Below are 144,179 nucleotides of genomic sequence, written 5' to 3'. Positions count from 1 at the left end.
GGAGGGGAAAATTTACATAAAAAGCTGTAATACAATGGAGATTTTCTAAACCATAGGGGGGCCATGGCTCCCCTGGGTCCCCCCTGGCTCCGCCCCTGTATCCATTGTCATATACTACTACGCATGTAGTGCACAAACATCCGATGCAAGAAAGAAGCATATACCATACCACCATTGTTGTTCCAAGGTCCTATACTAACACTCTAGTTTCAAACTATGAATGTCGCCCAAAAAAATTATCAATGTCACCTGTCCTATGTAAGTGTGCAATCGAACTCTGCCAAGTTAAACTTCAGCATGTCTTAGCTTGATTCAACTAAAATACTTCAAGTTTGAGACTTTTAGGTTATGTTTGGTTTGAAGGAAAATGTAAGAAAATGAAAGAAAAGGTAGGAAAATCTTTATAAACCTTGTCTTTGTTTCCTACCCTTTCCTTTAAACCAAACATAGCCTTAGGGTTGGACCCACATTATATATTTTATATATTATATACACATATTATATATGTATGTTTTATTTTGTTTTATCTTCTATTTTTATATAAATATTATTATATAGCTCATAAAACATATATTATAAACAATATATCATATTTCTTTTATAAAATAAAACATGAATTTATTTACAAATAAGTGTTGCATGGGCACTAAGTAATGTTTGATAAAGATTTACGAGTTAATTCACATACAAATGAATTAATTCTATCAGCCCATGCAATATTTATTAGGCTGAAAGCTCAGCTTGGCTTAGCTTGGGCCCATGCAATAGGGTTAAGTACACTCTAATCCAATGCAGAAATCTGAATTACAGCCCCCATACTCTACTAGTAGCTCCCCCTCCCACCACCACAAATCACATTTTGACCGTGAATTTGGTATCAATTCACTGTTAGGATTCATCCTTAGGCTTGTAAACGGTATATATATTTATATATATTTTACATTAATATAATAAATAAAATCTCTTAGGGATAAATGAGGAAATTTGTTCCTCAAACCCCCAGTCAGCCGGCCCTAAACCCTAAATCACTTGACATTTTCTTCTCAGCCCAGGTTTTCTTCTCTCTTCCATCTTCTTGCAAACCCTAACCCTAATCCTCCCCTCGTTGCCGCCGTCGTCGCCCGAGCAACCACACCGGCCACACCAGTAACTCGATGCTGCTTGAGCAACTACCATCACCTATCTCTTCTATCTTCTCCTCTATCTCTTCTGTTTCAAGTTTCAAATCTCGATTCATTACCGCAACCGCTCGAGCAACCACCATCACCAACAGGCAAGAGGCAACAACAACGTCTGTGACAACGGTCGAGTGACAGTAGTCTTGACGGAAACCACCATCACCGACGACAACCATTATCTTCTCCATCTCTCATTCGCTGCACTGCCATTGTCAATGATAGTAGTCTCAACAACAACCACCATCATCGATGGCAACCATCATCTTCTCTATCTCTCTTTCTCCATCGCCACATTGTCATCATTGCTCACCGGCCACCATTGCCATTGGTCGAATTCGAATCGAATCGAATATTCTATTTGATAATCAAAACCGAATTCGAACTCAGATTTGATATCCGTCAGATATTGAATCGAATTCGAATCTATCATGATTCGATTTGAATTCGATCCATTTACAGGCCTATTCATCCCCCCTAATGGTGGGGCTAGAAAATTCTGACCTGGACTAATCAGTCATTCTCCCATAATTTTATACATACGCTATATTATTGCACTTTATAATACACAATTTTATAAATATCTAAATTTTTTTTATTTAATTGCATTGGCCCAAAGCTGGACCCAGCCTGAGGTCCGACCGGGCCGGGTATGGGCTTGCGCTATATCCCTTATTATACATTTTAAACCAGTCCAGTCCATGATCACCCTAAGATCAAACCATACAGTAAATTCACATTAGAATTCCCTTTTCCTTTCTATGCAAATTCACACTTCCCAATTGAATTTAACTAAATAAAATATTTTTACAAAAAAAAAAGATATTTGATAAAAAAGTAGATGAACGTATCCCAGCAGGGCAGGGACAGTGACGGGTACAACACCGAGTTGAGAAGTTGAGATGATTACGTTTACGGATGTGCAGTGAAGGTCAGATTCATTAACTGGAAAGTTGCAGATGATGAAACACTGTGAAGCCATTGCAGACCATTCCTTTCTCTCGCACGCATAAAATACTGATGGTTGATGGTTGTAGCAGCTCTCGTCCGGCAAATTATGGGGCGTGCTTGGCTGGTGGTGCTTTGTATTCTATAGCTCAGGTGAAATTCTCTGTTGAGATGCCTGCCTGCTAATTAAGTACTGCCCTCACCATTGGGGTTGGGGCTGGTCCCCACATTGAACCTTAATAGAAGGGTATGAATATTCAAAATTGCCAATCCCTAGATAGAGATCTTATGGTCATGATTGCCCTTTTGTCACCAACACAAATTTTATGCTAAAACCTGGAGTCTGGTTTTGTAGTGGGTTTCATTATACAATTAGAGAGAGAGAGAGAGGAGTAATGGGTTTCATCATCCTAATAGAAATATAGCAAATTCAAACCATAAAAGGAGGTCTTTTTTAAGAAAAAACTCGAAAGATTTATGGAGAAAGAAAAAAGAAGTTTCTGATTATCTGTAATCAAAGGTGTTTGATATAATTGTGCTTGGGGGAACGAGTAGAGGTGTAAAGTGGGCTCTCCCACAGGCGGCCCACGCAAAGTGCGGGCCGTGTTATGCTGGCCCGCAGGCTGTCACGGGCCGTGCTGCCCTCCCAGTGAAAAGTTTGGGGTTGGCCTGGCAAGGCCCACGGCCCAAGTGTGTGGGCTTGTGTCGTGCCGTGCCATACCATAGGCCAGGCTGACCCATGGGCCAAGCCTTGGTTCAAGTCGGACTAAAGCTATTTTTGCCTATTTATTTAAAAAATGAAAAAAAAAATAATTTTATATGAATTTTGTTATATACAATTGTTTATATATTATAATTAAATAAATTAGTATAATAAAATTGAAAATAATTATTTATTTTATTAATATATTATATTATATTATATATATATATATATATTGTCACGGATCATTCCGGGCCAGACTGTGAACTGTACAGCCCGCTTGATCGTGCCATGCCGACTCAACCCGTAGACCTAAAACCCTAAGTCCAATACAACACGGACAATCGTACCAGGCCTGACACGGCCTGCGTACCATCATACCGGACCTTTACACCTCTAGCAACGACTACATGAAGACTTGAAGTTAGGTGAGGATGCATTTGTGAAGCGTAATTTTTTGAAGGGCATCTCCAAAGATGAATTCTGAGTAGAAAAAAGGTGGTGTTCTACTGATTGCATCCATACACTCAAATCACATTTTCAATTGAACCATTACTATCAGAGATTCGGAATCATATATATTGATTATTCGAAAGCATGCCAGACATCTTCTCAATCCCTAGGACCCCTCTTGTATGGGCCCGCCCCTTGCTAACTAACTAAGTCATGATCAGGACCCCTTACCTTGCCACGTTTCTCATCTTTAGAAGATGGGGCCTACCTTAGAATGGTCCCGCCATGGTTTATTAGCTAGAGAAGAGAAGAAGGATATACAAATCAGATGGTTAAAAAATAATCTGATATATGTGAATTCCTTTCTAGCACTCTTTCAAGTGGTATCAATCCCACTCATTCATTGCTCAGTCTTGATTCTTTAACATGAATAAGTTACAGGTTACGGGACATAAAGAGTATAACAGGAGAGTGGAGACCCAGCTGAAGACATTATCCAAGGACGAAATTTGTCATCATTTGCGGGTTCAGCTGATTCATTTGATAATGGACTCATGGATCATTTGAATTATAGGGCCTTGTCCACTGCAGTAGTCTAGTTAAGCCCGAAGCCCCCCACACCAAAAATTGAACTTGGTTTTTCACTATTATGATACCTAAATGGTTCCATAACTAAAAACTAAAACCAATAATCCGGTATCATAAACCAATCAACGGGTATTCATCAAAGTTCACGGAGGAGGGGGTTTGATTGGTCAAAGTTACTCCGGTATCGTACTTCCTGTATCATATAAATTGCCAGAAAAAATTAATATCACTTTATTTTTGGATTTTTCTTCCTTTTTTCTTAAATTTTTCTTGTGATATAAGAAAAGAGTCCTACATCAATATATTCTTTGATTTTTTTTCGTCTTTTCTTGTTAGACCTTTTGAGATATTACAGCATTTTCAGGAATCCAGATCTTCTACCCAAAAGACACTAGCCACAGACCAACTGATGGCGTCTCAGTTGGTATGTTCTCTGACTGGTTGTAACTTGTAACAGAACTACAGAAGTTTGGGATTAAATCTCACTGCCACCAGGGTTGGGGGGGGGGTGGGGGGTGTAGAGTTCTGAATAGTTGTTTCTTGGGTGAAATCACTAGACAGCCTTTGGAGGATGGGACTTGGCAGGACCCCCCGGGTCTGTCCTAAACTAAGATTCCTGACCTCAGGAAGCATTTGCTTCTACCAATTTGAGGCACTACATGGTACATTAGCCACAAAGACATTGAAACTGCCTTTAAGATGTTAGTTGATTAAAAGAAAAGTACTATTGTCATATGACCATATTTAACGTGTTAGCTTTGAAACTTACATCCTCCTGTATTCTCCTCTCTTCAGACTGGGTAGGGATCTACTGCATTTGCACTTTCATTCAGTCTGTGTGACAGTGTCCTATTATGTATAAAATAGCTATACATATGAGACTACATATCTAATGGGTCATTTTTCAGAGACTGAAGGAAAGGAAATCGTGGCGCCAATCTCCTTGCCAACAAAAGTATTGATGATCATGTTCCTATTTTAGTTTATAAAAGTAACTATACTTCTGTCATTGACTATTAAAGCTGCATTTGGAAACGATGCAAATAAGTGTTAATGTAAATATATAGAGTGGAACGGTTCATATAAATTATAAAGTTGAATTAGTTTTGCACTAATAAATTTATGTTTTTATCAAACATACTTTTATGCCATAATGGATGCAAATACGAATTCCAATAAAGCACGACTTTTTTTATCAAAAGCCTATTTGAATGCAAATTTACTTCTTTATTGATGTACTTTTACATCTTATTGTCAATGCAAATATGCATTGGAAGATGCATTTTTTGTCATTTGTCAATGCATAAATGTAATGTTGCCAAACATAGGGGCGTATTGGACGATATCAATACCTTTTTTTACTTTTTTTTTTTTCAAAACCGTTTCAGGGGGGCGGTTTAGGTTTCCTCTACCCCTTGAACCGGTCAGACCCACGATACACCCACTGTAGGGGCATATCAGAGAGGTCCCAGAACGATACATATCGACCAATACAGGCTGATACGTGTCAATACTTTGAACCTTGAATCCGAATATAAATTTATCCTAAACCGGAATTTACACTCCATTTGCATTGTTTCCAAACACAACCTAAGGCCTCATTTGTTTTTACTTATTTGGGTAAGTTTATTTATCCAAATAAAATTTTCCTCAAGTAAAACTTTTCCACGTTAATGAGGTTTCAACATTGTTGTGCGATTCAAGTTATCTTGGTATGGAGAGAGGTAGGTGGAAGAGAACGCATTGGAGTGTGGATAAATTGTTTATCCACCTTATAAGAAGGTATCAATTATCCGAATAACTAATACGTCCTGATATATTAGATTACCGTGACATCCAATATAATAACAAATAATGCGGGAATTGATACCAATTTACCGATTGACCAACTCTTACAGGCTAGGCACCTCATTGGGAAAGTAGGATGCTACATATTTCTGTTATTCTATAGAGTTTAGTTGCCCCTTCATTTACTGCTCAAAAGACCATGAGAAATCCAACTATTAGAACTCATTATTCATCACCACACTTTAGACCTACACGCAACATTATTACCAATTTGTTTACCTTAGAATTCCCTTTTCTTGGTTATACATGTGCTGAAAGATAATTGTGAGATTTTAATTTCGTAGAATAGTAGCTCACATAAGCCATATAGAAATGAAAAACATGATTTTATTTTTGAAAGCATATTTTTGTTGGTTTAAAGAACAGGGTTGTTTTATCGAAACAAGTTAATTAGAGAAAATTCACGTCTATCAATGAATTACGGTGAACAAAATAATAACAACAGCCATGCATTAGAAGTGAGATATTGGATGGTTGTGGGTAGGGGTGATAATTTCAGCCCGGCCTATACAAGTTCGGTTTGGAAATTCTGAGTTTGGGCTTGGGTTTTGTTTTTAGATCCGGTTTGGGCCTAGGTCCACATTAGGTTCGCAAATTTTAGAGTCGGACTTGGACTTAATACTTCAAGCCCGGCCTAGGCCTGGGCCGGCCCGTATATATTTAAACTTACACATTTTGTGTGTATGTGTATATATATATTATAACATGGTATGTATAATTTATATTATATAATGTATAAAATAAGTTTATATGCATGTTATCGTTTAATATAAAATATTATAGATATATATATATATATATATAAAAGACATTGACCTAAAATCAGGCCCGATCTGATCTAGACTCATGTAGACTTAGGCTAAGACTTATGTTTCAGGCCCTAAACTACAGGCCACGCCAAGCCTGGGCTTAATCTATAATCCTTTTTATAAGTGCAAAGCCTGACCCAAACCCAGTCCGGCTCATAATCACTCCTAGTTGTGGGATATATGCATTTCATGGCTGAGTAGCTGACACGGGGAATCATATATTATGTTATTAATTACATAGCCCCTAAAATATCGATCGGTACAACTTACAGATTAAATGGATTTTCTTACGTAAAGAATGTCTTATTTTTTTTTTTCATATAAGGGGCGGAAAATAAAGCTTTTGAAAGAAAAGGTGCTAAATGTATCTAAAATAGTATATTTCAAGTTGAAAAAGTTTTATTTTATTTTATTTTTATCTCTAGGAATAAACAAAATTCAAAATTTTGACACGATATATCCTATTGACGTATTGTATCATATCATAAAAAATAGTCCAGTTTAAGCCAACATTTCAGGCAAGGCATATCTATATCAAATTAATCCTCTGTACGACCTTTTAATGATTTTCCAAAAATGAATTGAAGAAGATGCGAATCCTCCAGTCTCCATCCGTGGAACGATAATGGAGCCACGAAATCAAAATTTGGGCAAAAACAAATCAACATTGTGGCCCAGTGGGTCACTCGCTATTCTCTCTTAAATTTCGATACAAATTGAAAAAAAGAATTTGTGACTAAATATAGTAAGTAATATGTCTCCTTGCGCATCTTCATAAGGAAACATAGTTAAACTTTAAACTATGGCAATAATTCAAGGAACTAACTTTGGTTCCCACCTGGTTACTGGGTGTCCAGGACTTATTGATTCCCTGGTCACAACTATATTTCGTAACCAACAAGCCAACTCTCTGTCTCTTCATCATTTTCATTTGCTTTTATCTTTATATCTGAGATAATGATGTCTGGAAGAAAAGAGGCATCGTCCCCTCCCCTTGTACACATGATTCACGAATTGTCATGCTTATGATACCTATCACATCGTCAGATTGCTTAAGGTCGATATATGGGACAGACTAAACAGGGTCCCATGCATGATCAATGTTAATCTAGATCAGCCTGTATTTGTTTGCAGTGCAAAGTTGATTTGGATATGTTTGTATTTTTTAAGGAACCGTTTAATTTAAAAGTTTAGGCTGCATTTAGATACTATGTAAATCAAGAATCGATATAAAATTTATATGGAAAGATATAGATATGTTTATTGCAGATTTTTGAATCCCACTACATAACTATAAATATTTAAAATGTCAAATACCCCCACTCTATATTATTAATGCCCGCCCATGAGTTGGCATTAATTATGAACTGGCACCTATCCTAAATGTACTTCACGCCTAAAAATTCTGACCCTGTGCTGAATCGTCATTTTTCCAAATTTATATCGGTTTGGTTTTGTAGGCGTTTAGAAAGAGAGTGTAATTATTATTGACGTAAAACTCCACTTTGGTTCAGTTTTGCGTGCATTTAAATGGGGTGGAGTTTTATGTCGATAACTGATGTAAAACCTCCTCAGTTCTAAAGTTTCACATCAATAATCGATGTAAAAATCATGGTTTTCAAAACTGAGAACCGGTTAGGTGACTGGTTCCATTTTTTCGCTGACCCAGGTAGTTGAACTGTTCGACCTAGGAACCGGACCCCTGACCGGTTCGATCTCCGAATCGATTTTAAAAACCTTGATAAAAACTACATCGCTTTTATCGATGCAAAACTTTACACTCTTCCACTCATGACTATTTTCAAAAAAGCAACGATCACTTTCTGATTCAATGTAAAACATCATCAGTGTCTTTTTAGACTGATGACGTTTTACATTGATTCCAAACACAACCTTAAATTGTTTGATGAATTCTATTAAAACATGAACAATCACTGTCCCACTCATGATTTGTATTAAAATTTAATTAATTATAATGAGGGCTAATAGTCTATTTGGTTAAATAGGCCCTGATACTTTTTCATAAAAAAAATACTTTGATACCATCTCAAACAAACATTCAAAGGTATTATCTAACAGTTTATAAATATTATTTTGAACTGGATGTGTTTGATTTATGACTATTATTTGCATTCTCATGCATGTGATGCAAAATATATATTTTTATCTTATTTTTTCAAAAGAAAAATGAAATATTTTACTAATAATCAGTTGGAGAGAGGACACGATTACACAATAAATTACCCAATGAAATAAATCTGTACACTAGATCAAAAACCCTAAAACGTAAACGTTACCTAGCTAATAGAAACTACGCGGAAGGAAAAGCATTTTGTTTTTTATTTTCTTTGGATTTGCATTTTTATTTTATTCGCAAATCACAATACTCATTTCACAAAGCAAATTTTTTTTGCACCACCTTCTTTCTACTTTAATTTCCTTTCATATGAGATGGGAACCACATCATTTTACTTTCTATTATACTCCTTATTCAAACCTGAAAAGTAAATCAAAATTCACAATCAACTCTCATTTGCACTTTCCAACATTTACATTTACATTTACACATGTTTAGGCTGTGTTTAGTTGCAATGCAAATAAATTTGCACTGATGCAAAACCATGGCAGAGCAAATTATTTGAGTGTAAATTCTGACCTATTTTTGTTTCAAATTTTATTTTATTTTGTTTGATTGAAGTATAATTGAAGTAAATTAAGACATGGAGAAGAATAATATAAAATCCAAAACAAAATTAAACAAGAATTTGCATTTTTTACATTTGCACTCTCATGCATTTGTACTAGTGCAAATAAATTTGCATTGCAACCAAATACAACCTTAATAAATTTTGTTTACACTGCAAAGAGAGCAAGTATTCTATTTCTATGACAACAATCATTATGATCACCCATTAATTGGCTCCATCTGACTACTCATGGGTGATGCTTACAAGGAATCTAGATTTACTCCTCGTAGAGCATGCCTCACACCAATCTCATAGCATTTGCAATCGCACATGGGGAATATCTCCTACTTGTATGTTATCATTTAGTTATTTATGGGAAGATATTCTCACTGCACAGCTGTAACGTAGTGTGAAGAGCAAATCCAAATTCACTTACAAGAGTTGGCATTTATCCTCCTATGCCATTCCCATCCAGCAGACTCGTGAGCATAAACTACATAACACATGGTGATGAAGATAAAATCCAAATTGGGATCTGCTCCTTACAGAGCGCATCCCACACCGACCTCATAGGCACATCCACTATGCATTGGAAACATCTCCCATGAATAATAATACATAGGGAAATTGCCTAAAACTCACCATGAGTTTTCAACATTTCTCTTAAACTCGCCACAATTTTTCAAAATGTCTAACTCACCATGTCAATAAGTTTTTGTTTTCCAAAACTAACCTTCCGTTAGTGCACTGTTAATGCTTCTCAACAGAGGTGTCCATGCCAGAATAAATAACAATTTTCATGACCAAATTACCCTTGAATGGTGAGTTAGAGGAAAAATGGTCTTTTCAGTTTTCAATTTTCTTGTTATAATTTCCAATGTTTTTATAATTTCTGTTTTTTTTTACATTTATATTTGAAAATATTTTTTTGAACTTTTTTCTTTTTTCATGTCTAAATATTAAAATGGTAATATATTAACACCTATTAATTTATTTGTATATGTTTTATATTTTTCTGTAAAGATTAAAATGGTAATATATTAATGCTCGTTAGTCTGTTTAACATCAAGTTAGTGACACGGTGAATTTTAGACATTTTGAAAAATTATGATGAATTTAAGAGAAATACTAAAAACTCATGATGAATTTTAGACAATTTCTAATATATGAGTATGGGTGATAATCCTTATACAAGTCGGTGTGGGATGCGCTATCTGAAGAGCAGATCCGGCCTCATATAATCCCACCTACGTGGAATCCACCAAACACTTAAGAAGGCGTGCAAACACCATCCTGAACCAAGATAGCATTCTACGACTGCTTGTTTCTTTTATGATCATCAAAGTGATTTCACATTATCATTAACTTCAAGTGGTCTGGTCCAAACTCTTTCAAAGCTAGCCAACTAGATCTCTATCAAGCTTTATTGGAGACAGTAATTCAAGATTACGAGAGATGTCAATGTGAAGCCCCACTCACATTCCAAGACATTCAGGTTGCAGAACCTTAATCCCATAAAGCATGTCATGATTTATTTGATAAGATTCCAGTTTCTTCTTTCCAACAACTGAAATTTTGACTTCAATTAATTCCTTCTTCTTTAGGACCACCCAGACCTACTCCACCGAGGATTCCATCTCTCAATTTCAATCAAAACCCAGGTCATAATGTCATTCAAGGTATCCGATCACATGTCATTTCTAGCCAGTCACACTGAAACATCCACGGACGAGTACCCATTCTGATTAAGTACGTCTGTAGCATTGATAGCACAAAGTTATTTAATTAATACCCAATAAACAAAAATTAATTTTTATAGTAGTAATAAATGGTCTCCTTGTCCTCCTTACCTTTTAAAGCATATATTAAACAGGCAAGCTGTATCAAACTTGAGAAACAGAAGAGAAATATGTTTGTCATTGGATCTACAAAGCAGGTAGCAATTTGAATCCTTCAACAGCTTTTTGTTCGTTTTGTCCTGATCATCAAAATCTTCTTTCAAAGTGAAAAGAAAATAAAAGAGCTTTAGAAATATAGAATAGAAGAAGGAAGCCAGCTGAAAGTCTTTTGCATGGTCTCCAAAGGGAGAGTTTTTCAATAAGAAAGACACGACCAAATCTCTCTGTCTCTCTGCCAGCCAAACTTATCTGGTTTTGCTTCTTCTTCGTGTCAATTAGTATATACTATATATACTAAACATAACACTCTCACCTTTGGAAAAGGAATCTTCAGTATATGTATGCTCATCAGTTCTGAGAGTGAGTAAAAGAGAAAAGGGGTTCTTCTCACGGCCATCATTGCTTGGAAGGAATAGACGAAACGGCACTAAACATCATGATTAAAATATGGAAGAGGTGGGTCACGAGAAAGGTTTTGTTGTGTGGCCTTGCCTGGTTGGAAAGGACCACATCTCAAAATCCTTCCCCTTTTGGCCTTAGTGGACTGCATTAATTTAGTGCCTAAGTACCATATGCTGTGATGAAAATAAGATTTGTAATTTAATTAAACCCCATGTCCATACTCTTCCCTCTTCTGTCTTTCACCTGCAACTTGATCTAGCTAGAGGAATCATAGAGATTTGGTCCTTCATTGAGTCTCTTCACTGTTTAGTGTTTATGTGGGAAAATTAACAGAAAAAAGTTCTCAGTTCAAGACTGAGAACCCAGAAGAATCCTTGTAATTTAGTAGAAGAAGAAAGTTCTGAATTCAACACTGGGAACCCAGAGGAGTTCTGGTAAATGAGTAGTAGATAAAGGTGAAAGTTGAAGGTGATTTAGCAACTGATCATGTGATCAAGGAAGAGACCCTTGAAAGAGTTGTTATGTGAAGTAACCATATTAGTCAAAAAAAAGTCAACCAAATCACTAATTAATTTCTTTTATAGAAATTCAAGTTATAAGGCAGCAAATAGAGATCATTCATTGTACTCATAGATTACAAAATTCTTGTTATGAAAACAAGTTTTTTTTTTTTTAATTTGGAATTAAGCCAGTAGATTTATCATTCGAAAGCCCTTCCGAGTTCCGACAATAAGTCAACCAATATCATAGGACCATCACATCTATAAATGTTCTATCTTGTACAAGGCACTATTCACCAAGTGTAAATTAGAATTCTTTAATCGGTGTTCCAACGGGACGTGGCCGAGGTGGAAAGACCAAGCTACGTATCGACATCTGCAATCAAGAGAAAGGTCAGAGACCCGAAGAATTGTTACTCGGGTAAGTACTTTGATGCTTAAATCAATAGGATAGAGAAAGATATAGCTAGGATGAGTAAGTTGAAATAGTGTTGGTGTGAGTTGAAGAGATAATGCAAACAGGTATTCAAAGAGTGTTCTTCCAAAAATCCCTTACCTCGAATAGGAAATATTTATTTACAGTTGGGTGTCTGTGTCCCAGATGGATAGGGCTTTCGGGGTTGTCAAGATGAGGGTGTCTGCCGAGGTATTTGGGAGGTTTCCTCTTCCCGGCAGAGTTTGCTTCCTTGTCTGTATAGGACACTCCGTAGTCGTACTCTTTCGTTACGCGAGGCATCGACAACGTCTGAGAAGGTGGGCGGCCACGGAGATTTCCATGTGGCATACTTGGTCAGCTTAACCATCACCCGAACACCACTTCTTTAGTTCCGAAGTCAAGGAGTGTACTTCTCGACCGCAATTAGGCGTGGAAGAGTTCTGTGGTCCTCAACTAAGGAACTTTATTTCCTTCGAATTGACTGGCCCAAAGTAAGACCGGTTTGCTGGAAGAACTGGCCAGTTCAACGCTTGTACGTTTTCGATAAGGGTCGGCAAATGCATCATTTCGTCTTACCGAGGTCATGCGCACGCGAAGTGCAACATCGAATTAGCATCATTGACTTGGGCTGACTTGGACCATTGGTACCCCTATAAAAGGGGAGGTGGTGAGCCATTTTACTTTATCATTTTGAATGAGCGAATATAGGAGTTTGGCAGGTGCTCATCTTCTTCTACCTCATGGGTCAGTAGTGTGTGTCGGTATTCAAGGGATGGGTGATGACCTCGGGGTCGATCCCCAGCATGTCTAATATTGACCAAGCGAACACATCGGTGTTGTCTCTAAGGAGTGCACAATTTCATCTTGAAGGCGGCTTTCTAGGAGGGATCCTACTTGGACTGTCTTCTCAAGGTTAGTGCCGAAAAGGGGCACCTGGAGAAGGTCTTCAATGGGTTAGTCGCGCTGTGTTCGTAGCTCATCTCTCAGGTCCATGTTTTATGTGGTGAGCGCTTCAATGGGGTGTGGCCTCCCACTGTGGGCCTTCAAGTAACACTGCCTTGTGTTCTCTGGTTTCCACGAGCTATACACACTCCATATGGGGTTGGAAACTTTACGACCAAGTGGTACGTGGAGACTAAGGCTCGTAGAGCATTCAGCGTGAGTCGCCCAAGGATGGCATTGTAGGGAGACAAGACATGAACGACGATGAAGTCTACCATTATCGTAGTGGTGATGAGGTTGTCACCAATTAGTAGTGGTAGGGTGATTTTCCGTAGAATATCAGGGAGTCCCCGAAGAATGCCACCAGTGGAGTGTTGACAGGCGTCAAACGGTCCTTCCCAATGCTGAGCTGTTTGAAGGATTCTTCAAAGAGAATGTCAGCTGAGCTCCCTGTGTCCACCAGCATGCGTTGGACCTCAAAGTTATTGATCTCAATGGTTATCACAAGGGCATTGTCTTGTGGCATCTGAACCCCCTTGAGATCATCGTTGGTGAATGTAATGGGAGCATCCTACCTCTGTTTCTTGATGCAAACTGGCGAAGGCCTTGCAGGTCAAGATAGTTTCTCTTTAAGAGGCCATCCCACTTGAGATGACATTGATGACTTCGACTAGGGGAGCCCGGGCTGGTGGTGCATCAGGGCAGCACTCTTCTCCCTTTGGCTTGTGTTCCTTGATGTCTATGAACCCGCTGAGGAACCTACGACGAACGAGGTCCTCCAAGTGGTGGCATAGGTCGCAAAAACTCTCGGTCTCGTGATCGTTGTCTCGATGGAAATCATAGTACTTGTCTCGATTTCTTTTGTTGTTCTGGGACTTCATCTTTTCCGGCCACCTGACAAAACTGTGGTTGCGGATTTGCATATGTATTTCGGCCTGCAGCACGTTCAAGGGAGTGAAATTTCTATACGTTGGCAATAGGGACCTCGGCCTGCGGTCAGGTCGGCGGTCCTATCTCCTACTGTCCATGTCCGATCTACGCTCGTCATGGCCTTTCTGCTTTCGATCGTGTTGGTGCTCTTCACTCCTTCATAGCGCCTGGGCTTCCTCGGTGTTCATGTACTTTTGTGCATGATTCAAGAGCACGGTCAGGTTAAGTGAAGGGTTCTTTTGCTGTGAGAAGCTAAACATTGAGGAGCGTAGTCCGCTCATGATGGCTATCACAACTACTGATTAGTTTAGAATTCAGACCTAAAAGGCATCAACGTTGAACCTCGCTAAGTATTCCATCAAGGTCTCTCATTTCCTTTGTCATACTTGCATGAGGATGGACGACGTCTTCTAGTGCCTTTGGTTGGCGGTGAACTATGCCAGGAACTGTCTCCAATAGTTACAAGGAGGATATGGACTGCAGAGGAACGGAGCCATACTTAGTTCTAGCAACTCTGTGGAAGGTTGCGATGAAGGCCTTGCACATGAGACCTTCGTAGGAGCTGTGTAGCATCATTATTGCCTTAAACCCCTCAATGTGATCGTTGGGGTTCTAGGCTCCATCGCATTTCTCGAATTAAGGGGGTCACCAGTTGGATGGGGGATGCTCATCAACGATTTCCTAGATGAAGATAGATTCCTTTGCAAGCTAGTTATGGTGCTACTCTGGGGGCCGAGCTGTCGGAGGAGATTCGCTTCTATCCACTTGGCTGCGTTCCAGTTCAGCCAATAGCTCTCTCAATTCTTTGATCTCAACGTTACTATCGGTTGGACCACGTTTACGGACATTTCCCCTTTTGAAATCATAGGCCAATCTCAGACCGAGTTGGATTGAGCTATCGAGATCGGCAACAGTTGCAGATGTTGGTCAAGTAGTTCTTTCGCCAACACTCGAGTGAGTGATGGGATCTATTGCAGGTGTCATGCGTGCAACTGGGCAGTCAGATCTTCTAGATGGTTGTAGTTGCTCACCGTCGAATTGGGCCATATGCTTGTTTGTTTGGTGCCTTTTGGGGTCCTTAGTGCAAGGATCGGCTATAGTAGACACTTGCATGGCAGGGCAAGTAACTTGGGGTCCGTGTGCCAGTTGCTCTAGCATTTCCATAATGGCTAGGATACGGTCGACCTTCTGCTACATGGCTTGGAACCGCGCGGGGTTCACTACTGCCTGATGTCGGGGTTCCCGAGACAGGGAGCTACGGAGTGAGTGGGATCCCTGAGATGGGGAACGAGCTCTAGAGCGGCCGGACATGTTCTTAGGCATGGTTACTTTTAGTTTACGGAGAGGTGTTTGGGAAATGACTTTTTGTTCATTTCCTACAAACAACGCCAATCTGATGCTATCTGAACCAAGGTGTTCCGAACCGATGACTTAGTCAAATAGTCCTTCCAATTGGACAAGGCTGAGGTGGAAGGACGAAACTACGCACCACATACGGTGAGCAAATCTTCCAGTAGAATTCCAAACGATTGCCATTGACGAAGAAACCATGACTGCCATAGTTCACGAACAAACTACGACTTCCATCCATTGATGGCAGTCATTTGTTATTCTACTGGCAGATTCGCTCGCCATATGTGGTGGATTGGAGATGTGGTTATCTGCTTCTATTGGTGATGTTTATTCACCTTTATTTGGTTGTAGAAGTTCTTTATGTTCTCCTTCATCCATTTCTATATTTTGTTCTCTTGAGAAATTGTTTATAGGTTTTTCTGATTGGCCTTTTTGGCATTTTTTGTATCAATTTCTTCATTGAATGAAATATGACGCCTATGGGCGGTTCAAAAAAAAACATAGATTGTTTTAATTTCTTCCTCATCCATTTATTCCTTTCAACACATTTTTATGAAATCTTTTGGTTTGCCCAAACTACTCACGACATTGCATTACCTATCGCAATTCAGTGACTTCCAATGAAATGCGAACACGTTGGTACTTCAAATAAATTCAATTCATCATGTTACTTGATTTTTTATTTATGGTAAAATACACTACACTCCACCGCAGAAATCTAAAATTACAGCCCCCTATAGTGTATTAGTAGTCCCTCCTATAAATCGCATTTTGCCCATGGATTTGGCATCGATTCATGGTCGAGATTCATCCCACCTATATCGTGGGGCTAAGAATTTTGGGGTGGACTGAACAATCATTATCCCTTTTATTTAAGACACTAACATGTTCACACTTAGGGGGTAGTTGAGTTGTTGGTCACAGGTAATGTTTTCTCACTACTCAACTTGTCATTCCCCAAGTTCAACATTTCCACTATTACATCTATACAACTCAATGTTTTCAACTCATCATTGACTTGGCCGGTTGAATCGTTTGAACCATCACTCGGTCATGATTTTGGGTTTGGTTGACTCAAGACCCATTAGATGGTCAAGAACCGTTTGACCCAGCTGGTTTAACCATTGACCCGTTTAACCTGGTGACCGACTCATGGGTTGCACACTCAATGCATACAAAACTTTTGAAGGCCATAACTTTGCACTCTAATGTTCGATTTATGCGCCCCAAGGTGTCTTGCCTTGCTATTTTCGCAAAAAAAAATCCTTTTTTGGCCCTAAATTTCAATTTTAATATTTTTATAAATAAAAAAGTTAAAAACTAAATTAAGAAACATAAATTAAATATAAAATAATACATATAACATATCTAAAACATATTTATACATCATTTATTGCTAAAATATACATTTATACACATGTATATACAAATATATACATACATACAAATATATATATATATATATATATATATATATATATATATATATATGTATATATATTAATCGTTTGACCCGGCCGGTCAAACCGGTGACCCGTGACTCGAAGGCAAAAACAGTTCGGCCTCCAGGTTGGTTTTTAAAACATTGATACAACTTATTCTGCAGAATATTGGTAGTTTATAAGTAGAGGCCAAGCACTAAGGGTCCATTTGGTTCGCAATTGGAATTAGAACTGAAATCAGAATCAAAATGATTTATTTTCATAGCTATTTAGGGTCTGTTTGGTTCGTAGTCGGAATCAGAATCGAAACCGGAATGGTCCATTCCCATAATCTGTTTGGTTTAGACAAGAATGGAAATGGGAATTAAAATCAGCAGGAATGGGATTTCATTCCTAAGGAAGGGCAGGGAATGACCATTTCCTCAAATGGGGGTATGTCATTCCAGTAGGAATGGGAATGGGATTCCTATTCCGCCCAACCAAACAGCTGAAATTGGAATAGCCCATTCCAATTCCGATTCCAGACCCGTATTCCCGCAAACCAAATGGGGCCTTAGTTCAGATGGGAATCAGAATCGGAATTGAAATCAAATGGAGTGAAATCTCTTTCTCAAAGGAGGGGAGGGAATGGCCATTCCTTCAATTGGAAGAATGCCTGGAATGGGAATACAATTTCGATTAGTTGAAATTTGAATGGGTCATTCCAATTCCTATTCTAGACCTCTATTCCCATGAACCAAAGGAGCCTTAAATTATTTCTATCCATTAAGGCCCCATTTGGTTCATGAGAATAGGGGTATGGAATCAGAATCGGAATGGGCATTTCAATTCCAACTGTTTGGTTGAGTGGAATCAGAATCCCATTCCAATTCCTGCTCGAGGGAATGGCCATTCCCCACTCCTCACTTGAGAACGAAATATCATTCCTGTTGATTCCAATTCTAATTCTCATTCCCATTCCTATTTGAACCAAACAGATTATAGGAATCTAATTCCGAATACGAACCAAATGCACCTTATTTTTTTAATCTTATTGTACCTCATGATGCTGAAATATATTTGTATCGAAATCGAAAGCACCCAATTTCTGTTCTGATATATATTTCTGTGGAATGCTTCTCTGGATAAGTTCAATGTTTCTTGATTGCCAGTTTGCCATAGGCAGCGGGCTATTGCCTCTCCTCATATGGCTATTGCTTTTACCTTTTGAATGTTCTTATTGATTGAATATGTAATGGATAGGGCAAAGTAAAAGGTAGAGCAATAATGCCGTTGCCCTTATGGCATTTCTTTTCCTTTTTTTTTTAATTTATAGACTTTTCTGTCCAATGCTATTATGCTACAGTTACCGTTATTAGAGTGATGATCTATTCACTTTTCGTATTTTTCTCCTTGTTTTTGTCCCTAGTCTCTAATACAGGCCTAATGCCTGAAGGGTGAAATCACCTATTCACGTCTATTTGTTTTTCTGAAGGCAATTCCCAAATTCGTACATCGAACCAAGGGCAATTTGTAATAAACAAAATAAATTTGTGTGGCTTAACATAAGATAAGAAATACATAAATTTACGCCTAATTGTTTGCCGTGCAATTTAATTTGGACTGGTGCAAAAATATAGGAAAGTAAATAAATTGTATGCAGATTCTGATTTACTTCTGTTCTAAATTTTACTTTATTTTATTTGTTTCAACAACATAAAACTTAAAGCAAAATAAAGTAATTCTTTAACAGAGAACTGAAACTTATATTTTATTTCTGCGTGTACTCAACTGTTGCACTACAAGCAAGCAGAGCATTAAGAGCTAATATTATAGTCTGGTCATTAGTGATTTTCCCTAAACTGTGGAATCATATAATTAAGTGACAAACTTTTTCGAGATTAAACGGAGCGAATTCACATCTGCTGCACACAGGAACATGTCATACAATGGATGTGAACTGCTTGATAAAAAATCTGCTGCGACAATGAAATGATGAGTTGGGATCTCCCAACACGGTTCTAACATGATCTATGTGACTTCAGATCTCTGCCCCACAACGTCTAACAGTTCAATACATGACGGGGATGTATTGTGGGACGTTGTGAGGCAGAGATGTGAAATCAATCTATGTCTATTGTCTCACCATAAGACTGTGACCCATCATGTATTAGATGTGAGAGATCTTGTAATGGTTTTTCTTGGGAAGACAATTCAATGTATGAGGTATCATATCAGTGATTGTTTTATTGCAAATGTTGGTATGTTTTGTTTTCCAAATGATGTCTCCAAATTTCTTTCCCCACTTTTCCTATATTGTTATTCCTAGCCTCAAATACTTTGCTATATATCTTAAACTAGAGAATGACCCTGTACTAAGTAGGGTAACTAAATGTGTGTATAATTTAGTTTGAAGTTTACTATTTAGTTATCAAAAACTAAATTAATAAGAATTAATATGGGACTTACATCTTTGTAATTGGCAATCTATTCTGACCTATTTTATTTGAAACCCACTATTAATTTATTTTTTTAATTTGATTTAAGATATTAAATGAAATCTTATTGATAAACAATAACCCACTTTGTTTGGTATTTATTATTTATTTTGAATTATTTATTTTTAAAAGTTAAATTAGGTTGCTTCCTAGAAGTTAAATCAAGTTTGTGATTAATAAAGTATTTTTTTGAAAAAAAAAATCATTTAAAAACAAACATGGGTTTATGGTAATCTTTTAATAGGTCCCACCATTTGTATTTAATAGACTACGGATAAATAGACGTGGGATCTCTTGCCCACGAAAACTCTGCCCACGTTTACTCACAACACACTACCCCCGTAAATTGGGAACATCTCAGGGGGATGAGATATTCTCCATGTGTGGCTATGATGTTATGTGGGCAAACGTGGGCAAAGTTCTCATGGACAAGAGATCCGAACTCAGATGAACATGTGTTAAGCTAATAAATAACTGCCTATTGAGAATATTTATGAGTGAAACTATCCATTTTTTAATCATATTCTTAAATTAATAGGATGCCACGTGTCTGAATGGTGATAGTGGGTTGTAGCTTGGTAGTGGGTTGTAGGTTTAGCAGGAATTTATCAGGAATTGCCATGTGTTTAGCTTTCCAAAAAATGAGAGGGCCACTTGTCTGAATGGTGGTAGTGGGTTGTGAGATTTAATAACAACTTCTCGGAAAATGCCACGTGTTTAAATTTCCAAAAAAAATGAGAAGGCCACATGTCTAAATGGTGGGAGGCTGTAGACTTTGCTTTTCAAGGAAGTTATAATCTCTTTTATTTCCGAGATAAATAAGAGAATGATCATTTTAGCTATGAAAAGCTATTGGTAGAAGGGGCATTTTTGTCCCATGTAAGTATTGGCAACTTTCCCCTAGGTGGGAAAATTGCTTACCTACATAAGAGATGGGTATGGCACCCAGAGAAAATAAATTATCCATGGACCCCACATAAATCTGAAAAAGAAAATGGGTAGGGGAGTTAATTGTGCAAATACAAGGTTTAGAAATATAAATATAGATCATATATAAGGTTTTGCAATGGACTAATTTGTATTTGTGCAAGTTGTACTCTTTTCAAACTAAGCCTTTAGAAATCCTAATATGCAAAGTGCAAAACCTTATATTTTGTATATTTTATATTGTACATATTTGTTTTTGTATTCTTCTCAAACTAAGTCTTAAAGCTCAGTTTGGAAGGAGTACAAATACAAATATATAGAGTACAAAACCGTGTATTTTGTATTATTTTGTATCTATTTGTATTTGTACTCCTTCCAAACTGAGCCTAAGCTCCATTTGGGAAGAGTGTAAACCTTGTATATTTTATATTGTACATATTTGTGCTGTCCATATTTGTATTTCTAAACCTTTGGTAATGTACACAAGGTTTTTAAAACTGGACCGGACAAGGAACCGTTCTGGAGTCTGGTTCTTGGGTTGATCGGTCCGACCGTCCAATTCGAACAAATGGCTCACTCTAAAAAAAATTAAAAAACAAAAAATGACCAAAATCATTGTTCATATCGATAATTCGACAATTCAACCACATGGGTCAACAGTTCACTGACCAAATCAACAGTATTTTATCAAAAAACAGTTTTGGGATAAAACGAATCCGATCAAATGATCGATTCTTGGTTTTTCCGATTAGATCATCTGATACGGTCCGATTTTGAAAATCATGATGTACACTCTTTCGAAACTAAGCCTAGATGATTCATCTCAATGACGAAAATCACCATGCGGTGTACGGTATATGCATGACTGATATGGACTGTTTTATTCTTCTTTTAGATTTTTCATCTATTTATTGGGCACCTATTTCTTACCTTATTTCTGTTCTATTTTTTAATGGGCACTTATACAATCATTAATTTATGTTCTGTGGTTAAAATTTCCCTTGAAATAACTATAATTTTTTATGTATCGTTCTTTATGTTTGCTAGTAAGATAAAAATCTATTTGTGAGTTAAGTTTGGTTTACTTTTAAATGTTACTAAATGTTCATTCTTCTTTAATATTGTTAAATCATAAGCAATTGCAAATTTTAAAATTGTATCTCCTATTTCATTCATCTCTCCAAAACCAAATCTTCAAATGCACAATATTATAACTTTGACTTCTTTTTCCCACATGCCCATTTAGGATTGAACATATGGCCTATCCTGTATGTTCTTTGATGGACAGCCTGCTGACCACAAGATCCATCCACGTGGCAGAAGTAGAGTTGGCCACATAGCCAAGCTCGAAATTTGAATGAAAAAGCTTTGACTGTCCACATTAGACAGCCTAGGCTGTCGATAGGGCTTTCCCTCTATGGCACATTAATTCACGCAGATTCCTTGTAACAGTATCGGTGCCGGCCAGCCAAACTTTCCTAAAGCAGAATGGGTCGAAATTTTTTGGGAGGGACCGCCTCACCCCTTCTCCGCATTGTTAACAATTATATCCTCTTCCCACAATTGAAAAGGAGGCTTGGGCAGTGTTTGGAAACATCTTACTAAACATTTCTGGTGTTTGGAAGAATAAAAAGTACGTAACTTTTGTTCTCTCTGAACTACGTACCAGAAAGTTTCCAATGCAGTGTTACCAAACGTTGCCTTAATGCCCTTCGTCCATTTATAGAAAGGCAACAAACTTGATTTAATTAGTGAGAAGTGAGAGCCACCCACTAACTAAGACAAACAAACCCACTACTCTTCAGTGTTGAATAAACTAAAGTGGCAAGGTACTTTTGAGAATTTTTCAACTTCTTCCACTCTGCCAGGTGAAGAAAGAGAGTGAGAACTCTGAATACGACCCTTCAAGTGGGATTTCCACTCACTCTTTCTCAGTTAAAAGCTCCTTGACTTCCTCCTCGTGCTCGAGATGTGAAAAAGGGATTCTCTCCGAGGCACAAAGGGGTCAGGACTGAAGATGCCAAGACGGATAAAGAAGCCTACAAATAGAAGAGAACAAGTGAACAATCTCCCCTAAAAACAAAAAGTAGGATCAGATGGCTGAGATCTTCAGGTTGAATTTCTCTTCCCCAAAAAATAAAGGTTGGATTTCTTTTCTTTTTCCGGCAACATAAGTTTCTTTATTGGACCATTTCCGTCACCGGACCACAACATCCCACGTACTGCCTACGACCACTACCCAGACTTCGTCCACTTTTTGTTTCAGGCTTTCAGCTCAAAGAAGACATTTCTATTTTCTCCATAAGATGTATAATATATATTAATACAAATGGGCATGGAAATGGGTTTATTTACATTAATACACTCGATTTCATTTCACTATAGTAGTAGCAAATAAAACATTGACTCATTGAGTAACACTCTGGTAAAAGCCTTTATATTTATCAGAAGTGAAAAAAAAAATAAAATAGATAATTGAAAAAAGGGAACATGAGGAGGAGGAGTTGTAATAAACACATAACCAAATCACATATTGCACGAAAATTTCAGACCCGGAATATAGCAGCTCGACCTCCACATAGCAGACTCCAGAATTTTCAGTGCATCCCTTGTGCATGGTCTCTTTGCAGGGTCCCATGCCGTGCACCGCAGTGCTAGATTCATTGCTTCCACGATCTCGTCCTGATGGCTTGATGCAGCGTGCCCGTTGATTGCAGGATCAATCCACGTGTCGAGATGGCATTCTCTGTAGCAGTAGGTGGCCCACTCAACGATGTCCCCGTGCGGACCCAACTCCGCATCAATCGGGCCTTTTCCGGTTAGGATTTCTATTAAGAGGACACCATAACTGTATATATCACTCTTCTCGCTGCTATCCATCGTCTCTCTTGTCTCTGTTATCCACACTCACAGACCAGACACGTAGTTAGCAGGTGAAACGTGCATGGCATTACAATCGAAGATATTCTTGTCATTTAGAAAAAATAAAAACGTGATCCATGTGATGTGAACTCTCGGTTTGCCTAATCAAATTACGAAATTCTCCTTAGCCTATTCCTTTCATTTGCTAATCAATGTGAATTGTGAGGAACTAAGGGCCTTAACGTAATAGTCAATGATTCTAGTGGGATTGGAGACTGGAAACGTACCTGGTGCTACGTAGCCTGAAGCGAGAAAACCTTTTAGTTCGCCACCCGCCAACCATGGAAGACTCAACCTCAGGCGGGGCTCATCTTTCACGTCGACGATTACTTCCTCGGGCGACAGGTTTCCTATCAGAATACTCGGAGAACATCGACAGTGCAGAAACCAAAGAGTTTTCATAATCCGAATAGCCATTTCCCGACGACGTTCCCAGCTTAAACCACTAAGAATATCCTTCAAAGTCTTCCCTTCGATGAACTCGGACACGATAAAAGCACCCTTTTCCAACCTACATGTTCCGATCAAATTAACCAGGTTTGGATGCCGAAACCTTCCCAACTCCACAGTTTCCATCCAGAAACTCGGCGGAAGCGAGTTTTTGTCGTCCATCTTCCTAACAACAAATTGCACATCTTTCAGAGCAGATTTCCCTCTGTACAAGGTTCCTTTGCTTCCTCTAGATATGACGTTTTCTTCTTTTATGGATGACAAGATGTCGTCGATGGTGACCGGGTTCGAAACCCCAGAATTGAGCAACTGCAAATCACAGATATTATTACTGTATTCGCTGTCGACCTTTTTCAGCGGCGATTCATTTCTGTGTCGAATCAGTGCCACGACTGCTAAAGAAAGAGCTAGAAAAACGAGGACGACAAGAAGAGAGGTGACGAAAAACCACCAAACAGGCCTTTTTGTTGTTTTGCATGGCGGCAAACCACTTGCAATATTGCCTCCACATAGATCATTACCGGTGACGGCGCTTGAGTTGATTGCGAGAAATGCTCCTGTCGAAGGTAAACTGCCGTAGAAATGGTTGTGAGAGATGTTGACTTCAACCAGTGATTCTACCTTTCCCAAATTTGCTGGAATTTCCCCTATTAACTGGTTTTCCGACAGATCGAGCTCACCAAGAACTGGCATTTCAGCCAGACTAGCTGGGATTGGACCACTAAGATGATTTTCGCTGAGGTCCAAAGTCACCAACTTCGTGCACGAAGATAATTCTTCTGGGATGAAACCGCTAATCTGGTTTTGGCTAAGCTTCAACTGCGTTAGCTCGGATAGGCCTCCGTAGCTCCGGGGAATAGTGCCTGAAATGCTGTTCTCCGACAGATCTAGGTTTTCGAGCTTCTTACTACCGAAGGATATCGGCAAGTTCCCGGTAAATCTATTTCTTGCCAAACTCAGCATCTGAAGTGAAGGCATATCCCATTGGCGCCGATCAATCCTGCCTGTTAGATTATTGCCCGAGATATCAAGATAATAAATGAGTGGCAGTTTCGTGAATTCTGGCGATAATTCGCCGGAGAAACGATTGTTCTGGAGACGAACCCGCTGTAAACTTCTACAGTAACTCAAGCTCTTTGGAATTCCACCTTCGAGCAAGTTCGAGAAGAGTATGAGTTTATAGAGTCCTCCGAGATTGCATAATCTCTCTGGAATTTTCCCGGTGAGATTGTTCGTCGAAAGGTCTAAGACCGTCAGATTATTTTGTTTCCCGAGGTTTTTAGGAATCTCCCCCGATAATCTGTTAGACCATAGCTGAAGAACTTGGAGTCGGGGTAGGGAAGCCAAGGCGACTGGAATAGTTCCAGTGAAATCATTGCCAAATAGATGAAGAATTTGTAAGTCTTGCAGCTGAATTACAAGTTCGGGGATCGGTCCATTGAGAGAATTATCGCTTAAATCGAGCGAAACTAGCTTTCTCAGATCAAAGATTGATAAAGGAATCGAACCAGTGAGCTTATTCTGATAAAGGAAGAGGTACCGAAGATCGGTTAGATTTCCGAGAGAAGATGGGATTTCTCCGGTGAGATTGTTGTAAACCAGATCAAGGTGATTCAATGAAGTTAAGTCACCAATTTCTTTTGGTATCTCACCTGAAAGATTATTGTAACCCAAGTAAATCCACTTCAAACTCCTCATCTGGCCTAATTCCCTCGGAATTTCACCGGCTAATTGGTTTGAAGCTAACGTCAAGAACTGCAGTTTTTTAAGGTTCGAAATTGAATGTGGAATTTTTCCTTTTAAGGCACTTCCTCCGATATCAAGAACTTTAAGGTCTGTAAATAAACCAATGTCGGCGGGGATTTCACCGGAGAGCAAGTTATTTGATAAATCCAAAATCTCAAGGCCGGAGATTGACCCGCGAGGGATTGAACCAGTGAAGTTATTGTTACTGAGGTTGAGGTATCGAAGAGATAAACAGGAAAAGGTTTCATTGGGAAGCTCACCGGTAAACTCATTGTTCGAAAGGTTGATACTCTCAATGAACGATAGTCGGAAAAGAAAGGGAGAGAGTTCGCCGGAAATGTTCTTTCCGGAGAGCTCAATTCTGGAAACGTGAGAAGAGTTGACGCAGGTGATGCCGTACCAGTTGCAGAAAGCAACAGAAGAGTTCCAGCTAGAGAGGAACCTAAATGAATCGTTGATAGAATTCTTGAAAGATAAGAGGAGTTCGAGATCATCTCCTTCGGCCACGGCGTTAAAGCTGAAAAGCAGTAAGAAAAGAAGTGACAAGCATGCCTGAGCTACTCTGTTCGCCATCTTTTTCCTCCGCGGGAGCCTTGTCTGTACTTTGAGACCACCTATATTATCATCTATGATAAATCTAACAGATTTGAACAAAAAAAAAACTTCAACCGAGAAATAAATCCGAGACAGATACTTGATCCGATTGTTATCCTTTCCAACTACAGAAACCTTATAGCAAAGAAAAAGGGAATTGAGAAGAGAAATCAAGTTACTCGTCTGTCTCCTACAAGAGCTCATATGGACGACACTTGCTGCCCCTTCGTGAATAAAATGGATTCATCAAGTGAAAGCTCGTAAACCCTGTAATCATAGAAAAAGTTAACAAATCGAAGAAAACCAGAAAATTTCATGCATGGTTGAGTTCGATCAGCCGAAGTTGGCTTGAAAATCTTAATTCTATCATTCATCCTTTTAATATATAGAGAAAATTAATGCAAAACAATAAATTAAAAGGATTACGTGAAGGTCTGATTACGTACCCAAATCGCACCATTTCTCCTCTCGAAAATTGGAAAGTTTTGAAAATTTTAACAGAGAAACTTGGATTTCATTGGATTTGGATGAGAAGCTTTAATCAGGAAGAGAAGAAAAGGACACTGAGTTTGAGCAATTGGAAAGAGAGTTCGAATGGAGGAGCGAGGTGTGAGTGACAGTGTAGTGGGAAAGAAGGCGGTATAAATAGAAAAGAGCAGATGTGGTGGAGATTATTTTGTCTTGATTCAGTACAATTACGAAAATGCACTTTGGCTTCCTTTAAGTGTTTCAAGTTTGAACGAAAACGGTTGAAGGGGCAGATGTTGGAAAAACCTCTGATTTTGTTTTTTTTTTTTTTTCTGGTATTCCTCTGATCTTGTTCGATATTACAAAAATGCTCTTTGACTGACCACATTGGATAGCGACAATTTGTAGCCGTTGAAACCTTTGAAACAAAATTCATGTTTCTTCTTTCAAGGAATTAATATAAGTTTGTCCTTTTGTTCTTCCAAAAAAAAACAAAATTGTTAATGCAAAACTCCACAAGTTACCCTCATAACCTGACTATAAACACTTTACTCCCTGCCTTAGTCTTTTATTATAAAGGGAAAAAGGAAAAGAAAAGAGGCCGTATAAGCCTCAAGAGTCAAGGCCACACTTCTCGGTCTGTCCACGTAAGCACCATGTAGTTGTTTTAACTTTTTGTACTGAAATTATTTTTGATTGGATAGATTTTAAGTTCAAACATTTGTACCACCCCCTCCGTGTGTAAGAACAATGGTGTATTCATTTGTGAAAGATTGCCCAGATTTTGTCTTCAGCTGATAAAAATCTATTAGAATTATGATTGCATGTGACCCTAACGAAAGAATTCAAATTTCATCCTTACAAAACTGTTTTCACATCCCCTTACAGCCAAGCATTAGAAATATTTCTCATGAATAAAAACATATATGCTGCGTTTGTTTGCGGATCATTTTTATTTTGAAAAAACCTAAACTTATACATTGCCAAACGTCCTCTTAATTTTTCTACAAAAATGAGTCCTTCATGCTCAAGATAAATAAAAAAGGGATTCACTGTTAATTTCAGGAAGAAGTGAGGACTAGTTGAAGAGAAATGGGACGAAGTTCATGCATGTAAAAGAGAAAAGCCATATATTCTTAGGACCTTTTGCTTGGAAGTTCTAATTATGATCTTCCATTCTCTCCCATTATAGTCTACTGGTTGCACAGTGAGAGAAAGATGAGGCAAGCAAGAGTGAGAAAGAAAGGGTGGTGTGGGACTGTTGGAGGACTTTAGACAAAGCAGAAAGCAGAAAAACAAAAGTAAAAAAGAAAAGAAAAGTAGGATGTCTTTACGTTACTGCTCGTGCGCGCGCATACGGGGCCCACCATCTCTCTCTCGAAGGAATTAGACAGTGTGCGGTCTTTGTCACACCCGGCATGCTGCCCTCATCTCCATTTTCTAGTGTTTTTCGCGCTTGCGCTTTGCCCTTTACCCTCCTTTTACCATTATTTCAAGTGTACCAAACAGGTATTTGCTCTTTTATGTGCGATTATTCCACTACATTCTTTGCATAGAGGCCATTAGGAATCTATGTCTTAGGTTCCTTTCTCTTTCTGTATCAACATTTAATATTCTTTTATATAAAATTATTGCTGTCTTGGGAATGTCTCAACATCTAATTACATTTTCCCCCTTATCCCTAAATCCTGGTGGTATAGACGTCGGGTCCGTTTGGTTTGTAAATAGAATAGGAATTGGAATTGAAATTTAAGTCTCTTGGAGTCAGAATTGGAATAGTTTATTCTTATAATCCATTTTGGTTTAGACGGAAAATAAGAATCGAGATTGAAATAAATTGAAATGGGACTTTATTTCCAAATGGGAGATGTCATTCCACTAACAATAAGAATGGGATCCGATTCCACCCAACAATCAAGCAACTAGTTCGTTCTGATTCCAATTCCAAATCTGTATTCCCGTGAATCAAACGATCCCTTTAGTTTTATGGTTTCCTCTTAACAGCTCTCAATATAACTAAACAGACATAGAATCCTGTCTATATACAACAATAATGATATGTGGTAGCTGAGTAGGTAGCTTGCTTCTTCATCATGACCATCTAAATACATGACTTACGTTGGGCCCCATGCCATATAAACAATTTAGGTTTGTCACTTTAGCAATCCATGTGGCCATAATTAATAGATCCCCTTCAAATTCAAGCTCTAAAACCTCTATTGAGCAAGGTTAATATGGACCCCCCATTTCGGTACATGTGATGAGGCTTTGGCCCACAGAAGGCCAGGTGCTATATGCTAGACTCAGTTGGCAGATGAGTGGGTTAATGTATTAGTGATGGCAGGGTACAAGTGCGACCCAACTAGCATTCATTACATGGAGAGCCTGCCCTGATACCTCAAACAGTCAAACTAAACCATTGGGTCTTCACTCTTCAGAAGATGGAACAATTTCGGTGAGAAAATTTTGGCTGTATACATTCGAAAGCCTCTACTGTTTAGGTTGCAATTTTATAGGCTCAACATGAGCCTGATCCCAATTTTTGTATGAATTGGGCTTAAGTTTTCAAACTACAGGCTGGGTTTGGGCTAGAAAATTTGAGCCTACATTAAATCTGGGTTGGGCTTAGACTGAAACACCTGGTAACACATCCCTAGCCTGACCTAGCCCAAATCCGCTTGAACAAATTCATACATATAAAAGTATGAATTTTTCAATTTGTACATATTTCAATCAATTCTACTTCAAACAGGGAAATAAAACCCGATAAAAGATTTTCATACAAAAGTACAATTATAAATTCTTTCAAACCCGACCAAGGTCCAATTGGAACCCAAGCATGAGGTTTACACCTTTAGGGGTTGGCCTTGGGTTGACCTTCAACCCAACCCAACCCACTTGACTCACACCTCTACCTGCTGTCCAGAGTGCTTTCTTTATATCTGACACATTAGCCTATATGAATAGTGCTGAAGGTATGATTGTATGGATTAACATGTAATGTGCAGAGAACAGCGGAGTCTGTTGAATGTGAATGGCCAAAGTTTTATTATTATTATTATTATTTTAGTACAGATTAGGAGTATATCCAGTTTACCTTCTCTGTCCTAATTAGTTATAAGCTCTTATGTTTGGCTAATCCACATTCGCATACTTTGATCAATGAGGATTTGGTCTCGAATTATTTGTCCACTCCGAATCAAAACAACTCAAGTTCTCTTGAGAAATTTCAAATACCACTAAAAGAAATTTAATAAATACTATACAGGATGCCTCCTCTTGAGACCATTACTAGTTTTTAAACATGAGTAAATCTATGATGCAGGTATGACACCGAATTTGGACACTCGGGATCTATTTCTCGCACACCTGTGTCCGTATCAGATTCCAACTTGAATTTGGAAAATTGGAATACCAATTTTATAAAAATTCAGCTAAACAGGTGTATTATGCTAAAAGTAAAACCTTCATGATTAACGCACTTTTAGTGATGGTCATGATGGATCTATTTGTTAATATTTTAGGCTGTGTTTGGTTGTTGCAAAATTATGATTTTGTAAATGATTTGAGTGTAAATTTTGACTTATTTTTATTTTAAAATTTAACTTATTTTGTTTGATTGTAATACAAATAAAATAATTTAAAACATGTAGCAGAAAAAAGTAAAACCCCTAAATAAAATTTGTATTTTTTTTTCATTTATACTTGTATATATTTATATTAATGCAAATAAAATTGTACTGCAACCAAATACAGCATTATAGATGCTTATTGAGGGATCGCATTCACACACTATTAAAGTGGATCTCATCCTATCGGGTCTTAGGTTATTTGGATAGGTTTAGCGGAGCAGGCCTGGATCCTAGTTATGGATCAGATATATATTGTATTGTCGTAGTACACCGTAGTAATGTGGCCCAGTTCGGTCATGAATGGAGACTATAAATGGGCTGTGTAAATTCTGATTTTCTTTTATATTTGACAGTCATTTTTTTGTTGGGAAATCTTCTTTTGCCCCATCTCATATATTTTTAATTAAGAGGGACATAGGATAAGAGTGGGGAGAATTGATGTCAATACAAGGGAGTATGTTGTGATAAGTGGGGGTGTGGAAGCATGATTTTCAAATCAGGACCGGATCGGACAGTTGGATCGGAAAAATTAGGAATCGGTCACTGATCCTGTTTTACCTTAGAATCGTTATTTTTCCAAAAACTGTTGATTCGGACAGTTGAACCATTCAAACCGTTCAACGATTTGGCTGGTTTTTTATTTTTTATTATTTTTTTGTCAGAATGGGCTGTCTGTTCAATTCAAACAGTTGAACCATTCAACCTAAGAATCAGACCCTTGACCAGTTCGTTGTCCGATTCAGTTTTAAAAACCTGGTTGGAAGCTTTAAACCATTGTAAGTTTACAATAAAGTAAAAAATTTGTGAGGTGGGTTTTAATGAGATTTTCGTTTGTTTGTTTATTTCTAAAAAGATAAATATACAGTAAAATGACATGGCACCCAAGTGGTTAGACTATGATACCGAAAATACATGGTATATATAGAAAAACTTATAACCAATCTATCACCCTTATTTGTTTGGCAGGAATAAGGAATTCTTTTTGGTAGAGCCGTAGAGGGAGTATAACAGAATTAGAATAGGAAGAAGGTAGTGCTGATTTTGCATTTAAATCTGCAGTATTGATATGTGCGAATAAGGCAAAAGGCACAAGTTTTGCATTAAAAAGAGTAAATCATAAGGCTGTATTTGGTTGCAATGTAAATAAATTTGCACTAATGTAAAACTATGATAATGTAAATGATTTGGGTGTAAATTTTTTATCTATTTTTGTTTTAAATTTTAACTTATTTTGTTTGATTGCAGTACAAATAAAGTAAATCAAGATCTTAAGCAAAATAAAGTAAAATCCAAAACAAAATTAAACAAGAATTTGCATTTTTTTTCATTTGCACTCTCATGTATTTTTACTAGTGCAAATAATATTTCACTGCAATCAAACGCAGCCTAATAGTAAAAAGACAAATGGATGTAAAACTGAACTGGGTGCAAAATTCATATCTGGTTCAGATTTGCATTGTAAAAAAAAATGAATTTTAATAATTTTCTGATAAAAGCTTAAATGTATGATCATTAGCATCCAATAGATCATTTAAATCATTTTAAGGAACATAAATTTATATCAAGGCACCACCATGATCTAAAGTCAGTCGTTCATCATTCAAAAATGACAGGATTAAAGAGGAAAAAAAAGTAAAAATTAAGTCATTCTATGGCTCTATAAGAAAATAACTCATCTATTTTTCTCCTAACAATGCCGTTACCATTTCTAGAAGTCCTAATACTTCCACAATCTCACTAACTAGTTTTGGAGGAGCCCAATTGTTTATTTTGCAAAAGTGTGGTGGAGTCAACCACCTAACCCCACCCTTCCTCAGCACTGATTAATGGCCCTTAATAAGATTTTCTATTTGCCAAAAGAAATGATTATATGGTCAAGATTTGGTCACTTGCTCACTACCCAATTTACAGGTAGGCATTAAAAGTATCTCTCTTTAGAATTAGGCCAAAGTGATATTATATGCACCCACAACCACGACTTGTGGTGTTTAATAAAATTTAAGTGTTTAATCATTTTGCTTGCTCTGGGTTAAGCCATGAATGGCCCATTCGCTCCTTCTATTCACTTCCTTTTAAATGGGCTTCTCTCATATCCAGACATCTGTATCTGTTATACATTAAAAAAGATCATCTCTACCTTTATGCCCTAAAGACCACTAACATCTGTCCAAAACTCTTTAGTAGTGCTTATTCTTTTGTGTTCAACTCCTCCGCTTGCTTACACACTACAGTAATACTTTTTTTGGATACACATGCTCTTTCTGTTTTACCCATCTTTTCTCTTTTCCACTCCATTCACTGATGGCTGCCTGACGTTAGGCACCTATCCATGTCCCTCTATTGATGGGTTGGCGTTGGAGAGATTCTATGGTCCAAGTAAGTACTGATTCACAGCTTCTTGATTTGGGCTTGAAGCCCATTCATTGGGGAAGTATGCATGGCCATATTTGGACTGTTTCATCTGACGGCGATTCTTCGGATTGGGTCTGTGTCCGTTTTTCTGTCCACATATTAGTCTATGCGTGGAAGATGGATGTGGACTGATATTTGCGCTGCCACTTTAGATGCCAAGGCAAAGATAATGGTTTCTTTTTTATAAAATTTTGGTTGCATTTTCAGATAGGTGTCACCAGTGAATCAGTGACATCATTCAAGATCACCATATAGCGAATGCAACCGTACCGTTTTTATATTAACCGGTGAGAAACACCCCCACCCTAGGGGTGTCAATTAGATTGGATTTGGTCCAATCCGGTCCTGTCAAATATGAGTTTATTACAGATGGATCAGGACTAATCCAATCCGATTAATACTTCGGACCATTTTAGGCCGGTCCAATTCAATGTATGGACCGTTCAATCTGTTCAAATTGGTTTTAATATAGATTGATTCCGATCCAAACTTAGTCCAATCCAATATAAATCAATTATGGATGGACCAAGTCCAATCCAATCCAATAAACGCTTTTGACCATTAAATCTGGACTGGTCCAATTCAATATGTCTTATTGGTCCATCCTATTTATTCAAATTGATTTTGAGTTGGACAAATCGGACTCAAAACTGGTCCATTGACACCCCTACCACCCCCCACCCTACCCCGTTTTTATAAAGTCCCCCATTATTGGAGTGGGGCTATCAATGGATCAGGTCTAACCCGATGGAACCAAATGTACCGAACCAATTGAACTGGTTCTGGTTATTGATCTATTGTTCCAATTATTCGGGATTGGTTATATATACATTGTTCCGAACTAGTTGTTATGCCCTCTAACGGTTAGATTTTAATCAAATTAGTTGAGCTAGCAGCCGATTACAAGTCGAAGGAAGGAGTTCTTTTCTCATATGATTGACTACTTCCTCCTGTTAGTCAATTGGTTTAAGTTTGGTGCCTCAGTTGAGAATGGTAGTTAACTATAGCACTAGGTGGTCAACTATTGAATAGTGTATGGAATTTTCATGCCTCAACCATCAAGGGCAGTGGACTATAGGAAACTAGGTAGTCGATTATTAACAACTCCAATACTTAGAAATACTGGAAACTTTAGTCCATAGGTTTGGGGACTTTACCAACATTTTAACTCCAGATTAAACTCTAGGAAAGCCTAACAACCAAACATATTCTAAACATTGTTCTCTACAATTGAGTCAACCAAATTTGATCTTGTTAAGCTCAACTACATCAAGAACCTAAAGATAACACACTTAGGCCCCGTTCGTTTTTCGGTAAGTTATTTATCCGGGTAAATGCAATTACTTTAGTAAGTTTTTCCTAGGAAACTGTTCTTTTATTTCTTAGGTAAATAATGTAATAACCATTTTAGTCATAAAATCCATTAGTAAAAGGGGCATTTTTGTACCATTCAAGTGTTAGCAACTTTCCTCTTAGGTGGGAAAGTTATTTACCCACCTAGGAGATGGGTTTCACTTACCTGGGTAAGTGGTACTCAAGAAAATAAACTTTCCCTAGTCCCCACATTAATAAGAAAAATGAACATGGGATTCTTGGTCAATTGGAACCAAAATCCCATTGACCAATTTTCCCTCCTCTCAAAATCCCAAAAAAAAAGAACGCCCCCTTAGACTTATAGGGCTGATGCTTCTTCTTGAGTTGATGTAAAATGTCTTCGATTACTCCTTTGTGTACTTGATTCTTAGCATTTTCTTTCTTGGAACTTCCTTTTTTTTCTTAAGAGGGATGATAATGATGATGTCTAAGTGGTGACAAGCAATTATTTCAGTTTTTTCTTCATGTTGTGTATAATAAATTTTAGCTCAAAAAAGTACACTTGGTTTAGCTGCAAGCTTAGTGATGAAGGGCAATTTGGCACGACCTAGCAAGAAGGGGACACATGGACACGATCGGATCAAGGGATGACAGCTCAGCACGGTAAGTCTAGTTCGCAACATTCGAAACTCGGGTATTCAGCCACCTCGGCCCAAATCCCACATCGATGTAGAGACACCTCGGCATCCAATCCAGTTCGAGACTACAGAATTGAAGTACCAGCTCGGAGCTAATGATCTGAATCACTACGTAATCGACTCCAAAACCCTCTCCAATGGATCCCGAGTTTCTCGGATCACGATGAGCCAACTGACTTTCCCGAGACCTCGGGAACTTGTCCTAGCTCCGCCGGAGTCAGAAGTGAAACAATAAGCATTATCTACACACCGGAACGAACCTTATCTCCACACCCCGGAGATCTCGGAAATATTTCATGAAACTCACGACTACTTCACTATATAAAGGCATGAAACCTCAAGGCAAAGGTACGCGTGATTACTCTACTCACTAGCTCTCAAATTATCAAGCTTTTAACTCGCAAAACAGAATTACTGACTTAAGCATCGGAGTGACCTCATCAGGTTAGCTACCCAGGTTCTCTGATCCACTATCTTGTAGGTAGATCCAGCTCGCTGCTCGATTGAAAGCCAAATCGCCCTCTAGCTGGGAGTAGTCAAATCGCGCAACAACACTTAGCATATATTAGTACTCTCAATAAGTTTGTTATCATAAAAACACATAGGATCAATATTCAAACCATTGATTGATAGATAGATAGATAGACACACACACGCACAATGAAAACAAAGACAGATAGTAAGCACAAATAGAGAGTACTAAGACAATTCTTCCAAATAATATGCTACATATTTCATTTAAGCTCAATTATGCACATAATATTTCATCATTCAACAAAAGAAAACAATATAAGAACAAATATAGCATTTAAATAATAGATATAACAATTTAAGCACAAAATAGACAACATTAGAGCAAGTTTGCTGAAACTCAATTATATCCCAAATATAACAATTAAGCACAATAAAATCATCCAATATTTAAATTCCCCTAACACATGTGAGGGAATCTTATGGGGATTTATCACAAATTAATCCCCCTTGAATCATATGGAATTGTTGTATACTTGATGTAAGAGGGAAACTCCCCCTATTTTCTTGGGAAGATGCTTTCATCTTGTAGTCTCTTTTTAGTTTCTTGCAACAATTCCTTGGCTTATGCATTTAGTTTAACATTTAAGGTCTAGAATCGGACAGCATTTTGGTTGCGCAAAATGGGATTCCAATTCCCATTCTTGGCAGAATGGCCTTCCCCTTTGTGAATGAAGTCTTAACCCCCCCCCCCCCAAAAAAAAAAAAAAGAAAACCTTATTTCCCTTTACCTAATGGCAAATGCCAACCCTCCTTAAGAGTTGTGTATATCTTATGGAATCCAATTCTCGATACCTTCTAAACCAAATAGGTGAGGGGTAGGCAATGCCGATTCCAATTCTAGGAAATTTTGATCCCAATTCCGATTATACTTCAAAACTTTTCCCAAATTAATTTTATTGTGTATTATTACCTTCTTTATCTTATGGAGGTCCCTTTTAGATGAATCATGCATCTAAGTTGTTTTATGTTCAGACTACGCAAACTCTACAGTATATATCGTTATGACCCGGACAGTTGAATCATTTGGCTTAGAAACCGTCTAGGCAATCAGTTTCGTTTTACCCGAAATTCAGTTCCTGACAAAAAACCATTAAATTGATCAATAATCCATTGACCTGAATGGTCAAACCATCAACCCATTTGACTCATTCAATTCAATGGTTTTTGGGTGTTTTTTATTTTAATTTTTTAAATTTTTTGTCAAAAGGAAATGTCTATTTGAACCAATCGGTCAAACCATCAACCTAGAAATTATACCAATAGATAGAACATAATATGGCGAGATCAACGAACTAAGAGTGGCATAGTGTTACGCATGTCTTGAGTCTCTTAATCAGAACATTTATTTTTAATTTGCAAGGAATAGGAAAAAAAAAAAAAGGAAAGAAAATGGATCCATGAGAGTACGTAGCACCAGAATCAGAGCTTAGGTTATTACTTGTAGCTTTGTCATGAGAGGAGAAGAACTATAATTATAATTCCTTAGACTTAAAAGTATGAACTCAAGATACAAACACAGGAGAAATTAAATTTTCAAAACTAATTCCATAAATACACACTTAGTACATCAAAGGGTTTACATATATTTGGGAGGCAACCCCACCCCGCACAGAGCCTTGTTACACTAACCAAATATGCAAAAATGCCATATTGACACTTAATTAGAACTGGTTACTGTTCTTTCTTTACTTTTCTTTCCCTTTGGAGGGAAGCGGGGGAGGGAAGATTATAACGAGTACAGAGAAAGGGGGGAGGGATATACTGCAATGGTGAGGTTATCAACTATATCAAGGGTGAGAAAATCTGGACCAACGCAGAAAATCCCAGAAGGGATAAAACGTTGATCATTAGTTTAGAGATCAAAGGAAAGTGTAACCTCAACCACCCAACAAAAACAAAGGGGGAAGAGGAGATGTGCGATTCAAGAACACCCTAAAAAGAAAAAGAAAGGGAGAAATTAAGATTTCAATGGGGGGTGGGTTGAGTAATCAACAGACATGAGAAATGATAGTATAGAGACGAAGAATATATCCCCCCTCCCAATATGTAGACAGCTTTTGCCTTGCCAAACTCATCAATTGATTTCTGTGCTGTCATTCTTCTCCCTTGTAATTGCCGGAATGCAACTTGAGCTTCTAGCAATCCCGCCCTTCTTCACATTAGCCTTGTCTCTGGGACTGAGAGACTTGGCCCTGAATCCTCTCCCCTCCACCATTGTGCTCTTTTTCAAGATCTCCCTCATGGCATCAGCTTGGTACAAAGCGGGGTAGCTCCTACCAATTCTATTAAACCTCACGCATACATTCATATGAGACTTCAGAGCTTCTTCCCCCTTTCCTCCATTCTTCTGCACTTCTTCCTTCACTGCCTCAGAGCACAACCCACATATCCATTTCCCAGAGAACTTGTCACGCACCCGCTGAATGTACTGGGGTGTACACTCTTCAGACATGCCGCAGCACTCGCACTTTGCATCCTCCACTTCGGAAATGGGTGGAAGCTTTACATCCATGGCGTCTGTGCTGAATTCGAAGGAAAGGTCAGAAACTGTCCTGTGAAGGCTGTCATTTGAGAGCCTAGGTGGTTTGCTGAAGTTGTTGCACCTTGAGTAGGAACCTACGAACGTTTCTCCGTTGGGTGCCATGGCGGACAAATGGAATTAGCAGCCCAATTGAACAACTTTGCCGAGTGATCTTGAATATTGCTGAAGCAGTAGAACTGAAGCAAGAAACTTTGTAAGTAGTCCTTAGTGATTGGCAATTAGCTAGAAACCAAGTGACGAACAGGTTGAAGGCAATCTCATGTGAATTATTCACGTAAGCACCCCACTTCCTAATTTATACTGTTTCTCATTGGCTTCTGTGGAGTTGCAAGAGTAAATGCGTATGGACCATGGAAGCTCTCGTGATGTAATTAATGTAAAAAGAGAACTCATGAATGCACTAGATTTTTCATGAAGATATCGAGAGGAAAAACTGAAAAAGTAGTTCTTCTGTTGTTTTTTTTTTTTAATAACTAAATTCCAACTTACTCGCGACTAAAAGGACAGAATTAAACAAGAAAATGAAGAAGATGAAACAAAAGATAATAAAAAACTCAATTGGGATACCTTCACATGAGATCTTGCTTTTCATTGCTGGATGGGGGTCTCCTTTTGACATATAACATGCACATCATCTAGCTAAAAGATTATCACTATATAGTTTACTAAGAATAACAAGCACAAACAAGAGTTAAAATGAAAAGCATATATGCAATATAATTTGTATGTGTAAGCTTAACTATTAAATTAAATATAAAGAAATTTAGCTTAGTTACTCAAACTTAATAGGATTCCCATATTGTTGGTGAAGATAATAAGTTGAGCATTCACGGTTTACAGTCTTTGTTTTTTTGTGTGTGTGTACTGTAAAAGTAATCAGAGATGTACAATTCACGTTCTACAGTTCCTACATTTTCACCTTTTGAGTAAAATGAAAACAAATTAAAGTTAGTTGAGTCCTTGAAAATTGAAATGAATTGAATTAAAGTAAAAGAATATGTTTCCCTTTTTATGGGCGTAAGTAACAGAGGTTGGGCGTTCACGTTTTGGCCTCCTCCAACCATATATCTGTAGCTTTCTTTATTGCATCTCTTTTTGTATGGAGAACACAAAAGATTGCTCCCACTGGGTTTTTGCGCTCTTCATCCTCCAACCAGAATAAAACTCAACAACCATGGATGAAAGATCAAAAGAGATAATTGATGTCACGAGAAAATAAAACCAGAGAGAGAGAGATTAGGTATCACGAGAAAACAAGGTCGCTCTCTGGCTTTCTTCTTCGATGGTGTTAGGGGAACGAGTTGCGGAATCCTATCTGCTGCCTCTGCCTTGCAAATAGCAATAGCGACGTCGTTGACACTTAAAAAAATGGTGATAACTGAAACAATACAAAGAGTTCCACGTATCCCAGTTTGTCAATTGGGTGTTATTTCACCCTTCCACGTAGCTCCTTTCTTGCTCGCCCATACACCCTCTGGACACCTTTTTAACAAGAACAATGAGGTTCATTACTTTCTCTCCCAAAAAGAAAGTAAATAAAATTTATTATATGAGAGATATATACAAAGGCCTTGATGGAAACAAAATTTATGAAACAGTGTAACACTTCAAAGAGGCGAGTGGTTATTCTATGTTATCGGCATGCAAATTCTACATCGAGACAATGCTTCATCATAGAAAACATATGCACAGTATATATTCTATAATCTATTAGGTCGAGTATTCATTGCACATATATAGCGCAAATTAAAAAAAATGAAAAATGAAAAAAATAACCACTTTTTTTTTTCTTGAGTTCACTTTTTCTACTGACATGGTGATCAATTAACTATAACTCTACGACATGGTTCATGGTTGCGCTGTGTTGCAGTGGGGAATAGAACTGTTCACGGTCAGGCATCGGGCCTGGCCCATGAACAAATCTAGTAAGGAGATAGCAATTAATACGTCGAATAGGGGTGCAATTTAATAAAGTTTGTTATGAAATCAGCTAACTAAGTTTGATTCAAGTTTGATATTATATTGGTTGAGTTCGAACCGTAGGGCATTGGGGAGCCATGCCCCCTTCCCCCCCTTAAACCTTTCGTTGCAGGCTTTGCAAAAGTCAAATTATTGCATAGGAAAAAATAAATTTGTAAATGGTAAATTTTTTAATTAAAAGTTTTTAGGAAAAAAGATTTACTTAAAATAAGTAGAAATTTATGGATAATAATATATTTAACTTAATAAAATAATAAATAAATAAATAAAATTTTCAGTTTTGAAGTCAATTTAGTATAAATAAATAAATTATTTGTTAAATAAAGAATACAAATCTTTTTTCTCAAGTTCCTAGCGGGGCTTTGGGCTTTATATGAGGGTCAAGTTTGGGCTCAAGATCTAGGCCTGATGATTTGGTCATGCTCAGGCTTGGGCCTGAATATGTTCCGTTAATATAAAGGCAAAGTCTAGCATGGCCTATGAATAAGTTTAATCCCAACCCGGAGGCGGAGACATGGGGACCTCAAGGAGCCATGGCCCCCCTATGGCCCAACAAATCCCCACTCTTCATTTATATTTCCCCTGTCCCCCACACTCCCCACCCCAATGGTTGCCCCCCCAATGGCCATCCAGATTTATTCCCCCTATCCACTTCGACTTTGGCACCCCTCATAAAAGATAAAAATCTTAGCTCTACTCTTGCCCAACCTAGACCTAACCTATGATAGCATTGAATTACCCCCCCCCCCCCCAATCCACTTAGACTTTGGCACCCCTCATAAAAGATAAAAATCTTAGCTCTGCTCTTGCCTAACCTATGATAGCATTAAATTACCCCCCCCCCCCAATCTGCTTAGATTTTAGCCCCCCTCATTAAAAATTTCCTAGCTCCGCCCCTACCCTATGCAGACCTAACCTATTGATAGCCCTAAATTATTAGGCTCGGGGAAAAAGAGAAATAATTTGTTAGTAAAATAAATTATTAATTAATTGAATAATTTAGTAAATTAAATAAATAGAAATCTATGGATAATAATTTACTTAATTTTGTAAAATAAATGTTCATTTATTATTAGGACATGACTGGTCCAAGTTATCTAAAACCAAACTCAACCCACTAACAACCCTAAATATTGGGTGCATGTTAAATTAAACAAATAAAAGTTTATGGATAATAATATATTTAATTTAAAAAATAAAAACAAAGAATAAATAAAATTTTCACTTTTCAAGTCAATTTAATATAAATAAAACAATTTTGTTGTTAAACAAAGAATACAAATCATTTTTTTCTCAATTTCTTGGTCGGGCTTTGGGCTTTATATGGGGTCAGGCTCAGGCTCAACATCTAGGCCTGATGGTCCGGTCATGGTTAGGCTTAAGCCTAGACATGTTATGTTGTGTTAGAGTACACAAAATAGGGGTATTTTGGTCATTTGGGTTTATCTATTTGAGAGTGAAATGTCTGTTTTGCTTAAGTTTAAGTTATGTGTCCAATCACTTATGAGCGACAATATGGTCTTTCTTGTAACTATGTTATTGGAGATAAATACAAGTGGGTCGACTAGAGAGAGGACTGATTTTCCTCTACTAGTCAAACCCTTCTTCTTCTCCTCTTCTTCTTCTTCTTCTTCTTCTTCTCCTTCTTCTCTACTGTAACCTAGGACTAAGTAAGGTTTTCACATGGTATCAGAGCACATGTAACAAGTTCAGATCTGCTCGTCTTGCTCTTTTATTCTAGTTTACCCAGTTTTTTTTATCGCCCTCCTCTCTAGGGTTTTGCAGATTTCTCAAGAACCATTGGGAGATTAAGGGAAAGGTTGAAAAGGAGTGGTCATTTTTCTCTGTAGGAGGCCTTCATGCCTCCGGTTTGTGGTGCAGTGGATGTTTGTGGTGATTGGTAGGAAGCTCTGTATTTGATGGTATGAAGAGAGCAAGTTCGGGTGAACAGTGTTTAGCTGAGTACAAGTCGGTTCTGCGGAGTGCAGTGTAAGTGTTTGGTTTAATGGCTTCTTCTTCTCCTCTTCTTCTTCTTCTTCTTCTTCTTCTTCTTCTTCTTCTTCTTCTTCTTCTTCTTCTTCTTCTTCTTCTTCTTCTTCTTCTCCTTCTTCTCTACTGTAACCTAGGACTAAGTAAGGTTTTCACATGGTATCAGAGCACATGTAACAAGTTCCGATCTGCTCGTCTTGCTCTTTTATTCTAGTTTACCCAGTCTTTTTTATCGCCCTCCTCTCTAGGGTTTTGCAGATTTCTCAAGAACCATTGGGAGATTAAGGAAAAGGTTGAAAAGGAGTGGTCATTTTTCTCTGTAGGATGCCTTCATGCCTCCGGTTTGTGGTGCAGTGGATGTTTGTGGTGATTGGTAGGAAGCTCTCTATTTGATGGTATGAAGAGAGCAAGTTCGGGTGAATAGTGTTTAGCTGAGTACAAGTCGGTTCTGCGGAGTGCAGTGTAAGTGTTTGGTTTAATGGCTGAGTGATTCCAGTCCTTGTATTTGGCGTTTGAATGGTTATGCAATGTGTAGTATAGGTGTTTGATTTAATGACTGAGTGATTTCAGCTCTTGTATTTGGTGTGTGAGTGGTTCTGCAGTGTGTAGTATAGGTGTTTGATTTAATAACTGAGTGATTTCAGCTTTTGTATTTGATGTGTAATGTGTAGTTGAAGAAATTGGTGGTGCTGAAAGTGAGATAAGTTTTGTGGAAGTGTGTAAGGTTGTGGTGAATATTTGAAGGTGAATACTCTACATATAGCAGTGATTTCTTTGTGCGGTAAGGTGAATTAGTTAAGATGGCATCAATTGGAGATGTGAATGACAATAAAACATGCGTTATGATTTCTCCAGATTACCTAAATGTTCAAATGACATCTATTAAGTTGAATGGTGAGAATTATGTGACATGGGCAAAACCTGTGGAGGTATTTTTAAAATCCAAGAAAAAGTAAAACATGTGAGAGAGGAGAAACCCTCCTCTAATTCTCTAGGGTTTAGCAACTGGGAACAAGAAGATGCACAAATATTGACATGGTTGTGGAATAACATGGAACCAAAATTTAGCGTGAACTTTATGTTCCTAGATACAGCTAAAGAAATATGGGATCATGCTAAGAAACTGTATTCCAAGTAAGACAATACGATTAGGGTGTATCAGTTGTACCAAGAGTACTTTAATCTGAAATAAGGAAGTCAAAGGTTTGAGGAATCCTATGCAAGTCTGAGGAATATCCGAAATGAGCTCAATGTGTATCATCCTCTGACACTGGATGTTCAGATTCAGCAGCAACAGCATGAGCAACTTGATATGATAAGGTTTCTAGTGGGTTTGAAAGTTGAATATGAGCTTGTCCGAGCACAAATACTGGGGGGGGGGGGGGTCTGCTCTTCCCTAACTTGAAGAAGTTTTTGCCTGTCTTAGGAGGACACCTATTGAGTCTATAGAGCATTCTTCTCTCTCAGACATATCTGGTTTTGTGGTGACTAGAGGGGGAGATCGTGGAAATAGAGGTGGTAGTGGTGGTCGTGGACTTCCAGGTAACTGTGGTGGTTCCAGGTTTAACCGTGTTGGTGGCTGGAGTGGAGGTCGGGACTCAGGGGGAGGTCATGGTAAAGGAAGAAGTAATGCCCTTAGGAAGTGTACATATTGTGGATTAGAGGGGCACACGGTTAATTTCTGCTATGATTTACATGGTCCACCCAACACTTGGGCTAACCATGTTGTGACTAAGGGTAATGTACAGCTATTGAAAATCAGCAAACTAACCCGATCCCCTCCACATCTACTGGTGTTTTTGGGAAGGAGATGGTGAGTGTACCCCGTGCAGTATATGAGTAGTTCATTCAGACATCTTCTCAGCAGAACATAGCTACCCTTGCCCTTTCAGGTATGGTTTGCTTGGCTTCCAAGCCTTCACATTGGATCATTGACTCTGGGGCCTCGGACCATATGTCTAGGACTCCTAATGTATTTTCTTCTCTTTCTCAATCCTCAACATTTCAAACAGTAACTCTTGCTAATGGTTCTACATTTCCCATCTGTGGTGTTGGTGATGTTGATCTCTCCTCCTTGTCTTTAACATCTGTTTTATATGTCCCCAAGCTCCCCTTTAACCTTATGTCTGTTAGTAAATTAACCAAGTCACTTAATTGTTCCATAACCTTTTATCCCTCTTCTTGTGTGTTTTAGGATTTTAAGACGGGGATGAAAATTGGTGGAGGGCATGAAGCAAGTGGATTGTATTACCTTGATGGTGGTAGCCCTCCAGTAGCTTTTCGGTTGTCTCTTACTCCTCGTCAATGGCACTACAGACTTGGTCATCCTTCTCTTAAGGCTCTGAAGTTGCTAGTTCCTTCCTTGAGTCATATTTCATCTTTGGATTGTGAGTCATGTCAGCTTGGGAAACATCATAGAGTCTCTTTTAGTCCAAGAGTTGATAGTCGTGTCTTGAGTCCTTTTTCTTTAGTTCATTCTGATGTCTAGGGTCCGATCAAAGTGATGCCATACAACGGCTGTAAGTATTTTATAATTTTTGTTGATGAATGGAAAAATCGACATCTCCTTGAAATTGCTCGATCTTTGATGCTTAATATGAATGTCCCTAAGCATTTTTTGAGTGATGTTGTCCTCACATCCTGTTTTCTCATCAATCGGATGCCCATGTCCATTTTTGGAAGTCAATCCTCCTTATCGGTGTTGTTTCCCACCTTGTCTCCATTTCCTCTCATCCCAAGAGTCTTTGGATGTATTTGTTTTGTTCAAAACTTGGGGCTTGGTTTAGGCAAGTTAGATGCACGAACTACTAAGTGTATCTTCCTTGGCTACTCAAGGACTCAAAAAGGGTATAAATTCTTTAACCCTAACTTTCATAAGTCATTTTTGTGCTCCGATGTCACATTTTTTGAATCAGTTCCTTTTTTCTCGGATACTGTGGTTTTTTCTCCTTCTCCCATAGTTCCTCTTCCCATCCCTATTGCAAATCCCCTTCCTGTAGTTCCCATTTCAGTTGCAGATTCACCTCCCATGTCAGTTACTACTGAGAGGCCACCAATCAGACAAGTGTATACTCACAGAAGAGCACCAGCCCCTCCTCCAATTCAACCCTCGTCGGCAGATCCTGTCATTGTTTCTTCTCCCTTGGACCTTGATCTTCCTATTGCCCTGCGGAAAGGTAAATGCACTTGTACTTCTCATCCTATTTCACACTATGTTTCAGCTGCTCACCTTTCTACTTCTCATCGCAACTTTGTATCATTGCTATCATCTATTTCTATTCCCAAGACTGTCCAGGAAGCCCTTACCTCCCCAGGGTGGCAACAAGCCATGGAAGATGAACTCTCTGCTCTACAACACAATCACACGTGGAAACTCACTACTTTTCCTCCTACTAAGCATGCTATTGGGTGTAAGTGGGTCTACACAATGAAGTATCTTCTAGATGGCAGGTGGAACGATTGAAGCCAGGTTAGTGACCAAGGGCTATTCTCAGTTGTATGGTTTGGACTATATGGAGACATTTTCTCCTGTGGCTAAAATTGGTTCATTTCGGGTGTTGATCTCATTAGCTGCTATGTATGATTGGTCTCTTGTGCAACTTGACATAAAAAATGTTTTCCTACATGGTGATCTCATTGAGGAAGTGTATATGGAGCAACCGCTAAGGTTTGTTGCTCAAGAGGAGGATGGTAAGGTTTGTAGACTCAAAAAGGCAATTTATGAATTGAAACAATCTCCATGCGCATGGTTTGACAAGTTCAGTGAAGTTGTGAAAGACTTTGGGATGAAATAGTGTCAAGTAGACCATTTTGTGTTCAACCATGACTCAAAAGATGGAAAAATCCTGCTAGTGGTGTATGTGGATTATATTGTCATAATTGGGAGTGACAGTAATGAGATTGATAGGCTGAATAAATTCCTACAGGACCATTTCAATACGAAAGATTTGGGTAAACTGAAGTACTTCCTAGGAATAGAAGTTGCAAGGTCAAGGCATTGAATTAACTTATGTCAAAGAAAATATGTTATTGACCTACTTGAAGAAACATGACTGTTAGGTGCTAAACCAGCAAAGACTCCTATGGAACTTAATGTCAAGTTGAGTGTTGATGCAAGTGAAGAGTTTGATGATCTTGGAAGATATAGGAGGTTGGTGGGAAAGTTGAATTACCTGACTATTACCCGACCAGATATATCATTTGCTATGAGTATGGTGAGCCAATTTATGCAACATCCTGGATTCCTCATTAGGAAACAGTTCTAAGGATTGTTAGGTACCTGAAGAGTGCTCCAGGTCGTGGTTTGCTATACCAAAGTGAAGGGACTCTTGAAATAGTAGGGTATACAGATGCTGATTGGGCTAGTTCTATATCAAACAGGAGATCAACTACAGGGTATTGTACTTTCTTTGGTGGCAATCTTGTAACTTGGAAGAACAAGAAACAAACAGTGGTGGCAAGGAGTAGTGCAAAAGCTGAGTACAGAGTTATGACTCATACCACATGTGAACTAGTATAGTTGAAGAACTTGCTACAAGAGATGGGGTTCTCGGTTGACAAACCCATGAGACTATACTGTGATAAGTGGAGTGATAACCACATCTCATGTGAGCTCAGGAAATTAGTGACCATATCTCTTTACAAAGGGATTGTCTCGGGGCAGAGTAGATTATATTTGTGACAAGATGGGACTATATAACATATACTCTCCAGCTTGAGGGGGAGTGTTAGAGTACACAAAACAGGGGTATTTTGGTCATTTGGGTTTATCTATTTGAGAGTGAAAAGTATGTTTTGTTTAAATTTAAGTTATGTGTCCCATCACTTATGAGGGACAATATGGTATTTCCTGTAGCTATGTTATTGGAGATAAATACAAGTAGGACTAGAGAGAGGACTGATTTTCCTCTACTGGCTGAACCCTTCTTCTTTTTCTTCTTCTTCTTCTTCTCTACTGTAACCTATGATTAAATAAGGTTTTCACATGTTGATATAAAGGCAAAGAGCAATGTGGCCTATGAATAAGTTTAATCCCAACCCCAAAAGCGAAGCTAGGGGGACCCAGGGAGCCATGGCCCCCCTATGGCCAAGCAAATCCCCACTCTTCATGTCCCCCTCCCCCACTCCCCACCCCAATGGTCCCCCCCCCCCTGAATGGCCATCCATATTTATTCCCCTACCCCAATCCACTTAGATTTTGGCCCCCTCATAAAAAAAAAAAAATTCTAGCTATGCCTCTACCCAACCTAGACCTAGCCTATTGACAACCCTAAATTATTAGGCTCGGGCAGAGAGAGAAATAATTTTTTAGTAAAATAAATTATTAATTGATTGAATAGTTTAGTAAATTAAATAAGTAGATATCTATGGATAATAATTTACTTAATTTTGTAAAATAAATAATTAAATATTCATTTATTGTTGGGACATGATTGGTCTAAGTTATCTAGAACCAAACTCGACTCGTTGACATGTTGAATTAAATAACTAAAAAATAATGGATAATAATATATTTAATTTAATAAAATAAAATAATCAACAAATAATTAAAATTTTCACTTTTGAAGTCAATTTAATATAAATACATCAATTTTGTTGTTAAATAAAGAATACACATCTTTTTTCTTAATTTCTTGATCGAGCTTGGGCTCAAGATCTAGGCCCGATGGTCCGGTCATGCTCAGACTTGGACTTGTATATGTTCTATTAGTACAAAGGCAAAGCCCTACGTGACCTCTGAATAGGTTTAATCCCAACCCCAAGGGTGGAGCCAAGGGGACCCAGGGAAGCCATGGCCCCTTATTCCACTTACATTTTGGCTCCCCTCATAAAATATTGGGTTCAAACCTACCTATTCATAGCCCTAAATATTGAGCTCAAGGAGAGAGAATAATTTGTCAGCAATTTATTTTTAAATAGATAAAAAATTTAGTAAAATAAATAAATTGTCAGCAATGTCTATTAAAATCTTTCTCTCAATGCCATCTCCTTTATTTTATTGATTTATAAATAATTTATTAAATAAATGCTTAGATAATAATAATAATAAATTAAATAAATAATTTAGTAAAAAATAAATAGATTCTATTAAAATCTTTCTCTCAATTTCAAATCTCCTTTTTTTTACTGATTTATAAATAATGTATTTACTTTTATTAAATAAATAAATGATTAGATAATAATAATAAAATAAATAAATAAATAACTATTAAAATATTTCTCTCAATGTTAGATCTCATTTATTTTGCTTATTTATAAATAATTTATTTAATTTTATTAAATAAATAAATGCTTATATACTAATAAAAATAAATAAATGAATAAATAAAAGTTGAGATAAAGAATAGGAGGAGAGAGAGAATTAGGTGAGGGAGAAGATGGATAGCATTTTATTTTATAAGATGGCATAATCATAAAAAATTATATATGGCACTCCTGTAATTTTTGAATATCTTATAGTCAATTAAATTGGAAGATTTGTCTTATATGTGGTAGTCTTGTAATTTTTGAATACCATAGAGACAATTACAATTTGAAAGTTTTGTCTTATATGTGATTGACTTGTAATTTTTGAATATCATAGAGACAATTACAAGTCAATTACATAAGGAGATTTGTCTTTATGTAGCATTCCTTTAATTTCAATTGAAAAAAATGCAAAATTTACTATTAGATTCTATTTCTTGCATGATTAGACTTTCTTTCACATATATGATTCCCACAATTTTATTTATATTTTAGCCCTTAATTCATGTTCATTAATCATTGGTCCCCCTAATGACCCCACTATAAAATCCTAGCTCGCTCCTACAAATACCCAATGTGTGGTTGTGGTGTCTAATGGGTAGTGTGGGAGTAGGGTCTTGTGGGTAGGAAGGACAACTCCCTCCCTTTTTTTAGGAGTCTATAAAACAAATATCATGAAATAATTGTTGTAACTGGTCATGATTTTAGAGAATAGTGTGGTAGAATTCTCTCTCTCTTAGGGATGATCATTTTTTATTTGGCCCAGCCTGCCCTACCTTACCCATCCCACAAATTTCCAAGCCTAGGTAGCCACATTCGTGTCAAGCCCCTGACCTAAACCTACACCAAGCCCACACAATGCAATTTGGGCTTGGGCCAAGCAAGAACAATTTTATGAAATAAAAAATATTTTAAGGAAGATTGCTAGTATAATATTAAAAGTATAAGAAACAATATAGGGATTAGATTATTAGTAATATTAGAAAGAATATTAACAAATATAAATTAATTATTTTACCTAAGTTCACTTGATTAAACTAAAAATATTTTTACAAAGGTAGAAAACTTTAAAATAACAAACTTGCTGGGAAGTTTAACAAATCAATTAACATTTATTAAATATTTATTCACCAATTTCATTTTTGTGTAGATATATGATAGATGCCAAGACTAAATTTAAAAATTTTAGTATTGGGCTACAATTGGGGTATTTTTGTGCAGATATATGATATTGCTAAAAAATTTTAGTATTTATTTTACTATATCTAAGTATTTTATTTAGATTGACTGAATTATAGGATTGTTCGTTAAACAGATGAAATTGACCAACCCGACCCAATCCAACCCAAGTTGGTTGTTTTCTAATTATTTTGGTCAATTTCGGTTTAGTTTTTATTTTAACCCAAGAGGTTGGGTCAGTTTTAATTTGATCAGTTATAAACCGACCAAAACCAAACTAACTTGATCATATATATATATATATATATTAATATGGGAAAGTGAGAAAATTCCCATATTTATTAGTTTAAAATATTTATATTGTAATTCTTTTTTTTTTAAATTTACTTTTCATACCCTTACAATTCTTTAGGCTTAAATTTAATTAACTTCTAAATTTAAAAATTTTCAACCAACTGACCAAACCAAAAACCAACCCAAACCAATACAACCTGAGCTAGTTGATTTTCATCATTAGTCAGTCAGTTTTGGGTGACTAACTTCCCAACCCGGCCACTATAATGTTTCTTCAATGTCATATAAATTCTCATGCTCATATTACAACTAGTACTGAAAAAGTGGATTAGACATCATTTTGATTAGTTGAAACTTAATTTTGATAGATCATTCTCTAGCATAGGAGCTAGGGCTGGTATTATAATAAGAGATCACTTTGGGTTGCTAGTGTTAGCTCAAATAGTGAAGTTAGATTGAGGGAGATACACATATTGTAATTAAAACACTATTGGAGGAAGATTTTAGGCTCAGTTTGGAAAGAGTACAAATATAAATATGTATAATGCAAATACAAGGTTTAGAAATACAAAATACAAGGTTTTGTACTTCATATAGCTTAAGAGAAAATAAGAGGCAGAATCATTAAGTCTATGCTTGGTTTGATAGAAAATAGAAAGAGAACAGAAAATAGGGGGAAAGATATTAACAGAATTTCCGAAGAAACTACTTAAGATTGTGTTTGGTTTGAAAGAAAAAGGCAGGGAAAGAAATTCCTTGAAAAGTTATTAACAGAAAAATTGTACAAGTTTCTCTACCTTCCCCCTTCATTTCCCTCTTTTTTTTTTTTTCAAACCAAGCACAGTCTAAGAACCTTCCCATTTCTCTATAATTAACGTGCATCGAACAGGAAAGAGAGTGAAGAGTGGATCAGCCCTCTTATTCCACCTTGTGAGTTGTGAGATATCATTGGGTGGTCAACTACTTGGAGGACCTACCAATCTTGCAAGCAATATGATTAGATAATATTTTTCTATTATTAATGAAAATGTATTGTTAATATTGCCAAATCCCTCACGCATTGGGGGTTTTCCTTCAAACACAAGAGTGCCAATTTAGTACATGTACTTTAAATAAATATAAAATAATATTGTATGTATTTATATTGTATATATAAATACATATAAAATAAGGAATCCCAAATGCAAAACCTTGTATTTTATATTATTTTATATGTATTTATATTGTATATATTTTCATTTTACTCTTTTCAAACTGAGTATAAGCTTGCATTTGGCATTCCTTATTTTAAGGGAAAATTTCTGATAGGTACCATGTACTTTAGGCCGAGTGCCAATTTAGTACATGTACTTTAAATTGCGACAATCTAGTGCCTGAACTTTCAATATGCGACAATTTAATACCTGACATTAAATTTTCGTTAATTTGAAGATAAAAAGGCCTAAATACCCCAGGTATTTCGATTACCTATTAAAATTACGAAACCCCCCCTAATTTGTAGTTTCATCCTGCAAACAAATAAATGCAATGGCAGTGTTTCATCACCGCTACAACCTGCAACTCGTCACAACAATGGCATGGCGGTGATTGACGGCAGTTGTGTAAAACAGAGAAGAGAAAAGAGAGAGAGAGACTGATACTGAAGTTCTTTTCCACTCTGTTATTCATTCCTCTAACATAATCCACCCAAGCAAGCCACGGGATGAAGTCCCCCACGCTGACATCCTCCCAGTAGATTCTGGAGTTCTCTCAACATCTGTTTAAACTTCTCCTATTCTGTGCCACTTTTTTTTCTCCCCAGAGCAACCCTACAGATTAGTAGCGTGTTTGGTTCTGTTTACTTTTATTAAGTATTTATTGGTAGTGTTACATAGGCGCCATCTCAGCATTTTCTCTTTCTTCTTCTTTTAGATACATTGAAAATATAAAAAGTGAATTTTAATTTTTGTGCAATCAAACGTTTGTAAAAGTTATTTTTTAAAGCTTCCATGAAACCAGACACATGCTACATACTTCGTGACAGAAACCAATGCGTCGCTCAGGTTGACCAGAGCAAACGAAGAAGCTGTGGAAGAACAGGAGTGTTGGATGTTTTCCATTAAAAGCGTTGTCTCTTCCTCTCTCATCGATCGAAATGATTGCACCTTCTTCACGCTAAGAAGCTGGAGAATGCAGATTCTACGAACCTGACGCCAGTACTCGCCATAAGGTGCAGTTGCCACATCCTTATAATTGTACAGAAGGCGCCTAGCGTTGCTCGTTTGGGGTCTGCTGGAGAAGATGAGGTCATGTGTTTGCATGATTTCTCGAGCTCTGTCAGTCGACGAGACCATGAGGGCTGGTGAGTTTCCCAGATGAAGTAGCATGAGTGTGCCATGGCGTTGTGCGAGTGAGTGAAGATCACGGTGCAGGCACGAACCCAGTTGGTGGAGCGCAGCCAGTCTCAGTGTCGGTCTCTCTCTCTCTTTTCTCGGTTTTACACAACTGTTGTCGATCACTGCCATGTCACTGCTGTGACGAGTTGCAGGTTGCAGCGGTGATGAAATGCCGCCGTCGCGTCTATTGGGGTTTTCCAAGAAGGAGAAGTGGAAAGAAGAAAGAGAGGGAACGCGGGCGGGCGGAGAAACCGCCGCTACCCGAAGTTGCAGCGGCGGTTACTGTTAAAACAGAGGGAGCTGGAAGAGGAGGAAGACTAACTTTTTACCCACTTGGCTTTGGTTGTCTCTTCGACATCGGCAATAAGTCGTCTTTTCCGGCAACGGATGAGTAAACAATAGGCGTAATAATGTTCCAGCGACGGGTAATAGGAGTCATCCTTCGGCAATGGTAATGGATTCTTCAATTTTAAAGACCCCACCATTCTTATTTTTCCTTTTTTATGATTTTCTTCTGCTCTTTGTTTTGAATTTCAAAAATTCCAACAGTTGGTATGAGGCAGCAGATTCAACATAAAGTTGAGCATAATAAGTAGAGTATGGTGATTTGATGCAAAGGGTGCTCGATGCAATTGATAGTGCAAATTAATCTTGAGGTGTTGTTCCTTCTCGTTGCTAGAACACGAGGTCGCCAAATTATGCACCCCCCGCTCCTCACCTACCCCACCAAAAAAAAAGTAGCAATGGTTGATTATACTGAGTTGGAAATTAATTGCCCTTAATCATCTGCTAATAAAACTTGAGAAAATGTATGAAGATAGGAATAAAAAAGAGTGGGAAGGTCATCCAACAACAGAGTAACATTTGACCCACAAAATTATCAACCAGGAACCGCTCTAGTAATTTGTTTGTTAAAAAAATATATGATATTTGCACAATTGCTTTAACAAACTAATTTTATTAATACCGAATATTAAGAATGCGAAGGGGGCAAGGAAGGGAGGGCAGGGGGCGGGGAGCCACTACATCTCTTTTCTTGCGAAAATTTCCATCCGTATCCCTGTCCCCACCAAGATCCTCACTCCTCGTCATTTTTTAACGTTGCTAAATTTATTTTATTTTTGATTTTTATTTCATTCCAATGTCTTTTAAATAAATAATTACAATTTTAAACTTATTAACATAGATTCAAATATATTCAAACACATTTACACATGTTTATTCACATTTTTAAAAATAATAACATAAATATATATGGAGAAGTATGAACAGGCCCAATACAGATTTCTGATTTTCACTGTAGAGCTATAAACATTCAAAATGTCAAAAACCCTCACTCCACACACAAATGCCCACCTTTGGTGTCAATTTCGAGCTGGCACCCACCCCAACTGTACTTTGGGCCTAAAAATTCTGATCCTGTGCTGAACCGTTATTCTCCCTAAATATATATTATTAAGCGTAGGATCCCCACCTCGTGGGGATTATGAACCATACAGAATGCTGTCCTCGTCTCCACCATTAGGGATGAAATTTTCCCTGGGTAGACTATCCCCATCCCCACATTATTTGGAACGGATCCCTGCCATCCCTATAACTATTACCAAAAAAGATCCTAAAAAGCCCTAGAGATTCATGACCTCTTAATTCTAGATTAACTAAACAAAACATTGTAATAAAAGTAAATAACTTACTAAATACATTTTTTTTAATTAAAAAAACTTATAATTAAAATTTAAAAATTTAAGTTTGATAACATAATGCTAACTTATATATTTACTATTTTGTTGCACACATGCATAACATGTGCCCTTGTGATCAATTGCCATACACAATGTAGCCTTTACAAAGATCCCCTATACTATTGGATCAATGACAATTACCTCCTTTGAACTTTCATATGCAACAAAGACAATAATATTGGGTTAATAACAATTACCTTCGCAAACTTTTATTTTCATTTCGCAACAAATACCCTTGGCCATTAAGTTAGATTATGAAATGCATTAATTTACCAAAATACCCACATGAATTTTCTTTATTTTCTTTTCCTCACCCTTTTTTTCTTAAACCCTAATTGACCCAAAAATACCTCAATCTATTTTTTTTCAAACAAAACTAGTTAAAAAAACAAGAATAATTTCATTGACATATCGTTTCTTTAAATTTTTGTTTCATTTCACCAACATAAATGTCTATAACCGTGTTAAAATATAACAAGTATACACTCATTTCTTTGATAAATAAAAAAAAAAAAAAAAACAAACAAAAACCTAGAAGAAACATCTACCATTTTTTAATTTAAATATTGAATACAACCAGAAATTTATAAGGATATATGAAAGCAACCAATAGTGCCTCAATATTATATTTAAAAATCTAATCAAATCATGAATCATTAAAATAAATAAGAAAATGGTAGCTTGCAGATTTAAAAAAATAGCTGGATGAGAATCTCTTTGAATGTCCATTGACCAAACCGATGGAAGGGGTATTTATCCCAAAATGAAAGTTCAGGGCGGTCTGAAATGAAAGCTCAGGGGTAAATGTCACTGATCCCATTAGTAAAGTGGTTTTTATAATTTATCCAATATCAATTACTCCATACACACATCTATCTATGATCTATCAAAGAAAAAACAAACCCCACACACACACACGTCAATTATATATCACGTGGGTACTGGCAATTGTGTCGCCTTTCCTACTCCATAATTCTCTACGGTTTCGGATGATGCATTGATGCAGCATCAGTGATGCTGGTGAGTTATGATGTATGGGCCCACTTCGAATCACCTTCCGTCTAACAATAGCTTAAACGGCGTGGTTGGTTGTGATTGGCCCAGTATCATAATTTTCACGAGTTAAACTGTACAGGATTCGAAGTCCTCGCAGTGAGGTGCGAGCAGTCGCAATCCACCTTGTCACCTACTTTCTACGTGGCACGTGCCAAGCATTTGAAATTGAAGGAATCACCGGAAGATCACACGAGCCGCCTGATTTTCGAATTAAAGCCCCAAAGAAAAGCCCATCTGGACTGGTTCGAAATCGATCTCTATCTCCTGAAGCCATGGAGACCCTACTCATCGACTGTGTACAGAGCAGTCTTCGACATTTCATGCCCCGGAACTCCATTTTTCTCTGCGAGCGCCTGTGCGCGGAGTTTCCTACGGAGGTCAGTATATTCGTCTTCTTCGTTCTTCAGTTAAGACTTAAGATATTGTTCATCAAGAGCGGTTGTTACTTGCCATTTTTTTTTCGGAGGAAGATGGTTATGTTTCTGCTTCTGTGTTGAAGTTCTTTGATTAACAATCATTTTTATGAGCTTAGTTCTATTTACTAGTTGCTTTTATCAAGCAATTTGTCAGGCACTTGCTTGTTCGTTTTCTAATTATGGTTAGGTATTATTACTTTCTTTATTTTCTGATTAATAGAGCGATAAAATTGTTGGACCTCATAGTTCTAGTAGAAGTTCGACCAATGATATGGGATAGGTAAGAGCTTCTTTAGTGTTCGATGGCATAATAAATATTTGCAACCGAGGGAAATATACTGTCATGAAAAATGTTAAGGAAAAAGAAAGGGTCAAAACAGGTGATGATAGTTCTGTGAGATTTATATCTAATGCACATGAATAATTAATGAAATTGAATCTGTTGTACATTAGAACGGATCGAAATGATATTCTCTGTAATGTGTAAACTAATGAAGTTACAGCTGAAACTGCAAGCAGGGTTGATTTTGCTTGACAATGGAACCTACAATATTCAGCTCAACTTTTTTTCTTTTGATAAACAGTGATTGTATTAATATAGAAAAAAGGACAAAGTACCTCAAACTATAACCATTACAATAACCAGCATCGGTATATACATAAATATTCCCACCACACTGTAAAGGAATGCTCAAAAATAAAATTTTCTCATTGCCTTTGAAAGTGATCCTGCTTGAAGCCACACACCCAGTTACTAGAGTTAATTGAAAGGTTGCCTCCTGCCCCACCCATTAAATGCTTTTCATCATAACTTGTGCTGTAATTTATCCTTTGAGATTGGATCAGTTACTTTTTGAACATGAAAATAAGGAGAAATGGTCCATGAAAATCACAAGATTTCTTGTCGATATTAAGAACTAATAATGCTTTAAAGAAAAGATGTGATAATTGACCGTGGAATTAGGTGGGTTAGTTTTGACTTATCATCTTCCACGCTTTATCTGACTTGTGTATAAACCATTTATTTTTTAATTTCTATTTGTAGGTAATAAATAAGATTGGAGTAGCTACTTTTTGTAGATGAAAATAAGGATAAATGACCCATGAAAATCACAAGTTTTCTTGTTGATATTAAGAACTAATAATGCTTTAAAGAAAAGATGTGATAATTGTAGAGTTAGGTGGGTTTGGGAAGATTCCACTCTCAATGATCACACTAAATCATGTGATCACTTATATAAAGCATTTATTTTTATTAAAAGTTTTTAGTTTGTAATCTTTGGAATTCAATTGTATGGAATAGCTATAAGTGAATTATGCCGTAGATGAACCAAACAATGATCCTGTTCAGCATTCTTGAGCCAGAACAATATATTTTTTTTCTAACATTGGTTTTGGCCTTGGCTAGCTGCCCTTACCAATTATCATCATCATCTAAGCCTTGTCCTAACGATATGGGATTGGCTGCATGAATTCTGTTCTTCCAGTATGTTCTATTCAGTGCAATACCACCGACCATCTCTCACTACATTTATCCAATATCCTTTTTGGTCTGTCCCTAGCTCTTCTAGTCCCTTCAACTTGTAATAGATCACTTATTGTTACTGCTGCTGCCCTTACCAATATATCTTGTTGTTATTACAAATCCCACCTTGGGGAATTATATCCAAACACATTTCACTTCTATTTACCCATTGTCATGCAATTCAGGGCTACATTATTTGCTGATTTTGCTGTCTATCTATAAGTTGTTCCCAATTCCATAACTAATTATGTGATTTCCTTTAAGATGTGCCTATGTTTCCATGACCTGATATTGATACTTGTTAATCACACTACTACCATTATGCGAGTCTCCTTCAACAATATGTACTGCAATAATCATGCCATTCTTAATCCTTGAATACAGCCAATATCTTTGCCCAAGTTATGAAATCCATCTGGCCTGAAGTATAGTGCTAGGATATTTCCTTCCCAATTTCTGAAACATCCTATACTTTTGAGCAATGATTTAAAGTGCAAAGGTGTGATGCGAGGCGTTCCACTACCTAGAGATGCGAGACATAGTTTAGAACACAAGAGGTGCAAGCCTCCTCAAGAGGAGGAGGAGTACAGTTCGTGCAAACGGCATTTGAGGAATATGCCTTTTTAGGCATCAATCCTCTAGGAGTGCAACTTGGGTGGGCTTGGGTTGGGGTTATGTCAAAATTTGAATGGGCCTGGCTTGAAGGCTCGAGCCCCGAAGTAGTGTAAAAAGCTAACTTGGGTCGTCCTGAGTTGCACTACTACAATCCTCCACCATGTGCCTCAGGGTGCTTTGACGTGTCTCTAGGCGTATGCCTCCCATGCCTTTTACATTGTTTTGGAGTTTCTTGGGTTCCCCATCTTGCAGCCATCAAAGTTCAGCCTGGTCATACTTGGTGTTGGAGGATGCCAAGGTATGATCGAACACTCCTTACTGAGGATGAAAATGCCACTTGTTGCCAAAGGTGCAAAAAAACCCATAAATTTTGTCCAATATGTTACCTTGACTGTAATGTTTTGTGGGATGACAAGATCTATTCTGGGCACAATTGTAAGAAAGGGGTGTTGTCAAGGGGAGAGAAAAGCTCTTTTATCTCTCACTGTCTTTATATGTACATTTACTCTTTGTACCATTCCATTTCCCTAATTTTAATGAAATTTTATAGTTATTGATAAAAAGAAAAATAAATGATGGCTTCTTTCCTATGACTATGATCTTTCACATTGAATAATAAAGCATTCCTCTCTTCCTTGGTGGAGAAAAGGACTGAATACACTCCCCAAACTTGTTGGGGGACATTTCAAATCACTTTCAAGTCCTGATGGTTATAAGATTGGGTGCCAATTGAATAAATAAAACAATCTTGTCTCTAGCTGAGCCCTATTTCTTCACTTGATCTTTGCCATTTGATAATAATTGCTAATCCTGATTTGCATCTCTCTCTAGCATTAGTGATAATGCGACATGTTACTGTTGTTTTATTTTTACTGTCAGTGCTAATTTTCTTTTTCTTTGTTTATGCTGGATCTCTGACTTCATTTTAACTTGACTGCAAATTTATTAAACACAGTTGAATTTACAACTATTGGCTAGCTGTTACTTGCACAACAATCAAGCTTACTGTGCATACCACATTTTGAAAGGTATTTACTGTAATTGCCTTTTATTTACTTTGCCTTTACTACATGTTTCTATCTAGTTTCTTAAATCTCATTTTACTCAAAACTTGATTTTCATTTATAAAATCTCATTCTTGTTTGCTTTCAAAATATGAAGGAAAACAAATGGCTCAATCTCGCTACTTGTTTGCAATATCATGCTTTCAGATGAATCTTCTTAGTGAAGCTGAAGCAGCATTATGCCCTACTAATGAACCTAATGCAGAGGTATCCAACTTCTTGTAAATTATGAAAAACAAATATCCAAATATTATCAAGGTTGAGAAATAGCAGCATTATGCCCCATGTATCAACCTGTGGCTTAGCTATGCAAATTCCTCATTGTCAAATATTTTAAAATGTTTTTTCATGGGAATGCCTTTGAAAGATCTAAACTTTACTTTGTCTTATATGGCCAGAAGGGTAATTAATCCTCAAGAGGCTAATGAAATGATTGATCTGAGTAAGAAATTTGGTCTTGAGCTTACAAGGAATTTTGAACTTTTAGTTTTTCTCACTTTTGTAATCAATGGTATAGTATTATTTTTTGATAGTAAGTCTTGGTCAGCTCTTCATCTCTTGATGTATGTGTTTTCCTCGGGGGCGGAGGGTAGTTGACTTTATGAATATTTTCATACCCTTGAACAAAAAGACTAGGGAAATAGGGAAGATCTTGTACAGAGGTATCTGTAGGAGAATGGAAGGTGCATATTTGAGAATGACGTGTATGCCAAATAAATTGGAGGGTTCTACGAGGAAAAGGAAGAAAAAGGGGTGGGAGGGGGTAGAGGCAAATTGACTGCTTCTAGAAGCATAAAGGAAATAAGGAATGATTAGGAAATCTCCTTTGGTATAAACTAAGACTTTCTGTTTTTCCTTTTTCTTTTTTTGAATGGTGGGTAGGGGTGTGGAGTTGGTTGCTGCAATGTTTTATTGTTGGAAAATTGGTGGTTGAGCTTGGTTAGGTTCATTGGACACTTTCTCTGTTAGGGGCTTCACGTTTGTTTGATATGGGGTTTCCTTTTGTGGTGTTTTGTCCCTTTTCTGCCTAGCTTGTGGGATGGGGCACTGTGGGACTGGTGTTGGGTTTTCAGTTCTCATTACATTCTGATTGCTTTTTTTTTCTTCTATGCAGGTTCCAAATGGTGCTGCTGGTCATTACCTTCTTGGGCTTGTTTATAGGTAGTGCACTTTGCCTTTATCCTAAAATTTATGTTTATTGACACCTCATTCTTGTTTTATCCTTAACCCTCTATCTGTGAGTTTATGACATAAGATCTCTTCATGTTCCTCATCTCTTGATGTATCTTGGGCTTGTTTATAGGTAGTGCACTTTGCCTTTATCTTAAAATTTATGTTTATTGACACCTCATTCTTGTTTTGTCCTTAACTCTCTATCCGTGAGTTTATGAAATAAGATCTCCTAATGTTCCTCATCTCTTGATGTAAACCTATTAAAGTTTCTTTGCTAGGACTGATGTAATTTAATTGTAACGTTGATTCACTGAAACTCATCATTGGTGTAATAATGGTAATAGTATTTTATTCCCTTTATTTTACAACATGTCTATGGTTCTATTTTTCATCTTGAAGTAAACGTCCGATGCCAGGGTGCTTGTGCATAGATGAGATATTATTAGATTGTTCTTGTTTTATTTAGTTTCACCTTCTCATTAACAAAAAAAAAAAGTTGCACCTTTATGACTTGTCTTAACTAATTTTCTTTTGCTGATCATCAACTATATATAAAGGAGCTTCTGTTTATTTGCCATATGTTGATTTGGTACATACATAGAGAACATGCTGTTATACTAGTTAGAAATTTATGGTTTTAAATGCTCTTGTTTTTATTTAGTTTCACCTTTATCATTACCAATAAAAGTTGCACCTAGGTATATATATGGGGAAAGAATGCTGAACAGTTAGGATTTTATGTATATTTGTATGCAGTTATGTACTGTCTTATATTATATTATGTTATGTTAAGAGAAACTGAATAACAAAATTTATTTAGAAAATAAAAGCAAGAGCCAGTATCCAACTAGGAATAAAAATGAAAGGATCTATTGAGACCCACCAAGGATCCAAGTGGCCCCAAAACAGAACCCAACCTACAAACAACTGATGAACATATACCACCCACAAAACTTAAGGCACAGACTTGCTTTGTGTCCCTAATCCCTACCACTAAAAGCTGAACAACTTCTTCTTACTCCAGCAACCTCTTCCTCTGTCCCTTGAATCACCAACTCACTCTCCCACAGCAAAAGTGGAATACCCTTCCTCTAGCCCCTTAGACAATGCCACTCCTTGTCATCTTTTTTTTTTTGTGATAAATGATAAGAATTTTATTAAAATAGGGATAGTAACGGAGTATCCCATAGAGAGGCACGATCCCTTGCTTGGCTGGACTATCAGCCATAGCATTAGCTGATCTCCCCACCCATTGTATTCTGACACACAGATTTCTTGTCAGCCACTTGAATTTCTTAAGTTCATTCTTAAAGCACCAAATCACAGATTCTGGGTTTTGTAGCCACCCCACAACCACCTTGGAGTCACCTACAATTAGTAGCTGTTCCACTCCTATCTGTACTGCAAACTGCACCCCTCGAAGGGCAGCTAGTAGTTCTGCTCTAGTGGAGTCCCCCACGCCTAAAGGGCCCGAGTATGTGAGTCACATTTCCACTTTCATTCCTTAGAATCCCTCCCATCCTGATGGACCCGGATTACCTTGGCTGTTGCCATCAAAATTCAGTTTTAAGAAGCCTTTATGAGGTGGTTCCCAACTCAAACACACCTTCTTCTTTACAGGGGAGCAGCTTGCCACTGGCACTGCTGCCTAATTCCTCCAGAGTTCATTAAAGAAAAATTGATGAAATAAGTCAAGGGCTTTCATCCACAAGATAGCTTCCTACAAAATACACTCCAACTTCTGTTGGCTTCTCTCCTTCTCTTGGAAGATCCTGGCATTCCTTTCTTCTCACACTGTCCATAACAAAGCTGCTCTTGCACACCTCTTTGAGTGGCCCTAGACCTTTTAGATTTGAAAATATGTGGCTAACTTATCCAGACTTTGCTTGTAAGGTGCAAGAGTGGTGGAATGAAGGGATAAAAGAAGTCCAAGGGAAAGGAGTAGCTTTTTATAGGAAATAAAAAAGGCTGGAGGTCAAAATCAAGGAGTGAAATAGAGAGCATTTTGGGAGAGTTGAGGAAAGGAAATTAAATGTGATATCCCAAATTAGGCTTATTGATGGCAAGGAAGGGTAGGGTGTTTTATCAGAGGAAGATAGGAGGCTAAGGTGGTCACTGAAGGAGTTGGAAGAAATACTAAATTTTTTCATGCAATAGCTAATGGGAGAAGACGAAAGAGTTTTGTGGAGAAATTGGAAGTCAATGGAATGATGGTGTCTGATCAAAAGAGATTGCTAATTGTTTCGGTAATCACTTTAAAGAGGTTTACAAAAGACAGGAGGGCACTAGGTATAGCCTGGTAGGCTTAGATTGGTCAAGCTTGGATCCTGAAATGGCACATTGGTTGGAAAGGGATTTTGAGTTGGAAGAAGTAAGGGGAGTGGTGTTCTCAATGAATAGATCTAAAGCTCCAGGGCTAGATGGTTTCACTATGGATTTTTATCAAGACTGTTGGGATATTATCAAGTTAGATCTACGGGCACTCTTTGAGGGGTTTGCTGAGGAACATTTCTTTAGCCTAGGGATTAACTCCACATTCTTAACATTGATACCTAAAAAGGGAGATGCTATTCAGCCAAGAGATTTCAGACCCATCAGTTTGGTGACTAGTATCTATAAGTTAGTGGCCAAAGTAATTTCCTTGAGGTTAAAAATGGTTTTGCCCTCTCTAATAAGTCAATCACAAGGGGCTTTCATCCAAGGTAGACAAATCATTGATCAAGTCCTAATAGCTACTGAGTGCGTGGAGGACTTCAAGAGAAGGGGAATGCAAGGTTTCGTTTGTAAATTGGATATGGAGAAAGCGTATGATTTAGTAGACTGGTCATTTTTGATGGAGATCTTGAGGAATTTTGGTTTTGGAGTTGGGTGGTGTGGGTGGACTGTAGGTTGTTTGGCAACTGCTCATTATTCTATGCTGGTTAATGGAATGGTTAGAGATTTCTTTCCAGCTACTAGAGGTTTGTGACAAGGGGATCCCCTCTCGCCCTTTCTCTTTACCTTGATAGTAGATGTTTTCAACAGACTTATCTTGAGAGCAAACATGATGGATTTGATAAGAGGATGAAGGGTTGGAAGAGAGGGCATTTTGGTAACACACTTACAGTTTGCAGATGACACTATCCTCTTTTGTGAGACTGGGGGCCCTCGGATAGCAAGGATTTTGAAAGGGGTGATAAAGCTGTTTGAGGTTGTGTCAAAGCTAAAGATCAAATTTCAAAAGAGTTGTGAAGTGGAGCTGAATTTAGAGGAGGAGGAATTGGGTGAGGTAGCTGAGGAGTTGGGTTGCCTAGCTTCTAGTTGACCTTTAAGATATTTGGGTTTACCATTAGGAGCCAACCCTAGGGAGGGAAGCTTTTGGAATCCTGTGGTGGAAAGGTGTGCTAAGAAACTGGCGGCCTGGAAGAGAAATTACGTGTCCCTTGGGGGTCGAATCACTTTAATTCAATCCACCCTAGAGAATCTCCCAATTTGCTTCTTTTTCGTATTTAGGATGCCACAAAGGGAATTGAAGAAAGTAGAGAAGATGATGAGGGACTTCTTGTGGGAGCCTGGAGAGGGAAGGAAGGATCATTTGGTTAGATGGAACTTAGTGTGCAAGAAAAAGGAGCAAGGGGGCTTGGGATTGGGTAATCTAGGAAAGAAAAACTCAGCTCTTTTGGGCAAGTGGCTTTGGAGATGGCCGTTGGAGAGGGAAAGACTTTGGCACAAAGTTGTAGGGAGTATCCACGGAGTAGAAGGCAATGGTTGGGATGCTGGCGTTTCTCGGAGGGCTACATTGAACTCTCCTTGGAAGGCAATCTATGGCGTTCTTCCCCAATTCTTAAACTTAATCAGTTACGATGTATGCACAAGGGATAGGGTTCTCTTTTGGGAGGATTTATGGATTGGTAATTCAACCCTCATGGACCTTTTCCCATCTTTGTATTCCCTCTCTCGCTTTTACAATGAACCAGTCCAAGGATTTTTCTCCTTCTTGTCTTCAGGGCTCAGTTGGGATCTGGGATTAAGGAGAGCTTTAAGAGACTTTGAGATTGATCAGACAACTCAATTACTTTGTTTACTTGATCATTTCTGGTTGGACCCTTCTAAACCGGATGCTCGTATTTGGTCCCCTAATTCTTTAGGCACCTTTTCTTGCGCCTCCTTTTTCTCCTCCTTATGCTTTGACCCCAGCTCTCAGCCTTTCCCTTGTAAAGAGGTCTGGGCTAAACTTGTTCCCCCTAAAGTGGGAGCTCTTTGTTGGGAGGCCTCACTTGAGTAATTAAACACCTTGGACAACCTACAAAGAAGAAGACCTTGTCTCAATATTTCCCCCAATTGGTGTGTCCTCTGCAAAGCAAATGGAGAGAGTTGTTACCATTTACTAATATCCTGTCTTTTTGTTGTTGGTCTCTGGGAAAAACTTTATAGTCTCTTTGGACACAGGTGGACAATGCTGATGCAGATTAGCAATCTTTTTGAACCTACAACTTTCAGATGGCCTAAGAAAAGAGGTAGAGTCTTGTGGAGGTGTGCTAGGGCTGAACTGGTTTGGACTGTCTGGGAGGAAAGAAATGCCATGATTTTTGATGAGAAGGAGAGGAATGAGGTAATTGTATGGGAATGCTTAATTTATAGAGCAATCAATTGGGTGAAAACCTTGGAACTATTTTCTCCTTTCTCCTTTGATGATTTATGGAGAAATTGGGAAGTGGTTGCCAAAAGTTCTAGCACGAGACCTAAACCGTCAATAGAGTGGAAGCCTCCTCAAGAGGGTATTGTTAAGTTCAACTTTGATGGTAGCAGTTTAGGCAATCTCGGTCCTTCTGGTGTTGGGGGAGTGTTCAGAAATACAGACGGCCTAAGCATTGCTTTATATTCTGGATCTATAGGAGTAGGGGATTCTGTTAATGGAGAAATTAAAGCAGTGGTACAAGGAGCTGAATTTGCCAAAGCACCAGAAACAACAGGCTGGTCCTATAAAGGGGCTTTATGTAGGTTCAAATGGCTAACAACAAACATGTCAGTTCAATTCCAAAGGGAAAGAAGATCAGCAAATGGGTTAGCAGATTCACTAGCTAAGCAAGGGGTGCATAGGAATCAGATGTTTTGGGCTAAACTGTAATTCTTTGTTTTATTATGAGGCTGCATCTCGTGCCTCGTCTTGGGAACTTTTTCTGTGTATCTTTTTGCTTCTAACCTATTAATAAAATCACTCATTATTCATAAAAAAAGGACCAAAGGAGCATGCTTACCTCTGCTGGCCTATTCTTTCTGCACCCAAAGATCAATAAGAGCCAATCCTACAACTCTGCAGTAATAGAACATGAGATTAGTAAATGGTAACAGTCCTCACCATGAGACCTGCAAAGAGTACACTAGTTAGGTGAGATGCAAAGAAAAGGTCTTCTCTTTTGTAGATTCTCGAGGGTGTTTACTTTCCCATAGAACACTTCCCAATAGAATGCCAACACCTAAGGGGAAACAAGCCTACACCAAACCTCCTTAAAAGGGAAAACTTGCTGGGATGAAGAATGACAAAGGGCCTTAAAGAAGGAAGCAGAAGAGAAATGATCAGAAGGCAGAGGTGTCCAAATCCTTTTGTTTGGTTCAGAGGGATCTAGATAGACTTTTTCAAGAAGGCTCAACAGGTTGGTTAGACTCTCAATCCCCTCATCCCTTAAACCTCTACAGAATCCAAAGTCCCAGATAGGTGCCAAAGGAGATTCCAAAGGGTAACAGAATTTTGACACATGCTCTTTTTTATACCAAGAGATAGTGAATAAGGATGGAAAGAGGTCCTTCAAAGGAGCCACTCCAACCCAATTATCTTTCCAAAAAAGGACCAAATTACCATCGTACACATCATGCCTTAGAAAGTTGTGAAGTTGAGGAAGAATACTGTGAATTTCCTTCCAAGGTGTTGCTAAAGTTGCTTGCTGAGATACCCCAACATCCCACCCGATCTTTGAATGACCATGAATACTTCCTGCCACCACAGCCTTTCTCTCTCTAATGGCCACCTCCACAACCATTTTCCCAATAAAGCCATATTCTTTTGCATTACATTTCCTATACCCAACCCTCCCTCTTCTTTGCTTCTACACACCACCTCCCATTTTAACAAATGATCTTTCCTACTTTCTCCTGGTTCCAAAGGAAGCCTCTCATCAAATTTTCTAGTTTCTTGGCTTCCCTAGAAGGAATCTTGAAGACAAACAGAAAATAGGTTGGTAAATTAGTAAGGGTAGCTCTAATCAATGTGATTCTTCCCCACAAGGAGATGTAATTCTTCTTCCACGATAAATCTCTTTTCAAACTTCTCTACAACCGGACACCAAAAACTACTCTCCCTAGGGTTTGCCCCTAAAGGAAGTCCCAAGTAGGCCATAGGCCAGGAAGAGATAGAACACTCTAAACACTTTGCAATAGCTTCCACCTCTCAACTCTCCCAAGTTTACCCCTGCTATACTACTCTTTTCAAGGTTGACTCTCAAATTGGATATTCTTTCAAATCTTTCCACCAACATCTTTAGATTTCTCACCTTCTCAAGGTCTCCCCCTTCACAAAGAATTAGTAAATTACCTGTGAATTGAAGATGGGTATCTGACATTCCTTCCCTATCTATTTTCCACCCATTTACTAACTTCTCCCTATCAGCCATTGAGATCAATCTACTAAGGACATAAGCTATAGAGTGAAGAGGAAGGGGGAAAGAGGATCCCCCCTGTATTACACCCCTACAAGCTGGAAAGAGGACGCCACTCCTTGTCATCACTCAGAACTTCTTTTGCTTTAGCAGTTTCACTTAAGACTCTGCCCCTGGTCTCGAGTCTAGTAAGGAAATCAACCATAGATGAAACTAAAATCTCCTAAATAAAAGTAGATACTAGATACTGACATGCTACAGTCTGCACCCAGTTGCTTGCCAATTATTCTTTCTTTAATATAATGGGACTGAAATGCCTTCTATGCAGAGACATATAATTGGCTGGGTTCTTAGGACCAGCAACATGTGCATGTTAACTGGGTTGTGCAGGCCCATTAAGTGAGGACTGCAATCTGTTCCATTTTTCTGGATTAGCTTGCTTGCTTCATCCAACTGCTACTTGTTAATAATCACATATTGTTTTAATAATGGGGTGCTATCAGCTATGCCTTCTATTAGCTTGTCATATAACATGCTTGGTTCTTAGGTTGAGAAACATGGGAAATGCCAAACTAATTATGTAGGTACATTAATGGGGTTTGCAGTCTTCATGAGTTGGGATGGATTAGCCCCTTGATATCACTTACCACTTTAGAATCATGATGGAGTTCCCATGAGATCAACAGCCTGGTTGTCATTAGGTTGAAGCTTTTGATTTTGAGCCTTTTTTTTCACTTTTTTTTTTTTTCTAAATCATGGGGATTGATAGAACAGACTGACACTAGATGACTGGGATTTTAGCCCTCACAAGAACTGTCAGTTGGATATTTCGTTCTGGTGCTCTGATACTACAGTTGTGGCTGTGCAGCACCTACCCTACCGATCCCCATGGTCAAAAGGCTCCAGACAAACAGTTTTAAGCAAATGAAAAACATAGCTGTTTTCTGTTGAAGTCCACCACAATTCATACCCTTACTGCTCTACTTTCATTTTATGACCTTTTCTTCTTCATGTTGATAATAACATGTATCTGTTTAGCTGATAGAGTGGCCATCTCTTCATGCTTTGTGTCACATTGTTGTATTCTGACTACTATATGTTGATTTAGTAGGATAGTCATGAATTTTATCATTTTTATGAAACAATTAGTTCCTAACATGTGACCAGAAACATTCACTTGTGTCCACAGATCAGCTAATGATCTGGCTGATGCATTTGCAAAAAAGTCTGTGACTAGAAATCAACTGTATTGAGGGGCTATTAATCAGGAATTTGACTCTTTGTAAGTTAAAGTACTGGAAAATTTAGGGTAGGCAGCAAGGGATGGCCTAAATGTTTTTTGGGGGTGCATGGTACATCCTTTTACCATGCTATAGTATTTATTTCAATACAATCTGGGAAGCTACTGATTAAAAAATTACTTGCTCACTTATGCATTTATGTATTGCTTTTATCATGTTTTAGGCAATCGGGCTTTATATCTACTGGTATCTGTGTTATAGGTACACTGATAGAAGAAAAAGTGCAGTTGATCACTTTAAGCAGGCGTTGTCAATGGACCCCTTGCTATGGGCTGCCTATGAGGAACTCTGTATATTAGGTCAGTGCAATGTATATTTCATTTCTCAATTTGTTATTGACTAGATATTTGGATTCTCTGTTCTTTATGGATTTGTAAACTTGTTTGACACTCTGATAGCTACCTTCTTGTTCCATTTGTTAAAGTCCAATGGTGAGAAAATCTCAAGTTAATTTTATTTATTCAAGGTTTTTAACTGAGCTTTTATTTGTTGCTTTCTTAGCTCATTTGGCTCTTATATAGAGTTTATGAAAGTTTGACATGCCAATATAATATTTTACATGACCTGCTCTTTGTTGCTTGGTAGTTACCTTGCTTCCTTCCCTTGGAAGAAGTCTATTTCCCCCTTCTGTAGTCTATGGGAAAGTTTATGGTTAACTTTGATGGGATGCTTTTATGAGAACTTGTGTCCCTTGGAAAATGGGAAGTTCTTCAGCACTCAGAGATGAATTAGGAATTTGGGGTCTAACATATTATATTCTTTAGCTCCTTGTTTGGGGTTTCAATATATGGCAAAGGCCTCAAGCTTCTTTTGCTTATCTCATTTTATGCAGGGCAATTAGATACTATTTTTCTGCTGGTTTTGATGGTCCATCTAGTGACAATATTCTTGTTCTGGATGGATGGGCAGATCTCTTTGTTGGATAAGCTTTTAGAAATATTGTACTTCCATGTGATGCTTATGGGGAGGCCTCTAAGACATGTATATGAATCAACTAAGGTTGTAGAATTCTTAACTGCTTTTTCCAGCCTTTAGCATAGGCCTTATACCATCATGGTGCTTTTGGGCATCATGCAACTTGGTTTTGCATTACCTTGATTATCACAACTATTGACCCTTATCCCAAATATTTTGGTTGGCTATGTGAATCCTATCATGCCATTCCACTCAATCTAGGGCTATGTCTTCTGCTAAGACATAAGGCTACAAGTTTTTTCTTTTTTCTTTCTCTTTGTTCTTCTGTCATCAGACAACACCTTGCACCACCAATGTTGCCACTGTAACTTTCTCTTACCATGTGAAAGATTGGAAACTACCACTAAGTTCTCTTGAATGTGGTCATTATGAACTAGGAAAGACAAAATTACACAATTGCCACTATCATGAGAAAATTCACAAGTCCCAAACTCAACTAATGAATATGAAGCTTAAACACAACTAGCTATAATTAAATAAAAACTCTATAGCCAGAACCCCCCTCCCACTGACATGTAAAGTGACGAAAATACCCCTAAATCCTATAATACAAGAGAAAAAATTCAGAAAATTCCATATTGTGACCACTTCACTCCTGCATCAAAAGGTACATCATATCACATCATATGTATGTATGTATGTATGTATGTATGTATGTATGTATGTATGTATGTATGTATGTATGTATGTATGTATGTATGTATGTATGTATTCAAAAGGTACATCATATCACATCATATGTATGTATGTATGTATGTATGTATTCAATTTCCCATTAAATGTTGCATACATTTAATGAATTCAATTTCCCATTTTTAGTGTGTTTTGTTTTAGACTTTTAGTATTCTATCCAAACTATCAAGTATTGTTATTTATGTTTCAGGGGCCGCAGAAGAAGCAAATGCAGTTTTTAGTGAAGCAGCTGCTCTTTGCATTCAACAGCAACAACTAAACCATGGTTTGAATCCCCAAAATTTGCAAATTGTCAGTGAGGATCGTATTACTGTTTTAAATAGGACCTTGGGCTCAGAAGACATGAGCCCTAGGCAGTTAAAAAATACACAAGGAAATAGTATTAGAGATATACCAGGAAATCATCATGGTGCAGTTCTGTCTGGTGGTCCAGCTAGTCAACCCTTCAATGGTGGTTCTTCTAACATGTCTGTGTATAGTACTCCTTCACCAATGCCAGCACAGGTAGGATGTTTTGGCCTCACATTGTCTGCTACATTGCTCCTTGACATGTTATATAAAATGGCATTCTTTTATTTTTTTTCAAGTTGAATTATCTATTTTCTGTGAACTAATAACAGTACATTGTTGTTTTTTCCATAAAATTTGCACCACAGATAAATATAACAACATGGAAGATAGATCCCTAACTCCCTTATTGCCTCGCAGTTATCAGGTGTTGCTCCACCGCCTTTGTGTAGAAATGTTCAGCCTAATATAAATATATTGAGTGGTGAAAGCTCTCCAAGGTCAACAGTAAATGCTACCATCCAAGGCCCTCGAAGAAAGTTTGTTGATGAAGGGAAACTACGGAAGGTTGGAGAGTTTTTTTTTTTTTTTTATCAATTCCTTTTTCATCTTCACTTCTTTTTTGGATCAATCCAATGATTTTTTTCTTGTGTTGACAAACATATGAATAAATAGTTTTAGCTAGTTGTAGCTAATGAAGATAGGGTTTAGACAAACTGAAAAGACAAACACCTTACCAACAAATTAAAATGACAAAATACCCTTGTTTAAAAATACAAAAAATGCATAAAAGAGGAAAAATCAGAAACCTTTTTCCTTTTACATTTGGGTTATCTATCACCCAACCTACTGCTACTAGTTGGTCTGGCCCAAGTTATACCCCTAGTTTTTTCCATTTCTTCTGATAAGAAAGATAATTTTTTTGTTCCTTGAAGTGGTATAAAGGTTAATACATTAGCTTTGGGGGGGGGGGGGTGAAGAGAGATACATTGAATTGGGGGCCAGTTATGGAGGGCTAGCCTAGAGGATGAGAGTGTTGGGGGCTGGTTATGTCCAGCCAATAGATACAGATCAGTGTTATCCTTTTTTTTTTCTGTTTCTTCCATTGTATTTCTTGGTGTGATTCTTTCTTTTTGTTATTCAATAAAGTTTTCTATTAACAACCACAAAGGGAAAAAAGCTTTTAACAATGTCCTGATAGCAATGTCTTTCATTTTACTCACTAAAGTTCTTGTGCCAATAATGCATGAGAGGGCATGGATGTATGGAGTATGTGCTATATCTACCAAATATTTAATTTCTTTTTTTTCCTCACTTCCAAGTTTTGATGGGTTGGCTATGTGTCCAACTCAATGTGAGTTCTAAGTAGATATATTGAATTGGGGGCCATCTATGGAGAGCTAGCCTACAGGACAAGAGTCTTCTGACATACTACCTATCTTTGCTGAAAATTCCACCTAAGGTGGCAGATAGGATTGAGAAGCTCCAAAGGGATTTTCTTTGGGATGGGGTGAGAGCGGGAGGAGTGGGAAGAAAATTTCACTTGGTAAGCTGGGATAAGGTGTGCAGGCCAAAGGAGAGGGGAGGGCTAGGGATAAGGAGAGTGGGAATTTTCAATAGGGCTTTATTGGGGAAGTGGCTATGGAGGTTCAGCTTAGGAGGGGAGGAGAGTTCCTTGTGGAGGAGGGATGTGGTGGGGAAGTATGGAGTTGTGAGATTTGGTTGGGAATCAAAGAAGGTGAGGGCTTCCTGTGGGGTGAGTGTGTGGAAGGGGATCATGATCTTCAACAAGGAATTTAAGGACCTAACAAGCTTTGTAGTGGGGGATGGATCTAAAATCAGGTTTTGGGAGGGTGAGTGGTGTGGGGTGGCAAGGCTCTGTGACCTATGTCCAAGACTGTATAGATTAACAGAGGCAGAAGTCACTATTAGTGGTTGCTACGAAAGGAGGGGAGAGCAGCTGATCTGGAGTCTGAAATTCAGGAGGCCTTTATTGAACAGAGAAGTTGAAGAATGCATTTCTCTCTTGGAGAAACTGGAGGGTATAAAACCTACAATTCAGCTCAGAGACAAGCTTTGGTGGAAAGAGTGCAAGAATGGCAAGTTCACATTTAAGTCATGTTATCTGGCTCTCAGCAAATCTATCTCAGATGTGAATCACATTAAGGGCATTTGGGGAAACCCAGTTCCTCCAAAAGTGGAAGCTCTGGCTTGGCTGATGGCAATGGACAGCATTTTGACAGCCGATAACTTGAAATCCAGAGGCTTTAACATGGCTTCCAGATGCTGCCTTTGTGAGGAACAGGAGGAGAACATGATTCACCTATTCATCTCATGCAACTTCTCAAGGTTCCTGTGGAATGTGTTTACTTCCATGTTTAGGGTCTCTGGATTTCACCCAACCACAACAGCTGAGATTTTTTCAACATGGCCTAGGCTGTCTGGATGCAAGAAGGTGAGGTTAGTATGGAGTTCTATCCCATTTGCAAATGCTGGAACATACGGAAGGAAAGGAACATGAGGACTTTTGAAAACAAGGCTTGTAGCATGGAGAAGATGGTTGCAGCTGTGGGCAGATCTGTGGTAGAATGGGTGTTGATTCTTCCTGAATTCAGTCATCAAAAAAGGAGGATTTTGGGAATGGGTTAGGAGAGATTTTGGGATATCAAATATGTAATGTAGAGCCTGTTATCTAATTTGGTAGTAGGCTCTTTTGTTTTTCTTTGTTTTCAGGTGCTGTCTCATCACCCTGATATGTAATTTCTTTTCATTTAATAAAATTTTTGCCATTTACTTATTAAAAAAGGATCTAGATCAGTGCTATCTTTTTTGTTTTGTTTTTTTTTTTTTGTTTCTTCATTGTTTTTCTTGTTTCAATTCTTTCTTTTTGTTATTCAATAAAGCTTTCTATTAATGACCAAAAGGCAAAAGGCTTTTAACAATGTCATGATGTATGGAGTATGGGCTATATCTACCAAATATTTAATTTCTTCTTTTTCTTTTCTCGCTTCAAGTTTTGATGTGTTGGCTATTTATCTGACCCAATGTGAATTATAATTTATAAGTAGATGCTATTTAGGAAAATATTGCTATAAATCAGTACTTAAATTTATGCACTTGACATGCCCCTTTAAACTTATGAACCAAATATATATATATATATTTATTTATTTATCATATCATTCTATCTTTTTAATTTTTTGTTACTCAATAAAGCTTCTATTAATGATCAGAAAAGGAAAAATGCTTTTAACAATTTCATCATAGCCATGCTTTTCATTTTAACTCTCCAAAAGTGCTCATGTCAATAATGCACAAAGAGCATGGGTGTAGGTATGGAGCATGTACTGGATCTGTCAAATATTTATTTTTTACTTTTTTCTTTTTTCACTTCAAGTTCTGATGAGTTGGGTATGTATCCAACTTGATATGAATTATAAGGAGATGTTGTTAGGAAAATATTGCTAAAAATTAGCACTTGAATTTATGCACTTGACATGGCCCTTTAAACTCATGAACTAAATTTTTTTTATAACATTTTCTTTTTAATTTTTACAGTTTTTCTGAAAGTATATAATGGAATCTTTATTGCATGCCGGTGATGATGACACATCTTAACATATGCGTCCCTTTTGCTAGGCTTAAATATCCATTGAAATAGAACTTTTTAAAACTTGCTTGTGATATGTTATATGACTTTCATATCAACTGATTTGATGTGTACAGCAGGTCAGTTTAACATGGCTCTGTCCAGAAAGTCGGATGCATATTGTAAAAAGTTGGGACGTTTTGCAGACAAAATAACTATTCAAAATAATGGGTGGCATGGTCTAAGAGAATAAATAACCACATCTCCCTCTCCAAATCCTTAAATGGGGCATTGTCTTGAGTTTATTGGTTAAGAATGAGTGAATGACATTAAAAACTGAAGAGATCAGGTGGCATGATATCATTGAATCTTGGAATGGTCTTCATTTTTCAGGCAACATTTTTTTTTTTTGAATTATGTTTCTCTTTAACATATTGATGGAATTATCAGGTAGTGTAAGTTCATCAACATATGCATTTGGTGGATTTTGTTAGAGATCAGCTTTTAGGGTAAAATACTAAAAAACAAAGAAGTCTGATGTTGGATTATCATATTTGTGCATAAAGACATCATTAGTTATTTGTCTTGTTTTTCCTTTTTTTATTTTTATTCTACATGTTATTTGCTTTGTTTTTATTGGTAATGGAAGTCTTTTGACTATGAAGAACATGGAGGAAATGGAGTGCAAAAAAAAGGGAAGGCTTATCTGACTGTGTGTAGGATCCCTACAAACACCATCACCATTCTTAGATAACTCATCTGCCAAGTCCTTTCTGGATCTTGGCATAACAAGGAGTCATATATTCATATACTATGTAAAGGCTTGGAGTTCTAAATTGATATAACTAGTGTTAAAGTCACTTTCTTGGATCTTTCAGCCACCCAATTACACATTCTTTTACTGAATAATATGTGTTTTTTTATTATTTTTCTTATACTTGAATAGAAAACTATGAAGGGTTGTTTCCTGTTGTCTCTATATTATTCTGCTGTTTCTGGTTTTGTGCAGTTCTCATGAACTCCCATGATATGTTGCACTCCTGAAGGGACTGAAGTTCAGGTTGAGACTTAAGTTCAGAACCTTCATTCTTGCATACCAAAATCAGTAGCTTTTTTTTCTCATTCCTCTAAATTTGATCCTGTTCTTTGGTGGTTTTTGTCTTCTTTCTTGAGTGGCCTTTTTTATTGATACCGCCGCTTCTTTATTCTCTCTCTTTTGTTTGTAGGTAGGCACCAAAATTTGTAAACCCTTAATTTTCTTGTCTTTGTACTTTCACTTTGTAGTCAGTTCAGTTGCTTGATTATGTCTTTGTCTTGTTATCTGTTGGTTAGACTTGGAGTGCAGAAATTTTATCCATCTTTTACTCATGTTGCTTCGCTTCAGGTGCATGCTTGTGTTTCTTGTATTTTCAGGATAATCTTATGTACCTGTTTCTAATCCTTCAAAATATGGATTATTTCCATGATATTTAATCATGTATGTTACTATCTCATCTATTGTCGGGAATACCTAACATATCAGTATATGAGTCTTGCTTGAGTATAATTGCCTTGATGTTTGTCTGCAGGTTTCAGGAAGGTTATTTTCTGATTCTGGGCCTAGACGAAGTACAAGACTTGCAGGAGAAGCAGCAGCAAATTCAAACTTGAATGCTCCACAAGTTGGAGCAAATGGAGCTGGCCATTCTTCTGCTAGGTATCTTGGAGGGATTTCTTCATCATCTAAATTGGGCTTGGCGGCTTCTCGTTCAGGGGCAGTTCGTAAGGGACAAACAAGTGCTAGTGAAAGTTTTGATGATGGTGATAAACTTCACTATGATTTTTCCTTTGAGAATTTATCTTTTTTTTTACTCTCTGTTATGCCCACTTACCATTTATGTGAGTGCTTGTATCCAGCTCTATCTAATACATGCTATCACCTTACTAAGTTTTTGCCCTACTTACATCCATTCTGTATTAACTATGCTTAACACCATGACCCTGTAAAGTTGTGGAATAGAAAGGCCATAGTTGGCAAGGCATCACCTAGGTCACTAGGTGCCTTGCCTAAATGCCTCGACTTGTGGTAAGTAGTAACAAGGTGCCCATTTAGACGATAAAAATGACAAGGCGAACACCTTATTATAATATCATTCATATTACTATATCTTACTTATATGCGTGCTGATACATTCTATTATGTTAGTACCATTTACATTTTATATATATCATTTACACTTTATTTTAAAGTTTTACTATTGGAATTTAAAAGATTAAAGGGTTTTGAGAAGAGAAAAAAAAAGAAATAATAAAAGTATAAAGAGGTTTCTTTTTCTTTCGTTTTTTGTATTCTCTCTCTCTCTCTCTCTCTTTCTTACATTAAATAAAAGAATAACTCCACTCTTGTTCTTTTTCTCTATTACCTTCTATGTTAAACTTTTATCATATAATAGTATAGCAAAATATGGCCTTTAATTGCTAATTGACATGAAATTGCTCTATTAAATGTTTATTATGTTAGTATTATTTATTTTTGAAAGTATTGAAATCAATATATTTAAAATACTTTTATCTTTAGATACAATGCTTTACCATGTTTTGAGAGGAAAATTAATGTTCTTAATAAAGAGAATTGCTATTCTTTCAATTAATATGTGTAGAGAGACTGGACCGAATGGGCTCTAGTGTCTATTTTATGTTTCAGTAGTAGGTTATTTATTTTGTATGCTAATGGGCCTGTTAACTTCTTTTAAGTTATTTTAAGTTTATGCTTAGCTGGACGCCCCACTTAAGGGCTGATTTGTAATTAACCGCATTAGTGAAGATTAATAAATGGATTAGTGAGGGGAGAGAGGTGATTATCGAACCCTCTTCTTCTTCTCCATCCCCTTCTTCTATTCTGCTGTTTTGTTCTTCCTTTCTCACTTTTTACTTCTTTAATCAGGTTTCTTATCAGATTTAGAAGTCGGATTTACTTCTATATGCATGCAGAATGGTTTAGAAAAGTAGGGATCCATCCAGAATTTAGTTCTTTATTTTATAAAGTTTTTATTGGCTAGGTGCCCCCCCAAGGCAATTAGGCACCCCACCATCACCTACAATCACCGAGAAAGAGTTAAATAAGGCGTTAACACCATGAACCCTATATATTGTAATAAACACTATTTAACATTTGGTTTTTAAAGTTCTTTACAAGGTCACGATCATTATATGTACGGTACTAGCATTAGGGTTGCAACTTGGGTGGGCCAACCTAAGCCTGGATCAATCCAGCCTACATTTTTGCATAGGCTGGGCTTGGAACTAGCCCTTAGGTAGCCCAAGTTTGGCTTGAGCCTGGCACCTTAGCCCGATCCTAGCCCAATACAAGCTCAGCTTGACTATAGGCATACATACATAAATATGTTGATACATATTTGCATGCATACACCTACAAATCCTAAAGGTGTAAATTAGTGATACTAAATAGGTTCATGCAACTTTTTAGTACATTGGGCCTAACATGCCTGCTTGAGACCAATTGACCATTCTGAGCCCAACTCAGGCCCAGGCCCAACCCATGTATGTCAATTTTCAGTTTGGCTAGGACTGCTAGGCTTGGGCTGGAAAGATTGGACTTGACCCTGGTCTCAGTCTGGGCTTGGGTCTTAAGCCCAATATTTAGGGCTGGACCTTAAACCTGGCCAAGCTTGCCTGACCTGCATCCCTAGCTTTCATTTCTCTTAGAATTGATTTTTTAGAGATATTATTGCATGGATAGATACCGATAAGTATCATCAAATATCCGCAAGAGGAAGCCACATTTTAAGCAAGATGGTAACGTTTGCTATTTTAGTGATGATCTTTGATAGTGCTTATGGATCAGTACAAGAATTTATGCTGATGTTGTCTTGCTTCTCATGGATTGGTTGCTAGTAATAAAGGACTTAAATGAGGCAAATAGGGTTAGTTCTGGGAGAAATTAGGAGTTTTGAAGTTCCTTTTTTTCTCTATTTTTTATTTGGGAATCTGCCTTAGCCCCTCTTCTCTCATATACTCGTGAGTTTCTAAGTTTCTATAATTTTTTTTTTTCCTTTATTGGTTTTTTGAGTACATATCTCTAAGGAGATTAATATGTAAAAAAAATGTCACAAGTTTATTCTTTTAGTTAGGTCTCTGTTTCAAATTTCTATACTGCTACTTCGGTTTTCAAATATGTATTCTTGGTCTTTTTTATGCTTATATATACTCGATGGCTCACTGAAAGAATGATAGAGCTTCCACTTTAATCTTATTGTAGGTAGACGATCTGAGTCTTTTGATGACACTCGTTTAGATAATGCAACAACAAATTCTTCTAGCGCATCTTCATCTGGTGATGATAAATCTCTTGAACGGGAGAGAACAAGCACACAGATGGGTGGGGTTCTCACAAATGGTTCAAGAATTTCAAGTGGTGTTTTGGAACTACTTGACCTTTTGAGAATTCTTGGTGAAGGCTACAGACTTTCCTGTATGTACAGGTGCCAGGTATTAATGGTGGTTGTTGGAAAATAAATAAATAACTACATAAATACTGCCTCTTCCTTGACGATACAGATTTTGATAATTATTTAATGCTTTGAGATGGAACAGGATGCATTGGATGTTTATGCAAAGCTTTCACACAGGCAGTATAATACGGGATGGGTGCTTTCCCAGGTAGTTTTTGTGTTCTCAAATTATCTGGTTTACCCATACTCCATGTTTAGTATTAATGTCGTAGCTATCAAAGTTATGAATGAATTGCATTTTATTACATAAAAAATGGGATATTATAAAAAAATATCATGATTTATCCCAATTCTTTGTAAACATTATGTATTTTAATATGTTTTGGTGAATAGGGTAGAGGAAGAGTTTTTGCCTCCCGTCAACCATTCTGCAAGTTTGTGGATTTTGTAGTTTGGCTCCAAGAAAAATGTTGTTCAGGATGTGAGAAAGTTAGAGATTTTAAGCCACCTTTACCACCATATTGCAGATTTTAAAATCCTCAATTTTTTGTTGGGGGTAGGGTGGGGTATCATTTTGAATCCACCAGTCTTAGGGGAGGTGGAGTCTGGTTCCATTTCTTCCCCCAAATCCAAGCAAAGCTAGTTAGCTTTTTAAAGAAGACAACTTATAAAAAGTTGCATAAAGTAAGTCTTATATTTTGCTTAAACAAATAAAAAATTTCACATTGAAATATGGGAAAATTAAATTTAAACTGTTTAAAAAGGGTAGCTCAGTGCACAAGTCTCCTACCAATGTGGGGTCTGGGGAGGGACAGATTTATGCAGCCTTACTCCTGCACATACAAATGGGCTGTTTCCAAGATTTTAACTGTTTCTTGGACATAATTAGAGATTTCTATGATGGTGTCTAGGAGTTTTTTTTCTATGGAAAGCATATTTGTTCTTTCATTATAACTAATAGATGAATTGTTTGTACTTCAATTCTTAGAAGCAAAATTCTTAAATAGTTTCTAGAACAATTGGGTTCAAATGTTTCTTATTTATTTATTTACTTTTTCTTTTCTACTCTTAAGTTTTAATTTTCAGGTTTGGAAGATCTTTCAAATAATTTCGATCTCTTTCATTGGTCATAAACTGTACATATTTGCATATTTATTCTTACCAACTGCATCCTATATAACATTTACTCTAGAGTCTGTTTTGCACATATAAAAGGTTAGATGGGACTGATGGCCTTTATTTTTTTTTTTCAAAAACAGATTGTAAATTGATTATTTGATGCAGTCCTCTTGTTTGTGGTAACTATACACCGGCATATCAATGATTGGAAGACCTATAAGAACCCATCCTCCAATAATTTATTTTTTTATTTTGTTTCTTGTTTCTATGGTATATACTATTTTTTGTTAATAATGGTTCTATATATGATATTATTTTAAATAATTATAGATAAAAATAGGAGCCGTTAATTGGTTTAATGGTAAAACCTTATGATGTCAAGCATGAAAATGTTGGTTCAAATTTGAGAGTGGCCACTTATTGAGAAAAAATGCCAAAGTTTAGGACCATATCCGTTACATCCCTCCCAAGACCCTAGATAGGTGGGACCAACATTGGGTAATGACCTTTTTATAGATAAACACATAAATAAGACTTTAAAATAAATTGACTAGGTTAGCTAGGCCACCCAGTGTTTTAGAACCTGACCCAGAGCTTGAGCTGTTCTCCCCTCTGGATCAGTGGTCCCTGGTCAACCATCTGAATCAACCTGTGATGTCATTGACTTAACAAATTTCAGAATAAAAATATTATAGCAGAACCTGGTAATCCACTGAACAGGTCAGATGGGGTAATGGTTTAACAGCCCAGGTCTATTGATCAAGGTTCAAAGTATCAATATGCCCCTGTGTATCGGCAGGGGTGTATCGGTACTAAAAAGTAACCGCTCAATGTTTTTTTTTCTTCAAAATTTGATTTTTGGAGATGTTTTTTTACTGAAATAAATGGGTGTCCTGAAACACCTGTAAATAGGTGTATCGAGACCAAAAGATACAATACAATACGTGGGGCATATCGTATTCGATTCTTTGAACCTTGCTATTGATCGTTAACCAAGTCAATGGACTTTTGTAGTAGTGGATTGAAGATTGACTTGAACTGGTATTATGACCCGGTCACTGGTCCATCCAGATGGGTTGAAAACACTGAGGCCATATAGATGTTAGTTGATCTGTCGATCTAATAGATGCTTTGTTGACCCAGGCAACCACATGCAATCAGTCTGTGACTAGGCACTTTTATAACACTGAAGCCAATCAACTCTTGGAATTTCATCCCATTGACTTTGTCTCATTGTTACCATTCTAGACATGTACAATAATTTGTTGATTAAATACTTGGACCATTGCCTTTTTGTCTAATGCAATAAATGGAGTTCTTATCCAACATTTATGAATTATTGTACATGTCTATGAAAAGCATATTTTGAGCTGGTACTACAACGTTTATGAATGACTATTTGGCACTACAACGTTTATGAAAAGCATATCCAACGTTCTGAATATTTGGCACTACAACGTTTATGAATGACTGATGCAGGTTGGAAAAGCATATTTTGAGCTGGTAGACTATTTAGAAGCTGATCAAGCTTTTTCTCTTGCACGTCGAGCATCACCTTGTAGTTTAGAAGGAATGGATATATACTCCACAGTTCTTTTTGTGAGTTCCTTTCTGTGTTGTGAGTTTTGTTGCAGTTTTCCAATATTGTTGTTATGTGTTTCTATCATATCTGGATGCTTATAGTACATGTATATAAATATTGTCTGCTCCAATAGCGGCAGTTGATAATGGATTTTTACTTCTATAACAATATTGCATTTTTGTTTTTACCATAGATGTCAAGGACCCAAGGTGTCTAGGTGATTAGTGTAGTGTGGGCCTGGCATTAGCCCAAAAAAAGGGTGTCGTTTGCAGGTCAGAGGTTCAACTGGGGTCGCACCAGAGGTTGAACCTTGACACGCACACAGACACACAAGGCCAGGTTGTATTTTTTTATTAAAAATTAAAATTTGAGGCCAAAAGGGAGTTTTTAGCAAATATAGTGGGGCATGACACCGTTGGCCAAGTTATGGCCTTCGGAAGTTTGAATTTATGTTTTAAAAAAATTCAAAAAACTGGCCAGTTTTCTAAAACCGGGACAGGTTCATTGGTTTTTTGGTTTGACCGACTGAGTTGATGATTTTGGCTGGTTTTTGGTGACTTACTGTTTTGGGGGTATGACCGAACTGGGTAGGGGCCTGGGTCACAGTTCAACCGGTCCGACTGGCCGGTCTGGTCCAGTTTTCAAAACAGTGGTGCCTATGCATCACCTAATTGATTGAATTTTACGTAGAGAAAAACTAAATTCTAGGTTACTTTCTTAAATTTTCATGTTAGTCAGCATTCATATAAATTAAAAAATGGAAATGCTATTTACTAATAACATTAATTTTCCTCTCAAAGCATAGGTAAACATCATATCTAGAAGGCAATAGCATTTTAAATTATTAGCAAGCAAGAAGGGATATAATTTTATACCACTAAAAAGATTTTAAGAGACGATTAACAAAAAGAGAAAAAACAAGGGCACGGTCCTTTTTTTTTTTTCTATTTATTGTGTGTGAGATAGAAACTACAGAAAAAGGTGTAAACTCTTTATATTTCTCTTCTTAAAACCCTGCAATCTTTTTTGTTGATAAAATCTTTAACCAAAGCATAGACATAAATATATGATATGATGTGTTAATACACATAATCATAAGGTATAGCTATAATGATGTTACAATAAGGTGCCTACCTAATATTTTTGTTGCCTACGTGGGCACCTAGTTACCCAGATGGATACCTTTTTAATATAAACCACAGGGTTTAGCAAGGCACCTGGCACCCCACCAAGGGTGCCTTGACAACTACGATTTTTTACTTTAAGTTACTTGTGATTTTTGCAATATCCTTATTATTTCTCAACATAAATGTATAAATGGTCTAAACTAGCAAAGATTTCTATTTTTTACTAGCAAAGATTACTATTATATATACTGGTAACAAGAACCAAGTCATAATATTGCTCCTTTAGGCTATGTTTGGTTTGAAGGAAAAGGTAGGGAAACCTTTGCCTTCCTTTCCCTACTTTTTCCTTCAAACCAAACACAGCATTAGTAGATGCTATCAGTAGGTATCAAGAAGCAGGAGATGCTGTTGTTAAATTGGTTGGGATAGAAGGTTTTTTGTGGCTTCTGTGGGGATTTCTTAGGAGTGTTCCCTCCATTGTTAGATTGGTACGTCTACAAATGCAAACCCAAATATTGGAAGCTTTTGGCAAGGTTTAAAATGTCAGTGTCGGTGGAAATGTTGGTCGTCCAAAGTATCGATACACCTCTTTGAACCACACACCTTTTATTTTTTTAGTTTTTTTTTTAAATTTCAGTTTTAAGACTGCTTTTACATATTATTATATATATATATTATTTAATAAAAAACGGTTCCCAAAAACACCTGTAAACAGGTGTATTGGGCACATAAAGATATGATACAATACACCCAATACAGGGCGTATCGTATTGATACTTTGAACCTTGGTGGAAACATTGTACAATATGCTAAATATAGAATGATATTTTATAAAAAAGAAGCATAGGCACACCTTTTTAAATTATTATCTTGTTCTTAATCATTAAACAAAGCTAAGAAACTAAGATTATAGACATCATAATGCATTCTGAAGCCTTAAGATTCAAAGCTTCATGATAGAATGAGTTAAAACAAAATTTAAACTCAGAGAAAATGTAAATGGTTGTAATAGATCAACCAAGTAATTTATTACACAAACAAAAACTGATATCTAACTTCATGTTTGAAATGAATATTGCTCAACCAAGTAATTTATTACACAAACAAAAACTGATATCTAACTTCATGTTTGAAATGAATATTGAGCTAGGTCAAAGTGGTAATCATGTAAGTTAGGCAGGCAAAAGCATTGTTACTGAACATATCTACAATCTTGTCACCAACTTATGTTATAATGCTATCTCTTATACTCCACATAGTGCTAATAGTGTTCATTGGGGAATATGTTAGTTCTAGTAAAATTTCATGTTGTTACCCATGGAAGTGGAAATGGAAATATGCTGTGAAAACTATTTCTTGTACTCCACATAGTGTCGGTAGTATTCATTGCAGAGTATGTTGATTCTGGTAAACTTTTGTGTTGCTACCCATGGAAATGGAAATATGTTGTGGAAATATCAGGGAAATTAGGGACATTTTAAACCATGGCTTTAGGTAACTTGGCTTACCGGATTAGTGGTAAAAAGGGCGGCCCAGTGCACGAAGATCCCACCAATGCAGGATCTGGGGAGGGGCAGATGTACTCAGGCTTACCCCTGCACATACAGAGGCTGTTTCCAATATTTGAACCTTGGTAACCCAGGTTGCAATGGAGCAACCCAACTGTTGCGCCAAGGCCCACTCTCGTTTACTGGGTTAATGGTGCAAAAACAAAATGATTGTGAGAAACTTATGCTGGGTCCTTTTCTGTTTGTCTTCTCTGAAAATCATTCTCTCCACATCCTGCAACATGGAAGACAATTGTTAAATAGATTTGATTTAAAGCTGGGGCCTTTGATGAGCTAGGGTATTTGCAATGTCTTTTCATGCCTGCTGTACCTAGACCAACATGGCTGTCCAAGAGGTCTTATGTGGTTTTTCAGATGTGGACTGAGATTAATTAAATCTATTTGAATCAGATGGGGATATGTTGGGACCCAAATACCTTCCCCGAACCCAACAAAGGGAGTGGAGCAGGCCACTACCCATCAGCAGTACTCAAGGAGGCAGAAAGGACAGGCGACAGAGCCTCAGAATTAGTTACACACAGAGAGGGTGATTCTGCCGACAGAAGATATTCCCTCCATGATATTTCCCAGAGTTAGTTATCCTGCCAATCAGAGGATATTCCCTCTATGATTACACCTGTAGGCCAGCTATATAAGGCCATACTCTTACAATGAAAGGCATGAATGAATATCCCCTGTTTCTCTCTCATTGAATCCCTCTTTTCCTACCTTCCCCTCTCTTCTTCCTCTCCACTTTTTGTTTCAGGAGGTTAAGCCACCCTCGAAGGGGCTTCCGAGGTGAGCGGTATCTCACCAAGTTGGTATCAGAGCAAGGTTGCAAACCAGCTATGCCGCAGACAAGATCCTCTACCATGGAAGATAGAGTCGACCAACTTGAGATTGGGTTCCACCAAGTACTGAACGAACTCAGGGATCTCAAGGTGGTCATCTCTAACCTCGCTTCCCAACAACAGTTCGGCGAGACCAGTCAGCCAATAGGGGCCGACGCCTCTGTTTCCGGTAGCCAGGGAACCGGGGGTTATCCCGCCGGAAAGGTTACTAAAATCAATTTTCCAAACTATTCCGGTGGAGATTCCATTCCATTGATCTTTAGAGCAGAGAGATTCTTCGAGTATCATGAAACCCCTGCACACCAGCGCGTCGCCATCGCCTCCATTCACCTAGAAGGAGACGCTATTCTCTGGCTCCAGTGGTATCGACAAACCCATCCTTAGATAACTTGGGCGGAGTTCACGGAAGCTCTGTGCATCCGTTTTGGGCCGACGGCGTTCGTGGATTACGACGAATTCCCCACTCGACTAAAACAGACTGGGACAGTAGCAGACTACCAGCTCGAGTTCGAAAGAATGGCGACCAGAGTACATGGATGGTCGGAGAAGGCCTTGGTTGGGTGTTTTGTGGGAGGTCTCAGAGAAGACATCCGCTTGGAAGTGAGATCTCTTCGACTAGCGACAGTCATGGCGGCGGTGGGTATGGCTCGCTTGCAAGAAGAGAAGATTGATAGCATGCGCAGGACCAACAAGCCATCCTATCCGAATGTGAGGGCTCTCCAGCGGGCCGAACAGCAACCCCAGAAACAAGTTGGGGATTCTCAGAAGCCCATCTTGCCCAGGCCCACTGTGCCTTTCAAGTGCCTCTCGTGAGCTGAGATGCAGGCCCGACACGAGAAGGGCCTCTGTTACAACTGTGATGATAAGTTTGGGCCGGGCCATAAGTGCCGGGTTCAGCGAGTATTTCTCCTTCAAACATAGGGACAACCGGAGGGGACAGAACCAGAGCACATCGAAGACTGTGAGCTGATATCAGGCGAACCAGAACCTGTTGGAGCCGAGATCTCTCTACACGCTCTCATGGGCCTCAACCCTCTTCAGTCCATGCGAGTAGAAGGAAGAATTGTTGGCCGATCTGTGATGGTTTTGATTGACAGTGGATCTACTTTGAATTTCATCACTTGCCGTTTGGCAAAGCAACTAGGTATGACTATACACCCCACTCCTCTCTTTTCAATCCATGTGGCTAATGGGAATCAGATGTTATGTGATGGTGTATGTAAGAAGGAAAGGATCCTCGTACAGGGCCATAATTTCGTGGTAGGTCTCCACCCATTGGAATTCTCGAGGGCTGATATTATTTTGGGAATCCATTGGTTACGTGGCCTAGGTCCTGCACTGTGTGATTGGGCTAGAATGACAATGGATTTTTGCCAAAATGGACAGACCTGCCATTTGCAAATGGTGTGGCACTTTAGCCTCTATAATACGGGCCTCCAAGGATACTGGACAACCCTTGTTTATGCACTTAGGCATTCGTCCCACAGTTCCAATTTTAAACAATCAGGACTGTGACCAACCCATTGAAGCCCAACACCAGACCCTAAGATCGATCCTTGATCAGTTTGGTGACATATTCAAGGAACCGAACTAGTTACCTCCACCCCGGGCCCATGACCATTAGATACCCCTCTTACCAGATTCCAAACCAGCCAATGTGAGGCCATATAGATACCCTTATTTCCAAAAGCTGGAAATTGAGAAGGCAGTAAAAGAGCTAATGGACAAGGGGCATATACAGACCAACACCAGCCCGTTTTCATCCCCCGTACTCCTAGTGAAGAAGAAGGATGGTAGTTGGCGGTTTTGCGTAGATTATCGGGCCTTGAATCAGATTACAGTGAAGGACAAGTTCCCAATACCCCTCATTGATGAACTGCTAGACGAGTTAGGGGAAGCACAAGTGTTCTCCAAACTGGACTTGCGGTCCGGGTATCATCAGATCCGGGTTCACCAGACTGATATCGACAAGACAGCCTTTAGGACCCACAATGGCCATTATGAGTTTCTGGTTATGCCGTTCGGCCTTACCTATGCCCCCTCCACCTTTCAGGCCCTCATGAATGACATCTTTAGGCCTTTCCTAGGGCAATTTATTGGGGTATTTTTCGATGACATCTTGGTTTACAACAAGGATTGGGGCACCCATATGAAACATCTGAAACTTACCCTCACAATTCTGAGAGAGCACCAATTGCATGCCAAATTGACAAAGTGCTCCTTTCGACAAAGACAGATTCGATACTTAGGCCATGTGGTTGCTGCAGGGCGGGTCATGGCAGGCCCAGAAAAGATAGATGCCATCCAAAAATGGCCCAAGCCCACTACTGTAAAGGCTCTCAGGGGTTTTCTTGGGCTTACCGGTTATTATAGGCGCTTCATTAAGGGGTATGGGCTTATGGCCGCCCCTCTAACACACCTGTTAAAGAAGGATTCTTTTGGGTGGGCTGATGATGCCCAACGGGCCTTTGAAGACTTGAAGACAGCAGTTTCTAGCCCTCCAGTCCTCACTCTTCTGGATTTCTCTCAGCCCTTTGAGATAGAGTGTGATGCATCGGGTGTCGGAGTGGGGGCCGTTCTGATGCAGAAGGGGCAACCCATTGCTTATTTCAGCAAGGCTCTCTCAGCAGCTCACCAAAATCAGTCCATCTATGTCAAGGAAATGATGGCCGTGGTAATGGCAGTACAAAAATGGCGTACATACCTATTGGGACGCCAATTTATCATAAGGACAGACCAACGAAGTTTGAAGTACATAGCAGAACAAAGGGTGCACACCTCGGAGCAGCAAAAATGGCTTAGTAAACTAATGGGATTCGACTACCACATCGAGTATAAACCTGGGCCTGCCAACAAAGTAGCTGATGCCTTATAATGGGTAGAAGAGCTGGCCCAACTAACCTGCTCTCAGCCCAGTTTTCCCTTATTTGAAGCTATACTGCAAGAAGCGAGATCTGATCCACAGCTGCAAGACATCAGGGAAAAGTGGAAACGTGACCCTTCTCAGGTTCCGGGTTACCAAATTGTGGGACCTGATCTTTTCTTCAAGGGTAGGTTTGTGGTTGCTCCAAATTCCACCCACAAAACTGAACTGCTACAGTTGTTTCATGATTCTGCGTTGGGAGGACATTCAGGGGTGCTACGGACCCTACAAAGACTCAGCAGCCACTACCATTGGGTAGGAATGTGCAAGGATGTGTTGCACTATGTATCAGAATGCCCAACTTGCCAACAACAGAAATACTCCTCACAGTCACCCATGGGGCTTCTACAACCCCTCAAGATTCCAGAGCAAGTGTGGGAAGACCTCTCCATGGATTTCATCACGGGACTTCCTTGTTCTGCAGGAAAAGAGGTCATCATGGTAGTGGTTGACCGCCTCACCAAGTATAGCCATTTCTCAGCTTTGCCTCACCCTTACACTGCAGCAATGGTGGCCGACATTTTCATACGGGATGTGGCAAAACTGCATGGAACACCAAGATCCATTGTCTCGGACCATGACCCTGCCTTCCTAAGTTCATTTTGGAAGGAGTACTTCAGATTGCAAGGAACCCGACTGCACCCATCCACCAGCTATCACCCGCAAACTGATGGACAGACTGAAGTCATTAATCGATGCTTAGAAGCCTACCTTAGATGCTTCATAGGGGAGAAGCCTAGACAATGGGCCCATTGGCTTCCGTGGGCAAAATACTGGTACAACTCAACTTATCAGTCAGCTGCAGGGATGACGCCCTTCAAGGCCCTATGCGGCAGAGAACCCCCTCCCATATTACCCTATGAATATGGGTCGTCCAAGGTGGCAGAAGTAGAGACTTGCTTACTGGAAAGAGACGAGATTCTTAGACTGCTCAAGGCCAATTTGACAAAGGCCCAACAACGAATGAAGATCAGCTATGACTCTCACCACCGCCCATTAGAGTTTCAGGTGGGTGATTTTGTCTACCTTAAGCTCCAACCTTACTGCCAGGTCTCAGTGGTAAGACGGGCTTGGCACAAGCTAGCTCCTAGGTATTATGGGCCCTACAAGGTGCTGGAAAGAGTGGGCCCTGTTGCTTACAAATTGGACCTCCCTGCTACCTCGAAGCTTCATCCGGTGTTTCACATCTCTCTTCTCAAGAAGGCTGTGGGAAATCATACTCTTATCTCATCTAGCTTACCCCAATTCATTGAAGAAGGGGACATTTACACAGAGCCCATCAAAATTGTGGATTTCCGATGGGTCCGACGAGGTGGGTAGGTTGTACCAGAAGCCAAGGTAGAATGGGCCGAGCTGCCCCCAGAAGACGCCACCTGGGAACCTTATCTAAGGCTGAATGAGAGGTTCCTGAACCTAGACCTTGAGGGCAAGGTCAATGCTAAGGAGGGAGGAATTGTTGGGACCCAAATACCTTCCCGAACCCAACAAAGGGAGTGGAGCAGGCCACTACCCTTCAGCAGTACTCAAGGAGGCAGAAAAGACAGGCGATAGAGCCTCAGGGACAGGCGACAGAGCCTCAGAATTAGTTACACACAGAGAGGGTGATTCCGCTGACAGAAGATATTCCCTCCATGATATTTCCCAGAGTTAGTTATCCTGCCAATCAGAGGATATTCCCTCTATGATTACACCTGTAGGCCAGCTATATAAGGCCATACTCTTACAATGAAAGGCATGAATGAATATCCCCTGTTTCTCTCTCACTGAATCCCTCTTTTCCTACCTTCCCCTCTCTTCTTCCTCTCCACTTTCTGTTTCAGGAGGTTAAGCCACCCTCGAAGGGGCTTCCGAGGTTAGCAGTATCTCACCAGGATACCTTTGGTCTTTGTTCTCAGCACTCATCTACTAACTGTTAATACTGAATCTGTGATATCTGACGATGGTAGATACATATAGAAAGTACTACTTTTTATTTCACTGAGTAATACTCTTTTTTTCTTTGGCAGCATTTGAAGGAAGAGATGAAGTTGAGCTACCTTGCTCAGGAACTGATCTCAACTGATCGATTAGCTCCACAATCTTGGTATCTCCTTCAATCTTCTGTTATGCAAAATAATGTTACACACACTATATCTTTTGTACATTTTTTAAACAGTGTAGTTGTGAGCTCACATTCCTACCTAGATCTTCTCATGGAGGTTTCACATCAACATTTTTTATGTTTTCCATGCAAGTAACTTCCCGTTCTAGTCATTGTCATTAAGTCTAGTTTATTTATTGAAAAATCATTTCAGTTATTATTTTCACTTATGCTTACATATCTTTATATTCAAGCATTTATCTTCAGGTCTTGGATGCACTTGGTCATAATTCATAGGCACATTCTATCTTCAGCATGAATGAACTTTTAAGATCATTTGGTTCTTGAATAAGAACTCAATCCATTGTCATTTTCATCACCTGCCTTATCCCATCCAAGTGGGCAAAGCCTTGGCTCATTTTCTATTTTAGTAACACAACCATTTTTCCTGCCTGCCTAAGTGCTGACTGGAGTCTGTGGAATGAATTCTCAACATGTCTATGCATTAAAACAGATGTAGTTGCTTTCATCAGCTGGGTTGGGTAGGTCGATTACTGATATGATTATTTGTCAGGGTTTTTGCCTGTTTCTCATCATGCAAGAAAAACCAACAAATTGTTAATGAATATCATACTGCAGATTTTTCTCTAGTTCATGGTAACAGGAGGAAAGCATGTTCTTGATCTTTTTTGTGATAATGCTGCCACTAGAGAAACATGATGAGAATTACATTTGTGTACTGGAAAAGGTTGTTAGATAAATTGCAACAATTGAATATTTTCTTGGAACAGCTTATAGCTTTTGGATATGTATTTTTTTATTCAGAAAAAGATGTATTTTTTATTAAAAAAAATATATGTATTTTCCTTGTGCACTTTTCCCCTCATCTTTTCATTTTCTTTTCTGATTGGATGGCATACAGGTGTGCTATGGGAAACTGCTATAGCTTGCAGAAAGATCATGAAACTGCTCTGAAAAATTTCCAGCGTGCTGTTCAGCTAAATTCAAGATTTGCATATGCCCACACCCTTTGTGGTCATGAGTAAGACATCTGCCTTTTCACTTATGATTCATAATATAGAATTTCAGATTCCATAGTGATATAAGGTTTAATTTCAAGGCATTCTGAGCAAGTTTTTGGTTTTCCAGAAAATGACCAAAACTGCTAAAATGGAAAAATTTCTGCTTTGACCAATGACTCGAAGAAGGATATATCTGGATCAATTTCAATCCTTTAGAAATGTTGAATGAAGTCTTTTGATGAATGATGATGTTATTGCTGCTTTCATAATTAGAGAGAATGTAGAGAAAGAAAACCTGGAATCATTCAGTAGGCACCTAAAATCACTCTTGTATTTATGTTACCCACTTACTGCAAGGAAAATATGAATAGAATATAACCAATCACCATAAAGTATAAACCCAAAATCATATATCTATGTATCCTTGAGCACTAGCGTGGTGTGGTATCTATACAGACATACAAATACTACCATCCATACTCAAACACGAACAAAACTGAATAACACTAACCATTTAACCAACGGCTGAAATTTTAAGCATGACTAGACAAATCAAACTAATAGGCTAGAAGCCACAGACAGCTTGTAAAATGACCAAAATACCCCTAATGTTATAAAAATATTAAAGTACATCAGAAATTCATAAAGTTCCTATTTTGGCATTTTGACTTCTTACCTTGCGCATTACATAGATCTTGACTGCTTTTCCTGTTAACTGCAACCTCCAAGCTATTTCCTTGTATTTCTTGTAGCTCATAACTGTGCACTTACTACAACTATTTCCTTTATGAACAGGCATGTAGTCTTAGAGGATTTTGAGAATGGAATAAAGAGCTATCAGAGTGCCCTTAGAATAGATGCAAGGCATTATAATTCCTGGTATGGTCTTGGTATGGTATATCTTCGCCAAGAGAAGTTTGAGTTCGCAGAACATCATTTTCGAAGGGCTTTCCAAATCAATCCACGTTCATCTGTTATTATGTGCTATCTTGGAACAGCTTTACATGCTTTAAAGGTTAAGAAAATTCTGTAAAATATCATTTTCCTGAACATTTTCTTTTGGCTGTTGATTGCACCATTGGTACACATAAAAGGGGAACTCTATTTTCTAGTTAAAGAATCCTCCATTCAATCTTATGTCCTAGTTTATCTATTCAACTGAGCTTCTTTGCTTCTATAATTTGGCAGAAAAATGGGGAAGCTTTGGAGATGATGGAGAAAGCCATAGTAGCAGATAAGAAAAATCCACTCCCCATGTATCAGAAAGCTAACATACTAGTGAGTATTGAAAATTTTGATGAAGCTCTGAAAGTTTTGGAAGAGCTTAAAGAGTATGCACCTCATGAGAGCAGTGTGTATGCATTGATGGGTAAGATCTACAAGCGGCGTAATATGTATGAGAAATCCATGTTTCATTTTGGACTTGCTCTGGATTTGAAGCCATCTGCAGCTGATGTTGCTGCCATCAAGGTACATGCATCATGACTACTTTTTTTTATTGCAATGGGAATCAGTTATAAAATGCATCTGCATGCTCTAAAAAATATATGTAAAGAGACTGGGCCGAATGGGTCCTAGTATCTTCTCTTGTAATATCTTTTCTTTTCTTGTTGGCTAATGGACCTCTCATAATGGGCCTGTTATTTCTTTTTTGTTTAATCTCTTTATGTTACTGCCTAGCTGGCCGCCCACTTAAGGGCATACTTGTCATTACTCTAACATTAATTCTTAATAAAAAAGGATTAGAGGAGAAATGGAAGATAATTCGAAACTTCTTCTTCCTCTTTCTCTTGTGCTGCTGCTCTTACTTCTCTTCTTCCTTTTTCTTCTAATCTTCAAATTTACACCTAATATTTGAGGACTGGTTTACATCTTGGTATTAGAGCAGGTTTATTTCTTCCTTTTTTTTTCTTCTTCCTCTTTTCCCATACACCCTTAGATTAAGAGAGTGTATGGAGAGATAGATTCTCTATAGTTCAGAGGATCTCTGGCCTAGTTGGTAGAGGGTTTGGAGAGTTTAAATCAAGCTGGATATTGCCAAGAAGCGGTGTTGTTCTGTTCCTGCCCAAAACCCTAGCTGATTAGAGATTTTCGAAGGTACAGGTAAAGGTGAAGCTTTGGGTGTGGCGTTCTGTGCTTGGGAGGTGTTTTGTGACTCCTAAAGGAGGGCAGTTCAATATTGGAAGAGATTGGGAAGTTCCGATAGGGGCGGCTGCATCTTCTCTCTTCCTTTCTAACAACTGGATGGAGTAAAACCCTAGTTTTCAAGCATCTGGGTTTTGGTTTGACTTTAGGTAAGTTTGTATAGACAAAATTTATGGTTTTTTGATTTTCGTTTGATTAATGGAACCATATGGAAGTGAGTTCAAGCAAGTGTCGGTTTCCGGCCTTGGCTCGGTAGATTCTGTATTGACTGGTGTGACCACAATCAAGCTAGATGGGACAAATTATCTTGCTTGGGCACAGTCTATAAGAATTTATGTCTGTAGTAGAGGAAAACTCGGGTATCTCACAGGTAGTAATGTGAAACCCGAAGAGACTGACCCTGAATTTGAGAAATGGATGCAAGAGAACTATACTGTCATAGGATGGTTGGTCAATTCTATGCAACCTCATATAAGTCAGCATTATCTCTGGATGTCTTCGGCTAAGGAGATATGGGACAGTGTTATTGAGACCTATTCACAGAAGTTGAATGTAGCCGGAGTCTATAAGTTGAAAAGTGATGTGAAGAACCTAAGACAGGGGGAGAAAAGTGTAGCAATCTACTACTCTATACTGAAATCCCTATAGCAAGAAATTGATGTTATGGAGACAGTTGTATGGGAGAGTAAGAATGATGCTGAAATGTATAGGAAGTTGGTGGAGAGAAATAGGGTGTTTGAATTTCTCACTAGACTCAACCCTGAGTTTGACATCATTAGGCAAAATATCCTGGCCAGAGATGAGGTTACTCTTTCCCAGGCATATGCTATGATAAGCAGTGAGGAGAGTAGGTGGCGGGTTCAGTTGCAGGGTCCACCTACAGAACACTTTGCACATGCTAGAATAAAGCCTAAGGGTCCTACTGAGAAAAATGAGCAGATATGTGATTATTGCAAGAAACCGAGGCATATAAAGGACACTTGCTGGAAGCTTCATCCTGATAGGTTTAAGAATAACAACAGCTCTAAGAAGGGCAATCAAGTAGGAAAGCCTAAGACAGCTAATGTCGCTACAATACCTGAAGGAGGAAATAAGGAGAGTGAAGAAAAATCAACCATTGAGCAGTTGGCAGCAATGAAGGCGGATTTTGAAAAGTATGAGAGGCTACTAAATCACTTGGAAGCTACTGTTTCCTCATCTCACTCTTCCAACAACACATCATCTTCATCTGCATTTGCTCACTCAGGTATTCATGCTTCTGCAAATCATGCTTCAGTTTTAGGTAATCATAAAATTCCTTGGATTATTGATTCCGGTGCATCAGACCATATGACCAGCCTGTCTAATCTCTTCTGCTCGTACCACCTTCTCTCTGGCAAAGAGAAAATATCCCTTGCTGATGGATCTCTTGCTCCCATATCTGGTAAAGGAGATATAAAGACCTCTGACACCCTTTATTTATCCTCTGTCTTTCATGTCCCTAAACTTAACACAAACCTTTTATCTGTTAGCAGCTTAACTAAATCCATGAATTGCAGCATAACCTTTTTTCCCACTCATTGTGTTTTTCAGGACCTGCAATCTTAGTGGATGATTGGGAGTGGCCGTGAGGCGAACGGAATATACTTGTTGGATATACCGGATCGAGCTTTGGGACCACTTCATAGAGTTGCCTTAGAGTCAGTTTTGTCAGATTCTGTTAACAAAGTCTTGTTATGTCACTTTCGGTTTGGTCATTTGTCATTTTCTGCTTTGAGTCATTTGTTTCCAGATATGTTTAAGGGAGTGAGTGTCTTTATCGAGTCTTCATTGTAAGTCGTGTGAACTGGCAAAGCATTGTAGATATTCTTATTCAATAAGCAATAAAAGATTTCTTTCTCCTTTTCATATTGTTCACTCTGACGTGTGGGGGCCATATCATTTGCCAACTATGGGGGGTTACAGGTACTTTATCCTTTTTATTGATGACTACTCTCGTTACACTTGGATTTATCTCATGAAATCCAGGGGCGAAGTACCAACTATTGTGCAAAAATTTCATGAACTCATCCTCACCCACTTTAACACTTGTATCAAAATATTCCGTTCTGATAATGCTAAGGAGTATTTTGAGAGAACCCTCTCCGCCTATCTTGAAACTTTTGGGGTCATTCATCAAAGTTCTTGTTCCTACACTCCACAATAAAACGGGGTGGCGGAAAGGAAGAACAAACATGTGGTTGAAGTTGTCAGATCCCTCTTGTTTGCATCCCATGTTCTTATAAAATTTTGGGGAGATGTTGTTCTTACTGCTACTTTTTTGATCAACCGTATGCCCTCCGGGTCCTTAACTTCAAAACCCCCTTTAGCCTTCTCTTCTCGTATGAGGATATTTTTTCTCTTCCTCTTCGTGTTTTTGGGTGCACTTGCTATGTGCATATTCACAGTCATCAAAGGCACAAGTTTGAACCTAAGGCTCGTAAATGTGCTTTTCTGGGATATGCTTCCACATAGAAGGGATATTGCTGTTTTGATCCAGTTAGTGGCACCTGCTTTGTATCTCGGGATGTCACCTTTGCTGAGTTGACTCATTTCTTTAGCATTTCTCCTTAGGGGGAGAAATCTGAAAAGCCCTTTGTTATGTCTCCAGCTGTTCCTCTTCCCATTCCTCTTGAGTCCTATCATGAGGTGTCTACTTCTCCCACTAGACCTACCTCCGATATTCCTATTCCTCCTCCTCCACCTCATTCTCTTATAATTCCTCCTCCTCCTGTTCTTCAAAGGTGGTACCAAAGGTAGAGATTCAGACATGGGCAGGTTGTTTCCACTCCTACAGAAGAGCTTCTTGCTCCTCCCATCATTACTGAGGTACAGGTCAGCCTTCTTCTGACCCATCTACAGCTTTCCCAGACCTTGACCTTCCTATTGCTCTCTGCAAAGGCAAGCGGAAGTGTACAACTCATTGTATCTCCAAACACCTGTCTTACAACCTTCTCTCTCCTTCCTACTACTCTTTTCTTGCTTCTGTTTCTTCCCATGTGATACCCAGGTCCGTACTGGAAGCCTTATCTCAACCTGAATGGAGGGATGCTATGATGGCTGAACTGGATGCTTTGCATAAGAACCATACCTGGGATATTGTTGACTTGCCTGAAGGGAAGGAACCAGTGGGTTGTAAATGGGTGTTTACTATTAAATATCACTCTGATGGCTCTATTGAGAGGTTTAAGGCTAGGCTGGTTGCTAAGGGCTACACTCAAATGTATGGTATTGACTATCTTGAGACATTTGTTTCTGTAGCTAAGATGACCTCAGTCTGGGTTTTGTTATCTCTAGTCGCTACTTTTGGCTGGCCCCTACACCAGTTTGATGTTAAAAATGCCTTCTTGAATGGAGACCTACATGAAGAGGTCTATATGTCTTTGCTTCTAGGGGTGTATGGGAAGGAAATGCAAGGCAAGGTGTGTAAACTGCATAAATTTATTTATTGTCTCAAAGAGTCTCCTCGGGCTTGGTTTGAGAGGTTTAGGGCTGCTCTTGTCTCCTTTGGCTATACACAAACTCAATCTGATCATACTCTGTTCTTGAAGAGATATGGCTCTCTGGTGACTTTCTTGATAATTTATGTTGATGATATTGTGGTCACGGGTAATGACACTCAAGAGGTCAGTAAACTAAAAAGATTTTTCAACTCTGAATTTGAGATCAAAGATTTGGGAGATCTTAGGTATTTTTTGGGCATTGAAGTTGTTAGATCTAAGGATGGTATCTTCATTTCTCAGCGTAAATATGTCCTTGACCTCCTTGCTGAGACTGGTAAACTCGAAGCTAAACCACTCTCCACTCCTATTGATCCTAATCATAATCTTTCTGCTACAGATGGTGAGCTTTTATCTGATAAGGGGGTGTTTCAGAGATTGCTTGGGAAGTTGTTATATCTTTGCATGACTCGGCCAGATATTTCCTATGCAGTAAGTGTTATTAGTCAATTTATGCATTCTCCCAGAGACTCATTTAGTTGTTGCAGAAAGGGTTCTGTGTTACTTGAAAGGTACTCTAGGGAAAGGTATTCTATTTGCCAAACATGGACACATGAAGCTGGAAGCTTTCACTGATGCTGATTGGGCAGGATGTATTGATGATAGGAGATCCACCTCAGGTTATTGTGCTCTGGTCGCTGAGAACATTGTGTCATGGAGGAGTAAGATGCAGTTTGTAGTTGCTAGATCCTTAGTTGAAGCATAATACAGGGCAATGGCACATGGTGCGTCAAAATTACTGTGGCTACGATCCCTTTTAGAAGAATTGGGGGTTGATTACGAGAAGCCAATGATGCTCTACTGTAACAACCAAGCAGCTATCAACATTGCACATAATCCTGTTCAACATGACAGAACTAAGCACATTGAGGTTGATAGACATTTTATAAGGGAAATAGTTTCCTCAGGAGAAGTTTGTTTGCCATTCATCACATTAGACGAACAATTGGCTGATATCTTGACCAAGGGAGTTCCAAGAGGGAAAATGACACACTATATAAGCAAGCTGGGCATGATTGACATCTATGCTCAGCTTGAGGGGGAGTGTAAAGAGACTGGGTCGAATGGGTCCTAGTATCTTCTCTTGTAATATCTTTTCTTTTCTTGTTGGCTAATGGGCCTCTCTTAATGGGCCTGTTATTTCTTTTTTGTTTAATCTCTTTATGTTACTGCCTAGCTGGCCGCCCACTTAAGGGCATACTTGTCATTACTCTAACATTAATTCTTAATAAAAAAGGATTAGAGGAGAAAGGGAAGATAATTTGAAACTTCTTCTTCCTCCTCTTTTCGCCATCTTCTTCTGTTGTGCTGCTGCTCTTACTTCTCTTCTTCCTTTTTCTTCTAATCTTCAAATTTACACCTAATATTTGATGACTGATTTACATCTATATACTATATATTTTGATTGCTATTTGGAAAATACACTGGTGATATTTATACATAGAATAGTTGGAGTTTTTCTTCCTTTTTCATCACAAGATTTCAGGGTAAAGATATCATTAATATCCTTAGAATTTGCAAATATCTAGTCAGACTGAAAATATGTATACATTTGTTGGATGTGAAGTTTATAAAGATGAAAGTATGATGTGGGGCCTAAGTCCCTGTTAAGAGGCTTTCACATCTGATGAGCCTTTGAATTTTGTTAATGAAAATGAGAAATGAGAAGCTATAGAGCATTTAGTAAAGTAAATAAACACTACTTTACAAAAATAAATTTAAACCACAGTAGATGTTTCAATTGAGAATTTGAGGTCTAGCTTTTTGTTTATTTTTCTTGAAAGAAACTTTCAGGTGCTCTTTTAATCCTCCCTTATGATCTTTAGTGGGGCCTCCACCCTCCCTTTGGCTTTAGGTGAAATCAAGATACAATTTGATGGCTGATGAGTGCTCACATGGTAACTGAGGAACCTCTGGTGTCAACTTCAAATCGGATTTTACTATCTTTGAACTTATTGTGGCCCGAAGGGATCCCACTTGGCCAAACAAATCTGGCCTTAATTATGCTGTGGTTATTACATCTTTCATAAATGATCTTTCTACTTCCTGGCCTTCTTTTCCCACACGACATTGTACTTAAATGCTTTATAAAGATATCATTAATATCCTTAGAATTTGCAAATATCTAGTCAGACTGAAAATATGTACCATACATATGTTGGATGTGAAGTTTATAAAGATGAAAGTATGATGTGGGGCCTAAGTCCCTGATAAGAGGCTTTCACATCTGATGAGCCTTTGAATTTTGTTAATGAAAATGAGAAATGAGAAGCTATAGAGCATTTAGTAAAGTAAATAAACACTACTTTACAAAAATAAATTTAAACCACAGTATATGTTTCAATTGAGAATTTGAGGTCTAGCTTTTTTTTTTATTTTTCTTGAAAGAAACTTTCAGGAGCTCTTTTAATCCTCCCTTATGATCTTTAGTGGGGCCTCCACCCTCCCTTTGGTTTTTAGGTGAAATCAAGACACAATTTGATGGCTGATGAGTGCTCACATGGTAACTGAGGAACCTCTGGTGTCAACTTCAAATCGGATTGCACTATCTTTGAACTTATTGTGGCCCGAAGGGATCCCACATGGCCAAACAAATCTGGCCTTAATTTTGCTATGGTTATTACATCCTTCATAAGTGATCTTTCTACTTCCTGGCCTTTTCCCGCACGACATTGTACTTAAATGCTTTAGTGACATGTTTCAACTAATGACAAGGATATGTCCTGGAGCATTGAAATGCACACATTCAGTTATAATTTGGTTCTGATCATGAGCCTTCTAGGCGAGCTCAGACTGCTCAGCTATATAGCTACTTAATTGTTAATGTCACCTTGTGCATTCTTCCTTAAGTAATATTCATTATTGTGCTACTGGAACAGTGGAACCTCATTCTCTTTTATGGTTTTTCATCTTTTTGGTCATTTCTTATTTCTTTACCCACATTCCAATCACCTAATTGCTAAAAATTATTGAACTTGGTACACGCTTTTGACAAGCACTTCTATACAGGACATGAATATATGGTGGTTGAATAACTTGCAGACAGTATATCTAAAATGTTTTTCTAAAGTGAAAAATTAATATGGTAAATAAATAAGAAATAATAATAAAGCAGAACCACTGAAACTGAAAAAACACAGGTTGCTATCCTGCAATTTCCAATTCGGTCTTCTTGAAGTTGCTAGCATAGCTAAAAATGGATAAATTTTGGTCACCTCATAATGATGCTCATGTTGTATTTGTATTTTTGACAGTCTGCTATTGAGAAATTGCATGTACCAGATGAAACAGAGGACTTGTAGTTCACTTGCTAGAGAAGTGCATGGAGTGAGATGGAGTAATGATCTGACAGCTCTCACCCCCATGGAGCTCGGCCTGCTTGTGCTCTCGACTAAGCCTGAACAAAACAGCCGGTAGACAGGGCCCTTTCATTCTTATGGAGATTCCGCAATATGGGGATCTTGTAACATTGTCGTTACATTTGTTTGTATACTACCTGGGGAATCTGCTTACTCAAAGCTGCATGTATGAGCAATTACGATTTACGACATGTTGCCAAACAGGCTTGTATCATTGGTTTGAACTTTGTAAGAACTGCAATTTTGGCGGATACATTTCTCCAGAGAGGAAAATGAGTTCTGTTGCAAGCATTCTCTGCCTTCTGGATTTCCCTACTATATATATATATCCCATCCTTTTCCTATCAATTAAGTGGAAAGTGACCTAATTGATTTGAAGGCATAGGTTTTTTCCTGGGAATTACATGCTACACATTACAGGGGAATCGGGGGTGGGGCAGAGCAGGGTGCATGTGGGGCCCACTGACCATAATGGAGACTCCGCAGTTACGTGGGTATGATCCTGCACCTCTTAATCAGTTAATCGGAGGTGTTGCCAAGTGACCAATAATCATAAAAATTATATCAATAAACCTAAATTGAAGTCTTAAATGATTAGAAATGACCAACTGGTGGATCTCAGACTATTTGCAACCGAGACCTGGGACACACTTGAGAAATGTTGAGGAATGATAGAACAACTAAAATATGCTTGTGTATGCTTCTTGTTGTTTTTCAATCAAAAGACTCAAGTTTAAATATTTCTTGTGGTTTTTTTTTTCTTAATAACATAGAAATGATGGGCTAAGAGTTTACTGAAGTGAATTTAGTGTAGTTAATCATGGGAGAATTTAATAGTGAGTTAATTAGAAGAAAGAATGGTGAGAGAAATAAATTTGAATTGGAATTTAAATCTTTAGAATGAAAGTTAATGTGTAAATAAAACAAAGGATTCGCCTAGTGGAAAGACATGGTACGCTGGGAAAACTTATAACCTAAGGTGGTATTGATTAAAATTCATGGGGTCCTTTGGTCAAAGCTTTTACGTATTTCTGATATTATAAATTTTCCCTAAAACATAATGGTAATTAATAGAAATTGGATTTGCTCCGCAGAACATGCCTCGCACCAAAAAAAAGGGATCAAATGGAATTGGATATGGCTAAATCCAAATTTGATTCATTAATATATGGATTCGGATTTTTCTTTCTAATTGAATTAGGATTAAAATCGAATATTTAATAGCATTAATAATTACACTAAAAATTATTAATCTAAATAAACAAAATCAATCAAAAACGACTTTAACTTGAATCGATGACTATTTTTTTGTTAGAAAATGATTATTCAGTACAATCAATATAAACTTTAATCAGTTCAAATTTGACCATATTAGATTCGACAGAGGTGGATCTATATTCAATTCAATTATAAATGGATAAAATTTGCATTATTTTAAAACGAATGGAATTCAAATTCAAATTCGAACAAACAAAAGGATACTATTTGCAGCCCTATGATGATTTGGTCGCAGCAAATGCGAACGCAGAGCCTAGAGTAACACAGGGCCTTGCAGGTTTTCCCTAAACCTGGCCAGCCACCCCATAGCCAATAGCCATTATTCCTAAACCGTGGATAACGAGTTAAAAAAGATGAATCTCGTGGATATATGATGGATGCAGTGTGACTACACGACCAAACATATAGTCCCCACGGTTATTCCAAGAGACGTTCATAATTTTTCGACCTTTTACATCTATGTAGTGGGAGTTTTTCACATACCAAACCAGCACTCCTTCCTCGTCGCTGCCTTTTCCATCCTGTTCATGTATCATGAGGTCAGAGAAGATGAACAATGTTTTTTTATTATAAGGGTAGTATAGGGATTAAAAAATATTGCAATGGCGGATTTCAATGGAAAACTAATGGAAGGGGATCTTTATCTCACGGTCATAGTACAATGGGGGTCTTTGTCGCAAAACAAAATACAGGGGCATCTTTATAATTTACCCAAACATCTTGCCATGAACTTACAGTGGAGTTCAGATCTGTGCTCCACAAGGGGGCGCCCCACAGTGTCCTACAGCACATCTCCGTCATGTATTGGGAACATCTCCCAATGATGATATATTCAGGACTGGTACTATCATCAGGAGATGTTCCCAATGCACAGCAGGGATATGCTGTGCGACGTTGCGGGGCACAGATGTTAACTCCTTATGGTTCATCTACGGTAGATATTCTTGCGTGCAGCCGAATTCCATGTTCTAAGAGTGTTTAGTTTGTTACGTCTTCCCATTTTCTGTGGGCTCTATTTCCATATCCACCCTATTATTGTTAGTTTGTTCCTGTTAGAGTTAGGGGTAGGCAATTTTCCTTATTGTTCCATCAGTGTGTGGATGAGGAAATTTTCATTCCCGTTGGGATGGGGAGAATACTCTCCACCCTATGGAGATCTCAACTTATATGTATGTATACTAATGTTTTTAAAAATGTGATTGAATATGGAGATTTCAACAAGTCCCACGCATTAAAATGTATAAAATGCAGGGTGCAACTTGGGCAGGCTCAGTTTGTGGTTTTGTGAAAACTTGAATACGTTTAGTCTAAAAACCTGGACTTAATGCGACTTGCACCCCTATTAAAATGTAAGATGGTTTAAAGCTTTTGTACAAATATATTTGTATGTGCAAGCAGGGGTGCACTTAGGGACAGAGGGGAGTCATGTCCGCCTTAAAAATTTGAGTTTAGATTTTATCTTCACAAAATCCGTCTTCACAGCCTTTACAGCGGTGTATAGGAAATATCTCGTATTTGTATTTTTTATTCATGGGAAGATATTTTAAATGCATCTCTACAAGAGCTGTGAGGTTGGTGTGAGCATAAAATCCGAATTCTAAAAATCCCAATGATCCCCATTTATCTCTTACTTATATTTTGATCCATCTGTGTTTATTAACTTTTGATCCTTTTAATCCATATTTATTAGCTTTTGGCCTGAAAAAATTCTAGCTCCGCTCCTATGCGAATGTATCCTTAATTAGCACCATTGATCCTTCCTCTGATTGACAATATAAAGACGATAATATAAGTGTGTTTTGATGGAATGTAGCATGTAGGGTCTGTATATGAACTACTAAAGTTGTTTTATCAGCTGTTTGTGTAATCCTAACTCTGAGATTTTTTTCTTTTATACTAATGTTATTAAAAATATATAATCATGATCTTTTAAGCAAAGATCTAAACCATTTAAGGTGAAACTTGGAAACCTTTCAACCGATCATGATCATCCACACACATATATAATGAATGGACAATTTCGTGATTACCCGCTCATTATTAATACCGTCAAGGAATATATAGGGCATTGTTGGATTCAATACCTTTGATCATTGGGAAAAATTACTATTTCTAGGTTTGAGGAGATAAAGTAAAGAGATGAAATTGATCTGTGTAGGGATGTGAAATGAGAAAAAAAAAAGAAAAATAGAAAAGTTAAAAGTTAAGATCATAAGTCCCAAACCAGAGGCCTGGTGCCATTCTTATATGTTTTTTCTTTAATTTTTACTTGTTCATCTCTAAATAAAGGATTCAGAAGTTAAATTTGAAATTTTATTTGACCCCTTGTTATTTTATTTTAGTAGGGGCAACTGTAAAAAGAAAAACTAAATTTCTTCATAGTTTTATAATTATATAAAATTTTTTATGATGATGGACAAAACCAGCACATCGACCTTTTGATGCTACGTCACCTTGGAAGCCTTAGGCTTTGCAAGAACAACAGAATGGGAATCATATACCCTCTGGGTGGATGCACATATTCTCAAGCGACCTCTGGAAGTTGCCAAAATCAGTCGAACCAAGCTACCCAAGACCCTGGTTCCACCTCGGACACCTCGGGGCATCAAACAGTCCAGGCGCTGGATCGGCACCCTAGCCGAATAACACTGACCTACTACATCAGCGTGAGGTATGCATTTCTAAGCACTCGATGCCTCCGAAATCCTCGAGAACGTGTCAAGCAACTGGAGGTAATAGCAAGAGCTTCCCTGCTTCTTAGGGAAACGACGAGCGCCTCATCCGAAGAACGCTCTCATGAGTCCCTAAGAATTTAGTCACCCAAAATCCATTACTCCAAGAATCTGGGAATCGCCTTAATCACCTCCATCTCTATAAAAGGGGTACCTTTGCCTTCACCAAATATGCTCTTTAACAACAACTCTAGCTTGCATGTTTCTCTCTGCTTAGAACTCTCAGTTCTAGGCGTGACAATTTTACCCACAAAACTGGGTCCCCGATCCGACCTGTCCCCGAACGGGGCGGATTTTCATCGGGCACAAATGCATGCGGGTCGGGTTCAGGGAATTTTTTTTGCCCCGGACCGGGACGGGGCGGGGATGGGGTCTACTTATAAATCCCTGAGTCCGCCCCGACCCCGGTTGTAATTTATAACTATACCCTTATATATAGTGTATTAAACTATTAGGGTACGTTCAATTTCAGTGTTTGTGTTTCACTGTTCAACTTCTTCGCTCGCAGAAGGTAGAAGCCGCAGAACCGCAGTTCGCAGTCGCACAACTGCCGATCGCCGGGCATCGCTGCCAGCGTAGAACCGCCGACCGCCGATCACTGTAGCACAGAGTTGGGGCTCAGTTTGCAAGCGACTATCGTTTTCAGTTCAGTGACTTCAGTCTTCGATTGCAGACTGAGAAACTGAGAAGTCTCGTTCATCTACCGACCGCTAGGCGTCGTTGCCACCGTAGAACCTTTGACCACCAGCCGCCGACCACCCTAGCACAGAACAAACCAGTTTTTATTTTGAAAACAGCTCTCACCGGTAGTTTTCCTTCATGACTTCTGTTGAAAATTTTCCCTCTAAATGTGAATCTATTAAGAAGTGTAGAACTCCTCTTTGCAGGGATGGAGTAGTTGCTTATTTGGTCATTGTTTTGGAAACAAGTGTTTATATGCTGAGGGTTCAATTGGGTTTCTTTTTTCTCTTTTTATGTTTGTCTTTTGTGGTCTTTCTCTTCTCTTAGGGGAGAGAATGGAAGTCTCTGTTTGTGTTGAATCTATCCATCTATTCGACCATTTAGTAATCTCATCAAAGGGCGAGGAAGGATGGAGTCGATGTACAAACAGAGAAGACTGAGAGAAGTGCAATTTAGGGTACATGTCAGGGATTGTTGGGCGGGTACATGTCAGGGACAAACAGAGTGATGAATAGTCCCCAACGGGGCAGAGATGGGTGCGGGGATTTTAACTACGGGGCAGGGACGAGAAGTGCATGCCCTGCCCCATACCCACCCCGTTGCCATCCTTATTCAGTTCATTTAGCTCGATACTAACTTGATCATCAAGCCTCCTCGACTGGACTCACAATCCAGCTCTCTGACATTATCTCTCTTGCAGGTTTCGTGCCATTATCCACTCTCGTATAAGGTCCTGAGCAGATCGAGCCCCATAAATAATTATATAAAATTTTTTCCATGTCTCAGTCAACACAGTTATCCACACTAACTTCTACATATATCGTCACATTGTGGGGTTTACCCAATTTGAAATAAATAAATGTAGTGAACCAACAACAATGCTAGTAGTTGAGAAATGCAACAAACGCGTGAGCATTAATAGATATCAATGTGGTTTCTTAAAGTCTATAGATTGTTGGTTAGCTCACTGTACAACACATAGAGGTGTAAATCGGGTTAGCTCGGCCTAAATTTGGGCCGACCCAGTATGACATGGCATGACGGCATATGGGCTATGCCAGATTCGGTACAATAGTCTGGGCCGTATTGGTTCTGAAGTTCCAGGTCTATGGCTGACACGACACAGCATAACTGTACATACCGCGCGACACGGTCCACATCCAGTCCACGGCACGGTCCACATCCAGTCCACGGCACGACACGCAGTACGAACAGATACGGTTCGTTTTATACCTGTAAACACGCGGCATAGGTTTGAACTTTTGATTAAAATAAAGAAGAAAAGAGATGGTTAGATTTGGTTTACCTCACCCATCCTTCAACGAAAAAGTGAGAGGAAAAGAGAAAGAGAAAGACGGACGCCAACAGTATTGAAAAAGTCAAAAGAGTATCAAGATATTGATGAATTGATAGACAAGAACACGTGGAAAAACAGGCCAACAGCTTTGTTGATACTAAATCATTTCTTTAAATTTATTCTTTTGTTGAAATTTTCGGGTCCTACACTCCCTACAACTCCAGCTCTCCACTCTCTCCATTCGTTACGTTTTTATTTGCCGCTATAGAAGGTTATCCACTTAGATCTAAACCGACCTTGAACTGCTTTAATATCCAACATTTTTCTTAGAGGATCTCTTTGGCGTAAAAAAAAAAAAGAAAAGAATTGGAATCTCCTGCAAATAGAACATGTTTCAATACCCTACTAATATATTGAATACTGGTTATCAATTTTTAGGTACTATTGCATTTTTTTGCATCATAGTCGATGCTCTGCCATCAAATTCATTATTATTACACAATCGCCCAATTGATTATTAATGCATTACTATAAATAAAGGTTGATAGAAAGGCTTCAGATTAATTCGGGTTAGCTGTACACAATGACTGTTTAACTGTATAATTTATGATAATATTTCACGTCAGTAATAATATAAATTCAGCAGATCGATCGGTGAGATGTTCATATTCATATTCCCTGCCCACAGCTATATTAATGACTAGTCAAATCAAATATATGGCCATTCTTTCTCTCTTTATGACAAGCATGACCAATTCTTTTTTGAGTATACACTTATTTCGCCTTGGCTTTACAATTTCTTAAAAATAAAATCAAAGCAAGTATGAGAGTAGTTGGTGATTTGCTATTAGAAATAAGCTTGATCACCCTATCAATTCTTGGTGTGTGGTGGGGGGGAACTCATCTCATATGTGAGCTTTAAATTGATCTCCACTCCATTGAGATAGAAGAATGTCGCCCAAAAGAACCCTACACCTAGCTCTGATACTATCTCAAGAACACTAAACCATTTGATCAAACTAGCTCTGATACTATCTCAAGAACCATTCAACCTAAAAACTTAAGTTGTTAAATAAGGTCATTAAAAAAAATAAATTTTATTAACCATTATTAAAAGGAAGATAAACAAGAACAGGGAAGGACATAGCCCGCCTTGCCCCTAATCCAACTAGATACAAACACTCCCTCACAGCCTCAATCCCCCCTACGAGAGGAATAAAACAAATAATAAAAGGGAATTTAAGTTTCATTACAAAAATGAACTCTTGGAATAGATAGACGTTGATTGTATTGGACAATCAAAGTTTTCACATGGTTCGTTAAGTCGGAAAGATAATTGTAGATAGTCATAGAAACTTTATCCACTCCTACCAAGGCAATCAACAATTTGATTAGCTTCCCTAAAAGCATGATGAAACTCAATATTGAAACCAGCTGAGTTTTCTTTTATTTTGTTGTGTGTGTAATAGACAAACCAAGGATCAGTAATATCATCTTTCATCACATTCCACTCTATATTGAAAAGAAATTTATCCACACAAAATTGTATACCATCAAGGACTGCTAAGAATCCTGCTTGAAAAGAGCTATTCACCCCGTAGTAGTTTGAAAAGACACCTAAGACAATTCCGGTGCTATTTCATATAATTCCTCCTCCACCAGCAGGGTCAGGGTTTCCTCTTAAAGCTCCATAAGTGTTTAATTTGACGTGGCCATCTTAAGATTTTGTCCATCTAATCCAAAGTACTGTTAAGTGAAGTCCTTCAATAGGTTTTATTCTCTAATACCTACAGCCACTAACATTTTTTTACAGATAAAATTCCATAATTCTTCCCTTCACATATGGTTGCAGGTAGAATTTAAAAGCTTATTAAGTGTGATTGAATCTTATCGGCTGAGACATGAAAGAGTCAGTTCTGGATCGGTCCAATTTAAAGATCAACGTCAACCTTGATATATGACACAGAAAGCAACAAGCAACTGTGATAAAGACTTTGTTTCAATTTAATTGATGGGTGAATTTAAATTTTCAAGTCTTATCATAATAGTGGTTTTAGCATCAAATCATGAATCCCATCTCTTTAACGTGACACCGCTTGGGTCCATATTTGATTTTTCTTTCTCCTTGTGTGGCCGTGCAGCTGCAGAGCAAGTTAAGCTAACATGGCATTGACAAATATAAAATCAAAACTTAATAAGGGTCCCTTTGGCTCTGGAGCAATTTTGCTCTTGTGGGTGTGTAGGACTGTAGGTCCTTGCCGACTTCATCCACACATCTGGCTCCTTCCTATGATACAAGTACCGATAATAGGAGAGGAGAAGGTTGCCAGATGAAAATAGTAGTGGCCCAGATTAAATATTGGGTTACCAACAAACCAAAGCTCAACTGTAACAGTTAATTGATAGGGGAAAAGAATAACTATTATTATGGGGTGTTTGTTTTTTGATAAATGGGAGCGGGTTAATCAGTCGGTGAATTATACGAAATGGAAAGAAACCCACGTTCATGTTTTGATATTAGTGGGTTCGATAAACGGTTCATTTTTTTAGGGTTAGATAATTGTTTTTTTTTGTGTTTTATATTTAATTTTGTAAATACATATTAATTTTATTAATATTTTAATAGAATAAGGACATCCAAATATATATAAATGAATCAGACTAAATTTAAATCTATTTGTTCAGATGTCCGTTGGATATTGGTTCAAATTCGGATGTCGGAACTCTTGAATTCTTTTATTGGATTAGATTTATATATTCTTAAATATTTTATATGCACTAAAAAGCAATGGAACAAATCCTTCAGCTGAACAACTTTGACCGTAATCAAATGACCTTTAAAAGTTTCTTTTATCTATTAATAGTGAACCAAACACCCCCTAAATAAATCCCAACTTCCTATGCTCATCTATCAAACACGTCTTCATTCCTTTTCTCCCTTCTCAACAAGCAAGCTGCACGTAGATCGGAAGATCCTAATCGAAGGGTTTGTATTGATGGATAGAGAGTTGAACAGTTTGCATTTTCTGTTTTTGGTCCAAAGTTGTTAATTTCTGTTTTTGGAATCTCCCGTCGCGGCCTCCTGAAAAGTCTAAAACTCAACCATGGTTAGTTTCCAAACTCCATGGTTTCTAAGACGTTCACAATCACAATTCACATACATAAATTTCAACCTTTTCCTCTCTTCTCGTTCTATAAAAACCCCGCGAAATGCGCGGTTTCAGAGTTCGTTCGCTCGTGTCGCCATGGAAGGGGTTCAGGTGGAAGAGCTAACCTCCGGTGCGAGCGGGCGAATTATACCAGTTTTCAGGGATCTTCGAAGAACTGTGCTTTCATGGAGGTCCCTCAGGCGTGTTTTCATCTTCATTCAGTCCATTTTTCTGTGGTTTCTTCTGCTCTTGCGTCGAAATCGCGTCTCTTCGTCGTCATCCTCCTCCTCTTCTTCGTCTTCTTCCAAATCGTCGAGGCGAATATCGGTTTTTAGGAGAGATGAAGAGGACGCTTTAAGGCGGAGAGCGTTGGCTGAGAAATTGGTTATGTTTTCCGGAACGGAAGAGGAAAATGTTTGCCATTGGAGTACGTCGGTGTTCCATGGAACCAGAAGCAACGATTTATTCTTTCGGTCATGGTTTCCTGTCTCTGGGGAAATGAAGTAAGGTCTTGATTTCCGTTATCTAATCGACTAATCGTTCATTTCTTCTTCTTCTTTTTTTTTTTTCTTGTTTCTTCCCATTTTTAATTGGATTTTGATGGATAAAATCAGTTCTTGTATTTTTCAATGTTGTCTGGTAATTCATTTTTATGGGTATAATTAATTCTTTAGTTTAAATGGCTGATTGCTGCAGTTAAAGAATCCCTCGTTTTTTTTTTTTTTTTCTTTCCTGCGAAGGTTCTCTCTCTGCATTATTGGAAGGGTTTAACTTTTTTATGCTGGTGGTGTGCGTGTGTGTGTGGGTAGGGGGGGTGTCTTACGTCGTTTTGGTTGATTTGTTCAACTTTTCTCTTTCTGGTTGCTGAAAAGATTTACCCTTTGATTCCCCATAGCGTGGGCTTTCAATGGCTTTATTCTTTCTTATCTTGTTTGACTATAATTCTGATGACCAACTTGGAATCGATTCTCTTGTCTTATGGATGTAATCATATCTCGACTCTGTATTGCTTCAAAGTGAAACGAGCTGTAATTTCTCTGCAATTTTTCTCTTTTAGGTGCTGTTTTGACCTTAAATGCTCCTAAATTGTTGAAATTAGCATCTCGGAACACATTGATGTCTTGATTTGCACTACTGTTTCCTGTTGGGAGGACTTACCTCACAAGTTTGCCATTTTATTAGTTTTTCACAATTGACTCATGTAATTCATTCACGTATCCTCTGATTGCCAATCATCCCGTTAGCCATGTTAATATCCATGATGATGATATGTACTCTCTATTACATGGCGTTATGTCTACATTTCCATGTGGACGGATCCGTTTATTTCCTAATCGATAATGAGTGTGTCTTATTAGTGTTAGTTTTCTTGTGGACATTATATGCAGTTGGATTTGAAGGTGGTTCTCCTAGGTTCAAGAGATAATTTTTCAGTTCTATTTAAACATTTGATACTGTTGTGGTAAATGAAATCAACCAACTATCTTCCTACACTCTTTCCTTTCCGATATTTACTATTTTCTTGATTGTTTCTGTTTTTCCCCCTTTCTGATTCACAACTATCTAATTTTCATTACCGAATGTGACAGCAATTCCTTTATAATGGATTATTTTTTTTCTCCCATTTGTCTTCCATCTTCACACATCTCTCGTGTTCATTCTATTTGATGGGGTTTTAACTAGGAACGAATATTCTCATCCATTGGTTCCACAATGCTTTGTTGTTTTCATTTGGTACATCTCTACAATGTTGAGGTGTTTTCATCTTGTACTCTGCTAGTGTGGTTAATTTTAACTAATGGGCCTTTGATTTTTATTTTGTTATTATCTCCCTGTTCTGTTCTCAGTTGTGTTTCTCTGATTCTTCAGGGGCATCGTGATCATTATACATGGGCTTAATGAGCATGGGTGAGTACATTAGCTGTATTACCTAATTGTGTGTAACACTTTTGATTTATCTTGTTACACTTTTCTAGTGGGTATTCTGTCAATACATAAATTTGATTTTTCTTTATTGTGTGGAGTTCAACCTATTTTTATTTACATCTTGCAAACAAAATTTTGGTTTCTCTTTGGTGGATGTCAACAGTGGAAGATATGCTCATTTTGCAAGGCAACTTACTTCAAGAAAATTTGGAGTCTATGCAATGGATTGGATAGGTTGGTACTCATGATTGTTTCACCAGTTCTATACTTCTATTGTTATATTGTGATCTGACATGGTTCACTTGTTAAGAGTAAGCAAGCTATTTCATAACATGCTCAGCCAAGAAAACTAATAAAAGTTGAAAAGGAAGAACATAATAGAAGACAAAACACTTGTCTAAAGTCAAAATAGAAAACCAATTAATTTTGTTATTTTTGTTTCATCTCATTAATGTTGCAAACACTATTTAATGATATGGCATTGAATAAGAATACCAGGATAGAATGACAAAAACAACATTCATATGGTTGGATGGGCTTTGGATTTAGGCTTATAATGGTAATATTGCCCATGTAAGTTATCAATGAAATATTGGTGAAGGTGTAGTTAAGTATTATAAAATATCCATAAACCTTTATAGCAAGTTCATTGAATTGAGAACTTGGTCTTTCCTTCTCTACTCTTTTGGCCACTTTCTGGGGGCTGATTAAGATTTATTATTAATAGTATTATATTTACAATTGGTATTAATCATTGCAAAGAGGATAATTTTTTAACATTCTTGATTGGGACTGATAGTCCTTCTTGGTTATCTTATTGCTTACTGATCATTTGAGATCTCACAATATTGCATTTGTGGAATGATTATTTTCCTTTTGTACCTTTCTATAGGACATGGTGGAAGCGATGGATTGCATGGATATGTACCTTCACTTGATCATGTTGTTGATGACACTGTAAGTTTTTCATCGCTCCTTGCTTCATTATGCAGAGCCAACTTAATTGCTCAAATAGGTGCATGGTGTTTTCTTAAGGTCATCATTGTTTTGGAATTCTATTTGGATCTGGCATCTAACTGTAGCTTTCCACAAACTATGGAGATGATCCCTTAGATACATCGATATTTCTCTTAAAAAGTGTTAGGTTTTTATTTTTCAGTGTTTTGCTTGCTGAAACTGTATGCCTTCTTTCATAGGGTGCTTTCTTGGAGAAAATTAGAGCGGAGAATCCTGGAGTACCATGTTTTCTTTTTGGTCATTCAACTGGCGGAGCTATTGTTTTAAAGGTAAATTCAAAAGCCTGACATACTAAAAGTAATCTATTTTGAGAGGGATCCAGGAGTACTAATTGGTGCACATCACATTTTATAGGCAGCTTCATATCCTCACGTTGAAAACATGCTAGAGGGAATTATACTGACTTCTCCAGCTTTGCGTGTCAAACCAGCACATCCAATTGTTGGGGTAATTCTCTTTCCATCACACAGATAACATAGTACACGGGTATTATTCTATTAGATATGGTGGCGGTGAAAAGTTTGATCGTTCTGTTAACTTTTCATTACATCATTAATCACCCCATCAAAGTAGGACTGCCTTTTCCGACCTTCAATCAATATTCTTTTGGTGGGCGGTGGATGGGAACGAACAATTGCAATGTTGATTGGGGTTACTGGCATTTAATTTGATTTCCCATTCATCTGAGTGGCTGGTTGCTTGTTCCAAATGAAGTGAACTCAATAACATGAACCTCCTCCTCTCATTATATTCCATACAAGTTTCTGAGGGTTCTTTGTCATGTCCTTGTGCAGGCTATAGCTCCTATATTTTCTCTTGTGGCTCCCAAGTTTCAATTCAAAGGTGCCAACAAGAGAGGTATTCCAGTTTCACGGGATCCTGCTGCTATGGTAGCCAAGTACACAGACCCACTGGTCTACACTGGACCCATTAGGGTTCGAACAGGCCATGAAATCCTTCGCATCTCCTCTTACTTGATGCAGAATATAAAATCTGTCACAGTCCCATTCCTGGTCCTCCATGGAACAGCTGATAAGGTGACTGATCCCCTTGCCTCACAGGACTTGTATAACAATGCAGCATCAAAGTTCAAAGACATTAAGCTCTATGATGGCTTCTTACATGACCTTCTATTTGAGCCGGAGCGTGAAGAGATAACGGGAGATATCATCAATTGGATGGAGAAGAAGTTACAAGCACGACCAAATCTGGGAAAGGTCAAGTATTGGTGAATATCACAAAATGAAATTTCTATTTACCCATTGCTTGGGAGGATGATTTGCACTGAAAAATGAAGTCAAATTCATCTGACCCATAGCATTTAAACCACGATATAGGAATTGAAGCTTGTATATATTACTAAATATTATTTATGCTAGCTTTTTGCTTAGTTAAATGAAATTCACCTTTTTGCTTATTGTTTAATATGATACCAGTGATTCTTGGGAATTAAAATAAAAATAATATTTAATATAATATCTTGTTTAATCGCAATGGCTGAATGGTATTAGTGTGGTTATGTGGTGCACTTATGTCTTTTAGAAAACAGGTAAAATGATTAATTGCTCTAATTCCCTGAAAATTGTATGCTTTTAGTTTAGAGCAAGGATTAAAGTATTGGTATTGGGTATCTTATCAGATAATTCGGATATGGATAAAAATATGCTTTGGAATGCATGGATACGAACGAAAGATATAAAAATGCTTGGGTATGCTAGTGAAATGCATACAAAACACATGAATACATTAATCATATTAAACTAAAAACTGAATTATCTATGAATAAGATCTAAATACATGAGAAATGCATACTTCAATAGATTATATGAAAAATATTACAATAAACAATTCCGGGACTCTAGAACATTCAAACATTATACAATAATTATCACTCTTTCAATTTTATAATAATAATTTTTAATTTTTATTAATTTTGAGAATATTTATTAATTTAGTATTTTATTTAAATAACAACTATTTTTTAAATAATAAATATGTTTTCAGTTTTAACATATAATGTTTTTGTTTTATACATAATTGTAAAATAAAACAAATAAATCATTTAAGGTAGATAAAATAAATTATATTTAATTTTCAGCTTTTATTAAAATTTTTGGGAAAATTAAATCTTAAATTTATTTCAGTTTTTATAATTATATTTTTTCTGTTTTCCATTAATTTTGTTGGGAAAATTTATTTATTTAGTATTTTTATATAATAACTCTATTTTTTTTCAAATAATAACTATGTTTTCATTTTTAACATATAATTTTGTGCAAAATAAAATATACAAATATCTAAGGTAGATGAAATATATTATTTTTAGTTTTTATTAAATTTTTTGGGAAAATTAAATCTTAAATTATTTATTTTAGTTTCCATATTATTATTTTTTAATTTGTATTAAAGATGAAAAACAATTCAAAAGTATTCAATGTACAATTTTGTCAAATTAGACACAGATGCACTTCCATACCGGTATCGGATCGTATCCACCAGTATGGTGTGATATGGCCTGATATGGAGGCATATCGTACTGATACACACGACTCATTAGATACGTATCTAGTCGTAGTGTATCTTGTATCTATGATCATGGATACGAATACGATACACCCCGTATCAAGAGTATCATATCGATACCTTAATCCTTAGTTTAGGGAGCTGAATGTTCTCAAACCAGATTTTTGATAAAAAAAAGAAAAAACAAGTGTTTGTGGCATTACCTAAACCATATTTTTGATAACCAGTTGGAGTTCACTTGGGAGGCTCACAACCACAAAGGCTCCATTTGTTTGTATTGCAGATTTTATTTGCACCGGTGTACATGCATGAGAGTGCAAATTTTAATTCACTTTTGCTTCAGATTTTACTTTACTGAAATGAGAATTGAAATAACGTAATCCCAGATTCAAATAGGTGGTAGAAGATCAAAACATGGATATGTTCATGGTTTTCAAAATCAGACTGAAAACAGAACTGTTTTGGCTATTGGTTTTGGCTCAAATGGTCTGACTGTCTAGTCAGGTGGGACAGTTTGGGGTCCGAAACTGGACAGACTCGTGACCATTTCCTGGGTTAATTGGTCTGATTGTCCGGTCCGGTCCAGTTTTCAAAACCATGCATGTCTGATTTTTAAACTGTACTCGTTTGCATGCAAATTTTGCATCTTAAAAAACTGATATAAAATTTGCACCAATTCCCACTACCCTCAATTCTCTCTCATATAAGGTTGGGACTGCATTTAACTAACTTCCTGCGTTCTAAACAAATTATCCTCTTACCTCCATTCTCTTGCATACATGGTGGTGTATCTATTGGTTTTTATTTACTTTTTATTTTTCACAAACAAATAAGACAGTCAAATCAGAAGCAAGAAGTATATTGAAATTTATATTAATAGTAATATTAACATTTATGTTAATATTTTACACTAAGCCTATTTGCACTTTCAATGCATTTATGCAAATATTAATAATGCGCACTACAATATTGAGCTGCAGAGTACTTTTCCCTTTTAATTAGATAATGGATTTATGTTTATCAATGAGAGAAGTACTTACGAAGTTACAATAGGACAGAATATAAATATGGGATTCTCCCTAATTCAAGGGGTTCTTGACTCTAAGACGAGAAAACATTGACTCTTAGTACAATCACTTTTTCATTGTGGGCTAGGGGTAGAGATGTTAACGTCATCTCATTTAACATTCAAATTTTTTGACAAAAACAAGGAGGCGTGGGCTAGGGGTAGAGATGTAAATTGGGCCGTACCCGGCTCGATATGATGGTTTGAGCTGTGTTGGGTTTAGGGTTTCAAGTCCACGGGTCCATCATGGTCTGCCTGTGGCACAGCCCGTCATGGGCATGCTTTGCTCGCCTGATGAACAAGCCGTTGGGGACCCCCCCTCCCCCCAATGGCTAGTTTCAGGTTTTGGGATTTTTTTATAGAAATACCCCAACATCTATATAGGGGGTATTTACGTATTTTGGTTTTCGAGGGGAGAATGAATGACACAAATGTCCCCCAACAACTATATAACAGCTAGTTTGGGGGGCATTTTGGGTAAAGTGATAAGTAACTTTACAATGACCAAAATACCCCTTCCAACAATTAAAAATGGCTAGTTTTTAAGATATTTTAGGCAATTGAATTATTTTCAATTCCTATAAATAGTCCTATCCTCCACCATTATCATCACACCAATTCAAGAATTCTCTTAATCTCTTCTCTAATTCTCATATTTTCTCAAGTCTCAATTCCTCGATTTCTCGTACATTTTCTAATTCTCTAATTCTCAATTTTATTGAAGTTTCAACAAGAAGACTTGTTCAACAACTCAAGTATTTCAAGTTAGCAATTTGGGAGACTTGGACTTTTGGAGTTGAAAGGCTTCAACCGTTGGAATCACATTGGGATTTCGAATCGGCAATCTGGGTAAGTGCAATTAAATTAATTTTTATTTTTTTAGAATTAAAAAATGGTCGGTTTTTCCCAAAACCAATTCCCCAACATGTTTAATGTTAACGATATTCAATCACAACATGGTAGTGTTAGCACCAATATAGATGCTATTGATATTGATGGAACTTCCACCCATAGTACTGATACTAGGGGAAAGAAAAAGAAGACCACCAAGTTGATTAGCCTGGTTTGGAAAATATTTCAAGTAGAGGAGGTTCAGGGGAGGGGAAAAAGAGTTGTTTACCAAAAATGTAGGAAATACTTTATCTATTGTAGCAAGGGTGGTACTGGCCATTTGGGCAGAACATTTTCTCACCTATGAGGTAAGGACTAAAACACAAATTGGACAGGGGGTTTTGGTACTTTTAAATATTCTTAAGAAAAAAATGAGGTAAGGACTAAAAACATAAATGTTAAACAACCATTTTTGTTAGCTGAAGATACTAAACTTGAAAAATGGTTAAATAATTCTGTAAATCCATAATTTTTAAAAAAAAATCTAAGAATACTATTAAATGAGATGCTTTAAATTTTTTTTATTCATATAAACAAAATTTAATTTATATCTTATCAAATCTTAATTCTAAAGTTGCAATTACTTTTTATATTTAGACTTTTAAATTTAACATAAGTTATATTTGTGTTATCGACCTTTTTATTGATAAAAATTGGCTTTTAAATAAAAGAATTTTAAGTTTTACTAGGCTTGAACAGCCACATACTGGCCAATTATTGCTGCAAGTGTTTTAAATACTTTGCATACTTATGGAATTGACAATAAATTATTTTCTATTAGTTTTGATAATGATAGTAATAATGTTTCAACAATAAATATTTTAAATCTCAATTAAAACCATGTTTAAATGATAAATTATTTCATATTAGATGTGCATGTTACATCTTAAATTTATGTATTCGGGATGCTTTAAAAATTCCTATTGATATTATCTAATTAGTTGTAATTTAGCTTATCAATTAAAGATGACCAGTAATTGTTTTGCAAAATATAGAAAGAATCCACAATTTAAAAGTATTGTTGAAATAATAAAAAATAATTTTAAAAAATTTCGGGAGAACATTTCTCCTCTTTATTGCTTAGCTACAATATTAGATCTTAGGATTAGGAAAGATGGTTTAGATAGTTTACTTGAAATATATTGTGAAAATATGAATATTGAAATTGGAAATGAAAAAGAAGAAACTAATAGTTTATTATTTAAAATGTATAGTTTATATGAATCTGAAGTAACACGAAATAATAAAAATTCTACAACAATTTCATTTAATTTTTATTTAATAAGAGGCGGAAATCTACTATCTCAACAACAAGTTCATTTACTGAATTTAATTTTTATTTACAAGCAAAATTTTCTATTTTAGGTGATTCTTCCTTCACCTCGGAGGGAACAAATAATTTTGATATTTTAGCCTGGTGGAGTGAACATGCAAAAAATTATCCAGTGCTCACCACCATGACACGTGATATACTAACCCCTCTGGTGTGTACAATTCCACTAGAGTCTTGTTTTAGTACAGATACTAAGGTGTTGGATGACAAGAGAATTTGTTTTAATGATGAAAGTGTAGAGATGTGCATCTTTTTTAAAGATTGGTTGGATGCTAAAGATAGATTACAAGGCAAAGGAGAGCATGACACCATTTGATGTTTCACCTGAAGCAGATGATTAAAGTCAAGAACAATAGGAGCAAATGATGAAGTCAATATTTTTTGTATACTCAATAGTTGTATAGCATTTTTTTTTTCAAATTATTGTAAATTTTTATTTAATTTATTTGATATTTTTAATAACGTGATTTTTTTATTTTCAATTTGTAACTATATTGTATTTTTATATTTTATTATTTTTTTTGATTTTCCAATTTTCATATTCCATTCATCCAACCATTGTATGCTTTGTATCAGTCAAATTCAAATGAAATAAAATTCTTATTTTTCTTCCCGTTTATTATTCACTTTTAGTCTTTGTCTCTTTGACTTCTTATTTTGGTTAAGTATTTTTTTTTATTTCTTTGTTAGATTTCTTATTTTCTCAAATAGTTCCCAAAGGAAAGTTAAATATTTTTGTTTTACTTAGCAAAAAAATAAAAAAAGAATCAGTCTAGCCCAATTCGGCCCGCGCCCAAGGCCCAGTCTATCTTGGCATGGGCCTGCACGACACCCCTCACCCCCCCAAATCATCCCTTAGGAGGGTGGAACTACCCATGATGACCCACGACTTACACCTCTAGCTAGGGGTACAACTCAGGTTGGCCCGAGTTTTATAATGCTTCTGCCTTTAAGCTGGGCCCATTCATATTTTGATAAATTTCAACCCGAGTACAAAGTGGACCTTATGCTTTTTTCATGGTATTAAATCACTTGCTTTTGCCTCCCAAGTCATATTCTAATTTTCCTTACATATAGTACAATACTTTTTCTAACATTAATAACTCTTCTTAAAGGTGATGAAAATGCATCTTGCCTGGGACTACTTGGTACTACTCAGATTAGGTGCCAACCTACCCACCACACAATTGGTAGGTGCACCATTGTTTAGACATTATCATCCATTGTCAAAATCAATTGTACGCTACAATTAAAAGGACCAAAAAGGTTTTTTAATGGGTAATTACAAGACCCCCTGTATTATGGGGTTTGTGACAAAGACCCCTTTGTACTATGACTATGAAACAAAGACCTCCTTACGTTAGCCTTCGGTCCAAAAAGGTTGTTACAATATTTTTTAATCTCCATACTATCCTTGTAATAACTAGATGAGAAAAACACTATTCATCTTCCCTAACCTTTCGATACTACCCTTCCGTTCCTTCACATTTCTCTCTCTCCCTCTCTCTCCTCTCTCCCCTGATCTCTCTTCTTGCCCTTCCCCGACCTTTGGTCCATTGGGTTCAACATAGAATTTGTCAAGTGGTATACCAATATGAGCACCAGCAACGATAAAGTTCATCGTTCAAAACCACAGTTGATGACTTTGGAGACTATAAGCATCTATCTGGTGATAGAGGATAAGCTTTGCCTTTTTAGCTGTTGATGTACTCACTTAAGATTTATGGGTTCTGGGGCATCAGAAAATTTAATGGATTCTTGATTGTATTGACCTTTTTGATTTTATTCGAGAATCCTTTACACATACATGATGATCCAACAGGCGCACTGGGAAAGGATCGAAGCCAATGTTGGTGAAAGATTGGATGAAGTAATGGCTAAATTTGAATGGGTTCAGTTTTATCCAGATGCCAAATGCTTTCGTATCTCAGGCAATTAACTTTAGATCCCCTCTTGCTCTTGTGATAACGTTGTCGTGCAGGATAACCTTTCTAAGAGCTTGAAGTTGGGCGATCTTCTCGGTGATATGGATAGACATTTGTTGTTGGGCTATCAAGTATTGCAGTTTCCCATGATCGTGGCATCGTCGGCGACAGTTATAGAGACGAGATTGAAGACGAAGAAGAGAAGAAAGAGAAAATGAGAAATGGGTTTCATCCATCCTTTAATTTTGAAGAGTTGGGAGAGAGAAGGAACGAGAGAGGACACTGAAGGAGGGGAAAAAGTTTAGTGGGGTATTTTAGCAATTTAATGCATTCTGTTATCTGGCTTAATGGTTAAGGGGGGTCTTTGTCTCATGGTCATACATGGCGGATTCCACTTTTATAGTGGGTCCCAGACTTATGGTGAGATGTGCAGTTTTAGATAAAGTTGGTAGAGGGTTGGCAGAAAATCTCAACTCAATGGGGAACGAGTTCAAACTTCAAACAGTTGAATCTTTCAATGGGTGGGTGGACATGTACCACGTGTACTGATTTGTTTGGGGTCGAGCGAGTGAGGACGGATAACTACTCAATACCGACGTCAAAAATTGTTTCTAGACGGCGTAAATGGTTTAAACCCTGCTGAGTAGAGTGTTTAATCGCTGATTAGCCAAACAGAGCTCTCACCATGACTTCTTGCTGAATAATCAAGGCCCAATCAAATTTTTAGGGCAATGAATGATGAAAATAATAGGTAAGCTATCAAGATCACACCGTTTGATAGACCAACTGGTTTCCAATTTGAATCGATCTAACTCCATCTTGTGGTAGATAAACATTCTTTTGACTTTTGACTAAGCAAGGGGAACAAGGATCGTCATGGTGTGAACTCAAAACTAAGCCGGTCACTGAACAAATTGATAACGGAAGAACCCGTTGCCATTTGCTTTATGGAACTTCTTAGGGCATGTTTAGAATCAATACTGTTTCTTTAGAGGTGTTTTTTGAAAAAAAAAAACAGTGCTGCATTGGTATACCGCTTTTGCATAAATGTTTTTTATTTTTGAAACCGTTGATTCTGCATTGATTTTTCTCAATGCCACATCAACATAATGTTGCTAGCAATGGTAAAGAATGAGAAAACACAAAAAGTACATTTTCAGCTTAGACCTCATCCTTTCCAATTTCTAAAGCGTGGTTTGAAAAAATGTTTTTTAGAGAATATGTAACTGAACATCAGACATGATCTGAAAAAACAGATTTTAGATACGGCACTAAATGTAGTACCTTTTTTTTTTTTAGAGAAAAATGGCATCTAATCAAAAAAAGAAAAACATAGACAAAGTCCTCATGACACTTTGGCTGCCTTTGGTTGCAATGTAAACGCAAATATGTACATTATATATTTACCTATTTTTTGGTTCATGAATACAAATACTGTTCACATTTTAAATCATTTTTGCATTCATCTTGTTTATTTGAAATCAGTGCAAAGGTATGGGTTCATCATTAAATGCTCCAACTATCTTATGCTCTAATGCTTTAACTTTGGCCAAAAAATTAATTATCAAAATAATACAAAATTGTATCCAAAAAATAGGTACAGTAATACTCTCTTCTCAGAGTGTAAAAGTGTCAAAAAATACATTTTTACTCTGATAATCATTACTTTTTTACGTATCAAACAAACGCTCGCAAATGCTTTAGCGTTTGCATCGCAAACAAATGGAGCCTTTATAAAATTTATTAACAACTGTATTTTCTATTAAAAGGGAGAAAAACATAGACAGAGGTGCAAAAAAACGATGCATCTATTAAAAGGGAGTGTAGATTTGCCACCCGCCTAACACTATGGCCGCACATCTCAACATGACTGTCTTACATCCATCAACGTCAACATATACATACTAAACATATCTGAGATGTGTGCCTATAAATCATGTTGGACTTGATAGCATCGTGTTTGTGAGTCCGGATCTGTTCCTCACAGCATGTTCCGGCCATACATCGAGAATATTCCCCATACTTGTATTTATTATTTACGGAGAGATATTCCCAATATAGGTTGTGATGTGACTGTGAGGCACACTGTGTGAGGAGAAGATCCCAATTCCCTATTAATAACATATCCGTGCTCATTAAAGGGAGCTTGGTAAAGAATTTGGGGTCCCCTTAAGTATTTCGCTTTCTAATTAATTTGCACTCTGTCAGTGGAGCAAATTTAAACTGAAGGATATGGCAAAGTATTTAAATTAGAGTTTGTGTTGCTAGACCTTGTTTGTTTATGGTGGAAATCAGAACTATACATAAATTTTGCACATGAACAAATTTCACATCTCTTTATTCTACAATTTACACCTAAGCTAGCTAATGCAAAAAAATTGTATTTGTCTAATTTGCATTTATTTGGTAATGTAAATTTTGTATACAAATAAATTTACTCTCATATAAAGTGAGGACCAAATCATAAGCCTGGACCACATCATTTTACTTCTCTCAAATTTGAAAGACAAAATGATGAAGCAAAAGTAAACTAGAATTTACATGTAATCTTTACATTTTACTGCATTTACACTGATACAAAATTTTACTGCACTCACTGCATTTACACTGATACAAAATTTTCTTTGCACCGGAAACAAAGTGAGAATAGTGATTTACTTGATAAGTTGACACCGGACCGCTAGATTAATGGCTTCCCCTGTGGTACCGCTAGATTACTTATAAAAGCAGTAATACGATATTTTTTCAAAATAGGAATAGATCAGCGCCAAGATTCTCTCAGTTCATTAGGTTGGTGACTTAGCCCATTAATGGAGACATCAATAGTTTGGACTTTGAAGTTCATGGCCTCTCAAGTCAAGTCGAATATTTGGTTGTTTGAGCTTTGACTCACTAAAATTCTAAAAAACTTGAGGTCAATTTGAGTTAGAGACTTGATCTTGAATTCGCTTGTCTCAAAAGTTCATATGTTTGAATTCAGTTTGGCTTGAGCTCAAATGTGAGTCAAGTTTTCATTAAAAAAAATATATACATAAAAATTACTTTTTATTTTACATATAATAAAAAATATTTTATTATGTATGTATGTATATAAGCTCGATTAGGCTCACAAGCCGAGTTTCATTAGGACCGAACTCAACTCAAAGCTTAATTTAAAACAAGTTGAATTGAGCTTTTCATGAATCGAGTTCGAATAATTGGTGAAAAGCTCCATCCGTTTCCACTCCTAATGGCCTACCATGCAACCCACAATTAAATAGGATCTAGACTAGTCTTTTGACACAAACATGGCAAAATCTATTGTGCTTGTCCATTCTATTAATGCCAACATAAATATAAACAAATCAATAATAAAGTAACACATTACATTGACATTTTTAACATAGTTAAAAGCCTTTAATGATAAATATATTTTGTGAAGTATAAACCAATAAACCAATGAAAAGTAAATAGACCCTAAAACACATTTAACATAATTGGTTCAAATTTCAATGTAATATGCTGTAAAAATTTTGAAATGCCCTGTAGTTGGATTCCATAAATGCATACGGAGATTAACTAACTAGATATTTAGGCAAAGAATGATATCTATAAAAAAAATCCTAGATGGGATTGGATGTTTGAGAATTAGATATGTTAATTAATAAGAAATCCCGCAATTGTGGCATGTGGACCAATGTTTTAAAAATTTATACGGAAATGGAATTGCTTTCTCCTCAAGGTCATAGGTTAGTGGTTCAATTGTATTAGGTAGAACAGGTTGATCTGTGCCATCATACATGTGACAAAAATATTTAAAGTATAAATAGATTTATCTCTTTAAATAAACATTACTTAAAGATAAAAGAGAAAGTTCAAATGCTATTATACCTTGAACATGCATGGAATTGTTCATTTTAACTAGATGAAAAGATTTATAATAGATGGGATGACAACTTCGTATTCTCCTAAGAGTCCTATGCAAGTAGTTAAAAAATTATACTAGTACCAACAAAAGTTAAATAATAAGCAAAATTTGTTTACAAAAGATATCGGTCACCTCTTGGATGAATCAAAGCATCCTTGTAAATTTTGATGAACACCATCTGATTGGTCACTTCCTGATTGACTGTAAATTTTTCTGATATCATGTCTATGTCTTTTTAGTATCATAGTCGAATCCTATTTAATATCATATTCCATAAATCATATAATTCTATATTATAAAATTTGTTTGTTTAAAACCATTATTTTGTTGATTCCAAAAACATGTATTGCTTTTTAAAACAAAATCAACTTAATTTTTCATTTAAAAAAACGGAATGTGGCAATTTCAAGGGAGACAAAACCGAGGTAGGTGAAATTTGAACATCTGTTATTTATGTAGAGCTATTTTATTTATTACAAGGTTCCTGCCTGTTTTTGGGTAGAGCAGGGTTCTTTTCTTCCCGCTGATCAACTGGAAAGAAAATTAGGGTTTTATTATTTATTAGTGTAAGGTTATGATAAATCTTGCAGAGTTCATCTGTAGACGCAGGTACCCACGTCTTACTTGCTGTTAGAAGTTAAAATCTTGTCTTTTGTGTATACAAATGTGTTTGTTTTGTTGGTTGATTTTGGTTTTGGCTTTACTTCAGTACTTATTACTGAATGCTCGACATAGATCAGGTTCTTCTTCTTGGATTTTTCTTAATCAGTCTCTCGACTTTTTCTTCTTGACTTTTTCTGTAGGAATCTTTCGATTCTCGATTATAAAACAAGAAAATATCTCATTTGTTTTTTTCTTTCATATCCTTGTATTATTTAAAATTTGGATATTATTCGCATGCCAATCACACCTTTATTCTTCGCGATCAAAACTAAAATTAAAATCAATCAACAAGTATAAACGAAAAGTAAGATTTCAATTTGACTCCCGTTTTCTCACAAATCAACGAACTAAGGCTGTGCTTGGTTAAAGTTCTATCCAGAGAATCACCTTTTGAAGAATAGATTTTGAAACAGACATGGTTATATATTAATTTTCATAATACGTACCCAAATGATCAGAATTAATTCTCTGAAACCACATCAAACACAGCTTTAATGGACAGTCGCCACTCACAACCGCCATTGCAATTTGCAACAATCAGGCCAACAGGAAAAAGCAGGAATATTTCTTAATTGCTGTAGCAAAAGAGAAAAGGGAAAGCTGCTAGCCTACCTTCATTTAGTATAAATAAAGAAAAGACTTACTTATCTTTAGGTTGCAGAGCTTCTTCCATCCTCTTTGCCATGACTTGCAAAGAGGAGTGAATATAAGAAAGCAGAGACTCCAGAGCCCAACCTTCGATCGGATCAGTGACAAACGACCACTCGATCTCACACCCATGCTCACCCTCATCCTCGACGTCGTCTTTCAGTGGAAATACCTTGATCGTGGCCACATATGAGTTGAATCCAATGTTGTTCTCGGTGACCTCGTAGCTAAACCACCTCTCCTTCGAGTCGATGGCTACCAGTTTCTCCTTAGCCCAACTGACCGTTTCCTCGCCAGTGGCAGTACCAGACGAGATCGAGTTGCCGGCGGTATACCGGATGCAACCAGGTTGCCCGGATACGCCTTCCACACGTTCACAGATGTCGCAGGCCGGAAGCCATTTATGTATGCTGAAGAAGTCCTCCAGAAGAGGCCAAACTTGGTCTGCAGTCGGGCCGGTTAGATTTGCAGAGGCCTTGCCTTCCCACTTCAACTGTGCTTGAGCTTGATCTGCCATTGGATATACTGAGAGAGAATCTGATGAGTGTTGCTTGTAACTCGTACATATATAGAAGGACAGATGCCAGAGGCCCAGAGCTAGACAGCCAAAGGTTCTTTTCTTATTTATTATGTATTTTTTGTGTAATGACTTATATGTCCTTTTATTTTTGTTTTATTAGGTTAAATTTCTTAAAACACCCATATCATTTATTTAATTGATCAAGTATATCTCTACTATTTAATTATTGTCTAATACTATTCCTATTATTCCTATCATCTCTACCCGCCATCGCTGAAGGTTAACAGGGTGGGTTTGTGTTGACATTCAATTCACTATTGTGAAGAGAGCTCAAGTTGTTGGTTCGGTTTGCTAAGGTTTAGGGTTTTTAGACTTTGAAGATTCCCAAAACAGGCAAGAATAGAATTGTTCTATAAAGATTTAATGATCTAAGATGCCAGAAGAAGCCAAAACCCTAGTTTTCGAATCCATCTAAAAACTAGGGTTTCGAATCCATCCAGAGCTTCAACTCCACACGCCGGTCGATTTACAGGGTTTCGGAACCGCCTACGATCTCAAATCATTAAATCCCGTTGTCTTCACAACTCTCTTCCATCTTCCTCTCCCCTACCCTATTTACCCATCTATGCCTAATATCAAGAACATCTGCAACAGATGTTGGACCAAGCTTACTTTCTTCCATCCACCATTGTTCCCGAACTTACTCTCATAATTGGACGGAGTGCCCAATCGTTCACCCAGGTGAGAACGCTCGTTGGAGAGACCGAAGGAACTGGAGAGTTGTGCTCTTATGGGAGTTATGAAAATGAAATGAAGAGGGAGAGAGAAGAAGAATAAGAGAAGTCCAACAATAAAGCTTGAGTTCTACATTTCTGGGGAGTCTCTTCACAATACTCCCATCCTTTTCATTAGATATTGGAGTGGAAAAAATTTTTCTTTGTAGTGATGTCTAGTTGAGGTCGGCCATTACATTGTTTCCCTAAACACTCAAGGTTCAAAATTTCTTAATGTATTGGCCCATATCAACTGATACGTATATAGGCTAGCACAGGAAATACTACAAAATCATTTGCATCAGGTTTTTTTGATGTGTCGAGCCTATATCGTGGTTCCATTAGGGGTGTATCGGACTTGTATCAGGGCATATCGGGGTGTATCGACCGATATAGTACGATTTCCTATAGGCAAAAGACGAATTAAAATTCTTTGAGAAAAAAGGCTTCTAACTCACTCTAATAACTTTCTTTCTCTCTCAAACTCATCAAATCATCCCTACACATTCTTGGGTTGTAATTTTAAATAATTTTTTTATAACTTATTGTAATTTTAAAATATTTTTTCTAATTTTTAATTCATAGATCTATTGAAATTTATTATAAATTATTTATTTTTGTAATATTTGTTTTTTTATAATTTTTTTTGTGATCTAACAATAATATTTACCATGTTTTAAATCTATGGATGATTTACCACATCCATAAAATTATTCTTTTGTTACATTTTATTTTTAATTTTTGTAATAAAAAATAAAATAATTATTTGAATAAGAAATAAATAATTTTTAAAAAAATTATAGAAAATGTTTCATTAAATTTTGTAAGTTGATTATGACATATTTTTTCATAAAAATCACTAAAACATATGATTTGTATGTATATATAGCTCATTTAGGCCCTATATTTAATGTAATTGATGTATATTTATGATTTATTGGAGTATCTAAGTGTTTTCATGCATTTCTATGCATATCTTAATTTTTCATCCATATCCATGTGTATCTAAGGCGTATCCCGATACATCTCTTAAATTTGTCTTTCTGATACACTTAGCGTTTTCGATACTTTAAACCTCTGTTATTTTTTTAAGTCTTTAGTTTCTTATTATATGTTTGTTCTCTGTCTTTTAGGCCTTGTCAGTTCTTCTCTATCTTTGAGTGATGTCGGTCTTAGAGATTACCAACTTCGAGCCCGCTCCCTATCCCTTTCGAGCTGATACTAGTGACTGGCTCAACCATATAAGAGCACTTTAAGGCAAAACCATCTCTCCCAAACGAAAAAGGGCATTTTTGAACATAAAAGGGTAAATTAGGTACTTTCGAAAGTTATAACATTCATGTGATGGCACATAACAGTTTATGACGTAACATTTAACGGTAAGGGAAGTATTAGTCAATCACCAGAAATACTAAGAGTAAAATTAGACAATAATCAAACAGTAGGGGTATACTTAGTCAATTAACTAAACCATAAGGGTAGTTCAAGAAATTTACCCTTTTTATTTTGGGTTTTTTTTATGTTGATTTAACTTTTGATATTTTCTTTATGCATATTTGAGGGTTAAACTCATGAAAGGAATTTCATTCATACTTCTTGAAGGTTTACAAATAAGACAAAATAAGAACTTTAGATGATAAAATTGTGTTTAGTAGAATTATAAATTTGATGACATTTTGGTAAAATAAATATTGTGTTTTAATTCGGTCTCTTTCTTAACAAAGCCCTTATAAATATTTGCCCTATGAGGTATAAATAATTTGCCCTATTTTTTATTTGTTGAAAGTGAAACTTGTGCATCTGATTCAAAATTTCAAATACAGAACACATATGATTATATATATATATATATAATCAGGTACTTGAACTTTATTCATAAATAATCGAATTCAAATTGAATCAAGTTTGAGGTTTGTAATACTCGGTTTAAGTAGTTCATGAGCCTAATTTAATATATAATAACATAATAATTTTTAATATATTTTTATTTATAATATAACTAAATAAATTTATAATAATTTTTATAATTTTTAATATTAATTAATTTATAATCAAGTCAAGTTGATTTCATACTTAGGTTGTGTTTGGAAGTGATGTAAATCAAGAACAATGTAAAAGATTTATGTCAGTTTTGTTTTTATCGGTGTTTGGATAAATGAAAATCGATGTAAAACTCCACTCTGATTTAGATTTATTAGCATTTGAATGGTGTAAAGATTTATGTCACGAATCGATGTAAAACCTCATTAAATATAAAGTTTTACATAAACTTTATCGATGCAACTACAGCGATAAAAATTGATGTAAAACATTAAACTTTTCACATCGCACTTTTCAGAATTACATCACACTTTTACACCGATAACGTTTCACACCTGACGAAGGAAGATTTGGCCCGATCTCGCAAATCACGCCACGTGGCAAAAAACAAGTAACTCGGCACTTACCGAGGGAACAAACACCAAAGGGAAGAGACCAGCGGCTCAAACTCCCTGCAAGGTGCCCGAACTCCCTACTTAGTGCTCGAACTCCCTACGAGGAGCCCGAACTCTCCCTTTGGCTTGAGTCGCACAAAGCAGAGACTCGAACTGGCCCATCCTATGACAGTTCGGGGCCCCCCTTATCCGAACTCAAGACTTCGACTCATGCACCGCTCCGGGCACTTCGCTTCCGGAGCATTGAACTGGACGAACCACACCGTACCTGACACCGAAGGAGTCCGTATCCAGGGGCGGCGCACCTGACTGACTTGGGATCTGATGCCTGACGGCCGCATTTCAAACGGCCACCTGCCACCGTCACCTGTCAACCGCTACCTCCAGTTACAGAGACGGCTTCGACAAAAAGAGCAGTGACGGTTCTGCCCAGCAGAGGCTATGACGCCCAAACTGGCAGAAGCACGGAAATACTCATTCCCGACCTGACAGGAGTCTAGGAGTGAGTGCGCGAGGTGGTTATAAAAGGCTCTCCACCCCCAAAGAGGAGGTATGCAAACTTTGCGCTATCTGGTTTTACCTTGCTTTTGAAAGATTCTAACTTAAGCTTCGGAGCCTTTACACCAGGTTCCCCCTGGAGCTTCCTCATCTCCTCCGTTTCAGGTTCTCTGCTACTCAGTTCAGAGGCAAAGTCGTTGACAACTAAGACCGGTCGGATTGCGCATCATCAATTGGCGCCGTCTGTGGGAACGCTTCAAAAAAGCCTCCCTCCAAACTCTCATACCCCCTTTTCTTCTTCAAAAAACCCAACACTCATGGCCTCTTCCAGCAACGCCGGACGTGGCACAGAGACAAACACCACCGGGGAACAACTTCAAGTCCCCATGGTGTGTGTTGGACAGTTCACCATCCCCCCTTCGGAGGATGGAATCCCCAGCTTGAATGCGCCACAAGCAGTAGCGCCTGTAAACCTTCCTGCTACAAGCATTCCCTTTCCTCCCCCTATTGAGACAACCTTTACCGAACCGACTACCGTCCCCCTAGCAGCCAGCCAAAACCGGTTGGACAACCTGATGCAGTGCATGCGAGCAATGCAATAGTTCCAGCAACACCAGCTTCACCAGCACCAAGTGCTGCACAACATCTCCCAGTATCACTATCAACAGCAGTTCCCCCAACTGCCACTGAACCAACCACTACTTCCACCTCGCCACCTTGCTTCGAGGCCGGTCAAGGTCTCCCCGCAGGATGGACGCTCCCACCAAAGAAAGTCCTCCAGAGCCCAGAACCCCCATAACAGCCAGGCCTCGTCCCTAGGCCGAAGAGAGAAAAAAATCATCCCCGCCTCGTAGTTCGCAGGCGGGTTGGGAACCTCGCCCGCGAGATCGGCACCTCGACGCTCCAAGCCCGAGTTCCCATACACGGAAAACCGATTCGGCGCCCTGGCAGCAGCAAACTACCAGCATTCCGGGCCCTTCGAGCTCGGCAACACGGAGGCCAGCAGTGCCAGTACAAGGCTCACTCAACAACGAAGGCGCCGGCGAAGTCACCGAACCGCCACCCGAGTCTTGTCAGAGCTTAGAGGCAAAGAAGAGACGAGCTCGGACGAGGTAGGAGTTGCCCCGATTCTCTCAGTTCCTTCCCCCCTCGCATCAGAACTCCTGGCGGTCCCCTTGCCCAGAGATTTCAAGCTCCCACCTTTGGACAAGTACGACGGGTCCTTCGACCCCAACGACCACGTTGACGCTTTCCAGTCCCAAATGCACCTCACTAGAGCCAGCGAATCGTGCATGTGCGTGGCCTTCACCACCACCCTCAGGGGGGTAGCCCGCACTTGGTACAGGATCCTGGCCCCCGGGTCGATAAAGTGTTGGGCTCAGTTCGTGCAGGTCTTCACCGCACACTTTGTCACCAGCAAACGGTGCCCCAGAACAGAGGAAAGCATCTTCGGAGTAGTCCAAAGGGAAGGAGAATCCATACGGGGCTACATCAAGCGATTCAATGAAGCTTGTTTGCAGATACCGCGGTTGGACCCCACGGTGCAACTCGCGGTGGCAAAAAGAGGGGTAACGCACAAAGAATTCAAATGGCACATGGTAGCTAACCAGCCCGCAACCGTGGCCGAATTCCTCAAGCTCGCGGACAAGTTCATGAGGACAGAGGAAGAAATCAACCAACGAACCGAGGGCGGGAACGAGAAAAGAAAGAGGGAAGGCGAGCCCTCCAACCCAGTCGACAGGAAAAACCCAGCCCGAGAGCCGTAGCCGAACCAGTCGTTCCGAGCTCCCCTAACAGTTCGGACGGATTACACACCGTTGAACACAAGGCGGACCGAGATCTTAATGACGATCAAGGACGCCCCATACATGAAGTGGCCACCTCGCCTAAAGGGAAATCCGAACGAAAGAAATAAGAATTTTTATTGTAGTTTCCATAGAGACCAAGGTCATAGTACCGAGCAGTGTAATAATCTCCGGGACGAGATAGAGGGGCTCATCCGTTGCGGATACTTGAGAAACTTTGTACAGCACAACAATTATAACAATAAGGCAGGTCGGCAAGGGGAGCACGAAAAGGATGCCCCCGAATCTAGCAGCAAAGTTGCCGAACCGTTGCAGCGACAGCCTCCGGGAGGCCAGTTCGGGGAACCATCCATGTAATTGTGGGAGGTTCAGTGGTAGCAGGGTGTACCTCGGCAGCAGCCCGGACTTCAGTTCGCGAAGCAGCCCTCGAGGAACGGAACCCCCCAAAGAGACCAAAGACCGAAGAACCAATCTTCTTCACGGAGGACGACGCGCGGGGGGTCCGCTACCCTCACGATGACGCGCTCGTCATTAAACTAAGGATCAGCGACTTCGAGGTCAGACGCGTACTCGTAGATTCGGGCAGCTCGGCGGACATCCTCTTTAAATCAGCATTTGACCAGCTACAGTTACAGAGGAGCGAACTAAAACCCGTGAACACTCCCCTGGTGGGTTTCAGCGGAGAGGAAGCCAGGCTCCTCGGAAAAATAACAGTACCTGTGGAAGTCGGCACATGGCCTTGTGTGGTCAGACTCAACCATGATTTCCTGGTGGTCGCGACCCCCTCCCCATACAATGCCATAATAGGGCGGCCGATCACGCATATCCTACGGGCGGTGGTCTCCACCTACAATTTGGCCATGAAGTTCCCTACGGATTTCGGTGTGGGGGTAGCGCGGGGCGACCAGCTCGAGTCCCGCAAGTGTTATGTTGCCGCCTTGAAGGGAAAAACCAAGGCAGCCGACGACGTCGAACTAGAGCGGCCTGCAGAGCAAGGCGAGGAACGAGCTTCACCCATAGAGGAAATAGTCGCAATCCCGACTTCGGCGACGGACCCAGCTCGCACACTCCAGATCGGTGCTTCCGTCGAGGAGCCCCTACGAACCAAACTGGTGAGTTTTTTTACTTCAAAATTTAGATATTTTTGCATGGTCCGCGGCCGATATGCCCGGTATTAACCCTGACCTTATAACTCACAAACTTAACACTGACCCTGTAGTCAGACCCGTTAGACAGAAGAAACGCAACTTAGCCCCAGAACGCTGGAGGGCGGTCGACGAGGAGGTCGAGAAGCTCCTCACAGCAGACTTCATAAGGGAAGTCCATTACCCGAGCTGGGTGGCCAACCCTGTGCTGGTAAAAAAGGCGAACGGCAAGTGGCGCATGTGCGTCGACTACACCGACCTGTACCGAGCTTGCCCGAAAGATTGCTTCCCCCTCCCCAGAATTGACCGCCTAGTGGACGCGACCTCGGGACATGAGTTGTTAATCTTCCTGGACGCCTACTCAGGCTACAACCAAATCGGGATGGACCAGTCCGATGAGGAAAAAACCAGCTTCATAACCGAGTTCGGCCTGTACTGTTACAAGGTCATGCCCTTCGGATTAAAAAATGCCGGGGCGACCTTCCAAAGACTTGTAAATAGGCTGTTTCGGCCCCTGATTGGCACGAAGATAGAATGTTATGTAGACGACATGATCGTCAAGACACTGTTTTCACAAGAATTAATACAAGACTTAGATTCTGTCTTCCAAATCCTGCGTCAGTTCAGCATGAAATTGAACCCCAACAAATGTGTCTTTGGCGTCACCTCGGGCAAATTCCTAGGCTACATTGTCAATCGGCGCGGTATTGAGGCCAACCCGGACAAGATAAAAGCCATCCTAGATATGAGACCACCTCGAAAAGTAAAAGAAGTTCAGAGGCTAAACGGCCGCATAGCCACTCTGAGCCGCTTCATGTCCAAATCAGCAGACCGCTGCCTACCTTTCTTCAAAGCAATCAAAGGCAAAGGGTTCGAGTGGACCCAAGACTGCCAGCTCGCGTTTGACGAGCTAAAAGGTTACCTCGCTAGTGTGCCAACCTTAGCCCGGCCCGAGGAGGGCGAGGTCTTAGAACTGTACCTCTCGGCAGGCGACGAGGTGATCAGTTTGGTACTAATAAAAGAAACAGACCGGGTCCAGCGACCCATATACTATGTTAGTAAAATTTTGCAGGGAGCAGAGATAAGGTACCCGCAGATAGAAAAGCTAGCGTACGCACTAGTGATAGCAGCTCTTAAACTCCGCCAGTACTTCCAAGTTCACACCGTCATTGTCCTGACCGACAAACCTCTGAGACAAGTTTTACTCAAACCCGAGGTTTCCGGTCGACTAACGAAATGGGCCATCGAACTCAGCGAGTACGACCTTCAGTACAAGCCAATAACTGCTATTAAGGCCCAAGCTTTGGCATATTTTATCGCCGAATGCATGTTTAGCCTCGAAGCCCCTGAGCCGGTCGAGCCCGAGATCCCCAACTCGGGTGAGCTCGGAGCTCCCGAGCCAATAGAGTCTGAACCCCGTGAAGTAGCAGCTAGTGTAGCATCTCTCCTGGTTAGACCAAACGCGAACTGGAGTGAGGAGCCCTGGATCCTTCATGTTGATGGCTCCTCGAACCAACAGGGCAGCAGAGCTGGAATAGTGCTACGCGGCCCGAGCATAACAAAGTTGGAATACGCACTACGCTTTGAATTCGCGGCATCCAACAACGAGGCGGAGTACGAGGCACTGATAGCCGAGTTGAACCTAGCTCACAAGGTCGGAGCAAAGCACGTAGTTATCCGCAGCGATTCCCAGCTCGTGGTCAACCAAGTTACAGGAGAGTACGAAGCACGCGAGCTCACTATGATTGCATACTTGGCAAAAGTAAAGGAGGCCCTGCTCAACTTCCAGTCACACTTCATCAAGCAAATCTCAAGGTCAGAGAACACTGAGGCCGACGCCCTGTCCCGGCTAGCCAGTACGAGCCACAACGCCATGAGAACCGTGTACATAGAAGACTTACCAAGGCCCAGTATTCTCGGTGGGGCAGAAGAGGTCGCTCCCGTCTCTGAAGCAGAGCCGAGCTGGATTGACCCACTCGCGAGCTTCCTGCTAGACGGAACCCTCCCTACGGACCGCAATGTAGCCAAGAGGGTGCAGCGCCAGGTAGCCAAATACGTCATAATAGAGGAACGGTTGTACCGACAATCCTACATGCTCCCCTACCTGCGATGCTTGCGCCCTGCCGAAGCCGAGCTCGTACTCCGCGACACTCACGAAGGCTTGTGCGGCGGACACCTGGGGGGCAGAGCCCTTGCTCAAAAGGCACTTCGACAAGGATACTACTGGCCAACGATGAAGACAGAGACCGTCGAGCTCGTCAGAAAATGCGACAAGTGTCTGAAGCATGCCAATATCCACCATCAGCCTGCTGTCGACCTCAAGTACCTCACCAGTCCATAGCCCTTCGCCCAATGGGGCATCGACCTTCTGGGGCCATTCCCACCAGCGACAGGTGGGAGAAAATTCCTAGTGGTGGCAGTAGATTACTTCACAAAGTGGATAGAAGCTGAACCTCTGGCGACAGTTAAAGCCCGAAACATACAGAACTTCTTTTGGAAGAACATAGTATGTCGCTTCGGGCTACCTTGGGTACTGATCTCCGACAACGGCAAACAGTTCGAGGATATCAAGTTCCAAGAATGGTGCCAAAGTATGGGAATTAGTCAGAACTTCACGTCGATCGCACACCCGCAGGCAAATGGCCAAACAGAAGTAATGAATAGAGCCATCCTCCGCGGACTGAAAGCACGACTAGACCGAGCTAAAGGGTTGTGGGCGGACGAGCTACCAAGTGTTCTATGGGCTCACCGAACCACAGAAAAAACCGCCACAGGGGAGACCCCCTTTAACCTCACCTACGGCACCGAAGCGGTAATCCCGGCGGAAATCGAAGTACCTACGCTACGACTAGAAGCATATGACGAGCAGACAAACGAAGACGAGTTACGCACCAACTTCGACCTACTGGACGAGGTGAGAGACCTCGCGCACATCCGAACTGCGGCCTACCAACAAAAGGTAGCTCGGTACTATAACGCCAGAGTAAAGAAGAGGAACTTCCACGTCGGCGACCTGGTTCTCCGTAAGGTCATGGTACCCAAACCCGGCGTAGGAAAACTCGGACCAAATTGGGAAGGACCCTACAGAGTGAAGAAAGCACTCGGGGGGGGGGGGGCATATGAGCTCGAAACCCTAGAGGGAAAACAAGTACCCCGAGCATGGAACATTGTCAACCTAAGGCGATACTACCTGTAGACCGCCAAGCAAAGTGGATAAAATCACCACCAAAGCCTACGGGCTAGGATGCCGAACTAACGATGGAACCTCGGCACAGGCAAGCAAAGAAAAGAGCTAAAGGCGAAACGAAGACAACGAACTAATAGGGACATCGACATCTCAGAGCACCAAAACAGGCCACGCAAGTGCAGTAACACGAGCAGAAATGGACATATAGTCAGTTCGGCAAATACGTTCAGTTCGGCAAATATGCTCAGTTCGGGAGAAAGAATAACCAACACTTAAACAAAGTCATTCCATTTCAAAAGTAAGGTAGTACATAAAAAAAAATTTACAAGCCCGGAGCTATTTCTTCATCATCAGAATGCACTTCAACAAAACCCGAAGGCCCTGCCTCGCCCTCAGAGTCTGGCTCGGCGTCAGCAGCATTAGCCATCTCCGGAGTTATGCGCAAAGTGGATATGACGCTAACATCAAGTTCGGGGTACGTATTCCAGATCATCCACCGGCTTAGTTTAATACCACTCCTATATGAATCCACCATCAGATCATCAAAGCCCGGCGAAGCAATGTACTCATCGACGGCCTTCTTCTTGGCATCTTCGATGCCTTGAGAAAAGATCTGCGTCCTCTCCCTGATATCCTCCTGAAGATACTCGATCTGATGCTGTAGATCCAGCCTCAAGTCCGCCATGTGTTTCACCACCACTCCCATGGCCTCGGCATCTCTCTGAAACCTCGCCTGCCTGATCCGTGAAAAACGAGCAGTCTCTTCGACAGCACGAGCAGCCTCCTCAGCAGCACGAGCAGCCTCCTCGGCAGCGCGACGAGCCTCTTCGGCAGCTCACGCCTGCCTCGAGCTCCTCTCCACCTGAGCCGCCAAAGCATGAATAGAAGAATTCACCTACCAAAAGAGACCGAATGATCAAAAGAACCAACAAAACAAAAGCCAAAGAACTCTAAAAAAGGAGAACACATACCACCAAGGCATGGGTAACGGCACTGCAGGCCACTTGATGCAGAGGGAGATCAGTCCACGCCGCAACCTCCTCGGGGAAGATAGCCTCTTTACTCTTTTGAAGAGCATGGGTCGGCGTCAACACACTCCTGAAATCCCCCGAGGCCCCCGAGCCCGAGGGCCCAGCTCTCGTATGAGCAGACCCGGAGTAAGCAGGAGCACCGGAGTATGTAGGAGCCCCTGTGTATGTAGTCTCCGCATAAGGGCCCCCTGCCGGCTCCTGCATCGGAGGGACCATCTCGGGCTCCCTAGGTGGATCTTCTGGCTGATAGCCCGGCACCTCGGGCTCCGCATCCTGGGGCATCTCGGCGCGAGTTCGCTTGGAAACCCGCTTTCTCCTCTTCATACCTTGAAACAAGTGCCCACCCCGGGTCCCTCGCGAATCCATCACACTTGCGAAAAGAAGTTCGCCATCAGTAAAAAAGCAAGAAAGACAGCAAGATAAGAGTCTCTAAGTGAAGAACCTACCCGAGCTCAGGCCGGCCGCAATGCGCTTGGCCTCCGTCAGATACTATTGACACTTCAGCCCAAGCCGCGCCCATTGTCGAAGGCCCTTCGCCATCTCCTTGTCAAGTGTGACCCCGGAGTCAGGAGCGGCCATCCCCCACCCGGTCTGAAAAGGCCACCCCAGTGCACTTCGCACCCCAAAATAGTCCCGCTTCCATGCTGGGACCTTGTTGGGGAGCTCGTGTAAAAGCTTAAAGCTCGGGCGAGGAGACAGGTAGTTAGCCCGCCTACGCCCAGGGAGGGGACCCGCTTGCTTCTTAAGCATCAAGATTGAAGAAAAAATCTCTAAGTCCAACGGAAAGCTCTCGTCGCAGAATAAGGAGATTGTCCCCACCAAGTTCCGAATGAAATTCGAGTGAAACTGGCCGACCGTCACGCCGAAGTGGTTCAAGACTTCGACAAAGAGGGGATGGAAAGGCAATCGCAGCCCCGCGGCAAGCTGTTCCCGGAATATCACGATCTCATCAGGACCGTGTTCCCAAGGAAAGCTACCCGAAGGTATGAAATAAGCATACTCCCCGGGCAAGTTATAGTAAGTAATGAGGGATTGAAGCCCCTCGGGCGTCATGGTCAAAGGGTCGAACTTGTCTAACATCCGACCCCGACGAGAGGTGGACGCCAAACTACCCGAAGCGCCACGGCCTACGAGCTCGAACTCTACCTCGAGCTCTACCTCCGGCTCGCTAGGTCTATCGGGGGATGCAACTTGGTTCGTAGAACATGCATCAGACCCGCTGAAAGGACTATCTGAGCCATCCGAGCAAGACATCGGGAGTGATGAGATCTAGGAAAGTACTCACCCGGGCAAAAGCTGTAGACAACAGGAGCTCGGACGAACGGAAGACCTTGAGCGCGAACTGGATGCGAGTTGAAACTCATACGCGACCTCGAGAGAAGTACAGAAGTGACGACTAGGGTCCCCCCCGCTATTTATGCTCATAGTGACCGAAAGGCAACGGCTTAGATCAAAGCCAATCCGACAGCCTACAGCCGCACTAACCGCACGTCCCCCGAGATCGAGACGTGATTGGCGCACGTCTTTCTGAAACTGACGGAACGCCAGCGCACTTCTCCTCAGAAAAAATGGCAACCACACGTCTTTTTCAAATTTGAAAAAATGCCCGCTATCGTGCCCCTAAGTGGCGCGCATTTTTTTGAAATTTCGATGTAACGCGCGTGCCACCACATCCATTAGCATTTAGACAGGCCGGTGCGCTTCCCGCCTAAATGGACGCTCGAAGAAGCCCAAGATACCCTGACAACGCACCTCGCGCCGGCAGAACCAAGATTCAAAGTGCAGAACAAATCTACCTGACACCTCGCGAACTCCCCGCACCAGGGCATGACCCTTAGCACGAGGAGTGGGGGGCAATTGATGAAGGAAGATTTGGCCTGACCTCACAAATCACGCCACGTGGCAAAAAACAAGTAGCTCGACACTTACCGAGGGAACAAACACCAAAGGGAAGAAACCAGCGGCCCGAACTCCCTGCAAGGTGCCCGAACCCCCTACTTAGTGCTTGAACTCCCTACGAGGAGCCCAGACTCTCCCTTTGGCTCGAGTCACACAAAGCGGAGACCCGAACTGGCCCGTCCTATGACAGTTCGGGGCCCCCCTTATCCGAACTCAAGACTTCGCCTCATGCACCGCTCCGGGCACTTCGCTTCTGGAGCATTGAACTGGACGAACCACACCGTACCTGACACCGAAGGAGTCCGTATCCAGGGGCGGCACTCCTGACTGACTTGGGATCTGATGCCTGACGGCCGCATTTCAAACGACCACCTGCCACCGTCACCTGTCAACCGCTACCTCCAGTTACAGAGACGGCTCCGACAAAAAGAGCAGTGACGGTTTTGCCCCAGTAGAGGCTATGACTAGACCTGTTCATGAGCCTGGTAGCCCGACGGCCCGGCCCGCACCCCGGCCGGGCTTGGTCATATAATTAGGCCCGCAGGCCTGACCTTGGGCTTAACACAGTAAGCCCGACTGTGTTTCGGGCCGGGCTCGGGATTTGTCAAAAAAGCCCGGCCCGAGCTCGGCCCGGCCCAACTCAGTATTATATATTTTATAAAATATATAATATGTATTTTATATATTATATAAAATATATAAATAATATAATATTTATTAAAATATATATTTATAATTTAATATATATATATATATATATTTTATTCTTTTCTTTATAATTTCAATCTATCTCTCTCTTTATTCAGCTGCTTCAACATTAATAATAATAATAATATAGGCTAAATTTCGGGCCCGGGCCCAGGCTCGGGCTTCGGGCATTTTATGAGGGCCGGGCTCGGGCCCAAATTGTAGGCCCGATGGTCGGGCCGGGCTCGGGCTCGGGCCTTAAAAAAATTTGTTAATACACAGTAAAAGCTCGGCCCGAGTCCGGGCCGGCCCGGCCCATGAACAGGTCTAGCTATGACGCCCGAACTGGCAGAAGCACGGAAATACTCATTCCCGACCTGACAGGAGTCTAGGAGTGAGTGTGCGAGGTGGTTATAAAAGGCTCTCCACCCACAAAGAGAAGGTATGCAAACTTTGTGCTATCTGGTTTTACCTTGCCTTTGAAAGATTCTAACTTAAGCTTTGGAGCCTTTACACCGGGTTCCCCCCGGAACTTCTTCATCTTCTCCGTTTTAGGTTTTCTGCTACTCAGTTCAGAGACAAGGTCGTTGACAGCTAAGACCGGCCGTATTGCGCATCATCAACACCAATTTCAAATGCAGCTCAAGAATTTCCAACAACTTAAGCTTTGATGTTTTAAGTCTAATCTAAAGTCGAATAGCACAGTACTCAACTCGACTCCATGACACTTCTCTGGTACATACTAGTGACCCAATAAAACAATTCATACAGTGATAGCACATCTTCGTGTTGCGGAAACACTTCCAATTACTAATTCACCTTCTGACCTGAAAACCCCGTCTTCTACGGCGGAAAACATGGAGATTGATGCGAATCAGTTTCACATCTAGACTGAACCAGCGACAAGTTACCTCACTCCTTCTTGCAAGCATATTCCACAGACTGATGTTGCTGATACCACTACGTCAGCACTCCACCTATTTGAAAAGGTGAATGGATCTCAAAATTGGGCAAGCGAGTTCTCTACTAATCCCATTGATACAGAAATTGCCAATTCAGACGTGTCGAATGCTAAGGCTTTCTCAACTATCTCTTCAAGTGATCCCACTGAAGCCTCTTCGGCTCAAGGCAACAACAGGAAGAGATGTGGTGGTTCTCTAAACTCTGAACTGATTTTGCAAAAGGCCCAAAGAATCGAAATAAATGATAAATGACACAGTGACTTCAGGAATCAAAAGGAAACTCAAGAACATGGCTCGAGGACAAGAAAAGAGTGATAAAGCACTCTCTTTTTCTCATCATTTACGGGTGGAGGCGGCACACCCCAAAACTGCCCCCTATCAATCATGAAAATTCTTGCTTGGAACTGCCACGGGATTGGGAACCCTCCGGCAGTTCGTCACCTATCAAAGCTCCTAACTAGTACTTTACCACATATCATATTTTTGTCAGAAATTAAAGCTTCAAGTTCTAGAATGAGAAAAATTCTGCATCAGTTAAACTGGAACTGTCTTCACTGCATTGATGTTGTTGGTCTCTCTGGTGGCTTGTGCCTGTTCTGGGTGGATCATATTAATGATCAAATTGTTAGTTCAGATAAAAACTTTATTATTGCAAGTGTAGGGGATCAGGCTAAGAGAGTAGTTGGAACTTACTTTGCACTTATGGCTTTCCCCAAAGAGAAGATCGAATAAAACTGTGACAATCAATAAGAGATTTTCATGCTCAGTCTAACAGTCCATGGGCAATTATCGGAGATCTAAACGCTATAACAAACAACAAAGAAAAATCAGGTGGTTGGGCTGTTAGTGACAGAGAGACAAGAGTGTTTAATTCTTTCATAAATGATTGTAAACTCCTGGACATGGTCTTCCATGGACTGGCTTATACCTGGACAAATAAAAGATCACCGCACCTGCTCATTAAGGAGCATTTGGACAGACTCTTAGCCCACCTGTCTTGGCTGCAGTTGTATTTGAAGGTCATGGTAAAACATTTGCCAGCAATTGGGAATGACCGCAATCCCATTCTTGTAACTTAGTTGGCTTCAAGAGACGAGTGAAACATGTAAAGAGATTTGAAGCTCTTTGGACTTCTTGTGATGGATATGTTGATATTCTCTCATCAATTTGGACCACTTAATCTGTCTCATTTCCCCACAAGTGCTTGAATTGTAAGTTTATTTTTTGGAATTGGTTTCGTTCCTACTTACAATTTCCCTTAAAAATTCAAGAAATCAAAAAGTGCATTGAGCATATCCAAATGGGAGACGTGGTAAACATTTCACCAGTACAAGAACTTTCTCTGAGAGCCGGCTTAGAAAAGTGGTATGATATTGAAGAAATGTACTGGAAGCAAAGATCAAGATGTAATTGGTTAAATCACGGGGATAGGAACTTCAGATATTTTCATATTGTTGCTTCAAAGAGGAGGAGAAATAATAGTATCTACTGGCTAAAGGACAACAATGGGGATTGGATTTCTAACCCCAAATTAATCGAATATACTATTTGTTGCTATTTCAGATCTTTGCTTACCTCTTCCCATACGGATCTAAATTCAATGGCTGCAAATTTCTTCAATTGTTGTATCTCAACTAATGATAACTAGTTTCTTTGTGAAACTCCGTATGGTGATGAAATCAAAACTACTCTCTTTAGTATGGCACCCCTCAAAGCTCCGGGCTCAAACGAACTTCATGCCTTGTTCTTTCAAAATGGCTGGAACACAGTTGGTGAAGACCTCTGTTAGTTTATCCAATCCTGCTTCAATGATCCTACAATCATCTCTACAATTAACGACACTGCTATTGTCCTAATCCCAAAAAAGGAGGATGTTTCTTTGCCTAGCGACTTCAGACCAATAGGCTTAACAAACATTACTTATAAAATTGTTGCTAAAATTTTAGCAAAAAGATTGAAACCTCTTCTTGGGAAACTGGTATCTCCTTTTCAAAATGCTTTTACACCAAGCAGACAAATTATTGATAATATCATTCTAGCTAGAGAAATAATGCATTCAATGAACAAAAGATCTTCTACCCCAGGTCATTTTATTCTCAAAATCGATCTTTCTAAAGCTTACGACCATGTTGAATGGCATTTTCTTCTTTACTATATGGAGCTCTGGGGTTTCTCTGAGTTTTTCATCAGTCTTGTAAGTAATTGTTTAGCTTCTTCATCTATGCGAATCATTGTTAATGGTACTCCCAGTAAACCTTTCAAGCCATCTAGAAGGCTCAAACAGGGGTGTCCTCTCTCCTCGTACTTATTTATTATTTATCTGGAATTGCTATCCAGAATGCTCTCTGATGCTCTTAGTGCTGGTGAACTCAAAGGTTTTAAATTTAGAAGATCCAATTTAAAGCTAAATCATCTTCTTTTGCGTACAATTTACTGATTTTCGGGGAAGCAACCACTTTGGAGGCTCAAAAGCTGAAACTGTTATTGGATTTGTTCTGTTCTTGTTCTGGCCAAGCGGTGAACTATGATAAATCTTCAATCTCCTTTAGTAAATGCACACCTCTTTCATCAAGATCTAAAATCATGGATATGTTGGGAATAAAAGAGATGAAGTTGGAGGATATGTACCTGAGTGAGCCTCTTCTCAATACCTCAAAGAAGCACTCAAATTGGAGATTTATTGTAGATAAAGCAAGGTCAAAACTTAAGAAATGGAAATCAGGAATCCTCTCTCAATTAGGTAGATCTGCTCTCATTAAATCTACTCTACCTTCCCTCCCCCTTTACCATATGACAACCTATGCTCTTCCATCCTCTATCTGCAAGGAGCTAAGATCAATTTGCCGTGATTTTTGGTGGGAAAGGCATCAAAAGAAAGACTCATCTACCTAAAAGCATGGACGTCATTTTCACTCCCTTTGGAGAAAGGGGGTCTTGGCTTTAGAGACCCAAGTTTGATGAACAGAGCTCTCTTACTTAAGTTGGCTTGGCATTTTCTCATAGAAACTGATTCTTTATGGGTTAAAATACTTAAAGAAAAGTATCTTACCTCATCAAATTTCTGGAAACAAAATCATAAAAGTTCACACTCATTGTTGTGGTCCAGTCTATTAGTTTGCCGGGAAGATCCCCTTAAGGGTTGTAGATGGTTAATTTCAAACGGTTGGGATGTAGATATTTTCAAAGGTCTGTGGATTCCTAATGGACTGATTGAAAAGCCAAATAACTGGGATCTTGTTTGCAGCAAGGTGGCCATGCTCATGAATCAGAACTCACGGACGTGGAACACCCAACTCTTACATATGCTCTTTGACGAGGACATTATAACTAGATTAGAAAGATCGTTATCCCTTAGGTGAATCCTTTAACTAATGACAAGCTGATTTGGTCATTTACTCCTCATGGAAGGTTTCTCTTGCAATTCTGGATATAAACTGTTGTGTCAAGATTTTTCAGAATCTTCTCATGCTTCCCGGGTTTACGAAAATCTTAGCTGGAAAGAATTGTGGAAAATGAAAACTTTAAATTCCCTATGTCAAGATGTTCTTATGAAGATGCTGTAAGGGAGTTATTTCAGTTAATGCAGAGCTAGCTAAAAGATCAACTAAAATTGAAGCAACTTGCTACTTGTGTAGAGTTTTGGATGAGACTTAGAATCACCTCTTATTTCAATGTCCAACTGTTCAGCCCATATGGTTTGCCTCCTTGGGTATCCGAACTGAGAATACCAAAAACAATAATTTACGTTATTGGTTACAACATTGGAGACATATTGACAAAATAAGGAATCAACATTCTTGTTTGTAATGTGGTTCATTTGGAAGCATAGAAACAAAGCGAAATTTGAGCAACACCCTTTTAATCCACTACAGACGCTTGTAGCCATTGACGCTCATTGTGCCTTACTTTCCAGATCTACTATTTCATATTCAAACACTAACAGTGTTCACTCTCAAATCAGCACGGATCCTCAGCCAATTCAGAAGTGGATCAAGCCTCCTACTGGGGTCATTAAAATTAATACAGATGGGGCGTGGAGTGCTTCTCGCTCGGCTTTTGGAATTGTTATCAGAGATCACAAGGGCTATTTCATACTAGGTAGATGTACTCCCCTCCATTGTTCTTCCCTGGTAGAAGCTGAAGCCTTAGCAATTTTGGAAGGTTTGAGGTGTGTCATTGCAATGCACCTTGTGACTCTCATCATTGAAAGTGACGCAAAACACATCATCGACATTCTCTCTTAAGGTGTAGACCCTCTTTGAAAATTACATTCTACTATTCTAGAATGTAGGTATCGTGCTTTTGGCTTTGTGTCAACCAGTTTTATTCATACATCTCAATCTTGTAATTGCTTAGCCCACTGGCTAGCAAATCATGCTATCAGATACAATAATGCTATGACCCGTTCGACTCCTCCAGATTTCATCATGTCTATATTTCTGAATGAGATGTAACTTGTTGTTTTGAAATAATTTTTTTTTTGCCTCCGACTTAAAAAAAATTATATAAATTTTTCAAGTTTCAACAAGCAAGGTGTGACCACGGTGAATAAGGCCCACCAAAAATAGCAAAAGTTTCTTCGTGTTTCATTGGAGAATTGCGAGGAGAAACGGTGTAAGGAGATAGAATTTTGGCACTTTTTTGTAATTTAAAATTAATAAAATATATGGCAAGTTTTCTTATTAGTTGTTGCAAAATAACGCTGCAATCATACATCACATCCTGTGGTGAACTGGTGATATGATTCTAACATTTTCTTGCAACTACCCAATAAGTTAAAGCATGAACAAACTAACATCGCAACAAAAAGAAAAAAAAATCAATGAAAAAATAATTGAGAGAGCAACCAATAAAATATGGGCAAATTAATGGATAACATGTTGATCAAGGATTGACCACCCCATAATCCAGGGAGTTATAATAAAATCCATTTTATTCTAAAAATAAACAACTAATAGATACACGTAGGTATATAAGCTAAATTGGCTATTAGATAGATTACCTTTTCAATTATGGTTCGAATTAGACCTGGCAATTGGGTTGGGTGAAGGCATTTTGAGTTGGGTGAGTAAATGCTAGACCCTAACTCTAAATGTTCGAATTAGAGTTGAGCCATGGGTCAATTTGGGTTATTTTAAAAATAAGTGGAATTTTAAAGAATAAATAAAAATATATGAAAATTTTCAAAATTAAAGGAATTACTCTTAAACTTCCAAACATAAAATTAAAAAAAAACTTGAACTTTTAACAAATCCAAGAATAAACAATAAAGAGTAAATACTAAATAGTAAATATTAAAGAGTGAAAACTTCTAATAATACCTAAATAATTCCAATTAGACTTGACAATCAAGTTGACCTATTACCCAACCCAGTTTTTCCTAAGTGGGATTGGGTCGGGTCATTCTCAAATTTAGGCAGCTAGGTATGAGACATTGACCCTATTTTCAGGTCGGGTCGGGTTTATGGGTTAGATCAACTTTTTGCCAGTTTTAATTCAAACCAATGTTTTAAAA

The 144,179-nt window shown here is 38.6% G+C and overlaps 5 protein-coding genes across 9 annotated transcripts; 2 read left to right on the top strand and 3 right to left on the bottom strand.

Moving 5' to 3' along the window:
* Positions 1–22,864: 22,864 nt before the first annotated feature.
* LOC104592077 (uncharacterized) lies at positions 22,865–26,852 on the bottom strand. 2 transcript variants are annotated; one of them, XM_010251234.3, is made up of 4 exons: positions 26,677–26,852; positions 26,410–26,497; positions 23,668–26,250; positions 22,865–23,412 (listed from the first exon to the last, which is right to left on the bottom strand). In XM_010251234.3, the coding sequence occupies exons 2-4, from the start codon at positions 26,432–26,434 to the stop codon at positions 23,045–23,047; spliced, it is 2,976 nt and encodes a 991-aa protein (XP_010249536.1). In that variant the 5' UTR covers positions 26,435–26,497; positions 26,677–26,852; the 3' UTR covers positions 22,865–23,044. The 2 variants fall into 2 exon arrangements, with proteins under 2 accessions (XP_010249536.1, XP_019052373.1); XM_019196828.2 differs by having other exon boundaries at positions 23,668–26,497.
* A 10,510-nt stretch (positions 26,853–37,362) lies between these two features.
* LOC104592076 (uncharacterized) lies at positions 37,363–37,932 on the bottom strand. The gene has a single exon (XM_010251233.3). It carries the CDS (start codon positions 37,930–37,932, stop codon positions 37,363–37,365), a length of 570 nt encoding a protein of 189 aa, XP_010249535.1.
* A 16,953-nt stretch (positions 37,933–54,885) lies between these two features.
* On the top strand, positions 54,886–98,977 carry HBT (CDC27 family protein). 4 transcript variants are annotated; one of them, XM_010251231.3, is made up of 16 exons: positions 54,886–55,068; positions 58,203–58,275; positions 58,409–58,518; positions 59,426–59,472; positions 67,619–67,716; positions 69,276–69,589; positions 69,794–69,940; positions 74,531–74,762; positions 77,221–77,450; positions 77,556–77,621; positions 80,012–80,131; positions 88,569–88,645; positions 89,565–89,684; positions 90,460–90,679; positions 90,853–91,134; positions 98,582–98,977. In XM_010251231.3, the coding sequence occupies exons 1-16, from the start codon at positions 54,964–54,966 to the stop codon at positions 98,627–98,629; spliced, it is 2,289 nt and encodes a 762-aa protein (XP_010249533.1). In that variant the 5' UTR covers positions 54,886–54,963; the 3' UTR covers positions 98,630–98,977. The 4 variants fall into 4 exon arrangements, with proteins under 4 accessions (XP_010249533.1, XP_088749253.1, XP_088749254.1 ...); XM_088893127.1 differs by lacking the exon at positions 98,582–98,977 and adding an exon at positions 97,788–97,931; XM_088893128.1 differs by lacking the exon at positions 98,582–98,977 and adding an exon at positions 97,788–97,931 and having other exon boundaries at positions 55,002–55,068; positions 58,459–58,518.
* Positions 98,978–107,851: 8,874 nt separating this feature from the next.
* Positions 107,852–112,242, top strand: LOC104592074 (alpha/beta-Hydrolases superfamily protein). Its single transcript, XM_010251229.2, has 7 exons — positions 107,852–108,326; positions 109,693–109,731; positions 109,913–109,983; positions 110,642–110,706; positions 110,946–111,035; positions 111,121–111,213; positions 111,561–112,242. Exons 1-7 carry the CDS (start codon positions 107,920–107,922, stop codon positions 111,996–111,998), a joined length of 1,203 nt encoding a protein of 400 aa, XP_010249531.1. The 5' UTR covers positions 107,852–107,919; the 3' UTR covers positions 111,999–112,242.
* An 11,230-nt stretch (positions 112,243–123,472) lies between these two features.
* LOC104592073 (lachrymatory-factor synthase-like) lies at positions 123,473–125,083 on the bottom strand. Its single transcript, XM_010251228.3, has one exon. It carries the CDS (start codon positions 124,237–124,239, stop codon positions 123,715–123,717), a length of 525 nt encoding a protein of 174 aa, XP_010249530.1. The 5' UTR covers positions 124,240–125,083; the 3' UTR covers positions 123,473–123,714.
* Between the last annotated feature and the right edge of the window lie 19,096 nt (positions 125,084–144,179).

Source organism: Nelumbo nucifera, chromosome 8 (assembly GCF_055504915.1).
Source record: "Nelumbo nucifera cultivar China Antique chromosome 8, China Antique-T2T, whole genome shotgun sequence".
Taxonomy (NCBI): Eukaryota; Viridiplantae; Streptophyta; class Magnoliopsida; order Proteales; family Nelumbonaceae; genus Nelumbo; species Nelumbo nucifera.
This window is presented reverse-complemented; position numbering and strand designations above follow the sequence as displayed.

Bases quoted from the DNA above. Each gene is read 5' to 3' on its own strand.
- LOC104592076 (XM_010251233.3), bottom strand. From the start codon at position 37,932: ATGGCACCCAACGGAGAAACGTTCGTAGGTTCCTACTCAAGGTGCAAC.
- LOC104592074 (XM_010251229.2), top strand. From the start codon at position 107,920: ATGGAAGGGGTTCAGGTGGAAGAGCTAACCTCCGGTGCGAGCGGGCGA. The intron at 108,327-109,692 runs GTAAGGTCTTGA...CTGATTCTTCAG, and splicing joins CCTGTCTCTGGGGAAATGAA to GGGCATCGTGATCATTATAC. The intron at 111,214-111,560 runs GTAATTCTCTTT...GTCCTTGTGCAG, and splicing joins CAGCACATCCAATTGTTGGG to GCTATAGCTCCTATATTTTC.
- LOC104592077 (XM_019196828.2), bottom strand. From the start codon at position 26,434: ATGAGCTCTTGTAGGAGACAGACGAGTAACTTGATTTCTCTTCTCAAT. The intron at 23,413-23,667 runs GTACGTTTCCAG...TGTGGATAACAG, and splicing joins TTCAGGCTACGTAGCACCAG to AGACAAGAGAGACGATGGAT.
- LOC104592073 (XM_010251228.3), bottom strand. From the start codon at position 124,239: ATGGCAGATCAAGCTCAAGCACAGTTGAAGTGGGAAGGCAAGGCCTCT.
- HBT (XM_088893127.1), top strand. From the start codon at position 54,964: ATGGAGACCCTACTCATCGACTGTGTACAGAGCAGTCTTCGACATTTC. The intron at 58,519-59,425 runs GTATCCAACTTC...TCTTCTATGCAG, and splicing joins CTAATGAACCTAATGCAGAG to GTTCCAAATGGTGCTGCTGG. The intron at 77,451-77,555 runs GTATTAATGGTG...GAGATGGAACAG, and splicing joins CCTGTATGTACAGGTGCCAG to GATGCATTGGATGTTTATGC.